This window comes from Brachionichthys hirsutus, chromosome 13 (genome assembly GCF_040956055.1).
Source record: "Brachionichthys hirsutus isolate HB-005 chromosome 13, CSIRO-AGI_Bhir_v1, whole genome shotgun sequence".
Lineage (NCBI taxonomy): Eukaryota > Metazoa > Chordata > Actinopteri > Lophiiformes > Brachionichthyidae > Brachionichthys > Brachionichthys hirsutus.
In genome coordinates, this window is record NC_090909.1 from 3,853,565 (window position 1) to 3,972,164 (window position 118,600).

Sequence of the window (118,600 nt, forward strand, 5' to 3'; positions counted from 1 at the left end):
GTAAAGTAGTGTAAATGTAACGTAGTACTCCACGAGACATTTGTTTACAGTCTGGGCCGTCGGATTTGCTAGCAGGGGGCGGCTAGTTTTTTAGCTACCTTTTTGTAGTGCTTCCCGACCCACTGTCGCACCATTTCCAGCTGGGCTAAAGTATCCGGACTCTCCCAGAAGCGAGCGGATGGACTACTGTCTTTCTTCCGATGTAACGGTGTTCCGGAGCTGGGTTGGTTTGCTCCTCCCGATATTGTGGCCATAATAAACGAGATATATTTGAAATGCGACTCGAAAAAATTGGCTAGCGAGCCAGCTAGCTCTTGCGTTATCGTTTTCTCTCGCGAGACTCGTCGCAGTTCAGCGTAAAGGTTTTCTATTTTTGAATTTAATTTTCAGACGGTTTTTTAATTACTTGTAATTTGCACTTGAGTTCAAAAGATTGACATTGTGTAAAAATATTTTTAAATGAAAATGCTTAATTCTTATTTAATAAATACTCTTAAAAGCCACGACTCTTATTTTGAAGGATAAAACGAAGTGGCCGCTCAGTACTCAGATTATGTGTACGCAAATCTTGGATGAGATGTGAAACGTCTTCAATCAATCTTGAACAAGTCCAGTCTGAACATATTTTGAACATCTTTTTTTTAAATCCATGTTTACTTTCCAGGTGGACTGGACTCTGTGGAGTACTATGACATAACGTGCTTGTGGTAGGAACCATTGTACCGGGGCACTATGGCAACGGGGGACACTTTTCAACAAGCACACGGGACCGACTGCAGCTTGCTGTAGTGTAGTGTAAACTCTCCGTCTTGTATATTATGCATAATATACCGCGGTACATGTCTAGAAGACATTACAGTCTTTGGTACTGAATTGTACGGAGGCGTAGAAGTGAACAGTTTTGACTGGACGATGTCATTCGAACGTAGATACGAAGTCGTTCGAACGACTTGTGAGAAGTTAGCTAAATGCTAAAAACATTACTTTTTACATCTTGCGCATCAAATCAGGATGGACAAAGAGTGAAGAAAAGCAAAGTGGAGCTTCTCAGGTAGCTACTGGAGCCGATTTAGATAAAAGTGATTTTTAATGACATTTGCAATAATTTGGAATAACAACAAGGTTTATGTTATTGAGAAACAACTTTCTATATATTGTATTTGGTCTCCTTCCTCATAATTGACACGTTTCAATGGGAGTCCAGTGCATTTTCAGCTGATGCAAAGATAGCTATATTGTATGCCCCTGTTTTTACGTAATCTATTGTTTCTGTCAACTTATTCTGTGTAGACTGTCTCCACTGGCGGGCAAACAGAGTAACTTCTTGTTTTACTTTACAGGTGTGATGAAGGAGGAAAATTATTTTCTGAACAAGTTGCCTAACCTGAACATGCACATCAACTTGCATGAGAAAGGCGGCCCTGGGTTAACAACGAGACCGCTAGCATCGTTGCTATCGTCGCTGTGGCGTCCCCTGGTGGGAAGAGCTGAAGATACACGGTCGTCGTCGTGTCTGTGTGAGTTTGTTACGAGTCTTTTCCATTGCATTCCATAGTTAGATCTGCTAACCTACAAACTACGCCACACCCTGAAACGAGACAGGACTGAGAGGCTTCTGCGTGGCACTGCGATGGCAGCGTCTCTCAGATGGACGAACTCACATCTCACTCGATGTTTTTCTAGGCTGATATTCGATGGGTGTCCGGGGGCTGACCACCTTTGTGGAGGAGAACAAACCTTTGCTTCAAGATGTGAAGTTCAGGGACAGTCGTCTGGTTATTGACGGCTGCAGTCTGTATTACTCCCTCTATTTTAACCACCGTTTGGACCTGCTGCACGGAGGGGACTATGATGCCTTCGCTTGCCTGCTCAACCAGTTCTTCTCTGCGTTGTCAGAATGCAACATCCAGCCGTATGTGGTGCTGGACGGAGGTAAGGACCCAGACGACTGCAACGCCCCTTTAGTTCCTGAATGTCTTGACTTGTGGGGGAAAGCTTCCCTTGCAGCGCAATCACACTTGGAGTGCGCGCTGTACTTCCTCTACCTGAGATGCACTGCGTATGGCGTTACTACGTACATTTGGTCCTGTGAGCTTTCACACCACATACGAACCGAACCAGGGTTCCCTTGCAAGCAAACCGAGAGTTTGCTTGTTTGGTCCGCACCAGAGTTCGGACGAACTTTCACACCTGCCCAAAAGGAGCGGACCATCCGAGGAAACGAACTCTGGTCTGTTTAAAGCGGATCAAACGGCAACGGTGTGAAAGCGACTTTAGCCTAGGAGAACATGCAAACTCTGCGCAGATGGGATTCGAACCTAGTACCTTCTTGCTGTGAGGTGACAGCTCTAACCACTACGCCACCATGCTGCATTTTGCTCATGTTTGTCAAAATAATCCAAGTTAATTTGAACCTGCACCAGTCTAAGTTTATTTGCAGTTACAAACCCATCGTAATTTAATCTTCTTATTTGTGTGGTTTTAAGGTTGCGACCCCAGTGACAAGAAGTTTCCCACTTTGTGCCAACGCCTTCTATCCAAAATAAGAGAGGCGGACAAACTTTCTCATGGCCGCGGTGGTTCTGTTCTCCCCATCCTCGCAAAGAATGTCTTCATCGAGGTTCTCATCCAGAGAGGAGTCCCACTGGTCCAGTGTCTGTTTGAGGCTGACTGGGAAATCGCATGTTTGGCTCACCAGTGGAAATGCCCAGTTCTGTCCAATGACAGTGACTTTTATGTGTTCGACCTGCCAGGTATGGATCGTGACGGTTTTATCACGAATGATAGTAACTGTGCTGTCCTCACAACGCGTGTCCTTGCGTGATGCTAGACAGCCAGATGACCCTCAGGAAGACTCCGTACGCAAGGCTTTCTTTTCTTGCTTTATGAAGCTCTTCTATCATGCGGTAACTGACAATTGAGCAAAGAAAATACAATCACTATTTATAAAAACGTACATCTCATGCTAAACTTACACAGCAGGCTAATACAACACTACAGCTAACGAAGACACCAATTAGTTTACAACTTGTTTTTAGGAAACATACTAACATCTTATCTTACATCTATAATTCAATGTTTATACACAAATACTTACAAAGACGGTCATTGTCCAAGGTTCAACGTTAGCCATGGTCTCTGCGCGACCAGAAAAAACGGCATAGATCATCTATGTAAGGGAAGAGCACCCACTCTGCTAATAAAAACAACGATCCCCATTTAAGATGATGTCTCACTCTGGACCTTTTTACACATAGCTTTCTCAACACTATCTAAATACATGATATACAATGAAGCACGAACCTGTTCACACCTTTAACCATCTTTTTAAGCATACAAAACTTGAATTCACGGATGTCTTTGAACGAAAGACATAACAGTAACAGTCTCTCACACTGTGCATTACACATCACATCTTGTGTGTGTGCTTTGTTTTCTACCTCAGGTGGTTTCCTGCCACTCAATTCTTTCCACTGGCCCAACCTTAAGGGTAAAGCTTCTCAACGCTACATCTCGGCTCAGCGCTACACCACCAATGCGCTGTGTCGCCGGTTTGGCGGCATGAACTGTGATTTGCTGCCGTTATTCGCTGTCCTGGCCGGTAATGACTACGACTGCCCGAAAGACGTTGAAGCGCTCCTGTTGCGTTTGGATGCCGGCGCATTCGGGAGAGGTGGAGCCAGGGGTTGGAGTCGTTCTTCCCGCATTGAGCGCCACCTCCTTTGGCTGTCTTCTTTTTCATGTGCAGCACAGGCCCTGGAGGAAGTAAGCCGTCTAATGAAGGAGGTAACGGGAGCTAGCAAGGGCAAGAGGAGAGAACAGGATGGCGGCCTTAGTTCGCAGCTATGGGCAGGCATGCAGGCGTATCACGTCGCCTCTGAAAGTTCCCTGGATCGCTGGTTTTCAGTTCAGGTACCCCCTGGAGGCAGTACCAGTACCCCCTCAGTGCTGCCAGAGCGCCTGTTGCTGGCAGCAGCACAGGGGCTGTTGGATCCGACGGTGGTAGATGTTGTTGTGTTGCGCCGGGCCCTGCTCTTCCCACAGGTAGAAAACAGCAAGCTGGCCAGCAGCCACCATTGTGCCAGGTCCATACGGCAGGCTGTGTATGGGATATTACTGCAGGGAGGCCAAGTTGTCCAAACACAGGACATGAGGGTAGACGAAAACATCAGCCGAGGTAGGAGAGGTGGAAGAGGGCGAGGGGGGCGGGGCTTGAGAGGTGGCCATACTGCTGACGGTATGACTTTAAACACAGAGCAAAGTGTAAATGTAGCAGTTGGTGCAGCGCAGGTTCGGGTCTCCCGTGTCCAAATGTTTGTGGAGGAGTACGACCGTCTTAATCTGGACCTGAAGAAAAACCAAGTGGAGGCACGGACACCCAGAACCCCCATCCACCTGGATTCAATCAGCCAGGTAAGCATGACGACGAAAAGCCGGTTCTCAAATGCGACCATTTTGATTTATATCAACTGGAAATGTGCAGATTTCATAGAAATTACTCGTGTTACTTTGATTCTGCAATTTCATCCAGACTTCTGCAGCCGTTCGTCTCGGTGTCCTTTTGGAAGTCCTGGGGACAAAGGAGACTGCGCTGGCTGCTGTTCCCCTCCACCTGAGGCTGGCTGCGGCAGTGACGGCCTTTTGGATGCGAGAGGCTAAACCAAAGCCTTCACTGTCCCACCTCCAGGCTTTGGTCTTGGGCTTGATGTATGGAGAGCTCTCCTGGAACATCCTGCCTGGAACTTCTTACTATCCCGGTTTGTTGTGTTCTTTATTTTGTGTCCTTTCACAAAGTTAATAGATACCAAATACAGCTCAATAACAAGTCAAATGCAGTAATGCCTTATTGTCGAGGTATTACTGCATTAATCTTCTTTTGTATCTAAAAACTATATGACTACTGTGTGTCCTCGTAGTCCCACAGCTCGGCTGGGCTGCAGAGCAGAGGGTGCTGGAAAGGCTCGACGGACTCCGTGTGAGGCCGGGGTCGAGGCCGGGGTTGAATGTTGGAGCGCTTCACTGTTTCAGTCAGTGGCAGGCCTGCTTCTGTAGCGCCTCGTGGTTGAATCAGTTATTGCTGCTGCCAATGCCTGAACCCCACCTATCACGGTAAGGCATGGGGGACCATAAAGAGTTTTTGGGGGGGGGCACTCAAAACATTTACAAAGAAAAGAAAAAAAGCAACTGAGACAATGCACACGGGCTTAATATCAATCGACGCCAACACATGTAGGAGCATTCATATCTTTTACTCCCCTGTGCGTCTCAGGCTGTTCAGCGGCACCTTGGTTCACGGCATCGTCGGCTATCTCGAGGGCCAAGCTGCCGAATCGCTCGTTGCTGGGAGTTCCTTGTCTCAACGGATCTACTCTACTCTGATGGAAGCTGTACGAAGCGGCAGCTCGAGAAATCACCGTTCTTCTTCGGCAAGACGAGGGGGGAAAAGAGGTAGAGGACAGGGAAGAAAAGAGAGAGGCGGAAAAGGAGGGATGGAAGGGATAAGCAACAGATTTTCCCTTCTGATGAGTGAAGAAGTTTGAGTTTTATTCCTGATTGATGAGGCAAAGATCAATGATGCATAATGTCAAGCTTTATTTGAACAAATAATCACATTCCAGTGTTTTAACATATATAATCATATATTTACTACTAACCGCATAAAGCTGAGAATAAAATTGTTATTCAAATTAAACCGATACGAAAACAAGTCAAATACAGTACAATATATCAGAAAGAAGAGTTCGCCATTCATCAGTCCTAAACAAATCTAACAATCTCACAAAAGTCTTTTCAATGAGCGAATTAAATTCACGTCAAACACAACATGTCAACATACGTTTTGGCACTTCAAACATAATGAACACAACTTAGTCGCCTAAATACACATGAATATTTACATTAGTATGCACCGTCGTGGTGCGGACGAGTCTTTGCAGCATCTTAAGTCGACTGACGACGTAGCTTCTACGTAGCTGCTGAACCTTTGTCCTGAGAGGACGCTGAGGCAGAGGCAGAGGAAGCAGCCGCTGCGTGCGACTGAGAGTCTATGAGGTCCGTGTCCTCGTCTTCGTTGACTCCACAGGTGTCGACCACACAGATTAGGCAGCTGGTGACGGAAAATGCTTTCACTTTGCTGGAAATCACCCACCTGAAAGGAGACGTCGGGAGAAAGAATCCGACTTTCAGAAATGGCAGTGTAGTCGGAGGTAGCGTGGTCGGATTCAAGGTTCAGACGGTCGTACTGAAAATCTGCAATTAGCTCAAGTCTTCGTAGCGAGAACATTTTCAGTGAAAAAGACATCCGGAACTTCTAATTTGAGTCATTGCACACACCTGTCGGTGTCGGTGTGGTACTCCAGGACGTTTCCGAGCCGCCCCACACCTTGGAACCCCGCCAGCACGTAGATGACATCGCCGACTGCTGCACACTTCACCGTCATGCCTCGCCACGGCATCGGCGAAGCAGCGTGCCACTCATTAGTGGCAATGTCATAGTACTCCACAGAGTCCAGGCCTCCTGGAAAGTAAGCGTGGATGTTCAGTCGTGCTGTTAAAGCACTATTCATTCACCGTCGCCGTCCCTTACCCACTGCCCCCTGCCCTCCGACAGCATAGATCCGGTCGTTGACAACAGCCAGCCCGTGGTTCTTCCTGGCTTCTCTCATGCCACACAACTCCCTCCATCTGAGGACAGATAAAAAAAAAAAACATTTAGAATTATAACATAACATTATGGGATTTACCTCTTTGTGTACACCTGAAATGTTTTTTTTTTAATCGTTTTTATGGAGCGGTGCCGATGATGTCACGATCTGATGAACCCATCGGATAGAAAAATACAAAGAACGCCATTTTATCCTACTTTTTGAATTTTTAGAAATGCATAGGTTTTATAAAATTACATTGATGTGACCATACAGATATCCAAGTAAAATGTGTTCATAATGTTCATAATAGACAGAAATAAAAGCAACTTATTTTCCCCATCTTTTCATCATTTCATCTTACGAGCTATCAAGCCCGTGGCAAAAAGTCTGACGCTCTTTACGTGCGCAGGTTTCACCCATCTCACTTACTTCTGCGTGCTGGGGTCATAAACCTCACAGTTGCTGACGATCTTGCCGGAGACATTGTTGCCCACAGTCCCCCCGCAGACGTAGATGTGACCGTTGGCCTCCACTGAGCCGTGGCTGCAGCGCGCCATCAACATGCTGGCTTTCACCTGCCAGGACTCCGTTCTCGTGTTGTAGCATTCAAAGAGGTTGAGGGCGGAGCTGCCTGCAGACACGGTAAATAACACGCCCCAGATCTATTGAACCTGAATCCCTGGTCTGACTTGCATCCCGTCCTCCTTCCGGTTGCTCACCGACTTCTGACCCTCCAGATGTGTAAATCTTGCCCTGCGCGGCGCAGGCTGCCAGGCTGTCGCGAGGTGTGGGCGGGCCCAGCTTGGAGTACCAGCTGTCCTTCAGGACGTTGTAGCAATCCATCCGCTTGATCGGGAAGAGCTGCGAGCCCCCCAGGATGTAGACCACGTTGTCCCAGAAAACCGCCGTGGCATCCCTGCGCTTCTCAAAGGGACAGCGAATGTCTGTCCAGCTGTAGTCCTGCAGAGAATGCCAAACTGTAACTTTATAGTATAAATGAATATATATGTAAATACTACCAACCCGTGTGGATAAAACGTGTTTTACACGTGGACCTCAGTACCTTGGGGTTGAAATACCGGCAGGACAGAGGTTGTGAGCCTCCGAACAGAGCGATGCGGTAGTCGTGCTTCTTGCGACGCGCTCGGCTGCTTTCTCCGAGATCCTCCCGATCCTCCAGGGACAGCAGATGGTAGCGCATCCCACCTGGGGGGGGGGGGCTTAATACTTAAATGACCATTCTGTGATAGACTTCATTCTATTGAAATACTTTTTTCTCAGTTCAACTGTGACTTAAAAAACAGCCACAACACCACCTGTCAAAACATTTAACTTCACCCTTAATGAATAACAAACCACCCACTCCTACATTTTCCTCACACGTAACGAAATGACTTGATATTTGCAGCCTTTTCTTTGTTGTTAACTGCGGTCAGTGTGTATTGTGACTCACTGATGACCATCTTGAGGCACTGCGGGTTGTCCTGGATGAGCGGCTCAGCCTGTACCGTTTTGGAGAGGAATGTTTTGGACACTAGAGGAAAGCGAACGCATCCCAACACCTCCACGATGTACTGCTGTCGATTACACGCGTCGTACTTAAGCCAGCGCACCGCCGCATCATAAATCTAAAGAAAAAAAATACAAAACCGGTGGTAACATGATTTCAATACACTATTGAATACAGTTATCAGGAGCATGAATGTTTCCCAATGAAACGAGTGGAAATTATTGTGCACATACCAGGGTTATAATAGTTTTGGATTTTTAATTATAGTTTAGTTTTAGTTAGTTTTGAATTTGTTTTCTCTAATTCAGTTAGTTTTAGTTAGTTTTTAGAGTGGATTTGTTAGTTTTTATTAGTTTTAGTTTTGTTTTTATTAGTTTTTATTAGTTTTAGTTTTGTTTTTATTAGTTTAATTTAGTTTTTATTAGTTTTAGTTAACGAAAATGTTTTTTCAATTCTAGTTTTCGTTTTTTCGTTAGTTTTCGTTAACTATAATAACCCTGGCACATACCTGAGCCTCAGCACGGACGGTGAGTTTGTCCTGGTGCAGCAGATGTGTGAGCTGCATGACATCCAGTTGCAGGAACTCATCCAGTTTGTAAACTTCAGTGAAATGGAGCTGGAAGAAGTCTTCTGCCGCTGCCTTCATCTCAGGACAGTCCATACAATCTGCCAGGGCAGAAATCCCTGCAGGAGGGGCGGGAGACGGATGAGTCAGGTGGGGTCGGGATCAAGATGCAGGTGCAGGAAAAATCTTTTATCCAATCTCTATGCGTCAAGTCAAGCGTCCTTCTAATAGAATAATTGTCGCTGGTGGCTCAATAAATAAAAAGACAAATGAGCTCAGCAAATTAGGGGTAAAAGCAAGACTTAGATTGTATTCATGTCCCGACCGAGGCAGTTTGTTGCATCGATTTGTCCTTTGAGGACCTCCACACACATCTTTTTCACAGGCTCAATCTGGTACTGGTTGGCTGCATCCAGCAAAGACTGGACGTTACTGCTGTTGACTGAGATCCTGATGAACACACACACACACACACACACATGCACACACACACACACACACACACACACACGCACACACACACACACACACACACTTCATTATCAAATCGGTATTTTTCCTGAGATGAAAGTAAAAAGTGAATGCTCTAATCATCTGCAAAGTTTAGGTACTCTTCCCATAACGTTGGCATTTTGATGCTCTCCATTTTCTTACCGAGCTGTGTAGATAAATTCAATCAACAGTTCAACAACATCAGGATCAGCACTCCTGAGCTCCACCTCATGGGACGTTGACTCCATCATTCTGGCTGGAGGGGAAGAGATTCAGGGATGGCCTCCATGGGTTCAATGTACGGAACACCAAATATAACATTCGTGTTAATTTGATTTATGTTAAAACTTACTCGTAAACATGAGGCTGAAGAAGTGGCTGGCAGCAGCTAGCACCACTCTGTGGGCAGGAAAGTGTTTTCCCTGAACCACCAGGGTCACGTCACATAGAGTACCCTAAAAAGACACACACAGAACACAAGTCAGTGCATTCCTGACGTTTTGCATTCTCTCTCTCTCTCTCTCTCTCTCTCTCTCACGCACGCGCACACCTGCTTCCTTAGGTTGTTCATAACTCCCATGATGCTCGACAGCTGTTTGTACTCCTCTTTGTTTTCACACTCGCACTCAGTGTTCATGGGGGTCGTCGGTTTTTCTTGAGAGGCTACCCCCGTCATTTCAGCAGTTGCTTACAAACAATTCAGTAAAATAAAAAAAAATAAAAAAAATAAAGGCTTCCGGCAACACTGCCAGCAGCGGCGTTTGCGCTAGCAGTAGCCTGCTAGCTTAACGAACGCGTATCCGAGAAGACTCACAAAGGGAAGCTTACTAAAGATGGACTTTTCTTCCCAGTTGTTAAAATAATGTCAAAATGGCGTATATTTTAAAATACAACCCAGCTGTTGTCGTTCACTTCCGCTTCTCGTTCTTCTTCTACGGTTTTAATCTCGGTAACTTTACTGGCACTCGCGCCATCTACCGACAGAAGCTGCGAAATTACACATTTGCCTTTCCCGTTTTTCTTTTTTTTAAGGAATGCGGAATTACTGAAGTTATCGTTTGGCGCTGGCTTAGGTATGTGGGACTACAGAATCATTGTTAGAAATAACTGACCCAAAAACAAACTGAGAGCATAGAGCCGAGCGGTTAACAATGCTTCGTTTGCCCTGTTGTTGCTGTTTCTCGGATGAAAACTCTGACGAGGTACGTTGTTGAAGTTTGTCAGAATAGGATTAGAAGAAAGTGGTTTCAGTTAAATTCAGACGAGAAAGCTTCACTCTGAACTGTTTCAATGATTAAACCCTTACAGATTGCTTTATAGAATGCATGAACAGTAAACAACAGCCACCGAGGAAGTTGTCACAGAAATCCTAACAATCTTTTAATTGTTTCTTATTTAAGGATTTTTGTTTGTTTGTTGCTATAACCAGAATTTTAGTGTTCTCTGTTCTGACACAAACACAACGTGACACGACTGAACTTTGAATTGTCTCCATAAATGCTCAACGAAAGAAAGAGATGTGCGTCAGTAATAGTTCGCTGATTTTATGACAATGTCATGACTTGCATCCAGATCAATGAAAGCTCTACTACCGCTTTATGTTTCTTTCTATAAAAAAAATTGTGCCAATAAAAAAACCAAAAACGTTTCTGGGTAAAGAAATCTGTCATTTCAGAGGGAGCCTCTTTTGCAACCCAGACCGTCTGACTTGAGTGGAACTGGATCAGCCAGGCAAGCCCGGCCAGCACACAGCGGTACACCGACTTACTAAATGTTTATGTGACGGGCTCTCAAACCTGTGTGCATTTCCATACAATTATTTATACAAATGTTTTCCTGATCTTTTTTTTTTGTTTTTATTTCATTTTTAATGTCTGCCATGGTGATAATTGATGATGTTGGCAGAACCTTTTAGGTTCATGAAGTTGATGTTACTAATCTCCTATATGTTTTACTATTGTGATTCTTGGGTAATTAATTTTGTAATTAATTGAGATATAGTTTTTTTTATTTATTGCATATTCTCTTTATCTACAGCTCAATACTTTATATATATTTTTTATGATTAGCAATTGCGATTCATGGGGTTGGACTCTGGGTTTACATTGATTTATTTGATGGAATATTGCTATATACTGTATATCTCAATACATTTTGAATGCAAATTAAATGTACAAATTAGTGCAACAAGTGTTCCTTTTGTGTGTTTTTGTTGCGTGATACTCCTTTTTCTTCCCACAGACGCACAAACCGCTAATCGGATTGGCAAGCTGTCAATGAGGAGAGTGTGTGTGCCAGAGTTAGACCAGATGTTTTGTGACGTTGCTGAAACCTTCAATGACCAACAGGAGCACTATGAAGCTATGGTCAGACACATCAATAATGTGCGCCAGATCTATGGTTGCAACTACAATGATACCCTAACTTTAACTCAATGCCTGCGCAAGATCTCAGAGGAGCATGGTACGAGATTTTTCACACACCTTGGAGTATTTTATTTTAAAAGCTTTTAACCTAGGGCTAAATAAACTTCATACTTGCACAGTCCAGGCATATTCCAAATGGACTAACCTCAACTCAATCACAGGGCAGCCTGGTCCTTCACCAGAGCAGGGTTAGCGACAAATTTAAAGGATGTATTTTAAAAATCAAATGATGATGATGAATATATTAATTAGATAGAATGTTAGAGTACAAGTACAGTCACACAGTAGCATGTATTACAGTACAAATAAAGTCAAACATCCTGTCTAAGAGGAGCATTTCAAAAAAGCCCTTGCGGTCTTGTTTCCGTTGAAAGTCTTTAATAAACACCTGGCTAAAAGATGGAATGCAAAAAAGAAAGAAAACATTACTCTCAGGCTGGTATAAATACCGTGTGAATATTATAGCCCTAAGCTAAACATATTCTGTTTGATACCACTTACAACCCTATACAAATACAAACCAAGTGATTGTAGCATTATTTTTCTGTTTCCTTTGCCTCTCTGATTTGATGTCTAATTTCTATCCACTATCCACTATCCACCAGAGGCCAAATACAGAATCTCCCTCAGGATAAAGGGTTATGATTTCTTCCTCAGTGTGGATCCTGTGGGGTCATCTTTGGAAAATTTGGAGGAACAAATTCCTCCACACCTGCAAATGGCTCAGGATGAGCTAAAAGGCATTTCTGAGCGTGCCAAGGCTACCATCTCCAAAGGTACCTCGCTTCAAGAGTTAATTGGCTGGCTGCTCCGTAGCAGCGATCAAATGGCTGCGCAAGTGAAGGGGTCTGCAGCCTCTTACCAGGAGCAAGAAAGGCTGAATGAGAACCTGGAGGAAAACACGAATGAAGTGAGGAGGGCAAAGGAATTGTCATCTGGATACAGACAAGGAGCCGGCGAAGTGTTCACTGAGGCTGCAGAGATTTCAGGGGCTTGTCTGTAGTTCTTTGATATTTTAATTTCAATACACCACTGAAAAAACAAATATGCAATATAAGTTGTTATTGGTATCTTTATACACCAACCATGAAAAGTAAGAGTGAATCAGAGTTGATGTGTAATATTTTTTCCTGACCTCATTCTGGATCTAATCCAGATTGAATTTTGTGCTGAGAAAGATAATCCAGGATCTCTTCTGAATCATCACCAAAAGTTTAATCAGCCGTAAGATTCCCAACATTTCCTGAAAATGTTTGATGTGATTTTATTCGCTAACATTAGGGGGCACTGCACACTTTGTTTTTTAAATGTAATACTCTAATACTCTAAAACTCTATTTCTGAGAAATTGTACCACATGAATAAAGATTCACTTAATCCATAAATCATATATGAGAAAATTATTTTTCCCCACTCAGATTTAGGGTTGTATAGAATAAGTATAAAAGTAAAGTACTCTAGCTATGAAGGACATGAATTAATAAGGACACCAGGAGACCTCAGATTTGCTCTATAAATGTGCTTGTTTTGTTGTGGTAACCTTCAGGGAGATTTGCTGTTTTTTTTTTATCGTGGCCATGAGTTTATCAGCTATATAAAATCAATATCGATATCATTCAAAAGCAGGCAAATATATTGTGTATTCAAATATATGGTGGCAACTATCGTTATCTAAACATAGTTGAATGTTAGTTGCTCATTTATTGTCAGGACACAGCCTTTTGAGTACTGCTTTGTGGTAAAGTGTATAACACGTGGTGGGTAAAACCTGACGATGAGAAAGTCTGTAGAATAAGATAATTGTTATCTGGTTTATATTTAATACAGATATTATATTGTAATCATGTCCTTCACAACTTTGATTAAAGTTAGCTCAATATAATCAATAAAATGTTAAAAGTTAAAATATTATTATTGTACATTAATCTACAATTTGTATGCTGTAGTTTTAATTATTTACACAATGCAATCTCATTCCAGATTATTTACTTATTTATGAATGTAAAGATCCATAGATCATCCTTCTGCCAAAGAGCGGCGACTGACAGCGACAACTGAACGTGCTGGTGGAAATTATTGTAATGCATTTTTTGCATCTGATTTGATTGGATACTGGGTATAGGGGGCGTGGTGGTTTCGGTGTACGCTATTTTATCATTGGCTCAGACGCTCGTCACTTAGCGGAGACCGAGTTTCTTCGTCGAAGGTAGTCTGGGTGACGGAAGTACTGAAGATGGAAGCATCTAATGTTGACGAATTATTTAAGAGGTTTGTGGAGTAGCGAAGTGATAGCCATTTGGCGGTCTTGTCGGAACCGTCGAGGACAGCGACACCCGGAAATGGAGAGCTAGCATGCTTGTAAGTAAACAGTAATTTAATGGGTTTACTTGGGTGTCGCGCTTTAGCCGGGCTAGCTAGCGGACAAGCTAATCTTGTAAGCAAGCGTTGTGACAGCTCGAAGTCATTCGTGCAGGTCCGCGTAAAGCGTGTGACGGAGGCGGGTTTCTCATTTAAGGGAAATATAATGTCTGCTATTGAGCTACCCGCGCCTTGAGACGCGGTGTGGCGTCGTGTTGAGGAATCTGAGGAGCCGGTGTGTTGTCGGCATTTACCAATGAAATTACCGGTAAACGAGTGAGCGAAACGGGGGTCGACGGGAGACTTCCGACTCGTTTTGGGTCAACGTGCTGCTAATTCCGTCCTCGAACCTTAAACCTTTAGCTCGTTCAGTAACAGCTGTGCGTGTGAGTGTTTTGCGTTCTGCCGCCATGGCTGTTCACGTTTAAGATTCCTCAGGTGGTGTGCGTGCGTGTGTGCGTGTGTGTGTGCGCGTGTGTGTGTGTTCAGACACTTCCTGGTGGTAAGTGCTGCCACGTACCGGTAATCCACTGACAGTCCTGCTTCTTTGTCCTTTTAGCTCCTTCACTGCTAGATTCAATGTAGTAATATGTTATTCTATCTTCGGTTTCCTTCATGGAGGCTGTGCTTATTGTGCTTATTGTTAAATCACAACTGCTTGCTTGATATCTTGACCTTGTTGACTTTGGATTTTGAGTGTGTGCCTGTTGTAATTAGGTGCAGACTAACTGTTATTACGCAGACTATGCGCAGTCTGCTTTCTGACAGGAGACCCTGGTAGGTCATAAGACAAGAAGATCGTGTGTGTGTGTGTGTGTGTGTGTGTGGGGGGGGGGGGGAGGAGAGTCTACTCTCATCCAGCATCTCAGCTGCATCTTTACCTTTTGTTTGCTGTGGGTGTCAGTTAACTGGTCGATTGTGTCTTTGACCATCAGCGTGGCTGGGGCAGCTCTGTAACTCCCAATGCAACACGCACACACACACACACACACACGCACACACACACTGTCTGTCTTTGTGTTCCCTTTATTTCCTCCTTTCAAAGCTTCAGTTTTACTTCCTGAAAATAGGCATCTAGATAATAGGAAGTGACGGCAGTGAGTGGACACGGACTTACTTTAATATTGTCTCTGCCCGCCCGGCCTCATGCAGGTACGTTTACACTACGCTGCTGCCGGCCGGGGGACGCTCTGGTTGATGTGTTAATCGATTATAAAAAGGTAGTACCTGCATGTTTTGCGGTTAAGACGTCGGAATGTACTGAAAGTGGACCCGTTTGTGTTGAAAGAAGCCTTTGGAAGTAGAAGTCAAATAGAATTACGTTTAGTCTGCCGTGTGTGTGTGTGTGTGTGTGTGTGTGTGTGTGTGTGCGCGCGCGCGCGCGCGTGTTTCAGAGTTCTAAAAACTGATCTGGGGCCGTAAAGTCAGAAGGATCAAGCTGTCAGCGTTGGCTAGCTGACAGGAACAGGCTTTGTCAAACCAGATATTAAATAAACACATTTGTGAACAATGCATGGCACATTCTCCATCTCTCATTTGTTAGTATTTGGCTGCATCTGATTACTTTTATTTTTTTCCCCCTGAGCCTATATTGAACTCAGTTTATGTGTTCCAGCATCTCGTGTGTTTACAAGCGGCAGGCGGATTGGCACGGCCAGCGCCGACCTGAAATGGAATGAACTCCCCTCCTCCGTCCCGTGGGCTGTCGGACATCCCTTCTCTTTTAACTCTGTCCAGGCGTCCAGTTCTCTCTCGCTCCGTCCGTTTAGCCATTCGTTCGGGCTGTCCGGTAGCACTAGTTCCCCTCCCGCACACATTTCATCACAACAACGGTTTATTACTTGTGCTCGTCGAGCCTGTTCAGCCGCTTGTCCCGATCGTTCGGTTTGTTCGTGTGTGTGCTTGTGCAAGCTGCACAAAAGAAGCTCACCAGCCGGCTGCGTCTTCTGCCGTTTCTTTGTGTGTCTGCATTCACAAAAATCTTTTTGGATTCAAGCTCCAACCGTTGATGTTGTCGTGTTGGCTGTAGGAAATTACAATGGACGTCCAGTTGCTGCTTGCTGACATCTGAAACACCCAGAAACTTTAGCCTGGCGATTAATAACTTTTAGGTTAATGTCTTGCTTTAAATATTGTTGACTTAAGTAGGTTTATATTGGTTATGTAATTTGTGTGTTGTGTGATTCCATTTGAGTCGAGTCAATTTCATGAATAGCTTACCGGTTAGCGGTTTTTGAATCGGTGCTTCTGTCTCTTTAGTGGCGTGTAAAACATTCAAATACTTTAGCGTCACACGTGCGGTACAATTAGTGACTTTCTACAGTGGATTTTCAATCCGATCTTCCTTGTTTCAGAGATTGCTGTTGCGTTTTGTGTAATTGTATTAAATTAGTAGGCGGAATGGCAAGTGGCTTTTAAATGTGTGAAAAACAGATTAGGGAACAGGAAAGCTGGGCAGAGAGAGGTGATGCTGTGTGGGAGAAAGGAAGGAAGAGATGGACGTAACTTGGATTTTACACAATAATCTTGTGTGTGTGTGTGTGTGTGTGTGTGTGTGAGACGCCATCCTCAGCTCTGATTTGAGTGCATGTTTCTACATGACAAGCGTGCACTTAAAAGGACCTTCTCCCCAGCGAGTGCTTCCAGTCACACCAAACATGGACTTGGTTCCTCTCGTCCTGTCCTTGTGGTCTCGGCCTGCTGAAACGAGGTACCGGTGAAAACTGGCTGCTAACACAGAATAAATGACGGATGGAGACGTTGTCCTCTTCAAATCATGGAATGATGAACTATTTGATGGCCCAATCGGGTCGTTGTCTGATTCAGTTCTTTGATAGATCACAGGAGTCGTGTTTTTGTTGTTGCAGAATCGTATTCGTTTTGAGCGGTTGTGCCATTTGCTACGACATTCGTGTTCTCCCCAGGCGGAATACTACTGACTTTGGTGTTCCTGTTCCTCCGGCATCGCATGCATGTATTTACATGACATTTGGTGCAGTTGTTCTTCTCAGGAAACTTTAATTGGAATAACTTGACACACTTATTTTGCATTTAGCACCGGGCTGCCGAGTCAAAATGTAAATCTCCATTAGTTTAATTGTAAATCCGACATCATCCATTATTTTTTATATAAATCCGTTATATTTCTTTCTTTCTGGTCTTTTCTGACTCTAGGACTGTAGGGTCGAACAGGAAGCAACACATACTTTATTTAATCAAGCTGTGGACTATTGGAATGAAATTGGGAAGGCGAGAAATGCAGTCCAGTGAATTAGCAAGCGTTGATGGACGAACACTGGATGCTGCTCAACAAGCGTCTATATTCTGCTCTGCCAGATTTCGGCGTTATCCGTTTCCAACTGGACCTCTGTGTGTTTGTGTGTGGGTGATTTTTGTTTTTTCCTTATTTGTCCGAGTCGAGAGTGGCTGTGTTGCTCACTAAAGGTGTATTGGAGAGGATGAAGCAAGGGATGGGGGGGGGGGGGGGCAGCTTAGTGTTTCTTTTGACTTTTGAAATGCCTGGAGCTTGAACAGTCCCTATTCACCTATTCACCTCTGCCATGGTATTCTTAGCTGGTTTCCATAGGCTACGTATATTTATTTGTCCGGATAGCAAGAAATCGAAGGCCGGGCAAACGGTGGTGACTACTGGCCTGTGTAAAATGCGCTTCCTATTTGTTGTGTAGTGAACGCACAATGTGTGTGTTTTTGCTCTTTTTCAGGAAGACGTGACTCTCCTGCAGATGAGGGATCATGTTGGCTATGGACCAAGGAGTGGTGGAGGAGTGGTTGTCAGAGTATAAGGTACTGCTGTGTGTGTGTGTGTGTGTGTGTGTGTGGACACACACAAAAAGCAATATATATATTAAAAAAAAAACATGTTCCAGATCAGCCTTCAGCATAAACGTTGCTGCTTTCCTATAGAAGATGCTGCTGAGGTTTGGGGCGCTGTTATCAAAGCGGAGATATTTACTCCCGACTCATTATCCGATGTTTTGCAATATTGTTTACATTACGTGTGTGTGTGTGTGTGTGTGTGTGTGTGTGTTTCAGACACTCCCTGACAATGCCGTGTCCAATTATGCGTCCTCTTTAAAAGACAAAGGCGCTCTGGTCCCGGCTCTCTACAAGGTCATCCGAGAGAACTACAGCGACGTATGGACGGACTTTTAAACTCTTTTTAACTTATGGAAACGTTGGTCAGTGGAATTTGTTGCTGTGATTATGCTCTCGCTTTGGTGTTTCCCGCGTCCCCTACAGTTGCTGGAGCCCGTGTGCCACCAGTTGTTTGAGTTTTACCGAAGCGGTGAGCTGAAGCTGCGGCGCTTCACCCTGCAGTTCCTGCCGGAGCTCCTGTGGAGCCTCCTGTCCGTCAGCGCAGCAAGAGACCCCCACACCTCCGGCTGCATCGAGGCCCTGCTGCTGGGCATTTACAACCTGGTAGGGGAAGATGGTGAAGGTTGTGTTTATGTGAGGTTTCAATCCCCCCCCCCCCCCCCCCCCCCTCCCACCCACCACGGTTCTGTCGCAGCTTATCTGTTAATGAGGAGAGCTGCTGCTGTTAATAACAAAATAGCTTCCTGTGGGATAAGGACAAATGGTGCGTGATCCTCAGCAAGTGGGCGCCGTCGTGCAGCTCCAGAGGCAGGCTATTGGATCACTGGACTATTTCTAGACTCTGCATCATCTCGTGCTCTTTCCTGCCTTGTTTGGGGGTTTTTGTTTTTTGGCAGGGGAGTTTGACAGGAAATGCTAATGAGAAAAAGAAACATGATTCTGGAAGGGTTTCATTTTCCAAATGTCACAAGGAGAAATGCCAGCATTTTCAATTATGAAAGTGAACTGAGTCCTATCTTCATTTATTTGTGCTCTTGATGGCCCCATCAGCAAAGTGCTGCGCCCCAGAACGTCCTATCTGAATAGCAGAATAGGTCAGCTGTCGCTCATCACACTGGCTGCCTCCCATTAATCTATTTGACATTAGCGTGCTCACGGGAGGCACCAGAACTGCAGGGTGTGTGTGAGTGTGTGTGTGTGTGTGTGTGTGTGTGTGTGTGTGTGTGTGTGGACACGGAGACCCTGAGTTCCCCACACCTCACAGGCGAGTGTGCTCCAAGCGATACACACATGCTCTCCAGAGATTCAGAGCTCACAGCTTTAAAAAAATCCTGTTTTTCTTGCCCGCAGAAACATTTTCTCTTCCCGTCTTCCTCTTCCACAGGAAATCGTTGATAAAGACGGACAAAGTAAAGTATTGTCCTTCACCGTCCCTTCCCTCTCCAAACCCTCGGTGTACCACGAGGTGAGGAAGACACGAGTGTGATTTAAAATGCCGTCTCGTGGTCCACCTTTTTTAAACTTCACCTTCACGTCTCGGCATTCCAGCCTTCGGCCATCGGTTCCATTGCCCTAACGGAAGGGGCTCTCGCCAACCATGGGCTGAGCAGGGTGGTGTACAGCGGGCCGCACCTCCAGAGAGAGAACTTTACCGCACAAAACAGGTGAGACCCTCCACGGAGACGCGTGTTTTTAAGTCTGCGGAGTGTGTGTGCGATGGCCGGTCAGTAAGGTTGGACACTGTCTCTAAATACCGAGTTGCATTGTGGGTTACATAGTTTCCATAGATTCATGGAATGGAAAAAAGGACAAAACCAGACTCCATCTTGCATTTGTCGCTGTGACTTTTGGGCTCGAGCCGCGTTGTTTCAAGGATCTGTTTGTGGTTGAGGTTTGAGGTGCTGACCTTCCTGCTGCTGTGCTACAATGCTGCTCTCGGCTACATGACCGCCACGTCCCTCCAGTCCCTCTGCCAGCTCGGCTCCAGGTAAAGCATCACACACACACACACACAGCAGCATGATATAATCTACTGTAATGTCACTTTGCCATTGGGACGTTATGCACACAATTCTAATCATTTCGACCTTCATATCACTTAGTGGATTGTTGATCTTTCTGAGGAGGCTACTACTACACAAACACACACACACACATACAAGCTGCTTTGAAAGCAGAGGCTCATCTGATCCTCTTATAGACTTTAGGTACCTGCTGCGTAGCATTCACACGCCACAGTTCGGTGGTTTTGCTAGTCTTCCAGCCGACGTTGACATTTGCTCTGATAAGAACAAAGGGAGCCGTCGGCTTTGATTTTCTGCTAAAACAACCCAGAATCCTGCTCGCGTTTAACTGAAAATATTTGTTGCAACTTCAATGTTTCCGCTTTGCGTGTGCGCGCGATGAGACACACGAGTTGTAAATTCCCTCAACGGTAGCGGCAGATGAGTAACTTTGCTGTGGTTTTCCCAAATTGATGCTTCCTTTTTCACTGATGCAAGCTTCCTTATTGTGCCATTAATGATTTTCCTCTAGGGTTTGCATATGCGGTTACCCGCGGCAACAGATGCGGCGCTACAAAGGCATTAGCACGCGAATGATGGTCACGTCAGAGTTCCTCGTTCAGCTCGTGGCGGGGATCCACTATTCCTTGTAAGTGTTTGCGTAGGCCTGAATAAAGAGACCAAGCAGGTTTAGATACGCGTAGTTACATATTAATATAACTGCAGGCATGTAAATGAGCATTTATCTGGTGCGTAGGAGCGGATTCATCTAGTTTCCATTATTTCCTACGGGAAAACACAGCTTCTGTTTTTAAACGGCGTTACAGAGCGAGTTACGTTGGAGAACCGAGGTTCCACTGGACCTAAAGCATTCAGCACTGGCTTGTGACTAACTGGTGTCTCTAATCATTTTTAGTCTAATATTTTACAGTTTATGATGACGTTTTTAAAGGTGGCATTGTGGAGCAAACAAAAATATTCAGTCCACAAATTAAGCACAAATCCGCCTGTTTAAAAACAACCTTCCACTGTGCTTGTAGATGATTAAAACTCTAATGGGGGGGGGGACTTGGTTCTTTGACTTGGACGTGATCCGTGTAATATTTGTGCCTGTCTGTAGGTGGAACGGGGAGGTGGAACTGGGATCCAAAGCCCTGGATGACGTCCTGTACCGGGCGCAGCTGGAGTTATTTCCCGAAGCTCTGTTGGTGGGTGAAATCACGAACGTGCACGCGGGACTTGGTTCTTCAGGAGCAGCACAGCACGCTGCATTGTGTTGTTTGCTGTGTGTGTCAGAGGCTGCAAGCGGAGTGTAATCCCACTGGATTATTTACATGCTATTCCACTCTGCTCCGTTAAGCCATAATCCTCGAGGCCGCAGGGAGTAGAGGATTGAACCGAAGCTCCACGGCTTTTCTCCACAAATCAAGGCTTGCTCCTCGACAACGGTCGACTTTTGAATCTCTCATTAATCAAAATGGAGTTGAGGTTTGTTTAAATAAATTCTAAAGATAATAAATGTCACGATGGTGAACTTTATAATCAAAGAATACAACTTCTGTCTGGCGTTCTTTTAGCTGCGTCATTCTGTGACAGATCAGGCAGCAAAATCACGAGTGGAAAGACAAAATCCAGATGTTCCTATAGTTGCTTTCACTTCAACAGTACTTGAGAGTATTTTTATTACGTACATGTTTTTTCCTCACTTGGCAAAAACCTCAACATTACACATGAGTGCTGTAAGTCCAGTGGAGCAGTGTTATGCAGACAGATCTGCGGTCAGCGCTTTGGTTTTAGCGCTTTGCATGACTCTCAGAGCTTCAGTCTTTCTGTTGTGCATTTGGTGGCAGAAACATGCACTTTCTTTGCAGTATGAGACCCTCTCTTCTGTTGTAATTTAAGATGAATGAAAGTTCTAAATATGTATAGTCAGGACATTTCCCTGCCGTCTTGAGCTTTATTATGTGGGTGTCGGTATCAAATGCAAATTGCACAGCATCATTTAGTCATCTCTTCAAATGAACGACGGCAAAAAGGCAGCGATTTTTCTTTTGTCAGATCGGCTCCCACACCTCTCTGTGTTGGCAGTAATTGTCGTGATGTTCCACACCAGTTAATCAGAAGTAGCATTGAATAAAACATGCTGGCTCGGTTTCTCAGCTGTCGGCAAACCGCTCCAAGTGTGTCTCTGCTCGATCCTTCTGCAGAGTAACATTAGCGCTCCTCCTCCTCATCCTCAGGTGGGTAACGCCATCAAGTCTTCACTGCACGGTGCTGCTCTGAAGAGCAACAACAAGGAGGGGGCGCGGAGTATCCAGGTGGAGATTACGCCCACCTCCTCCAGGATCTCACGAAACGCTGTCACCTCCCTCTCTATCAGGGGACACCGCTGGAAGAGAAATGGTACGACTCGTATGTGAAGGAAACTGGGAATCTGAGATCCCCCCCCCCCCCCCCACACACACACACACACACACACTTACACACCAGGCGGTTTTATTTAACAAAAAAAAGGTTTAATGCGTGGTACCATACCTCGTCTGGAGACACCGTGTTCACTCTTAAGTCTAGTCTTTTAGAGGAATCCAGAGCATTGATTATTATTGCTGGTATCGTACGGAGCAGTCGGGGTGTGCCAGAGGCGGATTAGTAGTAGTAGTCAATGATCACATTCTGCGTGTGGTTCAGAATAAAGCGAGCGGTACCGATACGACGGGTAAATTACAGCCTTCGGGTTTAATGAGTCTAACGCCCCCTCTTCGTCTCGTAGATATCTGCTCGTTCAGCTACTTGTTTTATGCATGAAGCTTTTGTAAGGAGATGATGGATGGAAAATCCAATTAAATATTAATTCATGTTTAGGGGCCGAGCCTCGACTCGGCCCATTGACTTTTTCACATTCATCTCCATGTAGCGTTTCCGTTAACCATTCCCAATGACTTGTCTTTTTGTTTTCTGCCATTACATTGTTTTGGTTTTGTGGGCCTGTGTATTTGACCATCTTTTTAATTTTTTTTCATGTTTGTTTGCATGATATTTGTCTGTCTGTCCATTCATCTTTGTGTGTGTGTATGCATTTCTATGCATTGTCAAACTGCACCCCCCCCCCCCCCCCCATCCCACCTACCAGAGTCCCAGGAGGTGAGTGTAGACAGTGAGGCTTCGCTGGGGGGTGTGGCCGTCCCTGAGATCAGTGTGACAGGTGTGAGCGGTGAGCGAATGCCTAATGGAGACTCCCTGCGGTCACGCCCTGATGGCCGCGCCCAGCCCGACTGCGACCCATTGGGCTCCGCCTCCGAGGTCAGCTTGGACCCCCGAGTTCATGACTCCAGCTCCCGGGGTCAGGAGGTCAGGAGGCAGAAGTCTGTGAGACGGATGGTGGAGAATGAGGGTTCTGGGTCGACCTCCACAGGGAGGAGCCAGTACTAAGGTCCTGCTCCTTCTTCCCCCTGCCCCATTCCTGGGGTAACCTAGGTAACCATGTGTGGGGGCGTGGTCTGAAACGCTGCGTGATGACTTCCTCCCTTTACCTATCTTGCGCTGAGCTGCACCAACTCGTCTTCGCCTATTTTCACCATTTCTCTCTCCTCTGTGGCTAAAGCTTCCTTGTAAAGAGCTCCGATTGGGATTCCTCAAATTTAACTGAATTACGTAAGATCTCACTGAATAACAGATCAATAACCTAATTAAAATGTGTAATTATTATCAATGCCTGGAAGACGCAATCCAATAAGAGTGCTCATTTTCCTGCCTTCCCTCCAGGGGGTCCCTTCACCCCACAAGTTACAACCCCGTGACGTCTGTGATTCCTTCACTGTGAAATCCGCTCCTACGTTTTTCCGCATAGGAACAGAATGTTGCAGCATGTGTGGTTGAATTTTCCAAATTTAAAAAAGCTCCAGTTTCGTAGCGATGCTTCAAATCTGGATCCACTATGATACTTATTGATCCATGGCCCGATAAATTTCCAAATATTTTTGCCAGCTGAACCTTGATTCATAGAAGTTTTTCAAAAACCAGATCCGTCATATCTGGCATGGCCCTCAACCATTAAACCGTGAAAGGAGGGATCAGTCGTCCGTCGGGTCTCTGATGGCACGCGGTGGTACGCCTCAACACGGAGACAGAGTACTCCCATCTGACTTCCTGTCTTGTATTTCTGTTTACAGGAATTCCGTCAGTGGTAGCATCAGATCAAGTGTGTACTTGTGCCTAAGTGTGTGGTTGGTGACTCACACAGGTGTAGATCTGTGTTTGTGTTAGCCTAGCGGAGCGCGTCTTTAGGGATGCCTTGATTGTGCCTTCCTCTACTTTCCCTTTGTGGTCTTTCCAAGGCTTTTTTGCTTTTCAGCTCTTCCCTCTCCTCTACCAGTCGACCGCTGGACTGTTAAGCTAACAATTAATTTGGGCTGCAAAATACACACTTTACACTGTTTTACATCAGGCGAAGATGTCCGGTCTGCTCGGGTTGTAATGCGAAAGCGCCACCTGCTGGATAACAATGGAGCTTCTCTGTCATGCAGCCCAACAAAAGGCAACATTTAATGCATTGAGTGTTTTCCAACTCGCTTTGATTCCCTCAGATGGGCTGGATGACAGATGAGCCAAGACTTCCTCTCGTGTTTTAATTTCAGCGCTCGTTTTGTCTTCCTCTGTCTGTTCACCTCAGACGCCGTGGATCTGGGTTCCCCAGATGAGCTGATGGATATTTCTGAGCTGGATGAGGGGGTGTGGCCAGGTGGTGTGGGCGCTGACATGACCCCACCCACCATCACTGTCAGCAACAGTGTCACCACATTGAACCTGGGCGCAAAGGCCATGAGGAAGTGTCTGTTCGGTGGGCGCAGCAGCAAAGATAAGGACAAGGAGGCGGGCCCTCTGACGACAGGCCGGGCTGCCAGTGAGAGCGCGGAGCTGTCCGTCAAGCGACTGACGCTCACTTCCAGCCAATCCGTGCCCAAGGCCGGCGCTCTCACCAGCCTCACCCGCACTGCCAGCGCCGTTTTCTCTCGCTCTTTTGAGCAAGTGACCAGCGGCAACGCCCCTCCCCTAAGCAACCACACCGCCTCTGAAGCGGGCCGCTATTCGTGCAGCCTGCAGGATGAAGGGCTGGGATACCTGAGCCCGGCGCCGAACCACTCCCAACGCTCTCCCAGCATCAGCGTGCACCTTGGATCTGACCTTTGAACCTTTTTAGAGACGACTTTAACCCTCACCTTTATTCCTGTGACCTGGAAGCCCAAAGCCATGCCAACTACAAAAAGATCTACCCTTTGTCACTCAGTTGTAACATTTTAGATTCTCTGTGCTGTAGAACTAGCCCGCGCCGTTCAGAGATGCCAAGAACGGCCGGCTGGTTCTGCTCCTTTCGCCCCGGCAGAGCCTCCTCCGGGTCTGTTGGGGGGGGGGGGCCGTGTCGGGGACACCCCTCCAGCTTCGTCGGCTTAGTCTAGTGCAGTGCTGTGCTAGGACCAAACTGTACTCCATGGATGCATTTAAAACCCATTACTAAAAGAAACATTGAAAGTATGTTGTCTGGCATTTGTGGCCCTGCATGGCTTTTCCATAAGTTATCCTGATTCCTGACCTTGCACCGGTTTATTCAAGGGCAGATGTCGAGTGCGTGTGCGTGTGTGTGTGTGTGTGTGCGTGCGTGCGTGCGTGCATGCAAGAGTGCGAGTACTGTAAGTGTGTTCGGTCATTTGTGTTTTTGAATAAAGGCTGCTGATTGATACCCTGATTAAGGTATTGTTGAAACTAGTGTTTCTACATTTTTTTTTATTATTATTTTAGGGGGGAACCCCCCCCCCCCCCCATCTCGTTCCATAGCAATACAAACCTCTTCTACTCAGTGTGTTCCATAAACTCCTGTTTACTGTGAACGGGTTCAGCTGTTCTCCGCTGCATTTTCTCAAACGGCAGGAAAAGTAACCATTAAACACCAACCAGTATGATTAGAATGGGGGGGGAGTTTTTTTTTTTTTTTTTAATGTTTACAGCTGCCCAGTATTGCCATCATTGTGGAAAAGCAATATTTGTCCCTCCTTTCTGGTTCTACTTGCACTTTCCTGAATTGCTGTGTATTTGATAACAAAAATAAAATTCTGACTTCTTACAAATGATGTGGATTTAAAATTTTGAATTAGCATGTGAAAGAGAACATAGTTTTCACAAATTTGGTATTTTCTTATGAACAAGAGAGGCTTCACTTTCAACTGTGGTATTTTCATGTGAATATTTTTTATTTTTTTTTGCTATTCCATACAAACCTCGTACCTAACCTTCAAAATAAACTGCATAGACTTGAAGTCTACATAATTGTACAGAACTAGAAGAATCTCAGCAAAGCTGCTCATGAACCTTGTTCCTGTACATTCGTTAGTAAGAAGGCGTCATACAGGGCTTTCCTCTTCTCTGATCCAACCATTGGTCGAACAGTTTGTAATACTTCGGTGACGTGTTTCATGTGTCCATCAGTGTTCTTCTGATCATGACACGATAATATCTTGTACCAAAAATGGAATTAAACCACTCCTCTTGCTTTAAGTTGCCATTCCCTGTGCTGTTGTCTGTGTACTAGAACTGTTCAGTGTCCATACAGTAGATCGGTGAGACAGTAACAATCGTGTTTCTGTATGTGAGTTTACAGAACGTAAACCGGGTCTGCTTGTTTTACATCATACCATTGTTTTAAAGTTGGTTTATAATGGCCTTTCTATGTCTCAAAAGTAATTCACTGCTATTTCTGGAAATAAAGTGTTTCTATATTTCAATTTTGTGTTCTGTTTTAAATCTAGGGATAATAATAAAAAAAAATCCCTATGAAATTCATACAGTAAGCAAATAATGTAGTTAGCGTTTTGAAACATACATCCGGCCACAAGATGGCGAACTGACACAATAGTGACAATGATAGGTGATGTTGCGTCGCTTCGTTTTCTACGTCACTTCCTCTTTCCGCGTCTTTGGCAGGAGTATCAGCATCGTCGCTTTAAGGATAAACTCATGGCTAAACTGAACAAAGAGACTAAACAGCGGCTGCAGCAGCTGTTCCAGTGCGGCCAGTTTGTCATCCGATGGGGATTTATCCCAACTGTGTTGTACCTTGGTCAGTATACGAGCAGAAGCTGGGGGGGAGAGACTTATCTTGCTAACATTAGCCTAGCTTAGCACGCTAACTCGCCTCAAATATTATTATCCAGGCTTTGGAAACATAATTAGCACCCGATATATATATATGTGATAAAATACACAGCAATTCAGCAATGTATGTATATGTATATATATATATATACAGTATAGCTATTAATAAAGCAACGTCTAATACAAGTTTAATATCTGAATCTGCCCCGTTATCTACATCCACTAAAGTTTAAATTTGATTTAATTTCTACCAAAGTTCATTCAAATATTTGTGGTAGTTTCTGTGTCCTGTTAACAGAAGCCTTATCCTCCTTGGCTAAGGTAATGGCTCTTGGACAGTTTGGCACTGTTCCTGTGGCAGGTTGAGGATATGCAGTGTACTTGCATAGGGAAGTTAAGGCGTGTACTTGCATGACCTCAGAGCCGCTGGAGTTGCCCTCTGTGAGAAAATCTTCTTCTACTTCAGCATTTTGGAAAAACCAAACCCTGATCATACGTTTGCCCCTTGCTTTTTCCACCGGGGTTCTTACATGTTTTCTTACATGGCTCATTACACACTTGTGTTACCGCCATCTCAATAATATAATACATTAGGCAGTTATGATCTGATGACATTAACGCAATCAATTATTAATAATAGCAATGAATTTAAAATAGAAATGCCAAATCTTTTTTTTTTCTCTTTTCTTAAGGTTTGAAGAATTTTCTCAAGTTTAAATAACTCCTTTTGATGGTTTCAAAAAGTCAAATGTCAGAGCTCTGTGATGCAATAATGCTAATATAACGGATTTTGTCCAGCGCGTTGGGGAAAGTTAAATTAAGTGTCACATAATGAACCGCGTTATATCGAGGGACTACTGTATACCAAATAAACAAATAATTCACCGACTATGAATTACTTAAAAGCTGCCTTTCCTGCTGGGCATTTTAGGAATAGATTTTAGAAAATGTTGTGCGTAAATTTGTTTAAATCGATACTAGTTAATTCTCCAAACACTTTCAACTAACTGTTTTCAGGGATTCTGTTTTCTGTTGCTCCTCTCAAAAGGAAACCAACAGACTTCAATTCTTCCGGTTTTTTGCTTGCAGGCTTCAAACGTGGAGCAGATCCGGGAATGCCTGAACCCACCGTCTTGAGGTAGAATACATGTACGCTCGACACCTGGCCTTCCTGTTGGATTGCAAATATTGATGACTTGACACAAATTGTGATTTTGTTTTTCCACCCTACTGCAGCGCAGGCACAGATCTCTCTTTAGATGGGGTGCCAACTACTCTTGACACATTTAGCTGCTGACAGAGATCAACTTGTTCACCTTATCTCTATTTATCATGAAAGGTTTCCATGACAATGAACATGTTAACAAAAAAAGAAGGGCAAATAGACATTTTATAGAGCTCAGCCCTAATGAGATACCGTAGGGGAAACTCCAAACAGCATTTCGTCTTGTCTTCGATTGTGGAATATCATTCATCAGGCTCTGCTTCTTTTTTCTTTAGTCTACTGTGGGGATGAGGAATGTCTCCACCCAATCTACCCCCCCCCATCATCACGACCATGTGACCCACCTGTTGTTTAAAGGGCAAGAAGCTTTCACTCTCCGTAAATCACGCTGGTATCCAGGAGGCGAAGAGTTTCATCTCCGAGGCACCTGCTCATGGTCCCGCCTGCCGAACACGAATGCAGCGGCGACTTCTGGACACGGCACAATATGGTTGAACAAGTTGGGGTCGAGACTTTCTGAGAATATGTAGTTTTGTTGAGGATGGTGGCTTTTTGATGTATCTGTTATTTGTTTTCCCCTCTTTTCATTAGTAATTTAAAAGTTTTGAAAATAAAATCATACAGATGTCATTCTTGCCTCTTTTATTAGGAGCAGCGGTTTAAGTTTTATTTCCCAGCAAAATCCCAATCATTCTACAAAATCAGTGGAGGTTTGCCGTGCAGTTTGATTTGGTTTTTATTTTTTGACCTTTTGAAATTTGGAAATCCAACACAAAATATCGGAACAAATAATGACACATTTTTACCGTTATTGCTCATTTCGCAGCTTCCAAACAACATATATAAATATGAATGAATGTTTGAAGACCAACTTTAAAGTGACACGGTGTGAGGAAGTCTTGAAATGAAACATTTCTAGCAAACTATTTTTATTTCAGCATTTCTTTTCAGAATATACCCCCCCCCCCCAGAAACAAACTGACAGTTAAACAGCTCATTGCATAGTAATTAAAGCATTCAATACAAATCCAGTTTGACAAGTTGTGAATAAATAACAGCTGACAGAACTATAAATATAGAAATACTTTTTATAATTGTGCAAAGACAAATGAATACACTTCAAGTATAAATAGGTTAAATAAGTTAATGTTGGGAGATTTACACAATCATAGATTGCTGTAGACCCCGCGTACCCACAGTGGTACAGACCCATCTTCCCTGAGGTATACCATCACATTTCACTTAGGTCATAAGCGCTGACCGGGGGCTACACCCTTGCTGATCATGCCTCTTCTGGGTTTTTCGCTTTTATTGATGACCCTCTTGCCACGGATGAGGAAGTAGTGGAACGTGTAGAGGATGCTGTGCGCAGTCATCTTTCTGTGGAAAGTGTCGGCGATGTCGACATCCCTCAGCAGCTGCTCTTTCTGGCTGCTGGTGAGGCCGGAAACCTGCTCGGGGTCCCTCATCTGTGGCGCACGGACGTGAAAGTGTGTCATTATAATGGAGATCTATCTATTACTTACGTATGGTCAGAAATAAAAGGAAGCATATAGACATGCAAAATAAGAAAAGTACAGGGCATTACAGTGACTCAGACTTTTAAGTATTGTGTGCCACTTCCCCTCCACTGCATTTATGAAAAAATGCATTCATTTGTCGAGTCATAGTCTGTTCAAAATCCTTCTCCCACCACTGGATCCAAAGAGCATGAAGGAAACAGTCCACCGGAGAGGAAGACCCACCTTTTTTTCTATCTCTGTGATCAGGAGGCCGACATAGTGCCTGGCCTGTGTGGGGACGAAGCTGCCGGGGAACTCCTGAGCCACGTACTTGAGAAGAACCGAGTAAACGTGCAGTCCCCGGAGCAACCGGATGAAACAAGCCTCCTGGAGAGGAGGAAAGAAAGTCACCGTTTATTCCTCGAGGGACATTACGTCACGTTGCGCCCTTTTCCTATAGATGGCAGAGGAGGAGAGGCTCTACCTTGCTGAAGTTGGAGAAAGGGCAGAGCGCCGGAAGAGAGGGGATTCTGTAGTTGTCCAGGAAATCATACCTCACCGTGTTCTGAAATTCATCTTCAAACTGACAGGGAAAGGAGAAAATGCAAATAATGGAGGTGAGGAATACACCTTAATAAAAAGACTTGGTAAAATGTTATACGGATTCAGACACAAACATGGCCCAGTGAGACCCATACTGGGTTCTATACAAGTGAGTGAGTTGAGCTCTAATTTAGAGTAATATTAATTAATTCACACTGAGATTGAAAAGAATAGGAACACCCTATTTATGATAATCCTGAGTGTCAAACTGCCGGGGAGTAATTTTTTAATTTACTTTGGATTATGGGTTTTATTCCAAACTGCTGCCTTAAATCAGCAAAGGATTACTTGCAGAAAATAAAGTTCCTAATTACTCTTAATATGCAACAGAGCTGGAATTTACAATCGTTTCATAACTTAGCTGGGCTTTGATAATTACATATCCAGAGCGTGTGACATACATCATGAAATATGTTTACAAGGTAGAGTGAAATATATACTTATTATATATATATGTATTTATTTAATAACTTTACCTACAACACTATACTTTTTGACAGCCGCAATCATTTCAATCAATGATAAGACACTGACCTCCTTCCGATGGCGCTCCGTTGCGCCGAGAAGCGCCCTCAGGACCGTTTTCAACTCGTCAGGCGGCCACTCGGTGTCCCCCCCCTCACCCGAGGGGTCACCATCAGGGCTGTCAGTGGACGGGAACCCGGATGTACACAGCAGCAGAGCGGCCAGCGTCGCAGCAGAGAGCAGGCCTGCGTGGAGAGGAGAGACGCATGAATGAATGAATGAATGAATGAATGAACGAACGAACGAACGAGAAGAGGAGGGAACGCAGGAAATGGGCGCACCTCGGGTTACGAACCACGGCGCGGGTTTGGAGGGCATGTCGCGCTGCTGGGAGCCGCTTGTTCACTTTCCACTGTGCGTCGGGCTGTCATTTTATATTCTTCAGAGCGGAGGAATTTCCCAATCTATACCTCCCTGTAACATCCAGGGAATGAACAGTTATGCGTCAAGCATCCGGTCCTGCCGCCGCCGCTGGGGGGGGGGGGGGGGGGGGGGGGGTCGTTCATTCCCCCAAGTGATCGACACAAGCAAGAATGTGGCGTGAGATGATTCTGAAATAGTAACGGAACTAATAATAGTAACACAAATCTTGTTGTGTTACTATAATATAATATACCATAATATAATACAATATAATATAATATAATGATAATATTTTATATTGCAAATTAATCCACTCAAAACCAAAAACTTTACGTGGCCTTTGCGTGTCACGTGACGGGAAGGTGGCGTGTATATTTTTCATTTTATCCAGGGTGGATAAAGGGTGAGATGAAGAAGATGGCTTCCTGTAAATGCTGCAATGGATGAGCAGAGATAGAAAGTGAATGGATGGATTCACATCGGGATTACTGGAGTTGCATGTGTCTGTCAGCTCGAGGTTTTACGACAGGTTTCCCCAATTGAAGTAACACTGTGATGTAAAATGTTCCTCTGATTACGTTATCAGAAATCTGTTTTGGTGTGTGCGTGTGTGTGTGTGTGTGTGTAAGTGCGCGTGTTTTAAATATAATTAAAGCCATTTGTGATTTTCTTGTTTCTTCAATCACATGTTGTGTGACATTGTCCTTCCTTCCTGTTCTAGTATTAGAAACGGAACTACTGTACATTCTTCCACAACTGAGTTTCACTTGATGGAGATGAGATCATGTTTTTTGATTACACACTCAGTTTTTAATAACTGTTAATCACATCTATCTATCTATCTATCTATCTATCTATCTATCTATCTATTCTATATCTGTCTCAGATTACAGTAAATCACAGCTATTTGGTAATCCTTGCACCTCCTCCCGCCGCTCATATCCTCCTTTGCCATAAAAATAAGCATAACTCCTGAAAGGTTTATCTTTGCTGTTTAATCTATGTTACATTCAAAGGACCTACCGACGATATCTAATCCAGAGGTAACATGGTTTAATTCCACTTATTCCCTGCACGTGGGAATTAGTGCGAAAAGCATTATTTACCAAATTTGTGTGCAAATTTTCCTACAATATTTGAAGTAGCTCCTTTCTCCACAGAAGAGGCGGAGGAAATTCTTAATAGATATATTTCTTATTTCTGATGAGGGAACACAAGTTGTACTTCTAGTTCCAGAACACGTAGGATATTCTGTAGTGCGTCATAATTCTGTGAAACTTGGCAGAGATATGACCCCGGCTCTATGCCGTTTATCAAGCTTTCTTTGAATGGCTTGAAAGAATGAAATGGAAGAAATGACTTTGCTTGAACTGTCAGATCCAAACATTCAACTTCCTTCTTAAGAATGAAAAAAAAGAGGAAAAAAAAAAGCCACATCCTTTCCCTAACTTTCAGTTACCTACATTGTCTTTGCTTTCATGAATTCAGAATTCCAACAAACTGGAAGCATCTGCGTAACGTGGGACCGTTGGAGATCCTGCCCCCCCCCCCCTCCCGGTTTGCAGTGGGGTGCAATTATGAATTTAATTTACATGGAATTATTGCATTCTATTCTTTCATCTGGTGAGGTGGAAGAATGGAAGAAGTAGCTGTGACTCTCATTTCTTCTTTTTTTCTTTAACCACAAAGGCTCACACAGGCACATTTCATCAGCTATACAGACAAATCTTGTCATCCGATGGAGGTTGTAATGAACCTTTATTTATTTTAAATGTTCTCTGCTCCATCCTCTCTGTGCATGGATGTTGAATTGTAAACGTGACACTCGTCAAAACAATCAAAGTCTCTTCAGCTACGACCCTTAATCTATAGTGTCTGCGTGCAAGTAATGAATGAACAAAGGAGCGTCATACACACAGTGTTTCGAATTGTCTATATAGCAGCTATACAGTACACTGTTGCTGTCATGACAATGAAAACACCGTCAACAAACAACAACAAATTCCACTTCATTCTGCTTCAGCGTGTCAGAAAGGGTAAAAAAATTAAGTTTCCACTTGACCTAATTTTGTTTTAGTTCCTCTTAAACTAAGAAAGGGAGGTCAGGGCAGATTGTGCTAACTCAGTGGGAAAGGGTTCGACGTGACTAAGGAAAAGGGGAGCAGGGGTCACGGCCTTTCCACGTAACCGCCGACGTCTCCAGAGACAGTTGTTGTGATTTATAATGGGAGACAGACGGGGGGGGGAGTCTAAACGTTAAAAATCAGAGAATGTGTGATAATGACTTCTTACAGGCTTCCAAGTGGAGTAAGTGAGCAGTTAAATATATAACTTTGTAGAAGTACCTTCTACAGAGGTTTCGTAACAGCCTTGCAGTGTAACCTGCCAACTCTCTTTACAAGTCGATCCTTCATAGTTTGCGTACGTCTGTAATCGCCTCCTGAAACACGTCTGGAACAAATGGCGCCCCTTCTGACGCCAGGAAGGGCAAACGTGCGCAAGATGTGTGTGCACATGCGTGCGTGCTTCCCCGTGTCTGCGTTCTGCCCGTCCACGTTCTACGGCATTTTTCCCTGCATAACGTTTATTTTATTTTATCTTATCTTAGGCTGCTGCAACCGCCACCCAACCCCTGATAAGCAGTTTGAAGATGGACGGATGATTCAAAGCATTTTTATTCCATCCTGAGATGATTTCCGTCATCGCGCCGTGTGTGTGTGTGTGTGTGTGTGTGTGTGCGTGCATGTAGACACTCTCCCCTTGATTGCGCCGCAAAGAAGAAGAGCAGAGTGGATAAAGTAGATTTCTTTGTGGTAATGTTTTACCACATATTTGACACTTCTTCTTCTTTGGCGGTACAAATATTAATTATATTCTCCCGTCTCTTACGCCCTCGTCCACTGTACTGTTTAAACTCTGAATAGTGTTTTTTTTTGGAATGCAAGCCTGTCCGTCTGCAGTTCACCCTGGTGATTGCTAGATGGCAATCACGCAGCATCCGTGACGGAAGGTGTACAGCACAGTCGGCGCTGCCTTCTCTCCTAAGCAGCAGCATGAAAGGACTGTTCTGTCCTTCGCCCAGCCACACCAGTCGTAATGCGTGACCTTCACTTTGGATGGAAACTGCTTTAGGACCTTGCCTGGACATGGAAGCGTGTGACGGGACTTTTTATTGAACATAAATGGGCCTGTTGTTCATATATTGTTTGACTTCAAATGCTAAACTGTTCACTGCTTGCTTTTAAAGCATAAATGGACCTTCTCTGTTTGTACGTCCACATTTACACCAGCGTGTCTCTGCTGATGCTCATAAATGTACTCCATAGGAATTTAGCATGTCATTTAATTCCCTACAGCTGAGAGGGAGAGTAATTTCAATCGCGAGATGAGTACAATTAAATTCCTGGCAGAAAGTCTTTGGCTCAGACTCTTCAGGGACATTGAGATCAATGTGGCGGCGGCGGCGGCTGATGACTGTGCCGAGACTGATGACGTGATGACGTTGGCGAATCTGTTTCTGAGAGGTGGAGGGACCTGCACAGCAGCGACATGAAGAACCAAAGATGATAAGACTACACAAGTATATGTCTTTGCAAGATATTTCAGTTTGGATCAAAGTGATGGACCAAAAAGGTCACGAAGTTTCATTCGACGTACCTTTTTCTTGACGTGAGCCTTGCTTTTGTTCTTGACCTTATGAGTCACAAAGAGTTTCTGGTTCATTTTAATGTGGCAGACCTCGCTTGTCCCTTTGCCTTCTGATTCTGCCCGTCTCCATGTCTGCACTCAGTTTCTCCTTTCCTGTCCTTTCATCCCTGCCAAGCTGGTTTCTTATGCCTTTCCCATCCCGCCTCCTATCCTTTCATCCTCCCCTACTCTTCGCGTCTATGTCTCAGGCCACTTTTTTCCCTCCCCCGGCCTCTTCTTCTGTCTCCTTTCCTTTGGTGATTCTTCCATCCTTCTTCTCATAGATGGGAGCTCCATGAGAGATGGGGGGGGGGGGGGGGGGGGGGGGGATTGTAACTCCACTCAGTTTGCCACAGGCGTGCCTCAATATTTAATCAGGAGTGCATTTGTTTGAAGAGAGGTCTGGCCATGTGTCCGTATAGTGTGCGGTGACATTTTGGGGATGAAAGGTTTTCTCCCGTCCTATGGTAATTGTTTGCTATCTTTCTCACCTTTTTCCTCCCAATTGTTCCTCTCTCTCTCTCTCTCTCTTTCTTTCCACATCTCCTTTACTCCCTCTCACAGCTGACTGGAGAGAAAAAAAAAGAGACTGCTTGGCATCAGAAACTGAAGCAAAAGAAGAGAGAGTTGAAAAGGATTGTGTGATGATAACTTCTGACATATTTAATGTATTTGGGGAACCACATACGGAGACGTGTTTGTCTTGTCTTCCACGGCCCGTGGAGGCCTGAAGACCCTCTCGTGTTTCAGCTCACCTGCCTCCAGCTTCAGGTTTGCTGGAATGATAAAGCTTCAGGCTTCATTCTCACATACTAAGAACAAAACACTGTCCCAAATCAATAATAATAATAATAATAAAAAGCTTTAACATGCACCACGTTGGTTTATTTTAGACATTCAAACACTCTGTTGCTGTCCCTTGTTTACCTATGGAAATTTGAGCCAGGTGACGTGATGACGTATTCCTATACCCCCCCCCCCCCCCCCCAGAGAGTTTGCATTGTATTGAATTTAGAACGAATGAAAATAAAACTTTAAACGTCACGAACACCGCGGTGAGAGTGTGGCTATTTCAAACGCACCTTTGTCCCTTATCGGGTCAGTTTATAAGTGAAGTGATGCAACATTTCCCTTAACACACACACACACACACACACACACACACACACACACACACATCAACCAGGTGGTACTAACGAGCAGGACGCGCGAGCCACTGGGTGGAGCAGCGTCGCGACGCGTCGGTCTGCTGCGCGCGATTCGGCTGCAGCAGATGCAGGTCGCCGCGAGTATGAGCGCGAGGCGGCGGGCGCGTGCGGCGGTGCGCCTCGCGAGGATACAGTAGAGACAGCCAGCCGGAGCGGAGCGGAGCGGAGCGACGGGAACCATGGAGGACTCCGAGCCCGCCGAGGACAGCCTGCTCGCGGGCTTACGGTGGCACCGGAGCGCACGGGACCAGGCTCAACTCAAACACAAGATCCGGGATCTGCCAGGGCTGCTCAAGCACGGACTGCACCTGCGGAAGAAGAGCGTGAGTATTTCAGTCCCTCCGTTGACTCTTCGTCCTTCTGGGTTGTTTATTTTATTTTTTATTTTTTATTTTTAAATGTTTGACGAACGGCCAAGGCGGGACAGCTTCATCCTTTCATTTTTCCCCCCGACAGCGCCCTGCTGCGGGGGTGTTTCGTAACGCCGTCACGACTCAGGTGTTGTCATTTTAGTACGAGCGTTCCTGTCGCAGAGTGCGCGCGCGTGCTCGAGCGCGCGAGCTATATTCATAATAAGCAATTTGCTGTTCGACATCACACCTTCACACTCCGGTAGTCAAGGCAACGCTTCCACCCCCCCCCCCCCCCCCCCCCACGCAGATTCGATGTTTAAATGTCTTCCAGCCATCCACTAACTAAAAACAATTTAACAGATCCTCGCGTTCCAAAAGGAGTCAGCAATTAAGGACATTTATTGAAATGGATAATCTAGCATCTCGCCCGACGCAAAGCGCATTTACCTCCACCAGAAGCACCAAGCGTCCCCTATAATTCAATCAAACCTCACCCAAACTGGGACTCGCAGAGCTGTATCCATAATTTAAGGTTACTGTACTTGTAACGGCCAACCGTTTACATCTGGTGGGTCCAGATGTTTGTTTGTCTGCCCCAAACTGCACGTGTTCATCTCAGCCCCCCCGAAAACGTGGATCATATATTCGTCGAGGTCCATTTTATGCAGTGAGAAAATCAGAAAATTTCATGAAAAACAATTTTCTCACATCACTACTAACATTTGCACAGCAGTCGCTCAAAACGTAAAAAAAACAAACAAAAAAACTTGGTGACATGACCTGAAAATGCTCCAGACAGCATTATACACTTACAGCTATTTGAAAACTACAGTAAAGTTACACATTGCTGTAGTTGGGGAGCAAGCGAGTATACAAGACGCTGAATACGTAAGTATTACTGGATAGGCTCTTTGCAATTCTACAGCATTGTGCAAAAGAAAAGAACACTACAGTCACTTATTTAGATTAGAACAAACATAAGAAACTCCCTTTTGGGTGCACAAATGGGAATACTATAACAGTACATATTGTACCTGAACATGGGGAGATCATTCTGGCGCGTCCGGATGCGTCTGTCTGTCTGGCCACATGTCAACGGATATCATCCCTTGCAATGCAGCGAGGAAAGAATCTCTGCTGGGATGTCATCGCATGCTGCATCCATGGCTGCTAGCGCGTAAAGAAAGGTACAAAATTAGCTTGACAGAATTTGATAACTAGTACAACAATTTCCTATATGTGATGAGTCAATCAATGACCGGAAGACTACCGGTATTAGTTTTATTGGGAACGACTATTCAGCGTCCAGAAAGTATAGTTAATTTTGACTGACATGACATAAGCAAATGATAATGTTGTTAAATGGCAGGGAATTTTAGGAAATAATTTGTTCAGAGGAAGGAGAACGTGCTGCTACGATGTGCACAAATAACTCAATGTTGTGGAGGCTGAACTAATAGTTACGAGAATTTTCATTCTGATCTGAGAAAAGCACCAAAGCGAGTGAGAAAAACTGTATTATAAATTGGTCCGGTAGTTTTTGTATAATCCCGCTGGACTAGCCAACCAACAAATTATGCCGTGAACATTATATCACTGTTTTTTAGCATGCCCAAACCAAACGGGGGCCAATTTGTAGATCACCCATCTAGAATTAACCTCATTAGTCCTTTGGTGCCGTTTTTAGTTTTCGCTCTACTAAGCAGTGACCGTGTGTGACATGGCATGCCCTGATGTGGGACGGACATACCTGAACAAGCTGAATTGTCTGCTCACGGTGTCACCTCTGCTCATCTTCATCATCATCAAGAAAAGCACACGTCTGGTTTTGTACGACGGAATCGGAGCGCCGGGGCTCCCGGTCCCGCTGGCTCCAAACGTGCTAAAGATTCTGCCGTGTCAGATATTATTTTAAGTAATGGCTTAAAGGTTTAGATGATCAAGTCTCGCTTGTGGTAACGCATCGATTATGTGTAAATCCTACCTGTAATGAATTTCAGGACGGAGTCTAGTCTGGTTCAGAACCTTGAACACTGGAATGGGATTCCAAGTCTCACTCAAACCAGAGGATATGTTGTGTCACATTTGTGTTCGTGTTAATTTCCTGTGAATACTTTAAGCAAATTGGGAGTCTTCCCCCCCCCTCCTGTCTTCATCTGAGTCGGTGTGTGTGTGTGTGTGTGTGATGAGGCGTGGGTAAGTAGTGTAAAGGTATGGCTGATATTATGCACTTAAATACCCCCCCCCCCCCCCCCCCAAAGATGAGAAAGAGAAACTACTGCGCTTCGTTCCTGCGTTGCACAACAGTCGCGCTCAAAATCGGCAACTCCTTAAAAACACAACATACCTATTCTACATAATGAGCAGCCTCTCTCACGAGACGACGCCTCCGCACACCTTTTGTCATTTGATAATTGCCACGTGATACATTTTCTTTTTTTTTTGTCTTAATATTGCAAAAGTCCTGAACGCGTGACGTAAAGTAGTTTTCCCACGTTACGGCCTTGTGCTTCTCTGATGGTTACCGACGGCTCATGGGGTGAAAATGACTAATTCTGTCAGGCAGAGCCATCTGTCGTCTTCGATTTTGCACGAGCGTCATCTGCTCCTTTGACAATCCTGCTTCAGTGTTCTCTGTTATGTCTTACAATATAATAAAATGATGCTTTTAGCCATAAAATGAGATTACCGCTGCCACGAGAGTTCATAATGTTCCTCCGATCATCAAACGTCTGCAGTTTGCATGCAGAAAAACACAGGCTTGCCTTGCGGTTTTCTTTCTGCCAGCAATAGTTCGCATTATATATGCATTATATACGCAGCACCAGAAGATGAAAGGACAAATGAGAGAGAGAGAGAGACTCGTCTCACGTTAATTTTTGTGTGTGTAAATTTACACACGTCACTAGAACCATTCTCTGGATTCCAACAAACACACGAGTGGAATACATCGGAGCCTTTTGTCTGCAATCTGAAAGGTCTGTTATTATTGAAATCACCTCAAGAAAAGCAGGAATCGGCATTCAGCCTCGTTCAAAGTACGACATGTTTTCCATATACAGTAATATTGATCTAAATGAAAACGTCTACTCTGATATATCAACATGATATCTTCTCATTATATCGATTATAGCTTGATTCAATCATACAATAAGGGGACTCAATGGAGTGCTTACCTCCGCCCGGGCACAACAGCCCCTTCTAATTAAATTATACCCTATAATCCAAATTCCCACAAACTGCGCATCATCAAAGTAGCCACCCTGGAGTTCTTGAAAGAGAAAGATGCCATGCCTTCATCCAGATCCATGCAAAAGTTGATAATAATAATAATAATAATAATAATAATAAGCTTTATTTATATAGCACTTTTTTTAGAAATAAAATTCCCAAAGTTGATGGTTTCTTTCTTTTCGCACGGCCAACCATTCCTGGTTTTAGCTAATTATTACAGTTGCTGCCACTGAACCGTCACCGCTATGATGTCTCCATTTGGACTTTCTTTCGTGACGGGTCAATCGGAGTCGACGGGAGCTCAGTGTGTTTGAGGGGGCCTCGCCGGGCATTCCGCGCCTCAGCTCTTCACTGTGCGCAGCAATCTGAAAGAGTAATTCATTTCTTGCAGATAATGACCCTGCCCTCTGCTGCTCCCACTCCCCCCCCCCCCCCCCCCCTCTGCACACACTCTTTGAAGTCATCACACGGATAAGCGTGTCAGCATGTGCTCTCGCTTTATAGCCCTCATTCATCTAGTCTTTTCTTCCTCTTGTCAGTATCCTCTGGCAGCAATGGACCGAGCGCCATGTGACGTGTCCTGTAAGGAAACCGAGGTGCAGACAATGAAACTTCCTCCAGCGCTGGTGTGTGTGTGTGTGTGTGTGTGTGTAATTGAGTGTGTTTGTAAGAAGAGACGATGGCGGACAAAACAAAGACCTCTTGAGAGATCTGCATTCACCAGACAGGGAGACAAAGAGATGGAGAGACGAGATAGAGCAACCAAGACAAAAGAGGGAGCGATGCAGCGAGAAAGAGATCGGTCGAGTCAGAAACAATTTGTTTTAGTCTGTCTGCTCGGCTGGCTCGTGTGCTCTACTTAACCCCCCCCCGGGTCCAAACAGACTTGAACAAAGAAAGAAGAAAAAATAAATCTCCCATCTTTGGTGATATCTCTTAGGACATTCGCACTGACATTCACAAAACCTTTCCACTCCTTTCCCCCCCAAAAAGTTATTTTAAATTGCCTTGAAATGTGCACAAATCTGTAGAAATGTGTTAATTGAACTTCCTGCCAGCGTCCTTCTGGCGTTCTCATGGATTCCATCGATTTCGCTGCAGCGGACGATTCGTTTTCTTTGTCGATTTAATTCACTCATTACTTTCTGTTTAGCTTAGCTTGTTGTCCGGGTTCTGTACGAATGATGCTAAGCTAACCGACTGCTTGCTGTGGCATAATTTTTAGTACACAGACGGGAGAGTGAATCAACCATTTGCTCTGGATAGGGTGTGTGTGTGTGTGTGTGTGTGTGTGTGTGAACAGTCGCCCACTTGCGTGTGAGACGTCCCAGACAGCGTCACCGCTCTAATGAGGTTCACACATTGCTCTGCAGCTCAAAGCCACCTCCATTTATTGCTCTCCTGCCTCTCGTCATCTTACTTTTTTTTTTCTTATTCCATTTCATGCATTTAAAATGATCTCTCCATCACTGCCTCGTCCCTCTCCCTCCATCTGTCACGCTCGCTTTCCCCTTTCTTCTCATGCATGCTGTTCGTTTGTGTTTATGCAGCTACATCGGTCCTCCACGGTTGCTCGGGTGCTTTTCGCTTGTCCCGTCATTTGGGCTTTCCGTTTCTCGCCGTTTGTCGTAATCTGGTGGTTTGTTAACGCCAGCCGGTGTGTGATGAAGGGAAGGAGCAGTTGCCTCCGCAGGCTTGACTTTCTGTTGAGGTTTGCAGAGAGAATCAAACCCTCGTCTCCGTCGGGGATCGTGCTTCACTGACTGAGCTCCAGTCAGAGTTGCGCTCTTCTCATCCATCTTTCTTTCTGGCAACGTGATTGTCATCCTAATAGGATTCCACTATTTGAATTTTATGGAGGATATTCCGAGCGCATGGCCTGTGCTTGGTATTTTCCATAAGATTATCCAGCGATAATGATGAAGTATTGTATAAGACTAAATGACTTTTGCACCATAGCATTTATTGACAACGCTCAATGGAAAAATATTTTCTCTCATCTCTCTGCTGGGTTGAATTGTTTGGATATTTAAATTCCTGCAGTAACCAGGTTGGATAGGATTAGAAATGAGGCGATAAGAGGGGACAGTGAAGATTAGACGATTTGGAGACAAGGTCAGAGAGACCAGACTTTGATGGTTTGGACGACCCCCTCACGGGACAAGAAGAAAGAAAAAGATGAAGGATCTGCCGCTTATGATTATTCTGGGTCCACCACAGCATCACCATGATCAGGTATTTAGGTATTTCATTAAACCTGCAGGTCCGTTAGAGCATCATTCACCATCTTAGGTCCACAAAAAGCCCAGGGAGTGAACTACTAACTGAATTAGAATCAATATATTGTTATATATTTACTCTCTTTTTAGAGACTTTTCAGTAACTTATTCTGCAGATGTCAAGGTGGCGCAGTGGAATGTAATTGTCCAGTCAATGGATTACAGCCTTTTCCCTGCTCTAAATTATCTATAATATGGGCCAACAAGTCGACCTCTACTTTTCACAGATTTCTCACTGTGGAAATTAAAGGGTGTAAATAAATATCAGTACGAATAATGGCTGAATTCCATTAAAAAAATTGGACAGACACAGATGTGATTGGCTGGAACAACTTCACGATAAAATAATGAGTGATATGGGAGTTAATGTGTCATTTCACAGATTCTTTTTTAATGTTTCAGTTGAATTATAATATTCGTCATAGACAAATCAAGAAAGACTCACAGAACCTGTTGAGAATTATGGCGCAACTCTGAGGATGAGGCTGTGAACTGTCTGTCACTAAATGACATTTGAGCCTAGCAGAGCTGTTTCCACTCTGCTTGATCTAATCCTTGTGTGTGTGTGTGTGTGTGTGTGTGTGTGACTGTACAGTAAAGCGTTAAACGTCACCAGGAAATGTGTGTGTGTTGTGGTTGTTCCCGCTGTTGATTTAACCAAAAAAACCTGACTCACGATTTCTAAATGACAAAACGGTCCTCCTTCCCTGGTCGTGTTTGTTCAGTGTGTTTACTGTGCGTTTCATTGGCTAATAGGTTGTGTGTATTTCCTTTTGACAGCAATCACCTGACACTATCGCCGGACCGAGTACCGGACCCACTGCCCACAAGGTGAGCAAAAACACACACAGGTGATGTCATCCCCCTTGGTGTTTGCTGTGAAGTGAAACTTTTTTGTTTTGCCTCAATACAGATGACGTCGGAGGTGAGATTACACACACGCACATGCACATGCACATGCACACGCACGCATGTTTGCATTCAGCATAAATGAAATCCGGTCTGAGAGACAGACGCAGCAGAAACACCGGATGCATTTCCTTCTTTGTAAATCTCCTACTTTTAAAACCTGTGGTGATTAAATCCGTGTGGCTGCCGCTAGCGTGCCTCTTTCCCACCACTGATGGGCAAGTTTCTGCAGGTAGGAATAGCGTCAGGATCATCTGCTACTGGTGTTCAAAGATTCCCAGGCTCCCACGCCTATTGTTCCAATCCACGGAAGAATCGACTGCGTTCTCTTCTATCCCAGTCACATGGGATGGTGTCTTCTCGAAGAGCAGATACGAGCAAAATCTCCTCCCACACGGCCACCAAAGCAAAGACGGAAAGTCAGGTCTGCGCTTTAGCACGTAAACGGGCGAATGGACGGAACGGAATGAGCATCCCAATGTGAACAGATTTATTAACGTGCGGTCGTAGGGTCGAGTGCAGGATTATAGCAGACATGCGCCGTCAGCGCCTCGTTCCCCGGGGAGCGAGAAAGCGAGTTGTCCTTGTGGAGCGGCTCAGCGGTAGCTGCGTGTCGCCACACAAGCGCTCTGCTCTCCTCGGGCCCCGAGTCCAACCATCTATAGCACAAGGTCTAAATCTCACGCAGCATTTAGGGGGACGTCCAACTCCCTTTATTCTCATATTTAAACGGTGCATAAACTGGTGCATGTGAGGGTCGTGGTAGCCGACCTCCTGATCGTCATCAGAGGATCAAAGTTTTAATTCTGCTTCCTCCGCTTTCCACTGTCCCGTCCGTGCGTCTGCAGTAGCGAAAGCAGCCTTTGCGTGGGTTATTAACCACCATATGATTACTACGCCCTACAAAGTAATATACTGCACCATAGACTTGACACTAGTTTTTTGTTTTGTCAGTAATGCCATCAGAAGATCGCATCGTGCCAGCAGCGTGTGCGTGGAAACTCCTCGTTTTAATGCCAGCGCTTTTCAAACGTAGTTTCGTGTTGACATTTTAAACTAACGACGTCGCCTTGTGTTTCAGTCTTGTTCCCAGAGTTTTCCGTGCGCCGGTCGGACCGTGAGGAACGCGTTCCTCTCTCACGGACCATACCCGGCCAAAGACAAGATCCACCTGGCGAGAATCATTCGGTACGTTTCGTCTGTGTGCAGCGCTAAGTCAACGCGTCTGGCCGAGCGCGTACGCCGATCCTGTTCTCATCGGCTGGTCAGGCTGTCCTTTAGGCTGGGAATGCGTGCGCTGTCACGCAATATAGAATGTAATGCAAATCTATGCTCTTCAAAGTCTTTGCCCTCACATGTGTGAAGACTTACACAAAGACTGAAAGCAGACAGATCGTAGTCAGTGTTTAAGGGTACTAATGAATAATCAATGAGCATTGATTAAAAATAAAAAAAGGCAAGACTTGTGCTGAGGGAAGAAGCGCGTATGTGCGCGTGCCCAGTATTGCAACTCAGTGCGATTTTACGAGTGTGCTGATGATGTGCGTGTTTTAACAGCCGCAGCTATGTCGGCGTGGAGCTGGTGCAGTGGCTGTGTAACCAGTGCGTCTACGTGCGCTGTCGGACGACTGCTGTGCGCGTCTGGCAGGTGCTGCTGGAGCTGGGAATCCTCCTGTCTGGTAAAAAAAACCCGAAAAAAAACACAAACGCGTGTGTAGGATGTACATCAGCAAAAATCTGTAAAGGAATAAACGGTGAACAAGTTCACCAGGTGTTTTACCTCAGAGTAGAATTCCTTCATGATCCTTTTCATCATATGTTAATATAATATACAGTAAATCCTACAAATATGGTCTGTATATAATATTATATATTAGCTATTGAGCTAATTAAAATCAGACACCTAGATTAAACTGTATTGACATTGATGAACTGTTTATTGTGTGCTTACTTTTTTTTTTTATAACTTTATTATTAGTCTAGCGGTCACACATAATAATAATAATAATAATAACCTACTACTTGCATTTACTTTCATGTTTTCCCTCTCTTTCCTCAGTGGACCAGCGGGTGGTGTTTTCAGACTCCAATTCTTACTACCAGTTCAGTTTTGAGGAGTGTGACTCTGCCTCTTGTGAGTTTCAATCCAATGAGGGGGAGTGGCCAGATGCTGTTAGGCTCCTCCTGCAACTGGCCCCATACGTCCAGTTTCGCTCGGGAGGTGGGACCAGCAGTCCGTAAGTGTGAATAGAAATTTGACTTTGCTGCTCGGAAATGGAAATGAGCACAAAACGTCCAATTCAGCCAAATTGTCTTTGTAAAACTGCATTTAGACCGTAATCTGCTGCCACGCTTGACTCGCTGACAGGATACACACATCAGATTAAAAATAAAGCAGACCACCTCGACATGACATTCATCATGCAGCCGTTCACACGGACAACATGTCAGACAATTAGTTGTCTGACATAATTATTCAAGGATGGAGTTCCTTCAAGTCCCAGGTAGAAACATAATCTAATTCAGCATTTATAAATCCTCCCTCTGTGACACACACACACACACACACACACACACACACACACACACACACACAGCGGCATTAGCCAGAGTTCCCTGCTTTGCTGCTTCTGCATGTGGGATTCCTGCTGAGGCTGTCACTGAACTCAATCTGTCACTCAGAGAGGGAGGGAGAGAGAGAGAGAGAGAGAGAGAGAGAGAGGGTGGGGGGTGCATGGGTCAGGGTGAACATCAACACATTCATACACGTTCACTTCAAAGGGTTTTTACAGATGCCAGTGGAGAGGCACAGCAGCAAGGGGAATTGAATGCTATATTAATCTGTGCCATCCTACATGTGCTCCTACTGTACGCTCCCCGCCGGTTACTCGTCTATATATACATTACAGAGGAGATCTGGGGGAGGCACTCGGCTGCAGCGCCTCTGTCGCGCCGTTTCTCCTCAGGCATCATCTCTGTCACTCTCTCCGTGACACATCGCTCGGCGGTCTCTTATTTCTCGTTGATGGAAAGGAGAAAAGCGTAGTTGTAGCCGTGCCGGGGAAAACGCCCGATGTTCCATCACAGGCTTCTTCTTGGAGACTTGAGGGTGGATTAGCATGCATTAAAAAGGAGAGGGCTCGCCTTATGTTGCCAGTGACGTGCATCAAAAGCACATCTGCATGTGTTGTCAGTTGTGTCTGACCTTGACGCTCGTCACGCATCATCACGCTGTCTTTTTCCTGTAGTTGAATGAGTTCAGCATCATTGATCCTGATGGCTCTATAAATTATTCCGTCTTGATGCAAATTCATTATTTGTGAAGCCTAAGAACGACATGGTACTAATTGAATGGGTTTATGTCCTCAGTAATGTGTGTGGCAGACGTTTCTCAGTGCCCGCCTTTAATCAGTTTGCGTCAACACTACCAGCAGGATGTAAAAGGGGTTGCTGTGTGTGAACAATAATATTTACTTACGGGTACATTGGGGTCATTTAAGCTGACTAGTCCATTGTTCACGACGGCGCTCTCCAGAAATAGTAATTTCATGAGCTAGATTTGAACAAGAACGCTGCATCAAGCAGGTTTTAATATTCCCTATTAATCAAATAAACCCCGCAGGTTACACAAATAACATTTCTGTCCTGTTAGTCTTCAGCTTCAATGCAAAAGCTGGAAAAGCGCTCTTGTTTTCTCTATTCCATCCTCCGCGTGATGGGTAGACATGCTAATATAGTCCATTTTTAGATCTGTGGAAGAAATGCATTAAAGTTTAATGGTGAAGAGATGTCCTTCACGCCGGTGGCGCCGCAGAGGTTGTCGTTTTTTTGTTCATTTAAAGTTCAGACTATGTCTACGTTTTGCTTTGAGGATGTTTTTATTTTCTCACTATATGTGTTTTGATGTGTCTTTTCCATGTACCTGTATGACACATCCCACATTATAAAGTGAATTCTATTCAGCGCGTTATATACTTTATATACATACAGTCAACACTAACCCCAATAATAAACTTTCCAGTTCTACTGCTTTTGAAATACATCGTTCTTTGCATATCAAAGCACAGGAGGTGCGAAATTGCTTGGAGCTAAAATATGACACCATGTCTTTGGAGGAGGAAATATTCTTGCTGGAATCGTGTCTACTGTGGTCCAAAAAGCCAAAGACAAACACACTTCTACCAGAGAAACATTTGTCTAGAGAGGAGCTCAACCGGTTTCTGGTTTTGGCAAAGACCACATTCTCCTTCTCCACAAATCCACAATGTGGGGCACAAGCATTTCGATTTGTTTCTTTTTATAGCATGACCACATGTGCACACAGTAGCCAGGTTTATGCGTTTTCCTTTATTGTTATTTTTCTCGCTCCCACACACATCTGATTAGCATGCCCTATAGACGGACATCATTTAATCAAGCCGCTACGACTGCTTGCTAGTTCCTCCAGCAGGTGCAAATATCAGCCATTTTATTTGAAAGCAGGAAAACCCAAACGTCAAATTGCTTTTGTTTCTAACCATTCCAAGCACATGGAGAATGCAATCTTCCACCAAACCGAATCACCTTCAGGTCATGCTACGGTTCGTCTCATCTCTCCGTTAGTTTCTTCTCTGTCTGCATCCAGGGCTGCATCTATCCAACCTTTATTCCCTCATCAAATCACACACACACTGTTACTGCTGTCACTGGGATCTGCTGATGAAAATCTATTTTGTGTTTTTCTGTTGTGAAGGTGAGAAAGACTTGTAAAATAACATACATTATTATGTTAGGAGCCCTCTAGTGTTTGCTGACACACAAACTGGTATTATTACTGTGGAAAAATAGCATATTTACCCAAAAACAACCGCTTGGCAATGCAGCAAACACACACACATGCACGCGGAAATGCACATAAAGGTGTTCACAGATAAACTCATGCTTGAAACAAATCCTAGACATTCATACATCTATCTGCGCTCTGAAAACATGAACATGAAAGGGGCTGCTTTCCTGCAGAAGACACAGCCCAGCTAACATCAATGGAAGGGTGTGGCTGCTAGATATATAAAATAAAACCACTTGAAAGGGCGAAGAGGGTGCACAGATGGATGTCCGTTATAAAGGAAGGAAAAGAAACCGTGCACATACAACGCTTCACAACATAAAATGCTCACACTCGCACTCCCCTGCTGCGCAGTTACCATAGGCAGGGCTGTATTTATGTGTTATGGTTGTGTTTGCAGACGATCCTTTCACTCTAAAATACCGGAAAATAATGAAAATCCCCATCACAAGCTTTCTGTTTGTTTCTTCTTATAAATGCTGAAAGTGTACGAGAACGTGCAGCTGAGAAGCGTTCACAGCGTGTAGTTCCTCTCCCGGGCAACCAGGGGGCGATATAGAGGAACATAGTAACATTGGTAAATAAAACTCTGTATATTGTGTGTGTGTGTGTCCTAGGTCAGAGGAGGACTCTGAAGGAAACAGGGATATCTGCAGTGAGATTCTCCAGATGAAAGCTCTTGAGAGACTCACCTCGACGGTCAGTTTTGGCATGTGTGCCCTAAAGATGGTGAACCATCCAGCAAGATGCATTTTTATTGTGTCTTACTTTGAACCCTTCTCTTCAAAAGGTACAAAGTGAGTTGGCAGCTGCTCTCGCCCGAAAGACTCGCAAAGCCTGTAAGTGTGTGTGCGCGTGTGTGTGTGTGTGTGTGCGTTCTCGAGAAGTCATTTCTATTCGGTCGTCTTTAGACGACCAGAATGTCATGCAAATGAATGCAAAGCGTTATCACTAGTGACTCAGCTCTGTGATTCGGTTGCAGTATCGGAGCGGGACTCTGAGACGGCAGAGACGAGCCAACAGGAACCTGGAACACCAAGCGAGGAGAGCAGCCCGGTAAGGAACATCTTCCGCTTCAACTCAGTCATGGAAATGTCGTCCTATTTTGCCCCGAATTCTGATCCTTCAGACACAACCCAAGGCTCAAATTAGTCTTGGTTTGAGTAGTAATACAACAGGCCTTTTTTGTGGCTGCTGTTCTCTTTTAAAGGTCACCGAGTTCATGTATTTACCCCCCCAAAAGCCAGCTGGATGCGGTCAGGGTAGAGTGCATTGGGGGGCAGTTTACTCTCTTGTCCTGTGTCTGTGCAGTGGAAACATCTTTTTCTTCATCAATTATTCATTCTGAGAGATGGAAAGGAGGAAAACGAGAAAAAAAGCACTATATTTAAACAGTTACGCATTCTATGCTCTGTGGACCAGTGGTAGACATGCTCTGGGTTGTAGCTCTGTATTTAAAATAAATACTTCTTATCCCCCCCCCAAAGCCACTGGATGCAGCTTTGGAGGCACAGTATTGTAGTATTTTGGTAATTTTAGAGGCCTGAAGTAGTATTTCATTGGTGTATGGATTTCACAGTGTATATATAAAAATAGTTGAATCAAGGCATTGAACATTTGTCCAGTTTGCTGTCTTGTAACTTGGAGTCTAGAATCTGTTTCCTGCAGGTTTCTGCTCATCACTGACATAAAACACAACCACGGAATAAAAAAAAGAACTTGAGAGAGAGAACAGCCGCGCAAAGCGAACGCTCGGATACAGACCAGTCTGTGCGACAGGAAGCAGCAGCAGGCTAACAGGAAACGGCGCTGGGACGGGGGGGACGGATGGGGGGGGGGGGGGCTTCTGATGTAATGCTGATGTGGATGAGGCTTTGCTCACAGATAAGAATTATCATTGAGGCAAGTTTTCCTAGAAAACAAAACGAAGCTTGGGAATATGCTGCAATGTTATTAGTGTGTGTGTGTGTGTGTGTGTGTGTGTTTGTGTCCCCCTTTGCTACAACATGGTACCGTGGGATAGTTGAGCTCACAACCAGCTTTAAGCCAAGTGAAATACCCCTCTCTCCTGTCCCTGGGACAACAAACAGACCCGGCTGCCCACCACTGGTGATAAACATCAAACTGCAGCCCCCTAGGGAACACACACACACACACACACACACACACACATGAGCTTTCACGCCGCATACGAACCGAACCAGTGTTCACTTGCAAGCGAACCGAGACCCACATTTGCTTGTTTGATCCGCACCAGAGCTTGGATGAGTTTTCACACCTGCCCAAACGAAGCGGGCCATCCGAGGAAACAAACTCTGGTCCGTTTAAAGCGATTTTTGCTTCGGTGGTACTTTACTTTTTTTTCTTTATTACTTCTTTCTTCACTCATTCCTGGACAGTCTCACTTCCATAAGGACGATTGACGATCTATGAATCCCCATAAATCATGAAACTGTGGGAGGGAGGAGTCACTCGAACGCCAGCACACACACTTCCCACACAGATGCACACTCCCGCCCACTTACACTAGTAATCACACACACTCATTCTTTCTCTGCCAGATTGTCTGATCCAGAGCAGTCAGACTCAGACAAAGAGAGACGTGGAAGAGGTGACGGGACCTCCAGGCTGGAATCGATAGAAGGAACGAGCGATAAAGAGATTTCTGTTTCATCTCATTCTCCCCACATGGACATAAAGGGACAACTGAAACTCGCTATTTCATGCTCCAGCGTCATGCCCAGACTGCGCTCGTTGGCCTTTGTCCTGAAACACTGATCTTTCCTGACCTCCATCCCTCAAACTCATCTTGAGAGCTTCCATCATGTCCTGGGACTGCGGCTTGAGATATATATTTGTGCCTCCTGCGCTGCAGCTGGGTGGAGTGTGTGCTTTGCGTGGCGGTGGCGGCGGAGGAGGCGGCGGAGGAGGAGGAGGAGGAGGAATGGTGACATGCGGCCGTGAGGAACTGACAAGCCGCCTGGGGCTGGAGGCCGTCCAGCGGCTGGCCAAGGACGGTTGCCGGCTGCTGCAGAACCACAACTACCGGCTCCCTGACAGGATCCAGGCGGTGAGTGGAGAGCGGGATTAAGATTTAAATAATGTAAAGTCATTAAAACCACGCAGAACATTCCAAAGAAGTGACGACACTGTGGACTTGTTTCACCGTGTAATCTGCAGGGAGATATCGTATGGTTGGTACGAGTCGAGTGGCGACGGACATCATCACGCGGTCGATGCCGTTACCGCTCTCGTCACGTTTAAGCACGCGCGCGTCGGTTACTCGTAATCCGGGTGAGCGGTGGTGCAAGTAAACCTGCAGGACACATTAAATGGATGCACATTTATCACACGCGGAAGCTTGAGCATCATCTGATAACACAAGGGCGTGGACGAACGGAAGTGTTTGAAGACATGGCGTTTCACACCCGTTTGTTTTTAGGAGCTTTGTAATCATTATGTCAGAGCTTAGTTGTGCGTCTGCGTGCGTTCACACGCTGCCGGTGCTGCGGCGGGCTGAGTAAGTGTGGACACGTCATGGGTTGGCGTCGGTGAATCACAGCAGTGCATAATCTCGTCAGCTCACCTGAGGGCAGGAAGCGCAGAGGGTGATCTTTATCCCACATCGGAGACGTGCGTTTGCTCCCGAGAGACCGACTCGGGCCATTTCTAGAGTCTGTAGGATTTCCTGATATCAAAAGTTAGAACAAGTATTTTTTATCGGCACTACGAATGTGTGAAGCTTTAATTCTGACTTCCACACACACACATGACACGCTGTACATGTCAACTCGTGCAGAAAGCCGTCAAGTCTGGTTTTCAAGTATCTGTGGAAATTCAATAGTTTTCTCCAGAGTCAGCTCTGATTGTCAGAAAAATGATTGATAGCCTTTTCTTACAAGCTGGTTTCTGACACCACAGGTCAGTTTCACAGTCTTATTTATGAATCTAATCAAATAAATTTTAATAATTCAACTGAATTCTGGGAAAATCTTCAACGTAAAATCTACTTTAAGACATTTACAGGCGATTTAGGGAGGGTGATGATGAATGAATGAAATACTTGCATGGTTGAGATGAAACCAAGAGGAGGAAGAGCAGAATGAATGACATCAGGAGGATGGACATCATCTTATCGTCATCGTATTTATTATAACTTTACACTTGATCTATTATGCTATGATTTTAGCTCCAGTGTGGGCCGTTTCTCTGGTGATGTAACTTTAGTCCACGCTGTGAGATGTGCAACCTGCACGGGGGCTTGTACAAGGCTACAGCGTGCATGATGCATGCATATACACGTGCACACTCTCCATGCTACTTTCTGGTTGCACTGTTTGCGTGTGTGGCTGCCTGTGTCTCCGCTGCTGACCTAAATACTCCGTTTTCATATCCTTATCCATTATTTCCAGGAATTGGGCCTGGCGCTGCGACGTCACAGATATGACCGGGTCGCCATCAGCACAGACACAAACTCACACACTATGATTAATTGTATGTTGTTCCTTTAGGCCTCTTGGGAAGCCGAACGAAAGCAGGACGCACACACACACACACACACATACAGGAAGCTCGTGTGTGTGTGTGTGTGTGTGAAAACAGACTGACCGAGAGAGCAAAGGAAAATCACACAAATCCTGATTTCATAAGAGACCAAATATATATTGTTGTCGTTTTCTTTCTTCTTATGCACAAATATTACTTGTTTTATTTGTGTGTGTGTGTGTGGGGTGGGGGGGGGGAGCGAGAGCTTGTTGTTTGTACAGTTACGACTCAGTTGGGACCGCAGCAAGTGCACGTATCGGCCCGCTAGTAACTCTAAAACCTCTAGAGCTTAAAGTCTGACCGCCAGAGGAGGAACCTGACTTGAGTGAGGAAAGGGAAAGCGGGTGAAGAGGGATGGGTGGAGGCAGGGTGGAAGCGCAGACGGATGAATCGAAGGAAGGGATGGTACGAAGTGGAAGGAAAGGGCTGAGGCACCTGCCAGCAGGGGTTAAGTGACTGTCCCGGGAACTCGGGTTTCGAGCGTTGCACTTGCGTGGAGTCGCTGTCAGCAGTTTGATCATCCTGGAATAACTGCCCCGCCCCCATCTACGGCCTCGGATGAGCGCTTTAAAATAACATGCGTCTGCATTTATTGGCAGTTTTATGAGAGGAAGAGAGCTTGCTAACCTCTTTTTTTTGATTCACAGATCTGTGGTGCTGTAATTTCCAGCTGACTCAAACGCACCTTCACGTATAACATGTACTGTATACGAATAGACCTGGAATAGAAGTGACATATTCTAACTTATTTCTCTTTCTCTCAAGCCCTGCCCGTTTTATTTCTCACTGTCTCTCACGTTTATTCCCGGTCTGTCGCCTTTCATCTTGCTTTTTTTTTTTCCCCCGGTTCCTTCTCTCCTTCCGTGTTGCGTAATATTCCCTCCTCTCCCGTTGCTTAAGTCCGGGCTCTGTTTGTTTTTGCTTTTCATGGATTGCATTCTTTCTCAGGCTACATCCATGTTGTTCTTGTGTGCACATTTAGTTATATCTGCACAGGGGGGCCCCTGGGAGATGTGTTTTTGTCTTCAGATGTTTGATCGTGTGTGTTTGTGTGCGATAATAATGCTGCCTCCTCCTTCCCTCACTCTTGGCTCAGTTTCCTGGGCTTCTGTGTGAAGAGTGTGAGGGGTGTGTTATCTAAAAGATCAGTTTGCTACCGTATCAGGAACATTTCCGTATGATGTCTACATAATCTCCTTTTTTGTTTTTACTGTATTTACGGGGCTTGCTGATAAAGTTGATGGTACAGACAGACAAGAAAGGACAGAAGAGTTCCTCTCCTGTGATAAAGCCCGTGTTCGTATTCTTGTTTCTGGTGGTTTTAACAGCGCGCCTCTTTTACACCGTTTAGCCACCGGGCCCGTTATCCTAGCGTCACGCTGGGTGCGGTCAGGCTTCCTGCCCAAAATGTAATTTAGTGTTGAATCTTTTAACATCAGCCGTCTCTGCCTTATTTATCAGCTTTGGGCATTTCTTTCTTGTTGTTGGAAGGACGTTTGATAAAAATGGCAGTGGGATATAGTCACTGGTAAATCTGTCATCATTCATGTATTTTATTTGGTTTAATGTGTATTAAATTAAATAGTGTTTTTAATGCCTTATGCGTATGTTATTCATGTTGAAAGGAGCACATGTTTAGCCTTCTATCCAATTAAGTTGCCACAAAACATTAAATTACCTTTTTCAAACAGCGATCTTCAGAAGTTCTAGTTACCTTCCAGAAGTTGCATTTACTTTTATCCTTTTGAAAAGGATATTAAGGTGACCTTCTCGTCCTCTACACCAAATTGGAGGCTCCACCCCTGAAATAAAACTAGAGTAAGTTTAAGTAAATTTGTGTGTGTGTTAAAGGTAGAATACAGAAGAGGTTACTCCTTTTGTCGATGCCCGATCCCTCTGGCTTGCTGTAGAGAGGAGACACTTTGCTACTCCTTCTCTCCTGCTCCTGTTCTCTCCCTTTAATCTCTTCCTCCTCCTCTCATTGCTCTGTCTTTGCCTCAGGCGGTCCCGTATTGTGCTCTTTCTGTGCACCTGGAGCTCTGCCGGGTTACGCTGTCTGTGCCGTGCTTTTATTTTGGGAGCAACCGATCATTTCAAGTGCCAGCCTGCTTTGCTGGTCTCCCCCCCCCCCCCCCCCCTTTGTTATTTATGACAGCAACATTTCTCCAGAAGGCAGGAAGGAAGGTGATACTTCCCTTTGATGATGGGATAATCCGTTTAAATCACCATCCAGCAGGTTTGTCCTTGCCTCACTTTATAACTGTTCTTCCTCTCTCTCTCTCTCTCTCTCTCAGGAGGCAGTGGGGAGGGTTTGCCTGAAGGAGAGAGGACGGGATGTGTTGGTGTTGCGAAGGGTGGCCTCATCGGTGACGTCGCCATCAGACCGGCCCTCACCTACATCGTCAGGGGGCGGGTCCAGAGAGGAGGATTGCGACAAGAGGTCAGCCCCGCCTCTTCCTGGATGAAAGCCATTCAAAACATCCCGTCTCACTGAAAAGCATATAATCATTATACTCCTCCCTCTCTTTACGTGTTTTACTTGGAAACCCCAAGTTGCAACAACACGCTCTTAAACATACGTGTGTGTGTGTGTGTGTTTCTAAGATAATGTATGCTTTAGCCTCGAGCAGAGTGCATAAAGAGGAGAATGGCTGTTTTGTTTTCAGCTGAAACGGGAGCAAAGATGACACCAAGACCGTTTTTCTCTTGCAAATCAATGTGGGGATTTAGGATGATATTCATGTGCGTAATCGCTTTAAAGTACGTTCCCACAAATGCCAGTTGCTTCTGTGCAGTGTGTTTGTGTGTATTTGAGCCAGCCCGTGCCAAGACCTAAGGCACAATGCTGGGAGTGTCGGTGACGAGCAGGTTAAGTGGGTACTGTGTGTGTGTGTGTGTGTGTGTGTGTGTATACACACAGCACTTGGCATCTTCACCAGCAATCAGTTGGATCTCTGCACTTCTGTCGGAGCTGTCAGGGAGAGCGTTTTGATCCCTGGAGCTCGTACCTGACGGGGAGAGATGGCAAGAGATGTCTCAGGACAGCACCCTCCCCGGGCACGCGATGCCTCGGGCTCCCGCTGCTCCTCCGGAAGTGTTGAGATGTGAAGATGACCACCGAGCTAGCCACGCTCGCGAAGGCAGAGGAGGATATAGCTGATGGGGACGATAGCGATGGGGACAGGAACGACTTTGGAGACGGCTGCAGTTCTGAAATCTGTACATTTGACGTCCCCTCTTTTCGCTACATTGATGACGATGTGGAAGAAGATAAAGAGGAAGCGAGAGGGGGGGGATTACGGAATGGAATTGCTCGCAGTTGGTGCTCAATTTGTAGTGAGGACGGCCGTTGCGACTCTTCGTCTTACAGGTACGTGGTGGTGTCGGGGACGCCGCTCAAGATTCTGGAGCATCTGCTGAGTGACCTGCGGTTGGACGAGCAAAGAGGGACGCCAGAGAGCAGGGAGAGCGGTGAGTTTGTGAGCGCGGTGCAGAGGTGAACGCGCGTCGTGCACAGGGATGCGAGCGGGCAGCTGTCGGCACAATCCAGCCGCAACGGCACAAAAACACGGCTGGGATGTTCGTCTCTGCTGTTTGGCCAACGGTGGTTTTTAAGCAGCACTCCGCCCACTTAGGAATTTCACTTCTAGCTCCACGCAAGTTCCGACGCAGCCCGAGCTTGGCCGTGCCCCATCTCTTTGATTCCTTTCAGTGGGTTTAAACCCGGGAGGTGCGCACGTTCTGTCTGCGTGGCGGCACTCGTTGCGGCTCCGCCTGTAAGCATGAGGAACATTCAAGAGTTGAAATGTTCAAATGAGTTTGTGAGACAATTACAAGGAAGCGTTGCTGCTGCAAACTTCTTCATTGTTAAACTGACGTCTCGGTTTTACCGTTCAGTCCGTCACCACTGGGCTCTACTGAGCAGTTTTAGGTTTCTATCCTTGCTATAAATATAATAATGTATTAAAAGTAATTACCACAGTGTCACCGCTGAGCCGGGATCCATTCGATATTACTCGTCCCACACACCGAGATCTACGTCCCGACCTGCATCTTATAAGACTAGCCCTTCACGCTTGTTCCCCGCGAACACAAGGCGCCTTTATTCGACTCCTCAGCACCGCCGGTTCCCGGCGGTCCACGGGGAGCCGTCTCACTGAATTGCAGGAAGCGATAGAAGAACGGGTGAGAAATAAATGTCGGGAAGGGAAAGAGAGGGGGGAGAACTGTGATGATCTTTGTAGAGGAAGGCCCTTTGATATTTATTCATTCGAAAAGGGAGGAGGGGGGCGCGTTCCTATCGGCGTAAGAGGCAGTAAAACAGGGATGCAGTTGAAGTGTGCCTCTGTGTGCATCCTCCGGTCTGTGTGTTTAATAAGCATGAGTTTGTGTGGAGGCCCCCTGGGGGGGGGGGGGGTGCCGAGCATCACTGCGCTGTCGCATTGGGCTTAGCAGTGCGGCGTGTTGAACAGGCTCCAACATGCTTCCACACAGCGAGAGCGATTACCCCGACATATCTGCAAAACGCACACGCACAGAAAAACAACCCTCGCAAAAAACGCAGCGGCAGGTAACGGCGATTAGTTCAGCACACACACTTTTACTCCTTTTCTTTCCATCGCTCTCTCTCAAAACAGACAGAGTCCCCAAGGTCAGAACCGAACGAGTTACACATCAGGGTGGTCTGCATGGGTTTTCATGTTTGACTTGGCAAAAGGCATATATATGTTGAAAATGAAAATGGATATTAATCATCGCAGAGAGCCAAAAGAGGGGCGTGGGAGACGGAAGGTGGAGAAGCTCCACCCACAAATCTAAAATGTCTCATGAAGGAGTGGAAAGTGAACGTGAGCTCAGTCTGACCTGAACTTCTCAGAAATGGACGGAAATGGAATTTCTGAAAAGAAGACGGATAATCAAGTATCAGCTCCATCTGCTCTCTGCCAGACAGAACCTTATTTGGGTCGTGCATTTTGTCGGGGAAACAGTTTGACACCGCCAACAATAGCTCATTACCCATTTGCCACGAGGGCTGTTTATATTCAGTTCTTACCCATTAAACACCTGCTGAGTCACACACACACACACACACACACACACACACACACACACACACACACTTGCTGTCTCACTGGTGCATTAGGCAGCTCCACTCAGATTAATTTCATTTTGTGAGGCTGTAAAGAATATTACGCAGGAGCAAGACAAAGCTTGTGGCCTTTTTGTGTTGTAAATGTTTGCTTCTTCTACAAAATATGGCTTGAAATCTTAATATGAGGCAGCAAATAATTTCCAAACATAAGCAGCAATGGGAGTGTTTATTTGGAAATAAGAATATATACCTACATAGAATTATTAGGTTTGATGTATTCGCGGAAGAAAGTGTTCAAGCTGAAACTCCCACTGTGCAACCAAACCCAAAGAAGATGTCTAATCCAGACATCAGTCTTCAAAATGCTGAACAGATTAAACGGAATATTCCCACCTTGTTGCATCGCATTGTGCAAAAGACACGGTTGTTTCAATTTGCTGGAATGATGCCTTAGACATGCCACCTATTTAAGGTAATAAGTAATACTAATACTCCTTCTCTGTCGCTGCTAAATGACCGGTGCTCATTTCTTATTTTACATTTTACATGTCTCTTTTGTGCTTTTAATTTTCAAAGTTTTCTTTTAGAGAGCACGTTGAAGCCAAAGAGTATGCAGTGAGGGCGGTGAGACTGAACAGCACAGTGGTCTATGAATGCAAAAGAATGACCCCCCCCCCCCCCCCCCCCCCCCCCCCGAAAAGAAAGCTATAAAGCTACATGGAGCTACGGGGATACGTAGAGTTAGTTATAATTCTCTGCGGGTTCATCACTTCCTATCTTTTTACCGTTTCAGGCAGACATTTGATCCGTTGCTCACGCAAAGGTATCACTCCTTTAAAGCTACTTGGGGAGCTTTAAAATAGAAAATGAGAAGGATAAGTCTCTGAGTTGAGGATTTAAAGCCCATTTGCAGTGTTTTGTAAAGAGGGCACCATTCCTACATAAAGTAGAGCGAAGGAGTCAGTGATCAAGGGAGGAACGAATAAAGAAATCGCACACTTTAATTCCATTAATAAAAACTTCAGTCTGCCCCCACAACCGTTGGCAGTGAATGAGGCTATGTTTCCTGTGTTTCAGAAATGCTCCTGGATGACTTCCTGGTGACCTACTTGGTATTCATGTCCACCAATGACCTCTGTCAGGCTCTGCTTGGGCAATATCCTTACTGGGAAACACAACCACACACACACACACACGAGCACGCACACACACACTATTTCAGCGTCCACGCTGTCATCATTGTCTCCTTGACCACTGGAACCTATAGCAGTGCCCGCTGCAGGGGCCAGGAGGAGAGCAAAGACGCCCTTTTCAGGAAGCGGAAGGTCCTGCAGCTCGTATCCCATTGGAGCAGGCTCTACAAGGACTTCCTGAAAGAAGAGGAGCACGTCAGGAGCTTCATGAAGGTACGGCACCTCTCACGTTTATCGCCTCAAAATGTCTCCCACTCACTGAATGGAGCTATTTGGATTGTTACATTGTTCCTTGTGACGAATGCTGCCCGATCCGTCGTGTTCCTGCGGTATTTTGCCTCGGTGGCGTGAATTGGATTTCAAATCCCAGTGTCGGTTGCAACACGGTGTGCGAGAATCGGAGCAACACAATCCCGTTTGTTCTCAGCCACATCCAATCTCACACGCCTGAGGGCTCCGACGCGCTGTGCCGGGTTGCTGTGGAAACCGAACTGCGAGGGTTGGCGTGGGTATGATCTCATACGGAGTGCATAACCCAGGTGATAGTTGCCTAGTAACATGAAGATTGGAATGGAGATTGGGGGGGGGGGGGGGGTTATTGTGGGTTGCAGTTGCTAAAAATGCTAAAATGTGCTTGTCTTGCAAGTCGTTACCATCGGCGACGGCTGAGCATCGATGCCACATAATTATTTTCCGCCGTGCGTCTTGTGACGGTTGAAGGAAATGTAAGGAATTTGTCTTACTGTGAGTCTAAATATGGACTTTTTGCTTCACCTGCCAACGGGACTGCCGAGGTAAAATGGGCTTCCCCTCGTCCCAAAATAAAATAACAATTAATTAATACACATTCTCCCTCAGCATCCAAAGAGAAAAGACTTCCTGCAACAAGTTACCAGTCCTTCCGAGCAGTCTTTCCACGAGCTTGTTTTGTCTTTCCCTCTGTCAGACACTGTATCGGTGCGTTCTAGAAGATCTCTACGAGTTTCCCACGTTGGAGAAAGACCTGAAGGAGTTCCAGAAGCTTCTGCGCCGCAGACAGTACGTGTGTCTGACTCTGCATCACCTGCCGCTATGGGTGGATGTTATTTTCCATGCTTACCTGTAATTCTCCCTAAAGTTTTGCTTGTTTCTGTCGCACAGCACTGTGGATGACTGCCCTCCAAATCAGAAGGTGAGGAAGAGACAGGGTGGGGGGGGGGGAGTCAATAAGGCAGTCATATTGTTGGATTTTTTTCATATTATAAATGATAAAAAAAAGAGAACCTGGTAAATATTAGCCTCCTCGCCTTCTTTTTCTCAGAGTAAACAAATGTATCAGCAGTTGAGTTTGAGAGAAAACTGTTTGCAGCTTCGTTCAGCAGCTGAGACCAGAGAGGGTGAGTAACAGACACGTGCGCGTGTGCACGTTTACACACAGATCTTTCATTAAATGAAAAACAAAACGTTCTACAAGCGTGCATCATTTGTCTCTGCTCGAGTTCGTGACGGCGACTTCCCCCTGCGTCTTCCAGTCATTTGCTGCGTGTACGTCAGCGCCGACTCCTACCTGAGCGTCCACACAAACCCCTCGCTGGAGGCCCACGAGCTGCTGAGGATCGTGGGCCAGAAAATGGACCGGGCAGAAGAAGGCATGGTGCTGGCCGTGGTGTCGCACACGGGAGGTACGCAAAGACACACACAGAAGTGCATGCGTGATGCACGATCGAGACATTCGAGCTGTAACCGATGGGCCTCATCAGCAGCAATCCGCTCCCATATGTTTGTTACATTCAACCATCATGGTCACGCGTGACCGAAGCTCATGCGCTTGGATTTATCACACAATTTCTTGCCCCAGGTTACTTTTACAAGGGGCATTTCCATCTATTCAGTGGTAGAAGTGACAAAGTGGATCTTTCATTGTGTGGCTTGCTTTCGGTTCATTGTTTGGGGTTGGATCTAAATGATTTCCGTTGTGTGTGTGTGTGTGTGTGTGTGTTTGTGTTGACAGAGCGGAGGGTGTTGCAGCCCAGCGACTGTGTGTATTCAGAGTCTCTGACCCCGCAGGGAAAACTCGTGGCCTGTCGGCGGGACCTCACTGAGATCTTGGTATGGCTCCACTCTTCATGAACGCTCCATCCAGTTTCTTACAATAATATAGAATAAAGATTGCCACAATTACTTTGTTGTGAGTTTTCTCTCGGGAGAGAGTGTTTGCAATTCCGTTGTTTCAGACAGTGGAGCTCCAAAATGGGAATGCTTTTCACATTTCGCTGTATTTTTATGTTTATGCTGTATTCAGCGTGATTGTGTGCCAACTTTAACTTCAGTGTCCGCCTCTCAAAGGCAGAATTGATAACCTGTAACCAGAGTTGCACAGAACAATTGCGTGTCAGGGTTGACCACTCCCCTCTCAGCTTTCACATCATTCCACTGCCGTCGCCCTGGGATATATAGTTTCTGCTGAATGCTGTGTTTTTTGACCCTTCATTGTTCGGTCGCTGATTGTGGAGGCGAGGCATTGTTGCTACTCTAGCTCATTTAGAGATGGCCCTGTTACTTTTGAAAGACAATCCCCGGAGAGCGTGTTCAGTTTATTTGCAGGTAATTTACTTTTCTCTGTGTGCGCAGCCTCCGTTAACAGACAGTGCCGAGCTCAGCAGGAGGCCGGTGCGGCTCTTGGGGATTAACACCTGGGATGTGGCAGCTGCTCTCACACACTTGGACTGGACCCTCTTCAAATCCATCCATGAGGTACAGACACACACACACACTGTCTCTGTCGGTTTTATATGTTTGGCTGTTACTTTTAATTAGTTAAAGGCAAAATGAGCAAAAGAAAGAGCTTTGAGTATTTACGAATAGACATACAGTCGTCCTATAGAGATAAAATAATAACGAGTAGCTCCCTCTCGCCTCCTCCGACGTGCAGCAGGAGCTGGTGTACTACACCCTCAGCCGTGCTCCCGGCACGGGCCACACGGCGGCGCTCTCGGTCCTGCTGCAGCGCTGCAACGAGGTCCAGCAGTGGGTCATGTCCGAAGTACTCATGTGTGTGTCGCTCAACAAACGAGTCCAGCTGCTGAAGAAGTTCATCAAGATTGCAGCTCAGTAAGAACACGCGTGCACGCACACACACACACACACACACACTCGAATGATGTCAATAATCAGCGCTATTGATTTTACAGTTGTAAAGCCCAAAGAAACCTGAACTCTGCGTTCGCCATCATCATGGGGCTGAACACAGCGGCCGTCAGCAGGCTCAACCAGACGTGGGAGGTGAGCGCGCCCGTCGTTCTGTTTTCTGTGTTGCAGACGCTTCTATTAAATCAAATTCTGACCAAACGCCTCCATTTCAGAAATGTCCGGGGAAATTCAAGAAACTTTTCTCGGAGTTGGAGCTCATCACGGTGAGATTTACGCAACAGGCTCAGAGATGGATGCAGAAAAATCTATTTTGATTTGAATTTCAAACCTTCAGCTGTTTCCTCCTTCTTGTTTGCTCTGTTTTCTCTCTCTCTCTTTCCTTCGTCTTTCTTCAGGATCCGTCTCTGAACCACAAAGCCTACAGGGAAGCCTTCAAGAGGATGAAACCTCCCAAGATACCTTTTATGCCTCTTCTCCTTAAAGGTTTGGCCTCCTCGAACATTTAGAGCCATGCTTTATGGTTTTTTTGTTGAGTGAGCCTTTGATTCTCTCGTCTCCTGCGCTTAGATATCACCTTTATCCACGAGGGAAATAAGACCTTCCATGACAACCTGGTCAATTTTGAAAAGCTGGTGAGTAGAGTCAATTTTCTAAATGTCCCACCGGCCTCATTTATGGATATTGTAATTTAACTACGTTCCTATAGAGCTGCCTTGTAAGGTCGAACCAGTGAGAACAAGGACACTTTGACAGGTAGACGGAAGGAGCTGGCAGCCTGAGCCGGCTGTACCTGCTGAGCATGGCTGCTCCCATCATGCATTTGATCTACAGTGATGAATCACAGCAGCATGTCATCAAAAAAAAAAACAATTCTTCATTTACAAGCTGGTAAAAATAAGACAAGCATCAGTCTTGATAAGGTCCTGGTGGGTGAGGTGAAAAGCCTCTGCTTCAGAAATGTCGCTACTCCTCCCTAGGATTACACAGTAATCAGTGTATTTGTAAGTATTTATGCAAATATGTTTTACTGCAGGATGGCCTCTCTGCAGCTAAAATTCAGTGTTTCCTTCAGTAACAAGATAAAGAAAAGAAACAACCCGTTTCAGGAGTTAGAAATAAAGTCTTTGGGTAGAAATTAAGAGGAGAGTCGAGGCGAGCCGTCTGATTTATTGCTTCAGTTAATTGACTTTATTTGCATAAGTGAAATTCAATGCAGCCCAGCCTCAGTCCATTAAGTGGCACGTTTACAGCTCTGTTATCAATAATGAGAAACAACTGCTCGGCGACGACTGAGGTAGCAGGATTGTAGACGGGGTCATGCTGCAGGTATTTTTTAGTGTATTGGAGCAGTAAGATGCTGTCGGAGGTTTGAAATCTTCAACGTTAAATCATGTCTTCTCCTCAACCGACAGCACATGATTGCAGACACGGTGAGAATGATCCGCCACTGCCAAAGCGACCAGCCAGGTAAAGCCTTCTCCGTGAATTCAGGATGTGAAATGGCCCGGACTTCACAAAATGTCCAACGTCTTAGTGGCAGGAGCTCCTCTGGCTCCGGCTTTGTGACATTAATGTTAATGTTGGATGAAAGAACGCTGCGGGACCCATTCATTTTGAGGATTCTATCGCCCTCTGCAGCTGCGTTAGGGCACTGCAGTCATATCTGAGTCCTTGGCCAGTTTCTAAGCAACCATTTCTCATAGTTTTACTGTGTCTGAGTCTGTGTTGGAAACAGACACGTGTCAATGAATGTGGACGTTTTTGAGTCCAGCCTGAAGCTTTTCTGTGCGACTAATGCACCCGTTCTCTGTCCCGTCTCGTAGGGAACGAGGTAATCGGCGCCGACAGTGCCGAGGTGAGGGCGAGCGTTCACTACCTGCAAATTATAGACAATCAGCAGACGCTTTTCGAGTTGTCGCACAAACTGGAGCCACGCTCTTAAACGGACACACACGCGTACCTTTATAGACCCGCACAGTGACCCGCACTGGATTTGGTGCAGGTGCGACACAGAGGACGATTTTGTACAGCAAAATGTCACGCCCCTGCACCTTCACTGCAACACAGTCACAGCACCAGCGGCGGCGCTAAGGGGGACATCGAGGTGCCGTATGTTCTCACACCCTACCAAGACAAAGAATCGCCTGTTAGTTAAAGGCTTTGACACCAAATGTGTTTCTAACGGATTTATAAATCCATCCGTGCTCGGTGAACGCTCTGAAGGAGCAGACTCTGCGCACCAAGGTGGACATTTGCCAAACTGAGCGTAGAAGAGCCTGTGAGTAGTTTGTACAGGTATCTGTTGGACTGAATATGTTTTTGTACTTGTGATGATGAACCTTTGGTTATTTATGAGCCTGTTCAACAGGCAGAATGTGTCTTTTTATTTGTGTCAAAAGTGTTTTTCTTTGTTCTCCTCGGACTCGAGAGCCTCTCGTCCGTAGAGGAGTTAGATCCGTTTATAATCTGCCCTGTCGATGGCTCCAAATGACTTGGGTCTGCATTTGACACGCCTGCCTCGTGGTTCATGTACAGGATACATGCCATAGTTAGATTTTATTTTTATTTTTTGGGGGGTTATTGCGTGGTACTGCATTATGTGACACAAACTCCAGCAGCCAGCGCTGAGGCGGTTCAACGCTGAAACGCATCCAAACCTTTTTCACGTTCCTCACTGGGTCTGTAAAGGAACGACGCTTAACATTGTATCGTATTATGAGGATTTTATTTCGACTGGCTGTGATGTTTGAAACACTAAAGGCTCTCCTGAATGGGCCAGAGGTCAAACACTATTCAAGCACTATCCACGACAACGTTTTTGTGTAAAGAGATCATTTTATGTCGTGTATTTATAGGACCTACACATTTTGCAGTGCCAAATGTCACAATGAGTCCCGCGGCAGAAGATGTTGCGTTCTTTGTTGCGGAATCGGCGTCCTTTCTTTCTTTGCCGGATCATTTCCTCGAATGAGGCCTCGGGCCTCGGCTTGGTCCTTGATCGTGTAAAGCAGAGCTGACATTTTGGCTGACTGATTTCTGGATGATGTCCCCGGGTTGCTATGGAGACACAGCCCCATCGTAGCGCTATTTCTCTTTCCTTTTTAAATTCTCCCATTATATTATCTGATCCATCAGCCCTTTGTTAGGAAATCGCTGTAATCACCAAAATCATGTTTTGACATAGACGATTCTGACTGGCTGAAAGGATCACTTGGTCCAGAAGAGGTTCTGCACGTGTGAAAACCCGACGAGGGCTGTGGACAGAATAACAGAAGCACAAGGGCGCAGACGTCCCTCGTTACAGCCCCTCTGTCTTCGGTTCTATTATCGACTGTAAAGCGTGATCCTTAGAAACAAGTAAATCCTCAAATTCTCTCCACATCTTCCGCGACATGTGAAAAACGTTTATTTGTTATGCAAACTCTGAAGACTCATTAAAACGTAACGTGTCTGACATGAGACGCACTCGCTTGTCTGCTTGTTAAAGACTCTTTTGAAGACAAACTCACAGCCAATGCAGACATACTTTTGTGGAATCTGTCTTTGGTGATTAATCTTAATTAATCCACAAGTGAAAAGAGCCATTTATTTCGAGCTGTTTTTGAGTTAATGTTAAATACAACATTACAGTTTAGCTTTTAGCTAAGCACAAATTTAGCATTAAACAAAAGGCTGCGACATTAAAACACAGTGAATGCGTGCTTCGGGTTGACCAGCGGTTTGATTTCATCGCATTTGAGGTCAGCTTTTAATTCTTTCACATTCAGTGTCATAGAAGAGGCTTGTGGCGGCCATTTTTACTCTTAACCTGAACAAGATGCACAAACACACCGTTGCTCATATTGTTCCAAGAGCAGAATGTTTGTGCTCTACTTGCTATTTATCGTGATATATTGTTAATTTATGTATTTTTGATGTGCCACGTTTAAGTGCATTCTTCAGAAGAAGAGGTTTGCAGCTTGAAGCTGCAGTGTTAGAATATAAACGTACTTATGTTATGTTTTGAGGACAGCAGAATCGCCAAGTCAGCCGAACGACTCGTCTCTTCGTTCTGGCGTCCGAAGCCGACGCAGGAAACCGTCGGTGGAGGTGTATTTGGCGTTCCGTCTGCTGTTGTCATGACTGTGTAAAGTTTGGGTTTTTTTAAATGCAATGTTTAAAAATTGTTTGCATGTTAAAACAAAAAAAAAAGTTCACAATGCAAAAGAGGACAAATGTAAGGCTTTGTACTATTGTAACATTGTGATGTGTAAATATAATATGCCCGTGTTTAGTAAGTTGCTATTATTTATCAGTTGTAAAAAATAAAAAAAAATAGTAATACCTCTCCCTTCATGTGCCCCCCCCCGTCTTTTCTAAAGCTGCATTTTATTATGTCAAAATATAAATTAATAAATGATAGGTTTTATGTGAGATCTTTGTAGCTTACAATTACTGAAATCTAAAATGTTTATTTTGTCTACAGGATGTCAGAAAGCGAGGTGGATTGACATTATTTTGGGTGGGTGTGGATCTTGGAACAAGGAATAGTTGCTTAAAATTTCCAAGCTGATGTGGATGTGGTTACAGTTCCTCGGTCAGTTCTCCCTTTCCAAGGTTGGACCTTTACAAAAAAAAAAAATCATTTTGCAGGGTCGTGACAAATAATAATAGGTCAATCACAATAAATAAAAACCTTTAATCGGTAACTGACGATGTCTGCACAGGTCGATCCTGATCTGGATCGTGGGCTCTCTTGTAGATTTAAATATGAAGTGCATTCTTGAGAGAAAATGGTGGAACGTAAAACAGCATATTTCTATTCTTAAAATATGTTTTATGTCATCTCAGGTGAGACTTGGTTTACATTAAGATGTGATGTAAATTATTATGCTATAAATAAATACAAAAATGACATTACAATTTGGATGTACTTTTCCAGATGTATTACTGGCTATTTATTTGATAAAAACCAAACTGAACGTATCTTTCCTGTCATGCAGACTGTACGAGCTTAACACACACCGAACTACAATAACATAAAAACATTTTTAAATCCCTGGTATGATCCACCAATTATTATATAGGACCAGTGCCTTTTGAGGTGTTAAGTAAATGACTGTGGGAGGGGGGACAATGAAAGGGAGGCAGGAATTACAGGAGGAGAACAGAGCTCGGTTTGATCGACTAATTGTGGACTCGAAGTTGAAGAGTGTGTCGAGACAAAGGAGGCGAAGACAGAACAACTTTGCAGCGTGTGAACAGCTGCCCTTTTCTCAACACGGCTGGTTCCAGCTGAACTCTGTGAAGGAATAAGTACTCCCTGCCACGTGTTGTGCACGTCTATATGTGTATATGTGATTGCACGTGGAGGGGGGGGAGGGATTGTCAGTGGTGGTTGTGAGCCAGCGTGCAGCCCTATGGTTTCCTGATGCCGCTAACACCTATTATTCTGCAGTCATCGCGACGAGTCGCTTACCCAGCAGGCTTCTGACAACTAAACCACAGAGGAGTTCTGGAGGATGAAGGAGAATGGAGGGTGATGTAATGCAGCTGATCGTCAGTCTGGAAGCATCTTCATAGAGATGCTGTGGAAATTCATATAAGATCAAAGCACTCTGTTTCACTGCCTGGAATACAGCCCTGCAAGAAGATATTACATTCTGTATTTATGTAAATGTATCTTGGCTTAAAAGTATAAAAGTTTAAACATGCATTTTGATTTATTTTTTTTCTTTGCAAAGATGTAATTGCTGTTTACCCAGATTGATGACATTTTCAGTTTGCTTTTTAAATTTCACAACATCTACTGTTTACCTCAACTTTGTAACACATATGTATGTCATTTTTTATATTAAAAAAACATGCATGTATGTTTGCTCTTTATAATAAAATGTATATAATTTCACAATTGAGTTCATTTTAAATAATTTATTGAAGTAGAATGCTCCAATTGCCCCCATGAGAGTAGTTAGGGGGGAAATCCTAACAATGAAATTCCCCTTCTACTATTACAGTACTCAAACAAAATTAAAGTAGTTACAGCAATGCAATCAGATGGTAACACAATATCAGAATTTTACTGAATATTGCAGCAACAATATATACAGGCTACTAAACCCCATCTATAATTGTTTAGGTTATTTTATTTACCACAGAGGAATAAACAAACAGATTAAATACCACAAAAAGTGCATTTATAACCATCATTATTTAGTGTGATTATATTCCACTACTATTTAATGTCTATTTAGATTGTTAATGCTATTTAAATAAGTTTATCTGAAGCACAGGGGCAGCCAAACCAGGAAGAATTCTTAGCCTTATTTATGGAGAACGTTCTCAAGCTCTCCGGCTTTGCCACGCCCATAATCCTTTTCGCGCGAAACAACGGACCGCACCATTCTAGTTATGGGGGGGTTCCTAAAAAAGGGATTACGCCTCACATCTTTATTAAAATAGATACATATTTATAAGAAAATATAAATTAACTGATCTTAGCATTATATTACAGCTATTAATGGAATTATGTTATAAAATACGAGTAGCTACAAACTTTTCTTTAATCAGATGATCAATAAAAACACCCCTACGTTTTCAGTCACCGAAGTTTCCTATCTGTAGATTTTTTTTTTTTTAAATCCTCGTCTCGTCATCAGCGTCAAACTTTCTGCTTGGGTGGACATTTGCTGCAAGAAGACGTTAAAAATGACTTTAGCGTCGAAGGTAAGCCGTAGAGCGGTGTAGGAAATGTAGTTTCGTCTATCGCGGCTTTTTGTGGCGAGGTAAAATCACCGTGAGTCAAAACGACGGGCGGTAGCTCTCCGGCTCTTTGCGAGGCTGCGTCCAATCATTCATCCTGTGAATAAATGATCGATTGGCTTTAATATGAAACTTCCGCTTCGAAACCGAAACGTGGTCTTCTAATGTTATTTATCAAGCACCGACGCGCGGACGCTGCGTTTACGTGCGTTATGTGGCTTCCACGTGTCCTGCTTATTGTTGCACCGAAACAATGATCGATGTCTAATTATATTTATGATCATTATCCACATTCAAAACGAATCGCCGCACTGCTCTTAGTCGCTCTCCCTGAAAGGTCAGAGGTCATTAACCCCTCAGACCGGAAGTCAATAAGTGGGACAGGGAACTTTAAAATCTCTTTGTATCGCTTGACTTCTACTAGTTCTGTGATGGTCCTCATGAAGCTTTGATCAGAAACGTTCTTTTTTAAAGCCTTATTTTTCTGGTTCTCGCGGGGCCTCTGCTGTAAGATCATGTGTATCCATGACAACCACCGACCTTGTTCACTAAGCGTCCGTCAGTCACAATATGAACTGACTTCATTGATTGCCGTGTTGTGATTATTGCCTATAACTGCTTGTTTTAAGATCGATGAATTCGATGCCGACAGGTTCTCTGCTTCAAATCCAAGTTCATCACCGCGGAGCTGGCCGATCTGTTCAGCCAGTCAGACAGCGAGGACGATTTCGAAGGCTTCGGCGAGGACGAGGACGAAGACGGCAGACGGATAAAAGCCATGGTGTGACGTGTTTTATTATTTAACTTTTGTTCTTCGCTGCTTTTCATTCACTTTAAGCCGAGGCACAGGATTTACGGACTTCCTCTGTTTTTGTCCAGACGGTGTATTCGGAGGAGGACAGCGGCACGGACACGGGCGTCTACTCTGACGGCGAGGACCCCCCGCCGCCAAAGAGGAGGAGCCTTTTAGTAGCCCTGAGGTGTGTGTGTGTGCAAACGTCTAAATCCAATGATCATCTGATCAGTTATGTCCCAGGCCTTGCTTTAATGTCCTGACTTAGTAATGATCTTTCTCAATCAGGTTTCCAGTCAAAAGACTGTCGACCCCCAAACTGGAAGCTCGAGAGAAAAGGCAAGTTCAAAGGACTCCTCCTTCCCAGAGAGGAAAGCAGAGGATGAAGCAGGAGGAGGAGGAGGAGGAGGAGGAGGAGAACAAAGAGGAGGTCCTGTCTCATAGCCTCAGTAAACGAGACAAGAACATTAAGGAAAACAAGGCCATGGTAAAAAGCCACGTTTCCACGGTAACCGTTTTGTGTTTCTCCCTAGCTGTGTGATCTCATTTATTCTCTCTGCCGTCGCCGTTCAGCTGGCGAAGCTGTTTGCCGATCTGACTGCCGTGGCTGACCTGACCCCGCCCACCACCCCTCAGGTGCGTGTGTGTTCGGTCCGTCGCCGGTGTCTCGCAGCCACAAACGGAAACGTGAAAAGCAGCAGCGATGGCGATTGTGGACGAGGTCGTCTCGGCGTGCTGAAATGATCAAACGTGAGCGGAGACATTTTAGCGACTGATATTTACTTTCTCTCATTTCTACAGAAAAGGAGGCGGACGCAGGAGAACGAGACGCCACGGAGACGCAAGTTGGAAGCGGCGATGGGCTCCGAGAGGAGGAACCCGTCCCGTAAAGCTCGTCCTCCCGAGAACTTCGGGGTGGAAGTGGTGGCGGAACCGCCGACCCGCAGAAGCCCCAGACCCAGAGACATCAGGAGACTGGCTGAGGTGCGTGTTATAACACCCTAACCCTGTTATAACACTTGCAACAACAAGTTGTTTTTGTCATCGGTACCGGTGTGTGTTGTAAATACAACGTGTACTTGCACTGACAGGGAAAGTACCTTGGTTGGTCCTGCAATCCGATACTTTTGAAATATTATATTTCATTTTAATGTTTCTTCAGTGAAGTAATTTTATGAATTACAGTAACAGGATATTTTATTGTACTTTTTTTTTTTTCATTCGCTCATTTTATACAAATTGTCCGTAGTGTGTGGATGTGTGTGTTTAAATTTATGTTTTTTTAATTGATACTTATTATATGTTGATCATTGGAATCGCGTTGGCGTCGGTTCCGTCTCTGAAGTGGCTGCAGAGATGAATATTCCAAACGGGTCGTAGCAGTGATCTGTGGGGTCTGGCAGGTGGACGCGGAGCGCGTTGACGAGGCGAGGAGGAAGAGGAGGAAGAGGAGGAGCCACGGCGTCAGGAAGAGCCAGTACGACGTGCGGTCGGTGGATGAGATCACCGACGAAGACCTGGAGAACGTGGCCTACCGGAGCAAAGACAAGATCTGGGACAAGGAGACTGTGAGGCTGCGCTGTGGGTCTGGACTGTGTGTGTGTGTGTGTGTGTGTGTTTGTGTGGGTCTGGACTGTGTGTGTTTGTGTGTGTTTGTTGTTGAAGGGAAGCTCGTGCCACCAGTGCAGACAGAAGACTCTGGACACCAAGACGGTGTGTCGCAGCGGCTTCTGTGTGGGGGTCAAGGGTCAGTTCTGCGGGCCGTGCCTTAACAACCGCTACGGAGAGGACGTCCGCGCCGTCCTGCTCGATCCGGTCTGTTCTCGCATGCATTTATTAAACGCTCCTTAGTTAAGCGTGACGTTTTTCTGCGTACCTGCTGCAGTGATGTTTTTGTAACGCACGAATCTGCTGCGGAGTCCTTTTTAGAGGAAGAACGCCGTTTGTCACCCAGCATTAAATCTGGCACGTTTCCTTTTCGTAGAACTGGGCGTGTCCCATCTGCCGCGAGATGTGCAACTGCAGTTTGTGCCGTAAGAAGGAGGGCCGCTGCGCCACCGGCATCCTGGTGGGATTGGCCCGCTACAGCGGCCACGGCAACGTCCACGAGTATCTGGAGAGGTAGCCTTCCTCGTTGTCACCGTTTCAGTTTAGCACTGACGTCTGTCCTCTGTCGCAGGTTACGATTACGCTGATATTTTATGCGTCAAATGCCGAGTTGTGTATTAGCTTGTATAAGTTCTCCTTTTTGTCATTGAAAGCTGAATTTTGGACAGAATGGGCTCGGTGTTTTCTGAGACTGAAGCGCTTCTGTTCTATCAGCAGGTGGCGCTCATGTCTTGTTTTGTCTCTGTAGCATTCAGAAACAGCTGTTGTAGGAGTCCGGAGAGGAGGACCAGCTGCTGCCTGGATGACGCTCCAGAACTCGGCGGCTTGATTCTTGCGTTCTTAGGTTTACATCAAACTTTCATCCGACTAGATTTAACAAGAGAAATGTGTTTTCTGTATCACCTTAACTTGACGCACGTAGACCTTTGTTATATCCTGTTTGATGCTGCGTAAGGTGCAGCGCTGTTTTTTTCTTTTCGTATTCCCATTAGGATATTTCTCCTGTCGATGTTCACTGGACCAAATGTAAAAACAAAATGCTGAATTAATTCTTGTATACAAACTGCCTTTCTAGAGGTGAGCGAAACTGCCACCAGAACACTGGAAGTTAGAATGGAGAGAGAGTGTGTGTGTGTGTGTGTGTGCGTGCAGGCTTTTATCGTTTAGATGTTTGCTTCAGCTTTTATAAATGTCAGCAGCACATCACGGGGAGATGAACAGCGGACCTCACTGATCCGGAACCGCAGCTGCCGGGCCGGGCCGGGCCGGGCCTTGATCTTTGAGGCATCATTAGAATGTAAACCAGTCAGAATTCAGCTAATGATGTAGCTTCACCGAGCTATCAGGTGTGACTTCAAGGTGGATCGGATCTTCTGCCACGTCTTGGGAAAGTTTTCAGTTCGTTGTTTAAAGCCTCCTGTCTTCCATGTGTTTCATATTTTAGTTTGTTTGTTCTTAAGCTCTTTTTTTTTTCTTTTCTATCATTAAACATACAAAGCCTTTAAAATAATCAAAAGTTGTTTTCTTAAACTTGGAATTCTCTACTTTAAGCTCAAAGGAGGGACGAGTCGGAGGAAAGCGTGCGCTGCGAGCCGTTCTATAGCTCATGTTTAATGAAGTAGACGCTCACTGCTGCGTTTTTCCGTCCACGCACGCCGAGGGAAGTCAAGTCAGGTGACGGAGCGGTTTGCTTTTGAGTGTCGTCAGGCTTCCCTGACAAAATGCACTGCAAATAGAAGCGATGATTATTCCCTACAGCAGCACAAATAGAGATAATCTGTTGATAATGGGCGGGAAGAGATAAAAGAACCGTCTGGAGGTCAAAGTGCAGATGTGCGAGTCACAGAAAGAGAGTTGGGATTGCAGACATTTTTAGTCACTTTATTGTCAAGTGTTATGCAGGCAAAGTATCTTTACTGCTCAAAGTTGTCTTTTTTTTATTTTTTTTATTAACAGAACACGTTTGTACAAACCAGTTTAAAAAATGTCAAACTGGAGCCTTGGAGGCGAACCTGGCAGAAAACCCCGTTATCAAATGTCATGGAGACGAACATCTTTAGAAAAGGATTTACAAATGAGATGTCACTACAAAATATCCAAGAAAGAAATGTTGGTTGTCACACAAAATATTACCAAAAAACATTGAATCTGTTTGGTATTTTTCTTTAAGCAAATATCAATAGCGACGTTATTTTTTTTTTTTTTTGCTTCTTTTGTTATTTTTCTCCAAAAAAAACACATTTATGGTGCAAAGAGGAGAAGAAATGAACGATGTAGAAAAAGAAAGGCGAAGCACAAGGAGGAAAGAAGAAGAAAAAAAACAGCAAACTTAAACATGCTGTACACAACCTTAGAATCAACGCACACAAATACAAATCCAGCAAAAGCCAAATGGCACAAATCAAGGATAAATAATAAATTAGCTACACACACACACACTGGGGGTTCCTGTGTGTTAACATACTGGGAAGGGATTATCTTTTTTTTTTTTTTTTTAAAGAATTAAGAAATTCTAGAAAATTAATTTAAAAGACTGAAAAGCACTGAACGAACACGGAAACACCACCAGAAAACATCCCATAATATTCAAACAGCTCGAGCCCAGCTCACGCCCACCCACGGATCTCATCACTCACTTCCTCTCTGTGTTCCGCCTCACTACGCAGGAGCACGCCCCTCCGTATCCCTCCGCGCAACGCGGAAGTCCCTCCCCCCCTCTGTACGACAGCTTGTATTAAGGCAATTGCGGTACGTCGCAGAGAGGTCGTCGCCAGAGCGCAGAAAGCAACGCGCTCGCCATCCCATAACTTCTGTCGTGGCAGGAAATCAGGCAGAAACGACACAGACAATGCCCCTTTGTGTGCAGCTGTGATGTTAGCGCCCCCTTGTGGCTTCCTGGTCAGATGACAGCGCTTGCTTTCAGACACCCTCCCGATCTTAAGAGTGTGTTATAAACAGAGAAAACGTCCTCCGACAATGTAAACATGGTTTCTCCGGGATTGTCTTTGTAGTATTGCTTTCACTACACGAACAAGGTTGTAGAAAGCTAGATTGTTTTTCTCTAGTGGCCGCTGCACTTCAATAGGAATGCATTATTTATAAATCTTTTCATATGTGCTTTTTTTTCCTAATTTGTATTTTTTTTTTTTTTTAAGAAGAACCCCTTATTTTTCTCAATTAACAGTTTATCTGTTGACTGGTCTGAAATAAATCAACACCTGAATGTTGCTCTGAGGACGAAACCTGAACCGTGAATAAAACTCAAATTAGGTAGATCCTCTCCGTGGCAGCCCTGGAAAACAAACACACACTCATGCATACGCTTCACATGCGCGCGCACACACACACACACACACACACACACACACACACCATCCTAAAGCTGCCTGCCTGCTCTACCACTGCTCTGCAACAGTCCCGTACCTTGATTGACCCTCAGCACTGTCTGACAGGTGTGAAACAGGAACCCAACTTTGTGCATAGAGTTAGATTCTGTAGCGATTTGGAAAATGTCTCTTCTTGTTTGCCAGTTTTAGATTCAGCAGGACCCCCCCCCCCCCACATCTTGTGCTAATATAGACACTACTTTTACTCCTTTTTCCCCACGAGCCATGGAATTATTATAGATTTTATAAATGCCAAACTAATCTTTCATACATTTAGACAACATTTGTTTTGCTAATATATGTTAACTTTCTATTTAAGATTTGTGACCTTCAGATTTTTTTCGGTTTCTGTTCATTGCATGATCCCGTCTCGCTTTGAGTCCCCCTTTCGTGAGAAAAGCACATTTCCAAAATGGTGTAAAATCCAAAATGAAAAAAAGAAAAAAAAGGAAAAGAAAAAGTAACCGCTAGTTACCGCAGACACTCCCAAAAAAACAGGAAGTCAGCCGTCTGCAAAGAGCCCGGAGTCAACCGCCTACTCAAACTCCTCCTCTTCATCCTCCTCTTCCTCCAGGTGATTGGAGGCGGTAGGCGTAGCGGGGTCAGAGTCACGCGAGAGGGTTGCCACGGCGACAATGTGAGGCGAGTCGCCCAGGCCTTCCGGAGCGTCTTCCTCCATGTCGTCAGTGGTGATGATGGCCACCGCGGCGCCGCCCTTCTTGTTCTGGTGCGTCTTGATGTGCTTGGAGAGGTGGTCGCTGCGCATGAAGCGCTTGGAGCATTCGGGACACTCAAAACGCTTTTCTCCTGGGAGGGGACACGAAAAATAAATGTGTAAGATAAATTAGGTCAAGCTATAACCCAAAGTCCTCCTGCAGATACTTCCTTGTTATGTTGATCTTTGGAATTCTAGTATTAAAAAGAAACATTTGCCTGAAACGTGTGAAATACAGATTTATCTGAATGAGCTGGTTATATATATATATATAAATACCCAAATAAGATGACTTCATCTCAAACTATTATTATTATTATTTTAAACATAAGTCATTATAAATTGCATATCTTTGGGTTTTTGACTGTCAGAAAAAAAAAAGAAAATGACTCATTGCACCCTGGGAATTTCCCAGGGGCATTTCAGACAGGAAGGCATTTTAAATTTAACACGCATATGTGGCCAACAATCGTCATTACGTGAACCCCCCCTCCCCCCCCCCCCCCAACCTGTGTGTGTTCTCCGGTGTCTCTGCAGCTCGTCGCTCCTGGTGAACCTCTTGCCACAGAAGATCCAGTTACAGACGAATGGCCTCTCCCCGGTGTGCCAGCGCAGGTGAGCCCTCAAGTGGGAGGTCTTGCCATACACCTTCCCACAGCCCTCCATATGGCAGATGTGCTGCTTCTTCTTCGTGGGGTCCCCGACATTCCTGTAGAACACACTTAGGTTAGGTGAGGCGTACACGTTTGCGTACTCTGAGAAGGGTTTTAGCCTCAGGCTGAATTAGGCCGATCACGGACAGTTTTTAAATCGCAGCTCTTCTTGCATGCTTTGAGCGAGTATTGTCTCGCAGCAAAATTTGTCAGAGCTCAACAGTAAGTAGGAGAGAGAAATCCGGAGTACGGCGAAGCCTATGACGTCTTTACATGGATAATGTTTGTGTAATGCGCCGCACAGCCAGAAGGGGGAGCTCTGCAAGGTTAAATTAAACATCTCTCGATAAACGCCACTTTTAAAAAGGACAGAAATGCAGTAACGGTCTCTGCATTTCTCCCCCCCTCCATATTTTTTTTTCCTAACGTTCCTTTACCTTCCGTCTCCATCCCTGCAGTTTGGGCACGAACAGGCGACGCGACGAAGCCTCTTGCTCGGCGGTCCCTCCTGGTCCGAAGAACTCTGCACGGAGCCCAGCTGGTCCGGGCTCAACGACGAGCCCGACGCCACGTTGCCGACGGTCACCGCCACTGGAGACGACTGAACTTTGACCCCATCCTGACCCTGCGGTTGACCTGAAAGGTGAACGGTAGCGGTCACTCACACGACGGAGCGTGTCCCGTCAGACGTGCCCAAACGCGTCCTTACCCTGCAGACCCGTTATGGCGAGCGGGACGCCCTGCACCTGGACCCCGGCGGCGCCCAGCCCTGCGATGCTGACCGTCTGCACCCCGGACCCTGGGTTGATCTGGGCCGCGCTCAGTGTCAGAGGGGCGCCGCTCAGCGAGACCAGCCCCCCACCCCCAACGGTTAGCTGCTGCGGCACCGCGGCCCCGAGGCCGCCCTGCAGCGAGACGCCGCCGGGGAGCTGCAGGGTTTGCCAGGTGATCTGCCCGGACGGAGACAGCGTCGGAGTACGAATGAGGACTTGGGCCGGGTTCTGGAAGGCCTGGATGGGCTGCAGGGTCTGTCCCGGAGCCAGCTGGAGGGTCTGGATGTTCTGATGTTGCTGCTGACCCGGGGGCTGAAGCACCAATTGGTGCCCCACCTGGCCCACGATGACCTGCTGGATGGTTCCAGCCGGATCCGCCTGGTTCTGTAGCCCGTTTGCCTGGTTCTGGCTCTGGGAGCCTGCCTCAGTGCCGTGCACGTGGGCGTCGGCCGGCCCGCCCCCGGACCCGACGGACACCATTTGCGTCCCATCGGAGATGTTGTCGACTTCAGCCGCCGCTGGCCCAGACACCGCCGTTGTCACCAACTGGTTGCCGTTGGCAACAGAGAACGTGCCATCTGCCGATTGGATGAGCTGCACAGCTCCGCCCCCTCCGACGTTGTTTATCACAGGCAAAGCCAGGGTCATCCCGCCGAGGTTTATGGGAACCGTGGTCACGAGGGGAGTCTGGGAGCCCTGCAGGGTCTGCAGCTGCAGCGGGAACGACTGGGCGGGTCGGATCTGCAGCGGCACCGTCTGACCCGCCGTGCCGGTCAGGATGGCCTGCTGGTTGGCCGGCTGGAGAATCGTCTGCGTCTGACTCGGACTCTGGGTCTGGATGAGCTGGAGCTGCTCCGGCAGCGCCCCGATGGTGGCCGTCTGAGCAGGGGCGATGTGGATCTGCTGTCCGTCCGCAGTCTGTAAGTGAGGAATGACCTGATACTGGACTCCGCCCCCCCCGGCGTTAGGCAGGTTCTGAACCTGGATGATCTGAAACTGCTGCTGCTGCTGCTGCTGCTGATTGGCTGCAATGCTGTTGGTCCCGCCTGGCTTCACCTGGGAAAAAAAAAAAAAAGAGCAACGACAGAGTTAAGAGGACGAAACACTTTCAGACGAGACATCCCGCGAATGTCCGACCACGCCCCCCCCCGCCCCGCCCCGCCCCGCCCCCTTCACCTTGCGTCCACCGGCTGAGCCGTCATTAGGCAAGGTCGTGGCAACCGTCACGGCAACCGGCTGATTGGTGTTCTCCTTCGCCATAGTAGGCGCCGTTGTGATGATCTGCCAGCCGTTTCCTGTGAACTGAGCCGGGACCAGTTCCAGCTGCTGCGGCACCAGGGCCTGACCTCCGGCTGCGTCGACCACAATCTGACCCTGGAGCTGACCTGCCTGCAGCTGGATCTGACCGGCCTGGACCGGGATGTGCGGGGCCCCCGCCTGGCCCTGGGCCCCCTCAGTTCCCCCCTGCCCTCCGATTTTACTGCAGGTGGCCGCGAGCAGAGCCAACGGTGAGGGCTGGGAGGAATCCTGCAGGAGACACGGCAGAGGAAAGGGCGGGGTAGAGAGAGAGAGAGAGAGAGAGGGGCGGTTAAACAGGAGTAACAAGGGAGACGCCAGTCAACAGACATAGATTATCTTATTTACAATGGACAAACAAACAGGTGTAACACGTGAGCATCGTTATGTACATTCCCACAAGGAAAACGTTTTAAAGTCAATAAGGGAAAGAGAAAAAGTCTAAACACGGTGCAGGAAGAAGAAACCGCTGAGAGGAAGAGAGAGGGCCGTCAGTGGAAGTGGGCGGTATTACAGGAAGCGAGTGGGTGGGCGTGTGAGAAGCACATCTCTCTTTTCTCAGAACACTGGTAGAAAATGCCGCCTTCTCTCTCTCTCTCTCTCTCCACCCTTTCAAAGGAACTATAGGTCGCAGCACTTTTTTTTTTAATGCCGTACGGCATGCAAAACAAGTTAAAAAAAATAAAAATCACGAGACAAATAACATGTCATGGAATAACGGTCGGAATATTCGCCACGCAAGGAAATATGCACCGGAACTAATCGAACCTCCGAGCTATGCGGCGTTACACCCAATGAAAAATCTGCTGTACGAATAAAAGTTCAACCGTTCTACAAACTCAACCCACATGCAGAGTGAAACCATTTTGATCCTGATCTAAAGGATTTAAAAGCGATTTAAAAGTGACACAACTGGGCCGGCTTCCCAAGCAGGAAGTGGAACGTCAGGAGAGGAACTCCTCCATAGGTGGAGATGACATTTGTCCTGCAGGCACTAAACTATAATAAACACTTTTCTATTTTCTTATTTATTTATTTTTTACCTGTGATCCAGAACTTTTCCCCTTTTTAGACACTTTCCCTCCTTCACTTCCAGATGATTCCTTCTTCGAATCTGCGAGCAAAACGACAGCACATTAATATGATCACACGAGGATCAGACACAGTGTGGCAAAAACGTGAATAAAAAAAAAAAAAAATCTCATCACAAAGCACGTAACAAAGGTGATCAATAAAGGTAGAGGACAAACCGGTAACCTCATCATCAATATCAGAGGCTGGAGCCTCACTATCTACTCACAGAGACAGAGCAATAGGGGGGTGGAGACGCGGGGGGGGGGTGGAGACGGGGGGGAGGGTACGTACCACTCATAACGCATTAATATGCCGAGGGAGAGGGTGTAGTTCACGGCGGAAGGCCGGCCCGGTGCAGCGGCGGAGGACGGCCTCTGTGATCGGCGCTGGGCCGCGGCGGATCTGCCCGTTTGACGAAACCACCCACCGGCCAGAAAGGGCGGTGCCAAGCAGCCGCCAGATAAACGGATAGAGCGGAGAGAGCGCCCCCCCCCTCCACCCCCTACCCCCTCTCGAGTCTCTAATAGCGGATATCCAGTCCATAAACGAGTTAAGCAGCGCTTGTCAGAACGATCTCCACGGAGAGGTTGAGCGTGTGTGACCGCGGAGGCCCACCCACTTCCATTTAAGCATCAGGACTACACCCCTCCGCCGCCGCCGCTCCTCTCGCCGCGTGACTCCGGGGATGTTCTCGTCGCCGTCCGTTGTGCACCGAAAACGAACCGTCACCACTGTTTGTGTTTTTCGCGTATTTCCTTTCTTTTTTCTCTCCTTGCACAATTGTTTTTTAAGGGGCGGGGGGCGGGGGGCGGGGGCGGGGGCGGGGGGAGATACGGAGAGATAGCTGTGGCTTTTGTGGGCGGATAAGCTCCTCCCACATATTCAGATTGGACGACGGAGCTCGGCGCGCGAGGGTCGAGATGGGAGTTGTATTTTGGTGAGGCCTCGCCTTCTCAAAGTCGATTGGGCGGCGGGGACTACAGTTCCCATGATGCTCATTGCGCGGACTTCGGAGCGACGGCGTTGGTAGTAGTCATGTTTGTGTGAGAGCTACAAGGGAAGGGCGGTAACTTCCGTGTCGTTGGGGGTTGGGCGAAAGGGAAAAAGAGGTGTGTGTGCGCGTGCGTTCGAACACGGTGAAAAGATGAGGGATAATCAATGGGAAGAAAAATTACACGTTTTCAACGAGCCTTTGGTGAAAAGCTTTTACATTTACAAATAGCAAATGAAAATAAAATGGCACATTTAAAAACATTTTTTGTATTTCTTTCCTTCATCAATCCACCGTTCCAGTAACCACGGAATGACGACTAATAATAATACAAATAATTATGATTTTTTTTAAATTTAGATATTATATCATGGCTCTGGTTTTTGAATCCTAACTCGGGACCTGTCGGTGAAGTGTGCATGTCATGTCCTGTCCTGTGTGGATTCCCTCCAGCTGCACCTGGTGACTATAAATTAAGTCAGCAGGTGTGAAGTTTGTCTTTCTGCGCGTTTGCCCTGTTATGACTGGGCAACCTGCCCACCTACTCAGTAATAGCTGAGGATCATCATGACCTCGATAAATGACAATCTTCACCTTCACATTTGTAGGATATCTATCTGTAGTCAATTGTTTGCAAATTTATAAAATTCAGTGAATGAGGATAATGTAATCGGGTACGTAATGCTTTTGACAATGGTGGCGCAGTGGTTGAGAGGGTCGTCCTATGATCGGTTGGCGGTTCGATTCCCGGCACATGTGTGCACCGTCGTTGTGTCCTTAGGCAAGACACTTCACCTGGGCGCCTGCGCACGCGGCGACCAGCAGCAGACTACAGTTAGACTGTAACTGGCAACTGCTGTAAACCAAATTGCCCTCCGGGGGGACAAAATCAATAAAAGGTATTTAGTATTTAGAGAAGATTTGGGATTAATTTCCTTATAGCTAGAGAAAAGTAATTTATTGCAGAGGCAGAAATCACACACACACACGGAAGTTTCTTGTTTTTGCACCATTCTGGAGCAAAAGTTATATCACCCGCCCACATACCACTAATCACCCAAGAGAAAAATATGTGATAAATTCACGCCTAAATGGCCTGCATGGAAACCTGTGCCTGTTTTTTTTTTTTTTTTTTTTTTTTTACCTCTACCTGAGATAAACTCTCCCCTAAGTAAAGTCACAGCCCAGGTTCACCAGGCAGATCACACCGTTAGTGGACAGCCTACCGAGTATATACAAGGGAAATATTTAAGCTTATAAATAACTGGCTGTCAGCCAAAACAAAAGGATCTCACAAAGATGCTCCCGGTCACACCAGGTCAGGGGATGAATGAAAGTTGTTTGGTGTTGATGTGGAATCTTAAGAGTTTGCTGTCAGGCTGAATGTGTGTGTGTTGTGTGTGTGTGTGTGTGTTTTTTTTTTTTTTACCACGCCCGGGGTGGCCCAGAAACATGCACATTGGTCTATGGATGCGCACATGCACTGTAATTACTGCGGAAGCCGAGCGCCTCGTTCACGCCCCCTGGACCACTCGGAAGGGCGTTGCTAGGCAACCGGGTCTGGTCTGAAGGAGGGTTGTTATCAGTGTGCCTATGTGCGCGCGCGTGTGTATGTGTGTGCGTGGAGAGAGAGAGAGAGAGAGAGAGAGAGAGAGAGAGCATGCATATTGATGATGCTGGAAGGGGGTGTGTCCCAGGAAAGGTTATCATCTGTTATACATAAAGCATGTTTCTAGTACAACATTGCCTGTAAATAAAATCAACACGAGTTCTTACAGTTACATTTAACATTAAATCTTCCTACTGCTGACAGAAGTCCTGGAGGAGATCAATTTAGAATCAGAATAAATAAGCAATAATTAATATCCGTGCATTGTGATGGCAGTGGTTGTAGCAAATTGTTTCCGGATCTTGCCACTAGGTGGCGCCACAGACCAAATTGGGGACTGGAAGTTATTTACATAAATATAACCTTCCTGCATCTTTCTCAGTTTAAGTAAAAAAAAAAAAAAAAATCGTATAGGAGTAGGAATACCTCAGTGAAGAAATACTCAGTTACAAATAGAAGTTACAATCATGCAAAAACTAAATGTTTGCTAATTTAATTTCACTTAAATTCAAACCAAATTAAACTTAACATGTTGTTTTCATTTGAAGTATAATGCATTAAAATGTATTTAGCATCTTCATGTCATTGCTAATCATTTTTTAAAAACAACTTTTGCTTTTTTTAACAATACATTGTATTTCATAACATTATCCTTGGTGGTAATTGAATGGATGTTTTTACAATAAAGAAAACCTTGGCACGTCTGATGAAGACCACACTTTCAGACAGACATTTTAAAAGGAGCAAATTCTAAAAGCAATCAAAGATGTATGTAGAATCAAAGACCTCTTTGAATGGTTACTAATTCATTGTTAAATTTGTATTTGTATTGTTAAATTTGTATAGTTAAATGTCGATGATTTATGTACCAAGGACTTTCAACGGAAACAAGACCGCAGGGGCTTGTTTGAAATGCTCCTCTTATACAGGATGTTTGACTATTTGTACTGTAAAACATGCTACTGTGTGACTGTACTTGTACTCTAACATTCTATCTAATAAATATATTCATCATCATCAGGTAATATCTTACACCCGACAAATGAGGTTATTTTTTTCCCCACCTCTACCTGTTCCTCATTTGGTTCTTAAAGAAATTTATAAAAGATCTAATGAATTAAAATAATTATAAAAACAATCATCTAATAAATCTAAGCCAACATAAATATTTAAGACTACAGTTGAGCTTACCCTTTTAATTTAAAATAGGACAAAATTATTTCCACTGTACTTAATGACAGCGACATAAATATCATGCTGTTTGTGACGCTGATAACAAATTGATACTTTACAAGATGGCGACGGCACTGATCATCAAACAGGATCACATGTGAACCACAGGAAGGTATCGTTGCGTACAGTATATATTTATAATATAAATATGTGTATGTGTAACATCCTCATGTTTTCTGAATACACACACACACACAGACACACACGTGCGTAGGTGTGCATTTGTCACAAGCTGCCTTGGCGTCAGGATGTCTCCCTCCACTAAAGGTTAGGCTGTAAAGAGAAAGAGATTTATGACTTGCACGTTAAGTTAAGGTTTTGGCAGATGCCTTAGTTATTCATACCATCTATGTGTGTGTGCGTGTGTGCGTGCGCGCGCGCGCATGCACAGACGTGAATAAACTGATGACAAGCAATTAAAGACATCCTGTTTCACATAACTTTTGTGTAACAAGGCACAAGGTGTGATGATAGATGGATTGATAGATGGAGACACGTGGATAGATAGATAGATAGATAGATAGATAGATAGATAGATATAGTCAGAATGATTATGAAGGATTTTTTCCTTGAATCACATTTTGACTTTTCAGATTTATCTGGCACACCCCTAAGTGTGCAAAAATGTGCATTTGTATGGGTGTGTGTGTGTGTGTGTTAAGGGAGTGTAGGAGAAATAATACAGTATTGTAATAATAATGTTAATATTAATTACGTTTTGTGCTATGGCTGGTAATTATTTATGAAAGAACCTAACATTGTTGTACCAATCTATAATAATAACAATAACAAGCATATTATTATTGTTATTATGATTATTATTATTAGCTGTCACACTGTCTCCAACCCGTCAACCGACTCTGTCTAGGTTTTTGCTGCAAAATGAATGTTCGAAAGCTCTTATGTTTAGAATTTAAAGTAACATTTACATTGTATATTACAAAATGGGCCTCAGCTGTAGGCGCTTCAATGGCTAGAATATGTGCCTGTTGAGTGATTGGGCTCAAATCCCCTTAAAACACAGCTCCATGAAGCACATACATAAAGAACAAGTCATCGTTCCTGCCAGATGTAATGCTGTATGGAAAACTGTTGTGTGACGTAACATGCTTGTGGCACACCTTCTATAATTATAGGTCTCTACTGGAATTATTCATCGCGCTTGTGAAAGTAGGTATGGATGTCAGTAACACTGCATTCTGATATACATACAATGCAGTGTGTGTGTGTGTCCGCGCATGCAATCTGAACTGCATTTTTTTTATTCTAACTTGTGAAAATCAATTCAAATAAAACCTTTAACCTACAGGTCAATAAAACCGCAACATGAGGGCGATCAATAAATATGAACTTTTAAACAATCGAAGATAATGCTTTAAATTTTAAAAAGTTTTTTTTCACTCACTGCTTTGTAACTGGTTATGACATTTAATAAATGACAGAGAAAATGACGTCAAGCTTCTTCCAAACTGGGCTCTTTGGAAAACAGATTCCCGCGTTTCATAAGGACAATAAAAAAGCATCTTGTGCTGCAACAGGTGTCAATCATGACAAACCGGCCTCCGCCTCAGGCTCCTGAAACCGGGACAACAATGGACCCCTTTAACTATAGGCCTACTTTACAAAGGCCATACTTACACATAGGCCGAAGGGCCATAGAATGTTTCTGACAATACTATCTATGTTGTCCAACCTCCTCATGCAGCTAGTGTAATGAAGTAGTATGTGATTATTCTGTTGATGTAAACGCTAATTACTCCAACTGCTCACAGATTTGTACTTTTGTTATTCTAGGACAGGGGTGGGCAAACTTTTTGACTCACGGGCCACAATAGGTTCTAAAATTTGACAGAGGGGCCGGGCCAGGAACGGATGGATGGAGTGTTTGCGTGAACTAATATAAATGACATGTAAAAGCCATTATATTAAATGATTTGACCTTTTAAAGGTAACATGACAGGGAAAGAAATTGAATTTCGTAGTATGTGTTTGCAGAGTAAAAAGTGTAAAACATATAATGACAATAAAAAGCTCATCTTAAAAAGGTAAAATGAATGAGGTTTAATTATAATAAAATTGGATGATATAATTTGGATAAATTTGGCGCGCAAGATTAATAAGCCCAAGGGGCCGCATATGGCCCCCGGGCCGTAGTTTGCCCATACCTGCTCGAGGAGATAATATTAAAAATTCTAAATAGGAATGAACAATTATTTTATGACTGATATACACACTTATTTGTGATGGATACATATTTGTTACTCACAGATATGTTCTTTATAATGACAAACATGTTTCAATTTCTTGTCTCAAAGGATCACAAAGTGCTCACTGTTCTGTTCCAAAGACTAAAAGTTCAACCTAATTATAAGACACCTTTTACAATGTCTCTGAATGGCCAGCATGTGCAGAATGCAGGTATTTACGGCATGCTTTCAGACTACTGGAGGCTTGCCTTCATTCATCTGTCCCGCTGTGTGCATCATTATTATAAGTCATTGTGCATTTGGCACATCTGTCTCCATACAGCTGCTCAGTTGTCTCCTCAGTTCTATCCAGTGATCAAACACGCACACTTGACTCAACATCACAAAGAGAGAGTCTGAGGAGTAGAAGGGCAGCGGTTGGATTCACCGCTGACTGTTTTCACTGTTTCGGGGGGCACCTTTTGCTTTCGGAAGGGATCAGAGGTCATCATATAGGTCACCTTAGAGTCCAAGAAGATGTCATTGTAACACTGGCACATAGGGGGAGCATGTGCAACAAATAAAGTCGCCCTCTTTAGCCTCCAGATGTGTTTGACCCCAGAGGTTCAGAGGTCAAGAGAAAATTCCCAGAGGGGGGGAGATGCTCTCAGATGTGACAGTTGTTGTGGGTGAGACGGAAGTGAAACCTTGAACTGCAACTGAACTTTTTCTCCATAAATCACGTGTACATTTTCTGTGCGGTTGACATTTATTACGCACTCTTTGTTTTTTTTTGAAAAAGGCGCAATTAATTGTAACGTATTTTCTCATTCGATTCATTCAGTTAGCTCGAAATTCAACGAAAAGGAAGTATGGTCTCTAATCGTTCTTTTAGACGAACTCAAAGATGCAAAATCAACGGAAAGACCCTTAAAGAGGACGGGACGCCTTGCTGCGCCTTCAGACGCTGAGCAAGCATGTTTTTAAACTAAACGTGAAATGATTTAGTCTGCTTAGAACTCTGTGCGGCTCATCACTGTGTGTGTTTGTGTGAGTTTGCGCTCTTCTTTGAAGACGGTACTCGCACATGGGTTCAGGAAGGCTTTTACAGCGGTTCTAAGTGGTGGGTGCAGCAACGCCATAAAGATCCTGGATAAGTGTGCGAACCTGTATGAGTGCAGTTCAATGCAGGACCTGACATGACTTGTGGGCCTGGCAGAGCTGACGCCAGCCGCCGGTTTCTGACTGTCTGTCTCTGTCCTGAATGACAGCCCAGAGGCAGTGCATGTGTGTGTGGTTAACTGGGAATACGAACGTTTCATGTTTGACGGGAACCATCAATAAAACAGCAGCGATGAATCACCTCAAAACCACCTGAACCTGATCCGAGAAAGCCTGACGGAATGTGTGTGTGTGTGTGTGTGAGGGAGGCAAAGAAGGACAGAAGGAGTGTTCTTTTCTCCGAACTGTTGTCCACCTCCATCCACTCCAATCTAACTGATGGCCACACAAAACAGCAGCCTGTGCGCGACGGCTTCTGGGATTGTCCAAGATATGTTTCATTTTAAACTCGTTTTATACGAGGTGCACACGTTTTCGGATTTTCAACCAGATCTGGGGGCTGTTTTGCATTTCTTTGTGGAATAAATTAACAATTTGTTGCACAGCAATTAGCATGAAAAAGCAAGCAGCTTTTTTCCAGTCAATTTAACAACAAGCCATCTATTGGCCCTTTTCTTCTCGCCATCCCTTCTGCTGCTCCCTCAGCCCCCAAATTTTATAGCAGGCATTGTGGCGAGGTGAAGCGCAATGAGTGGGAGGAGCACTAGTTAACCAGGAACATAGCATGAATAGTGTGTGCGTGTGAGTGTGTCTGTGTGTGTGCGCGTGTGTGTGTGTGTATCCACGTGCATGGCTTGTTGTTATTGCATAGGTTTATATTGAAATAGCACATTGGTTTAAACAGAATAAATCATGGAAAGTCAAGTTATTTATTGTTACCTAGAGAAGTTAAGATACTTTATTATGTGATGAGATAAGATAGCATTTGATATAGGATATGATTGGATACAATAGGATACGATAGGTTATAGGATGAGATGAGATGTTATTTGATAGGTGATAAGGATATTAGATGAGATGAGATGCAATATGATTGGAAGAGCTAAAGTCCACTGTCTGCACAGTTAAAGCAACGTAAGCATCCATTTTCAACAGATAAGTTACTTTAAATCTTAGTATTGATGGCAAACGTATTTGAGCTTTTGATGTAGAGCTGTCAGATGAAGAGTTTGAAGTCATTTTACATAAAAAAAAAAACATAAATAAATAAATAAAATAAATACATAAAAGCATGAGGATAAGAACTAATCAAACATACTAAAATCACGCTTACATATACGTACTGTACAAACACACACTTAAAGTCGCACACCTTCAGCTGTCCTCAGTTATTGCTCCTCAGAGAAGTGAGAGGAAAAGAGGTGGGGACGGGAAAATCCACTCAACCACTACTCGCCTTAGACAGACAGACAGACAGATAGATAGATAGAGCACTAATCAATAACACACAGAAGCACATAGACACAAACACTCAAACATAAACCTCAAGGATGACCTGCCCCCCCCCCCCCCCACGCTGGGGTAGCAGTGATCAGGTACATTGAGTCCATCCTTCAGGACTGAAAGTGAAAAATGACATCTGGAAGTGTATAATTATGCTCCTGGGCTTCTGCTCATCAATCACCGACACGCACTTATTTGACCAAAAATTAAATACAGGCAAGAACTTGAAAAATGAACAAGAGGAAATTAATCTCTTTGGTTGAGAACTCTGTGTCCGTCTGTGTGTGTGTGTGTGTGTGTGTGCCAAGCAGAAAGAGGGATGGAGGGCGTTATTGGTGAAGAGCAGAAAGCTGGGAGCAGGATTTAATCAAGGCGGCAGTGAGGGCAGGTTTTTGTCTATGTGGTATGCAGGATGACACTGAAGAACATCAGCAGCATCACATGAAAAACAAAATCTCACAGAATCTCTGAAAGAGATTGGAGACGTCGAAAATATGTGACGTTGGTGGAAACACTAGCCTTTGTGTCCTCGTGCGTTCTCCTCTCACCACCCGTTTCCCCCCCCGCCGTGCTCCAAACACGGTGACACCGGAGAGTGTGCAATTTGGAAATGGCCGTGTCTGTGTGCGCTTGTGTGTAAGAGCCAGCTGTGGCAAATAGAGCATAATAACAGACTTTAAATGTCACATCCGCTCCTATTCATCATGTTAACCCCTACTACTATCACCACATGCTCCGTAAAATGAGACAGGAAAGACGTGGAATCCCCCCCCCCCACAACGAGAACCGATAATTTAACATTTCTGCATTTAAAAAAAGAAGTTCATAACCTGCAATTTAGAGGGTTAGAAGAGGTAGTGAGCAAAATAGACAAGTTAATATTCAAAAGCTTCAATAAAGCTCAAATACGGTGTCTAAACATGTAGCTGTAAAAAAAAAAAAAGGATTTGTGTTAAATTATCCACAGATAGCTGATGATGCACATTTGATAACTTGAAGGACAAAGTGTGAAGTTAGAAAAGTGGTTTGAGTTTGTAAATTGAGATCAGGTTTGCTTTAAATGCCTCATAATTATACGATAATGCCGTGTACATACTAATTAATTGTAAAAGTCTGCACAGCGGTACCTTGAATATAACATCAAAGCAATAGGAGCAGAATGTTGACGGCTTAATGAGTGGATTAAGTGGATTAGGAAATACATTTTTGTCATGCATGCCTGTGGTCTGGAGAATGTCCGTTGCAGCAACTGGAAACAGAAAGAGTTGAAGTCTTGATCTTTTTTTCTGCTGGCATCTATTTTGTGAATTAAAGTGTTATTTTCTTAATTTCACCGTATCCCATTGTGACTTCTGGATTATTACAATTGGGGAGTACGCACCTCAAACTCCTCTACTGTTGACTAGTTCAGGAAACCTTTGACATTTTGCTGCCACAGTGTTTGATATGGATGCAATTATTATTTTATTTTAGCTCGGTGTAAATCAGCAACTTCAGTTTCAGTGGTTAAAGGGATTTTTTTTTTTAATGTTGATGGATGAGCAAAAGATTCCACGTTTCTCTCTCTCTCTCTGAGTTCCTAATCGCCGTCTTACTCCCTCTCTCGCCCTGCATTTCCGCCTCCCTGCCTTTATAAATCTTTCATCCCTCACCTCCTCCTCTTCCTCCCTTTCTGAGGTCGGAGACAGCATATGTGTTGGCAGGTTAAATGACCTCTGTGATGCATGACTTAAACTCACGGCATCCATCAGGAGCGCTTGCATGCGTATGTCTCTGTGTGTGTGTGTGTGTGTGTGTGTGTGTCTGTGTGTAACCGAGAGAAAGAGAGATGCCACTCATGAAGTGCAATTTCAATTCACCTTCAGCCCAAACTCTCAGCCGACACACACTCAGCAGAGGCCTCTCCTCTCCTCGCCCACTAGGCCATCCCTTCGTTTCATGACGGCTGGTGTATGTAGATGTGCCGTACACATGAATGTGAATGAACCCGCTTCGGCGGCGTGACTACGTTGGCCAGGATAACGGCAGTCTGCTGAAGAGATATACTGATGAGGCGATGCCCTCTGACTCCAGCTCATAGAGGGCAAAAAAATTTGAATGGCAGAAAACACGAAAACCCATAAAACCACTTCTTGAGCTATACTTTGATTTCTCTGTTTCACATTTACTTAAGTGTTGTACTTAAGTACACAGCCAGCCTGTGCTTTCCTAGAGTATAATTTACATTTAAGAGACAAACGGGCTGTAGTTTTATGTCAAAGTATTGAACTGGCTCCTTAGATACTTTACAAATTCAGAATTGACATATCAAACCTAGAAAGAGTTTGCGAAATCGGCTTTTTCGTGGTGATTGTATAACACCCAACACAAGAGTGAGAGCTGAAAGGATTATTTGATTAACAGAAAAAGCAACTATTTTTGACAATCGATTAAGTCATTTTACATATGTACAAGGATTTATTGCTGTTTTTTTTATTAACAGAAGAAAAAGTTAATCTGAATTCACACTGTTCATCTCAGATCAACAAGTAAATAAAGAAAAGAAAAAAAAAGTCATCTGAAAATGAAATATTATCCAAAATCCATTTCTTAAAACGTGTAAACTATAACTATTATTGTTAATATATCAAGTTCAGTCCAGCCGCATGTGTAGAATGCAGAATGGGAAACGTGCAGATCGTATAATTTGTTCCATTTTGAATGAGACAAGCGACGCTGAGCTGCTGATGTGTAGGACACGTGTTGATATAAGGGCTGGTGACTCATCAGGAGGTTCCTGTGTGTTCAGCACAGAAACATTCTGCGTGTGAGTGAGTGGAATTACTCATCTTACCTGTGTCTCAATCGATCACTGACTCCCCCCCTAGTTGAAGAATCTGCATAAGAGAAGTGAAGCAGAAGCAGAAACTGAACTCGGTTAATTTTCAGAAAATCCACAGCAGATATACTTTGAAGGAGATGTAAAGTTTAGTGAAAAGGTTTTTTACAACCGGACCCCAAAACAGGTTTTTCCAGCTCCGCTGGCCCGGCCGTCCATCACCCCCCCCCCCCCCCCCCCCACGCGCTGACAAACAGCGGCGGCGAGGTGACCTCTCCCCACGCAGTAATTACAGGAAGTCGAGAAGGCGCTGCTCCAGGCGCATCCTCACATGGCTCACCTCGATGACTTTGTCCTCCCCGGTTTGTCTGAATGGTCAGACTTAAAAAAGAAGGAACATTTGCGTCAGTCTGTCAGAGATGAAGCGATAAAGACATAAAGAATTAGGGGAGAAAAGAGAACCCCCCCCCCAAAAAAACAATCTAAGGGGGGGGGGGCATTAATAAGATGAGGCATGAATCATGACCCCAAACAGAAACATAATTTAAAAAAGAAAGAAAAAGGCACCACATGACCACATAGAATCTGCAACGTGCCTTTCTTTTCAACCTCCCCGCTCGTTGTGATGATTTTTTTTTTTTTTGTGTCGTGTTTAGCAGCTTGTCTTTTGACTCTGCTTCATTCTCTTGCTAATTGCCCCAGCAGGGGCAGCTGACCAAGATGGCTGCCCCTGCCCCTGTGGATCACTGCGACTATATGCTCCAGCAACAAAAGAGGAGTCGAGGAAAGCACCAAGGAGAAATAAAATACTTCACCCATACATCTCCCCCCCGAGAAGTGCCAGATCTTTATTTCAGTCTTTTCTCTCTGCTCTTTCTGACTCAGTGCCCACTGTGGAAGATCAACACCCACACGGTGAATGGGAAAAAGCACACGACAATCTTTCATTGTTGGCGTCCGATGGTGCGAGATAATGTGGTCATTATCATCGTTAAAGGAGCAGGCTGGCGCTCAGACAGGGTTTCAGTGGAGGCCTTTTAAAACACGCGCACACACACACACACACACACACTTTCAGTGTGGGAAAAGAATTTATCTAAAGGAGGGACAGCTGTTTGGGTGGCTCGTGAGGATGGCAAGATGGCCTATACTGTAAAATCCACCAGTGCGTTCGGCGTGCGCCTCAGGCTGTGTGTGGAGTGGGGGCCGGCAGTGTGGGAGCCTGTGATTTTATCTCGCTCTGTGGGAGGTGTGTATTACTGTGTGGCCCCCCAAAATTACACCCAAATATATTCACAGTAAAGCACTTTTTCATGACATTTATGTCCTTGGAAATTCAGATTTTTTGAAATTCTGCATTTTTAATTAAAGCAAAAAACAAAACAAAAACAAAAACACAATGGTCTTAAAACCGTGTGTAAGTAACTACAGAACAAACAAATTGAGTGTAGAGAGATAAAATATTTATTTTGGGATGGTTGACGAATTTACCATATAAAACTTATTACAAATACATGGGGAAGAAAAAAACACATCTTAACCTATACAAGAGAGCCATGGTTGGAAAAACTGGTTGAGAACAATGGCAGCTGATAAGAGGTCGAGCTGACTCCATAATCCCATTATCCACTAAAACAACGTGGAAATATGTAACTCCCATGTAGGTTCTTGGTTCATCGGACATTCAAGGTGTTTGTAGAACAAGGGAGAAAAAGAAAACGCAGGGAAGCATTTAATACAAAACAAATGAAGGAATCTTATTACATCCTGCTGCGTTATTGCATTTAAAATTCAAATGAAATGCTCCCTCTGCATTCCTAAAAATATTAATTGGCTGTTGCAGGATTAATTCCAGGCCGTGATTCGGCACATTGGTTAGCCAAGCATGAGATTCCCTGTTTACCTGTTTAGAGTCGTCCCTCTCAGTGAGCTCAGTCTGAGAAAAGCACAGGAAGAGGCTGTTGCTTGAGAGCAAAACATTTGTTTTTGTGTTGAATGAGATGAAATTGATGAGGCAGTGGTGGATGTCCTCCCTCCCCTCCCTACCCCGGAGCTGACTGGAAACGCCCCAGGGACAGGATGGGATGGCCTGGGCCAACCTCTCATTCATCAGCGTCTTCGTCTACATCATTAAAAACATTAGGATTGTGGTGCTGAAACAAACTTTTTTCAGCCTGAAGTTCTGTTTAAAGTTGAACTTTTTTGTCCACGTGTATACGGACCTCACTGGAGGCTTTGCCGGGCCAGTTTAAAGTTATCTGTGGAGGCGCTGGCGTCGGTTAGGATCGAACGAGTTCTGCACTGGTGAGAAACATTTATGTTGCACATCAGCAGGTGCTGCTGGAAACATCCGGGCATTTGGACATTTGCTCATTGTTCTTGGAGACAACATGAAAATCTCGAGAACTACAACACAGTTAATTTAATGTCTAAAAGGATCATATTTAGCCTGCAGTGTCGCGCCACGTGACTCTGGAATACCTGGAACTATAAGGAGAGTTTCAGAATTGACCTGATAAATCAACCGCTTCCATTTTCATATAGACTTTAATAGGCATAGAGTTTGCGTTACAACGTCTTGTGGATCTCTGTTGTAAAGATACTGTGGCGGCTTCACATCATTTTATGTGTATATGTCATGAAAGTGATAAATATTACTCTAATAATTAAATAAACATTCACTCAGTGAATTGGCTAATTTTTCATATCTTTGTAAAAAATATATATAATTCCCTTCAGGAATGCATATAGAATGATGTATAATATGAATGTTGTATAAATCACCTGTTGAATGATGTGCCTGACGTTTGTCCCTTTGTGCTCCATGTTCCTTGTTAAAGTTAATGTAAAAAATATGACAGAAAAAAAAAGAAACATCTGAACTAAATTTAGTGTTAATGCACACTGTGGAGTAATTTATTTTCATTTTATTTTATTGGTATTGTTACATGTTAAATGTCAATGATTTACGTACGAAGGACTTTCAACGGAAACAAGACCGCAAGGGCTTTTTTGAAATGCTCCTCTTAGATGTTTGACTGTACATGCTACTGCGTGACTGTACTTGTACTCTAACATTATATCTATTAAATATATTCATCATCATCATCATCACAAGGGTGAAGGTATGGATCTCCCATCAGTGTTGATTTGTATCAGTTACACATTCAACACTTTAATTAGTGACATTTTTCAGCTAATGTTAATTAAACATTATGACTGTTGAAACTCTGGGCAACTTTGTATAATTTGTGATTTTAATTTTAGACACTTTTCATTTTGTCAAATTCAAGAATTCACCAATGAATTAAGAACCTTTCATAAACTGCTGCCTATATTTTTTACCTATGATGACGTTCACATTCTGGTTTGGGGTTAAAGGAAACGCCACTGGATTTTTTTTTTTTTTTTGAGCCGCCGGTGTCCACAAGTGGAGTTTTGTGATTAATGCGCCACTTGCAAGAACTCGCTTTTCATTTTTAACGACGAAACCCTTGCGCAAATGTTTACAGCCCGAAGCTCGTCTGTGATTGGTCCCCTGCCTCTCCGTGACACATCAAAGTCACGAAGAAGAAGAAGAAGAAGAAGAAGCTACAACTTACTAAAGCAGAGAGGACGCGGAGAGTCGCGCATCACGGAGCGCAAATCTACAGCCTCATCCGAAGACACCGCACGACACAGCCCATGGCTGCGTCACTGTTAGGGGTACGTTCACATCTCAATTTGCTTGTTAAAGAAACAAAGTTATTAGAATAACAATAATAATAATAATAAAAAAACTTCTACAGGGTTCATTCAGAACTTGAATGATTTTTTCTCCGTAGCCTATTCGCTCCGAAAGTATCCATATTACGAAAGGAATGCGCGCATTGGATTTTAAAAGTTTACCTGTTGAAGCGTCAACACGTTTCGATACGCTTCCCCATTGTCTGATTCAAACCAGACGCGTAAAACGCCTTGTGAAACGTGACCCCATATCGTTTTTGTGTGAGCAGATCGTGCGTAAAACTCCACAATCCTGTAGTTTGAGCGTCTTTACGCACACCGACGGGCCTTAATGTCTGCTTGTCCCCCCCCCCCCCCCCCCTCAGGAGGAGCCTCGGCTCGGCAGCACACCGCTCGCTATGCTGGCCGTCACCTGCAGCAGAATCGGCGACTCCAGCCCGACATGCTCCCCTGCGCTCTCCGACGGGACGCCGGGACTCGTTAAAGGCTTTCACCCGTGGATGGGAGGCGCCTCAGGGGTCGCCAATCTGGGTCCGTGCGTCACTTCGCTCGGAGTTCCCTCTGGGGACTCCAGGAGCAGCGGGGCCGGCTTGACGGAGATCTCCAGCGCGTTCTCACTAACCTCCAGCAACTCTTCTTTTGGAAATGATTATTCGATGCACCAGAGCCCCGTGCCTTTGGACAACAGTGTCCCCGATCCAGCGCGCGCGCAGAGGTCAGTGTTCCTGACGAAATTCCCCTCCTCGATGGAAAGCATATCTGGGATATATCCGAGGATGCACACGCACCCCTACGAGTCGTGGTTCAAGCCCGTGGGAGATGTCCACAGCGCGTCTTCGTCTTGGTGGGACATGGGGACTAACTGGGTTGACGCGCAGAGCCCGGGCGGGTTACCGTCCCCCCTGGGCAGCTACGGCACCGACTACAGCTCCACCTTCAGCCCCGGTGCGCCTCAGCACCTGCTCCCTTCCACACAAAACCTGTTCGACGGCTTCAGGCCACCTGTCCCGGCTCCATACTCGGAGTCCGCGACGACAGGTGTACCCGCGATGACAGGAATCCCCGCCATTTCTCTGCCCGCGTCGTCTCGGGCTTCATCCCGACGCTACCCCGGCAGAGCCACGTGCGACTGTCCGAACTGCCACGACGCGGAGCGACTCGGCCAGGGCGGGTCGAGCCCGCGGCGGAGAGGCTTGCACAACTGCCACATCCCGGGATGCGGCAAAGTTTACGGCAAGACGTCTCACCTGAAGGCTCACCTGCGCTGGCACACCGGAGAACGGCCGTTCGTCTGCAACTGGCTCTTCTGCGGGAAACGCTTCACGCGCTCCGACGAGCTTCAGCGACATTTGCGCACGCACACCGGGGAGAAACGCTTCGAGTGCGCCGTCTGCCACAAACGATTCATGCGCTCCGATCACCTCAGCAAGCACGCCAGGACGCACGAGGAGGGAGGAGAAGCGGGGCAGGGTAAAGGGACCAGCGACACTGACAACAGCCCGACCGGGAGTCCGAGCCAGTCTCCTCCCGTGACGCACGTGCGCGACGCAGCCCAAAGCGCCAAGGAACGGAGTGCCGGGGAATCATTTACGAAGCTGAACACAAAGTAACACGTGGAGTTTGATGACGCTGCGCCAGCCTGTTTGGAGTGTTTTCTCTGACGCTCAGAAATGGCACTTTATAAACTTAAGATGTGAATCAACAATGTGTCCTTATACCTCATCTGTTTGTAGCCTTCTTTATATATAGATATTTTACTCTTCTGTTCATCAAACATTTGTTTTAAACATGTTAAATGCGCTTAATTTATTCATATACACATTTTATTTCATAGCCTTTTATGTCTGTGAGCTTGTTGTTTCATGAGTAATTTTATATTAGGCTGTTTTTAAATATGTTTGGTTAAAGTGTAATAGTTAAATTTTAGGGCCTGTTGTTACAGTTGCATAAAAATAGCAGGGCAAGTTCTTCTACTATTTGATTTCCTGTTTGAGCATTTGATCAGCGGAGTTGTTAAGAACTATGGGACACATGCATCTATTAACTTTTTTTTATTGAATATATAGTGTGTGAAATGTGCTCCAATTTAATTTCTGGGAAAAGGTAATATTGAAAATATTAGTCGTTACAAAAAGACAACATGTTTTATGATGTAGCGTTCTGTCATAAGTTGAGTGAGTTCATTTTATGAGTATTAAAGTGCCTTGAAATGTTGCTCTAACATTATGAATTGAATATATATATATTTTCCCATTGCAATTGAGCTAAATTACTCCACTGACAGGGAATATTGAAATTTGAATAAGCGATTTTACTGGAGCGCAGCAGATTTATCGGCACTATACAGCATTAGATCTAGCAATAACCCTGCTCTTAAATATATCTAAAGAAGTTCTTGTATTTTCAAATTTAGACCTGAAACACCGACAACGTGAATTATTCAGTGTTTTTATCAGGCAAATGTTTTATTTGAGTGTGATTTCTATACTGATGGTTATAATTTGCTTTGCATAATTTATTTTGGTGTAAAGCCTATTTGCATCGGAACATACCTTGTTAAAACACATGTACCAATGAATAAAATAAAATGAATAAACCTAAAGCAATATTTGAATTACTATACCACTGAATGCTATAGAAGGCTTTATGTAAAAAAATACATTTTCCTGCTCAGCGATTGGTATAATTAAATATCTACTTTGCAGTGAAACAATCAGAAAATGTATTTTACTCAATTACTAAAGCTTGCCTGTTTCAGATCATTAGAATTGGAATTGATTGATTGCGTCTCTCACTTGTAAATCACTTTGGCTAAAAGCTTTATATGCTAAATAACTAAATATAAATGTAGAATGATTAGAGACAGTCATCCTTGTAAGCATCTCCACCTAGTGCTCAGTCGCTACAGTCACCTGCTTCTGCTTCTGGACAGCATGGACCAGTTAGTGCCCAAACTGTTCCACAAAGGGCCGAGACGCTGCAGGTTTTCCTTCCAACCGGTTACTAAAGCAGGTGATTTCAATTATCAACACCTCCTTCACTAAGGAAGTAACTCATTAGTGAGATCAGCTGCTGGCGAGATTGTTGGAAAGCAAACCTGGAGTGTCTCAGCCCTCTGTGGAAGAGTTTGGGCACCCCTTACACCTTCATTTTGTTGCATCACATCATATGTATAACAACCCAAAAACAAATGACCGGACTCTTTGCATTAAAACAAGGTTTGCTAATAGGCTGCCATAGAAATGACTATTGTTGAGTTTTAAAAAAATATTATATCACACTAACACACAAAAGGCCTGACACATTTAATTCAAATATTACATCGGACCTGCTGGTACAGAAAAACTGAAGAAAACTCCAAAAATTATGAAAAAGAAGACACAATTTTCAACCAGTCACATTAAATGACAGCAAAATGACAAAAAGTGCTTCTGTTACCCAAAAAGAGATGAGATGATGTTTTTATTTATTGTGGAGTTATCGCTCGATTAGACACAGAATCCACGATTTATGAAGCACAATCAATATAAATAAATAAAAGACAATCGCAATAAATAATCATTAGTGTTTCTGACTCAGTGAAAAAGAGCAAGTATTGCTGTAAACAATATTGCATTAAATTGGAATAACAAAGAGGAAGAGGATTAGCCAAGCAAAAGTCTAACAAGGTGACTTGCAACTGGCATTTCATGAGCGGTGTGTTTTCCAACTCAGGCACATGTACAGGCGTGATGATACAGGCTCTGGTTAATTGTCAGTATTTTTTTTTAAATATTAACTTTCAGTCCATTGTTATTCCAGTGTTGTGGATTTTATATATTATGTTCAAATGCATGCAGCCATGCTTTTTAATGCCAAACAAGGAGCAAACTATTTCACAGTACATCTCCTGTGCTTCTCTTAGTTTTCAGTAGTATAATGCAAAACAATAGTCTTAGTTCAAGTCTAACCACATCATTAAACTATGTATGCACTCATTGCGATGAAAAATGACATAAAACAATAATAGTAATTTGCGATTCAGTTGATTGGTTAACAAAAATGAAATTTCATTTTGAAAAACACAAAAAAGGCCAGAATTTTCTTTAGTAATAAAAATAATTTTGAGTCATATGTGCGTTTCAATAATGAAAGGAAATACTGTACAGCTAATGTAGTAGGTAATGCATCCATTAAACCACCAGGGGGCGGACAAAGACAGGAAAAGAGCACAGTTGGAGTCACATGGCCACACAAACTAAAAACATGGAGTGTTTTTACTATAAAATCATAAATAAAACATCCAGACGGAACATTAATGCCACTGTTTGCAAAAAAACAAACACACACACACACACACACAAATAAATTATTTGCTGCATGGCTAAAAACATGAGGAGTGATCCCCCTTTACCCTGTAGAAGAAGAGGCCAACTTGTAAAAGGAGGAGGACTTGTGCTGTTTCAATTCGATTTCCAGGATTCTGGCCACACCAGTCACACAGCCTATGAGAGTCAATGGATTTTCAAAAATGTGATCCAATCGAGGCTTCACCGGTTAATTTTCAATTACGGAAGAATCCTCGTTTGAATGTTTTATGAAGGTTATGAGACGTTAGTCATTTCTCCATCCAAAAGTCTCTAACCAACCTCCTTGTGAACCTGACCTTTGAACTCTGGCTAATACAGCCAAGGGTCGCCAAGGGGCAATTTGGGGACCTGCACATGCATCTCCACGGGGCGGTCAGGTGGACGGTCCCTCCTGTAGGTAACTGTCTTCTCATTGGTTGTGGGGATGTATGACATGTCCTAAAAGGATGACAGAAAAATTCCATTATGTCAAACAAAAATGTAACACTATATCTCCTGTTTAAAATGTGTCACTCAATCTGAGATTACACAAGCAATGATGACTGAATTCTTTTGTCATCAATATCAGCTTCAGAACAACTGCACACTCCTACAAAATGTAAACATATATACTTGATCATTACATTTCTGTAGGCTGCTGGTCTAGAAAGAAGCACCGGAGATAAAGTTTTAACCTAAGGTAACTAACACGAAAAAAATGTAGCGGAGCAACGCAATAAATAGTATAATATTGAAGATGATTAAGAGATGCATCAGTTATGTCACAACATATAATCTGCAGCATCATGATCATCTCTAGACTAGAGGATGTTGAGCAATAAATGGAGGTATCTTGCAAGCAGTCCAATCAGCGCAGGCACAAATAATTCTGGAAAGTCCTGAATGCTAAAATCCATCATTTCCTCTTTTCCCTCCAAGGCGCTTTGCACAACTACAGCATCACACATCTGTATACATGTGGTAGAAGAAAGTGAGCTGGGAATTCAGAGAGAATGTAAAATACTTTTGGAAATGGTTGGCTATTTGACGAACCTTTCCAGTGCAGTGGTAGCCTCCGCCCTCGACAGCGCCGCCTGGTGACGCGCCTCTTTTCTGCAACAGCAGACGGGATATAGCGACAACCACCAGCCCAGAAAGAACGGTCAGAGCGCAAACACTGAGGAATGTTCCTACCAGCCGGGTTCTGCTGGCACACTCTGTGGAAATAAACATAAGGTCGCACTGTGGAGGAAAAACTACAACTAAAACGGGGGGGGGGGGACATCCGAAAAGACAGACCGGCAGCATCAACAAATCCTTGCGTATATTTACACTCAAATACACACTGATATAAGCAACCAGAAAGACACACAGCTGCAGCTGCAGGACACTTATCTGCAAAAGGTTTAAAATGTCCTCAAGGCAGAAGAACAGCAGAGGTGGAATAAAAAGTTATAATAGCATTGAAGTAAAAGTCCTTCATGCATTAAAATCATAATGAGGTAAAAGTAAATACTCTACAATATGTGCGTTTGATGTTAATAATTTATGCAGAAAACAACCCGATGAGTGATTTATTATTAAAAATACATCCGTAATGATAATTCTTAATAAGCATAGGGGGTAGCATAGTTCTCCAGGGTTGCCTTCTGGTTCTCGGGCTCCTCCCACAGTCCAAAAACACTCAGTACAGATCAATTGGCGACTTTAATTTGCCAAAATGTGCAAATATGATTGAGAATGTCAGTTTCTATGTGTTGACCCTACGATGGCAACGGGCGGCTTGTCCACGGCGGATGGATGAACGGACGGACGGATGGCTGGATGGAGAGAGCGTGAAATGCAAATACCAGTAAAATTACTTTCCACACAGAGACTTCCACACTTCGGTCAGCGGCAGCTGTGCCAGTGGTGCTGCGCTAAACAGTCAGCTGGGGTGCATATGTGGGTGACCAGCTCTTCACGCAACACAAAGAGCTCAAAGAAGGCTTTGACATTTTGTAATAGGGTTACCATGGAGACCTGGCACCTAGTCCACGATGGAGGAGTGGGCGGAAACAGGAAGAGAATGTCCCATTGGGTGGAGGGGGTGAGAGGGAGAGGGGGAAATCTGGGGGGGGGGGGGGCGCACAATAAGGAGTGCTATTCCAAAAATGTAAATTAAATTATGTGTGTGTGTGTGTGTGTGTGTGTTCTGACATCACACCTGGTCTTGTGTTGATGTGAATCTGGGTCTGGCCGGCCCGTGTGATTGTTTGAAACTGATAGCGACAGCTGTCTTTACTGATGTACATACACTGAGTCTGCATGTCCCCTGTTTGACCTGAGGACAGAGACAGAAGCAGAAAAAAACAATGCATTTAAAACATGTCCTCTGTGTTTTAGAGATTCTCAGTTCTCACCCAGAAACGGCAAAAAACAACAACAACAACCTCAGCTCAATAGAGTTTGTCTCATTCTCTGAACAGTTTCCAGCTGCAACAGGAAGTTTAACTTCTCACAATGCTCATTCATACCCCAGAATATGTAAATACAAATTACATCACTGGTGGGTGTGGTCTGCGATGTAACACACCCAAAAGTTGCGACCAGAGGAGAGTTTTAAACCTGGTGTTACGTTTCTTTAGGTACTGAGTCACTCTGCAAATGATAAGCTGTGCAATCAATCAATCAATTGAAAACTAAGTGCAGACAATAAATTAATCACAACTAAAAATCCATCATAGGCGCTCAAGTTTCCACAGATGCAAAAACAAAAATCACTAGCCCCGTGGTTTACCAGGCGGTACCTGATACGTCGTCCGTGTAGCCCACCAATGAGGAACAGGTGTTGTTACAGAGTCCCGCCTCTTTCTGTGCGAGGCCGTGAGATAAGTGGCAGTCCACACAGTTCCTACGAGACAGAGTCAGAGCGCGTTAGCATCGGGCCAGATGTGCACATGTCTGAAAGTGTAAGCGAGCGTCACGTGAAGTGAAGCAACAGAGACCGACAACATACCAGTATGAGTGACAGGTGCTTTGGCAGGCGGGGCATCTTTCACACAAGTCTCCGGAGTGTCCGGGCTCATCGCACACACACCTGCCACACACACATCTTCCTCGCCCACTGCAAAGCAAACCATTGGCTGATTGGCAGGTGTCTTTTGAGATGGGACAACTGCAGCTATCACCTGTCCAGCTGTCCTCACACACACACTCGCCTAAACGACACACACCCCGCCCTGAGGAGGACAAAAAGAGACACAGGTGAGGCAAACATTGCTCATCTATTGCTTGTTGAATACTCCTGATTATTTCTGCAGCGTGCCCCCCCCTCACCTCCACACAACACACCGCCTTCGTACGGACAGGAGAAGTTGTCTATCTCGCAGTATTTCCCGTATACGGCGCCAAGCCTGCTCCGCTCACACGCACACCCGCCACACTCGCACGCCCCCCGACCACTGCAGTCCACATCGGACCCATTGGCTCTGCAATGCGAAGGCGAATCTCTGTTCGAGTCCTTAATTAGGCCACGATCTGGCCTCTGCTCCTGATTGGGGCTTTCCCGTACTCCGCTGCACGCCGATTGGCTGTCATCATTGCAGCTCTTTCTTGGTCCACAGCTGCAGCTGCACTTTGAGTGGATCCTAATGACGGTGGATTCGTTGTAGCCCACCGGGCGAACAAATACGTTCACGTCTTCGTCTTCGCCACTGTCGGGACAAGAGCGCAGGCCAATAGTGATGTTGAAGTAGACCTGCACAGGCAAACAAAGAAAATCATAATGTTCAATCATGCATTGTAAACTGAATCCTAATTTCACTTTTCATCTTGCACATCACCAGGATTACATTTATCCAATATTTTAAACATGCAAAATTAAAGCCACAAGCGGCATCAAACGGCCCGGTAGCTCACAGTTCAGTCAAAGCTGCAGACGAGTGTTTTGTCTTTACCGTCTGGTTAGGTTTCACCCCTGAGCATCTCTGGCCTTTAGCAGCGGATCCTTCAGGACAGACAGGCGACACAGACACCCAGTACCGGCTGACAGCCTTGTCCTCGACTGACACGGAGACCTCCACCTCCGACAATAACCTCTGGAAGCGGCGTGGGTTTAAATGGATGAAAGGAGAAACAAAAATCAGCATTATGTGTGCTATCTTAGATTAAGAGATATTTATATCCAGTGAGAAGAGAGAGTGAGAAAAAAAAAAAGTTTAAGATTAAAAGTTATATAGTGGATATAATCTGTGTGAGAAAGGCATAGAGAAAGCGAACGTTTGATTAATTACATTCATCACACGTCCCCCAGAAAGCCCTCATTGTTGTCCTTTTTTCTGAAATGCGGGGGGAGGGTTGGGGGAGGGTTTATGGGAACAAGGAGGTGGGGACAAAAATAGCATCTTTGTGTTCACCCATGATTAGGACACATGGTTTTCCGTGGGGATTTGATAGCTATTATAATGCTGTGTGTGGGTGTGTGCGTGCGCGCGCACGTGTGCACATTTACGAGGATGTGCACCCGGATCTGTGGATTCGGCAGATTTTGGAAAGAAACAATGGAGCGCTGTGCCTCGGGCCAGATTATCGTTTAGGCTGCTTCCAGCGCAACGAACCACACACACACACACACACACACACACACACACCTACACACACACAAACAACTCCAACTCTGTGCTTTTCAGTTTCACTGGACCTCGGCTACCAAAAACATCTTCAATCATCGGTTTTCCCAAGTGTAAAATGAAAGTTTGAATTGCATTCGCAAGCACAGTCAGCTTTTTCGAGGATACAGTCGGCACTTGTAGAAAAGTCAGGTCGTGTCACCGATTCTGGTAATCGCTTTCTGTAAACTGCAATGTGCTCGCGGCGGCCAAGTCGCATCATTAAAGGCAACTGAAAACAGAGTTCATGCTGCTTCAGTATCAGGAGACCAAAGCTGCCACACCTCCGAGCTAATTACTGAGCGGAGGCACTCTGATGGACTCCTGCTTTGCCGCTGGGCGCTCCTCTCTCACCTTTCATCACCCTATCCCTCTCTTTGCTGTCTAAAGGACAAATAGTTCACTGAGGGAGGACAATGAGATCTGAGAGCGAGGAAAAAGTTACTCCTTACATTTGCAGAGGAAGTAGGTGAGAGCTCTGTACCTTGTATGCATCCACAACCAGCTCTATCAGGTTTGATGCCTGGAAGAGGCCTAATTTCCCCAGGTAGGAGCCGGGCAGCAGCCGCACCAACTCCTGGAGACGCAGATTGAGATGAAGTAATGCTTGAATTCTCTCGTAAGACGTCGGAAGCAGATTAACTTCACTTAAACTACAACGGGCAGGGACTCGCTGTCATGCATGTGACGTGAGCAGGACAGGCGATGACTCAGAGCTAAGGCATGCAAGACATTTGTTTTTCTCACTCATGCATGGGGGCATATGTTGTTGTGTGCAGACGCTACCTCATACCACTGGTACTGCTGCTTCTCCACAGCGAAAATGGAGTAGATGTGATTTTCAAGCAGCTTATCAGACAGCTGACCAACACTGGGATGATCCTGAAAAAGGAGACAACCAGTGGATTGGAAATAAAAACAAAACACTTACATTTGGCAAATTTACACAAGTTTACAAGACAAGCTGTTCTTTTATAGGGTCTGAGCTCAGGAATGAGGAAATCGCTCTTCTTGGAATGTGGTAATAGCTTCTCATCTAGCGCTCAGCAAGAACGCAAATGCTCCTTCCACCAGCATCCCATGTTTTAATTTACGCAATGTGAGAACGAGCGATCTGTGACCTTTCAAGAATGCAGCTCGACAACATCGGCCCCTTTCAGCCCGACCTCTCCTTTACCATCTCCGTGCTCGCCGCGTAGACGTTGTTCTCCAGGTGACACCGGCCGTCGTGCGGCACCACAATTCCTGCCAGCCGGCTATCGAGTGCCAGGTGAGACGGCTGGTCGGTCATCAGAAGCAAAAGACGTTTCGCTTCCATTCGCCAACCCACTGCTCTCTAGGAAAAGAGACAGAGAAGTGTTAGCATAGCAGCTATTCTATTCTATTCTATGAATCGGTTTTATTTGCCCATATCTCCGGCTTACCTCCGGTTACACAGACATGACGTGGGGGACATGTGTGTGTTTTATGTTTACAGATGTGGTCAGAAACTCTAAATTAAAGCCTCGCGTTCCTCTTAACCGCATCAGTTCTGGCGGTTATCGTCTCTGTTGTAATTCCCAATCAAAGGAAAAGCAGCAGAAAGTATTCCACGAGTCACAGTCTCCATCTTTTATGTCTGTGACTCGTCATAGAGTCGGTAAAAGAAGTGGGTCTGTGTGAGCGTGTGTGTGTGTGTGTGTGTGTGTGCGTGTGTATTTTAGGAAACCCAGTGAGTTTATAAGCAGGACTGACATAATGGAGATTCTATTACTAGAGTCATGACCACCATGGTGTTTCCCTGCAGACGAGTTACTCAAGGCCCCCTGTATGCTGTGACTCACAGCCCTCCTGCAGCCCTAGTATAAGCAGCCCTGTGTGTGTGTGTGTGTGTGTCCGCCATAGCCCAGTGGTGGTGTCATTACTTATTGGGATTCCAGTGGTAATATCCACTGCAGAGTCAGAGTGCGACCATTCTCCCAGAATAAGGGCCCCTTTCACCGGTACGCAGGCATACTGCATAATTTGGAGTCCTCCCTCATTTTTCAGAATGTATTCAAGGAACTCTGGTCTCATGTAGTCGTCGCTACGTCACCTGGCAGACAGCAGCTTGCAGCATCGCATCCAGCCCCCCCTCAGGTGTATCCATGTTTCCAGAGATGCGCTGGCGTTTGATGACTCGTGTGAACTCACTTATGTTCCCTGTCATGGTTAAGACGTGGTGGAATCCGTGGGCTGGTCGACAGCGGATCTCATAATCACTGGCGGGAAACAGAGACAATCCAGAAGATGTAATTGCAATATTCAGGAGCGCAGAGCTCCAGAAAAACAGACGGTTGTTTCTGACTCCATGCAGGCACACCGTAAAAACGCTGCTGTCTAACATCGGAATAATTTCTGCCTGTTTAAAAACGATCTTTGAATACATTTCAATACTCAAATCACCACTATAATGTTCGGTTATTAAAAGTAGAACTACATACTTTGAATGACTTTAAATGATGCACTTCTTGAAGAAGCGGACGTCATTAGAAGACCTATAAAAGATGAAAAGAACTTTTCCAACCAACAAACTTATTTTTTTTCCTTCTTCACCTGCAGGGATTGCTGATCTTGGAGGGATGGACGTTGATGTAAGGGGAGACGGGTTTGTCCACGAATGAACCAAAACCCAGCCGAAGGTCCGAGGAGTGCTCGGTCATCCGAAGAGACAGCGCCACACCCACCGTCTTCAGCTGCACAACAAAGCACCACACACACACATGTTGCTGTGTTATACATCAGGCATCTTTCGTCCTCTGTAAAGTCCCGGACCGGAACTGCATCATGGCTGGTTGGTTTGCGATCCACCTACGTGATTGAGATTCTCCTGCATGGATGCTGAGACATCAACCAGATAGTAAAGATCCACAGGGTAGCGCTCCAGCTGCTTCACGGCTACTACAATGCTGGCATTTGAACCTGAGCACACACGCAGAAGGAAAAACAGTAAATAGCAATAAACTTAGTCTCAAATTGCCTCATCAGACATCACAACAATAAGAAATCATCTCAAATCATATAGACCCTCCATCCTCCTGAAGGTGTCCACCGTCTACCTGGTCTGAGAGTGACGCTGACGTCCTGTGGGGACACTTGCGTGCTGCTGATGGCGGCGTTGACCTCCACCTTGACCTCTGACTGCTCCAAGAAGTCCGCTTTGCAGCCCCTGCTGAGGAGATTGACTGGGAGGTCACAGCGCTGGCTCGGGCCCGCCCCATCCAGAAAGTCCTGGAGACCGCACACGGTCGAGAGACAAGTAATGAGACCTGCCCTCGTTTTACTTTAATCTCATTTTTTTTATTGATTGAACGGGACACAGGAGGAAAAGCAGCCAGACAGGAATAAAGGTTACGCAACAAAGCCGCCTTTTAACAAGTTATCTATGTAATGGCTTTTTTTTTTAGAAATGTGGCTTTGCTTTTGCTTTCTATTGTTATAATGACATTTGTATTGATTCAGGATGAGTAAGAGCCATTAGCATTTTATTATGTGACCCTGACGTGACTCATCACTTTAGCATATCCGGAAGACAAGTCCTGTTAATGTTTGCTCAACCGTATCCCTATCTTCTCTCCCTAGGCATTAGATCACAGAGGAAAGACTGGAAAGGTCGGAGGAAAGGTGATCAGATCGGCATCATGCCTCGCTGCTGGAGAGGGTAACAGGGACTTTTGTTATCCCGGGGTCCGTGGGAAACTCAAGTGTATAGGAACGGGCCTGGAAATGTACAGCAAGGTCATTAAATGTGTGTATTTACAGCAGGCGTGATTCGTATAAAACAATATAGAGCAACTAAACTGTCACCGTTAAACGATGACAATTAATTTGGATGACTAAGACTTTTAAAACAGAGTTACAATGAGAACAAAAGGATGTTGCATGTTTTGCATGTGGAAAATAATCCAGATTTTTTTTACAAAAAGTATACAAATGAAAGATCATATAAATACAAATTGATGTTGTCGCTTTTTCAACAAATTTGTCAGACAGCTCAATTGAGATATATTTCCCATAAATTAGATTTTTCTGGTATATTATTTTTGTGTCAGGGACTATAGGCAGGTGCTGCCACAATGCTTTTGAACACAGGGGAAGCCACTCATTTAATGGTGACAGTTTAGTTTCGGGTGCTGGGAAAACACCTGAAATCAAGTTTACAGCCTAATCTAGCCTGTTTGTCTGTCGTGACTGTGCTGGAGCTTTCGTAGCTTCTCAAGGCCGATGTGGGACTTGATAGAACAGACTGACCCTAACCCTAAACGCTAACCCAGAAGAAAACAGATAGAGTCACACAAACAGAAATGCAGTGATATGTGAGAGCACCCAGACTGGAAGTGGTTCTGCAGCCGCCACAAGGGAAAGCATACATGGGAACACACACAGACACACTGACAGAGGACGCATGGCATGCAGGCCGCTAAGCTTAAACAAGTCCACATCTGTGGGTGGCATCGACGTTTTGGTGTGTATCGTTTTGAAAAATGCTGCTGAATGTCGGCCATGTTATCTCTTCACACACTTTTTCATGGACTCTCCTACCTCCTTGAAGCACCAGGCACACTGTGGTCCGCGGCTGAGACACTCCACGCAACTCGCGACGCTAGGAGACCAACACGCACTGTCACCTGCAAAAAGGAAGAGTGTGGGGGGAAGAGGTGGAGGCAAGGCATTTATAGCTGAAGATGAAAACATGGGACGGAAATAGAATCTGATTAGCATACGAAAGGGAATGAAAGAATGTGTGTGTCAATGCATGTTAGACATGCCGTGGATGTTTAGCAAGTTCGTGCACATCACTTCAGATGATGGAAGCGCCACTTGGCATCTCACATGCAGGCTCTTCATTAAATGTGAGCCAACTGGGTGGAAGAAACACTGTGGGAATAGGTGCTTGGGCTCTTTGACTGGTGGAATGGATAATTTCCCACAGTCGCCCACACACACACACACAGCCTTGCACACCAGCCCACACAAACACATGGATAACATCAAATCATGAGTCAGTCAAATGAATGCAGATGAATGCAAAAGTGACTCGGGGCATTAACACTTCTTTTTTTTTTTGCTACGTTGGCAGAAAATGAAAACGGAAGATTTTTAAGGGGTGACAAAAAAAGCCCCAAATGGACCTGGGGGGGGGGGGGGGGCTCCCTGTATAGTGGGATTAATGAATCACTGAAATGGTTTATCTGCTGAGACCCAATTTCCCAGAGCGAGTGAGCTACAGTGTTGGAATGTAGGACAGAGAAAGCCTGCAGGACATCGAGCATCACTAATAAATCACTCTGCTCCAATTAGCACTCCTTAGCCTATGGAAGCCCCCTGATTTAATGACGCGTTTAACTTCTAATGAGCACTGATCAATACGCGCGCTCAGATGGCTGGGATGGATTCCATTGCGCCCTTGATTTTGGGGGGTGCATGGTTTGACCTTTAGAGGTGAATGGAATAGGAGCTGACCTATAAAGCATGTAATAATGACAGAGACAGTGCAATTAAAAGAGCTGTGACGGGGCGCAAGCCCTGAGCTCATTGGACATCATCACGGACTCTAATAATTCTCCACTCACCGGCTCCTGCGCAGACAGCGACGGCCGAGCAGCAGAGCAGGACACAAAGAGGGACGCTGCCGTTTCCGCGGAGCCAGGAAGTCATATTACTCTATCCGCACCGGGAGGGGCGACCGGGAGGCTGCCGTTCAGCTACTGGGGGTGAACCCGGGGAGACCAGGCGCCGCGCGTCGGCCACGGCACAAACAATAGCCGGGAGTGCCGGACTGAGCCTCGGGGCATTGTTGTTCACCCAATAACCTTCTAATCCCGGAGAGGCATTCGCATTCCCCGGGGTTAAATCAGCTTAATAGCGCGCTCCCCCCGGAGACCACGAGATGAGATGAAGCAATCGGTTGAGGGGGGGACGGCGGCGGCGGCAGCGGCGCAAGTCCCGCGCCATCAATGTCCATTCGGCCGCAGGTGCGCGCTGCGCGCGGTGGACCTCGGTCTCACGGATGGATGGTGGAGCGTCGTCCCGGGACAGAGCGGAGCGCGCAAACACGAGCAGCACCAAACCAGTGATGCGTTCAGCCGGCGCGCGCTAACGTGCGCAAACCCAGAAGAGTGGCCGCGTTTTAAACGCACTGACTCAGGCAGGCGGTGCCATGGCAACGACGCTCTGTCCTCGCTGCATCAGAGACGAGGAGAGAGAGAGAGAGAGAGCGAGAGAGAGGAAGAGCCGTAAAGTTCTTACTAGGGGGGGGGGGGGGGGCATGCATGTGCACAGGGGCTCCAGATGAGTGTGCATGAATGAAGCACATTTCTTGCAGCGGGGTTCATAAGTTGGTGCTGAGGAGGAGGAGGAGGAGGAGGAGGGGAGTTTGGGTCCATTGTGCTCAGATTCCAATGACATGGAGTAACCTCACTTTGCCGGCTGCTCGGCTGAGCAGGAGCCAAAGGCATGCTGAACAACTCAGCGTTTGAGGCTGGAGGAAAGCAGAGCCGCTAAAAGACTAAAAGACAAAACCGGATACCATCTTTGGCGTGATCCAACGCTCGCCTCTGCCACTCCGCCACATCGAAGGGACATGTTTTGCTTGGCGTGCAGCCTAAACAGTGATTGTGTGTGTGTGTGTGTGTGTGTGGGGGGGGGGGGGGTATGTGCCAACAGTCCCTTCCAATGCTCAGCGGTAAGCTCACCCAGCACACCCGCCCGCTCACACAAGTTCCTTATCGTCTTCCCTTGATCCAATCTGTTGTCCTGAGAGCCAGAATCTGAGCCAGTTCCACCTCCGCTCTTTTTCATTCACATTCAGATTCCACCCTCTATGAGTTTGGGTGGGTCGGTGGGTTGGGGTTGGGGGGGGGGTCCGTCCTCCGCTGATAAACTTGATAATGGACTCTAATGCAAACACACTGTCGGCCCTATCGATGCTGCTCAACATCAGCATCTTGATGACAACTGTCATCAACACAAAGCTGACACAAAACACTCTTCTTCTCGTACTCCCCCATCTTTTTTTTTTTAACCTTTTTGCCCTCCCCATCCCCACTCAATCTCTCCCACTGGTGTGTTTGTGTTAGCAGTTGGCTGGGCTTTCCATCACGCTGTTCTGGTCTCATCACACTCCAACTACACACACACACACACACACACACACACACACACAATCCTTGTTCAATACCTGGTTTACATCCTTTCCAATGCACCCCTTCAAAGTTTGACTCATGTCAATAATTCTTTTCTCCGCCGCTCTTCTCTCTGCTACACATTCTTTGACCGAATCATGAAAAACAATTACGGGCCATTCAAATAAAATTACCCTGATATGCACAATTAATGCGGCGGTGAAATCACTCTGCAATTAAAGATCAATCTAATCCAAAAATCAAGATCTGAGAGATTAAAAAATGTTTGGGAGGGGGTGACTGTGCATCGGGCTCACAGTACATTAAATGTTTGAAATGTTCTATACTTTAAATATCTGAATCTTCAGACTTTAATTAACCATCACAGACCTTTATGCCGCCTCAGTTCGGCTCCTGACACTCAGTACAGGTGATTTCTACCTTGCCTTGCAGCTCCCACACACTTCCCTCTGACATTTATCACACATATCCTTCGTTTTGTTTTTCTCGCATGTGCATCTGCACTAGGCGATGCCTTCTTCTCTCAGGCGGTGGTTGATCCAGTCCAGGCTCTTGCTCATTTTGCCTTCATGGGGTCGGGTCAAAGTTCATTTGCGAGTAGGATTGTGAAATTCCTCTGTGATGTGGAGGTTCGACAGGATGGAGGCATTTAGGACAACCAGGTCAAGGATGTTCTGAAACACTGCAGCAGGCCATTTGCTCCAGAACATCTACCCTGACTTTGTCTCTGCTGTATCTGACTGTCTCAGGTTTAGCCTTTTCGACACTTGTGATGCTACAGCTGTGCTGAGAATGCACGTGTTGTTCTTTGCCTTACACTGATACACTCAGAGCATTGAATTATCACATTTCAGCACCCCTATGTAGTTAACAGCACCCGTTGCTCCATAATGCATGGAGGGGAGCGCTCGTCTGAGCTATTTATTGTGCCAACCAGGCTGGTTTTCTCTGCCTGTGCATTGGCTAGATTTGAGGGATGAGAACAAGCTGTTGGAGTTAATGCTTCACCATTTCCCCCAATAAGGCTTGACCGTTTTGGACACTTTGCACAGTTCAGCATATTTCGTGCTGTTTTGAGGAGCAAACGAGAATTGGTGGAGGTAGTCAAATCAGCAGGCTAAAGACAAGGTTGAAAAAACATGCAAAGGTTCAGAAACAAGGCTATGGCTACGGCTAAGGCTATGGCTATGGCATGAGACAAAGGCTGGAACATGACTGTGAGGTTCAACAAACTGCCAGAGGACTGAAGACAGAGGGAGGGCTAAGAAGGCAGGGTGACGAAGGGAACAAGGAGCAGGTGTGACAACGAGAGGGAAAGAGGTCAGACACAGAACACAGGAAATGTTCATTCGTTCATTCATTTTCCAACCGCTTATTCCGTTAACGGGTCGCGGGCCAAGCTGGAGCCAATCCCAGCAGTCAATGGGCGAGAGGCGGGGTACACCCTGGACGAGCCGCCAGTCCATCGCAGGGCCACAGGAAATGCTGCAACACATAAAGGCAGGGCATGAAAGCAAAAAAATCATACAAGAAAATAAAATCCGAACATGACAGTAGTGCAGCGGTCAATGAAACTGCTCTGGCCACTCAAGGTAGAAATACTCCGAAGTTTATATTTTTAATCAATCGAATAAAAATGTTTTGAACTAAAATCTAAACATACTTAGTTTGTAGTTATTTGTAGTTTTCCAGTAGTTGCATATTTTTTACTTCAGAAAAATTATTAAAATGCACAATTTCAGAATTGTCAAAATGACTGCACTGAGAGTTCAATCCAAATAAAGTATATCCCCACCTTTCCATACCTGTGCTATTGTTTTCCTTCCATAGGGACACCACATAAACATACATAAAGGCAATGTTTATGTGGCGTTTTCTTTCTGGGAAAATATTTGATTTTTTGTATTTTTTTTTACAAAGTGAATTTGTTTTACGCTTTAACATGACAACATTATGCGGCATGAAGTTTTTCCCTTACAAGATAAGAATAGTATTTGTTTGTTTTGGGGAAACAAGCATCCTTTTATTGTCGGTTTCATGCTTGGAAACAAAGTATGCACTTAAAAGTCCGACAAACATCCGTTCTGTGCCTCCTGGACACGACCAAGGAATCCCCGTGGTCGCTTCTATGTCAGTGCTGGTATTTACATTGACCATCAGTGGCCTTGTGGCACAATGCATTCACATACAGACGCCAGCACACACCAACACTTAACTCCACCACCAGCATGACAGAACAGACACTCTGACCGCAGCCATTACGAAACTAAATCTCCCAACAAAACTCCCAAACAACTCAATTCTTTTAGAGGACCTGATAAAATGACAAAAAAAAAAACCTCAGTTAGACAAACACTTTTTCCCTTGCTACTTTTTATTTTATTTTTTTAAATCTAATCAGGAACGACCTTGATGTCTGAATCAGTGTCTTCTTTATTATCTACAAATACATTTTTGTCAGAAAACACATGATTTTATTCTACTTTATTGTGTATAATTTAGTTGATGATCATGTTGTTTTCTTTTTTTTTTAAAACAAATCTTGGTATTTTATAATGTTTTATTTGCATAGCTCAAAACAAATAAAACGTATTACCTCTACAAAATAGTTGGAGGTGGTTTTATAATCTCCCACAGTTGTATGTTTGCTTTTCCATATCTAGAGTTTCAAAGTGTAAACGTTCCCTTCTACAGTCCTCCCTCCTGAACGGAGGCTGGGACCCTGCTACTGTGGCCTTTGAAACACAAAGTGGTGTCTCATTGAAATGTGAAAGTGAAACAAGAAAAGAGAGCGCCTGCTGATCCTGGTTATCCATTCTCCTCATTTTGCCCTTTTCCACTCACTCTGGAGTCCTGGAGAGTCCCTGATTCTCTCACCCACATCCCGGGTGCCAGCTGCCGTGCACTTTGCAAACTGGAATGCTATCAAGGCCAACTGGGCTGTTTTACAGCCCAGCGCCAGCATCGTGATGAGAAAGAAAGACAGACGGAGGCGGGGAGAAGGTTTTCGAGATTGCTGTGGCCTTGAGGATTTCTCGCCATAGCTGTTATATTCGGGGAAATAACATATTCCGGACTGTAGGGCTACAGCAGGGAGGGGTGACAATGATATACCATCCTGTGGTTTAACTTGAGTTCCCGTCCACATGCACAAACTCACACTCACCACCGGCTCCTCTGAATCTCCACCCAGGTTATGTTTCCCTGACACGACTCTGAGGCTCTGTGATGTGAAGCGAGCCAGTACTTTTGTGGGAATCAGCTTTGATTTCCACGTAACACACCCACCATCTAAAAATTCTGTTTCACACACGATAAATGTTGACCATGGTTGTGTCTAGCATGTCGCGGTCACTGATGGAGCCATACAAAGGTTTGACTATAGTACGGTCACTCTCGGGGGGGAAGCATTATAGAAAATGCGACAAGTATAAACAAGAAATAACAAATTCAACTGCACTAATCAAATCATATATCATCGTTCAGTTGCTGAATCAGCAAGCGATAACGGGGAAATGACATGGGTGATGGCTGATATCAGGCAGCCAGAGTGGTAAATAAGAACCTGAATGTTGCGAAAGATCAAATTCAAATTAGCTGCCAGACTTCCTTTGAACAGAGACTTCAAAGCATTAGCGATTTGCTTAAGGTCTGACTGAATAGGCCATAAGTTTTTTTTTTTTTTTTTTTAAATGCTGCCCTATCTGTGAATGCATTACTGCAGTTTAGGTTTTGTGTTTCAGTTTCAACTTTCTTTAAATGTAATACAGAAATATATCAAATCTCGGACCGAGGTAGAGTTGATTCATTTTGAGGCCATTCCAGGACAATCACTTCTCCCATTTCTTCAACATCACAAGAAGAATATACATCTCAGAAAGATTTTGCAGCTGTAATGAAAATATAAGTAAATCAAAGTAATAATATAGTATAATATGGTGTAGATAATATAGTGACAATTAGTAATTGTAATAAAACATAATAATATTGAAGCATACAATAAAAGGTTAGAATTCATACAAGCTTTTCAAAATTAAAAAGAAAGACAGATGAGAAAGAGATAATAATACACAGATTCAAAAATGTGAATCATTTGTATTTAATTTTGCATTCAAGCACATAATACTAAGAAGACACTGTATGAAAATCACACTGGTGTTAAACCAGGCTGGTCAAACGGAGGCGGAGAGATTAGTGGGTGAATAATGGAAATACTGGGAGAAGTAAATGTAGGTTTACTGTTTTTACTTTTACTACTTGGTGATACTTTCGGGAACGATATTACGTCACATCTACAACTGTGTGTGTGTGTGTTTGTGTGTGTTCCTCCCTTCCCTGTTTGTCATCCTCCAGCAGAATCGCTCATCCAGTTTGCATTTCAGCAGCTCTCAGCTTTCCAACGCACCGAAACGCCTCCGGCGACAGAAGAGGCTGACTATGCTGCTGAGAGGGGAAGAGAGGAAGGATCGTGCTCACCAAAACAAACTGCTGCGACCGTCATGATGAAATTGGGCCCTTTGATTCCGTGCGGTGCACTTGAGGGAGTTATCTGATGTGTGTGTATTGACACAGCCCACCTCTTTTCTTCCGTTTCTCTGCATAAGCTCTTGTACACAAACACACAGCTGCGGTAGTGGACTTTGGACTGACCTCCTCTGGGAAAGTAGGGAGTTTCCTTCCTGGGTGAACTAATTTCTGTGTCATTCAGCGGGCTGCTGTGGTCAAGGCTCGGCGAGAGGAGAGTTTGACTTTAAGAAAACATCACAGAGAACTCCCCCCCCCCCCCCCCCCAAATTGGACACACTCATGCGACCAAAGGACCCGCACAAGTTGTTTGTCATTGCTTTGCATTATACACGCACCCTTTATGAGTGTGCCAGTGAGAAACCAACTGGATTATCAGTATAAATTCTCAGGCCTAAATGTGCAACCAAAATCTGAAACCACTGATGTGAATTTCATGCATTCAAAAGTTTGATCAGAATAATGTAATTAAAGCATGAAAAGTATAGAAGCAGCTTATTCTGCAGATAAATAATTCCTCTGTATATGCAAGTGCCCTCGTGATCCACGCTGTTGCCATGGCGATGGCCACCATGTCCCATATTATCCTAATGCAGATTTGACTAAACTGTGAGCTACTCATGCAGCTCAAATGTAAACACTTATGAAGCACTCAGGACGAAAGCGGCGTGCGTCGGCGCGTCAGCTTTGTCGGTCAGCTTGCGGCTTTAATTCTTAATATTCCTCTTGTGGAGCTTGCGAGGCTGCGACTGTGTGACAGCGACCTCTTGTGGCCACATGCTGTACAGTCACGAGATAAAGACGTTCACAGAAAAAATGCAAAGCTATGCAGGTGGAGCATTAAAAAAATCTACTGACTAAGAACCCACATAAATCTGCTGGCAATAGACAATTCCACCTTAACACATGCAGGAAGACAATAATGACAAACCAGGTGACAGCGATTCAGTAAATACGTCTTTAATTCAGGAGGAACGTGGTCAGTCAGTCATATGATTGAATTACATTACTAACACAGACTGTCTATGAAGGTCTCAACTGTCTGTAGTGGAGCTGAGTCAGGTCAGCTCACCCTCTGATAAGCCAGCCATTCATCTGCCCTTCCATTAAAGGCCAGGAGGGATGGGTGCTGGCTGATGTATACAGACTATAATAGCCGGCCCAATGCTGGGCTATTGTGGTGTTGCCGGCAGTGCTCGGACGCGCTCCAGCGGCTAAGTCGTGTTTTGTCTCTCCGTGTCCAAACAGGGAGAGTCCAGAAGCGGTTTAAGAAGGTAAAATGATCCTCATTTATTACAAAACACAACAAAAGTATAATCAATAAAACATGCGCATCTGGGCAAAACAATCCCGCCACAGCGGTCAAAACCTGTATGCCCTTCCGGGTCAACACCTGTGTACCGCCTGATTGGCCCTGCCTTATATACCGCTTTCTGGCCACAGCGCCACACCGTGCACAACACTGGAAACGCATTCCATCACGCATTTGGCTTCTACACAGACCATGCTGGAGGAGAGAGCGATCCAATTTCACTGTGACTACAGGAAAAATGAGGCAACTGACTCTCTCCTGGTCGTTCTGCTTACTTGCATGTGTGCGTCTTTGTGCTGATACCTGTATATAGTGCGTGCTTGCAAGTGTGCTCTGCAGTCCCTGCTGTGAAGCGTTTAATGGTTAATGTGAAGCTTGTTTTCTGAGCAAGTCTGCTGCTCAAATGCTGAGAGGAACAACTTCTGAAATACAGGAAACAGATGTTAAACATACTGTAGGCAGTCTCACAGTGTCTGTTCAAAAGCTGACATGTGATGTTTGACACACTTGGGTGGGAGATTCTAACAATTTAGAGACCATTGTTGTTTAAAAAGCATGATTTCATAATTTGTAGAAGAAGTGAAACAACAAATTTCCCTAGATATAAGATTTGTTTAATCGTGCTGGTTCAAAAACAGCATAGCAGAATTTGTTTTTGTTGCAAATATAATAATAAAAAAAAGATACTGGTAATTTTGTTTGTGTTCTTGACTACAACACTAGGACCAGTGATATGCTGTAATAAATACAGGATGTAAGTAAACATGCTCAGCACCACCCTGGTAACTAAAACAATCTCACCCTTAATCAGTAAATAGAGATGGACACAGGCTAAGCATCTAGGAAGGAAGTGGCCACTCTGAATAGCGATACTTGAGGGTGAGGAGTGCAAAGGCTCATGGGAAATTTAATGTTCACGTTGAAAAGTGATGTTTTAGTCATGTTCTGTTCATGTTGAAAGTGTAGTATGTGGGTTTTTAGGTTTGCGTGACTGCAACTGTGTTAGGTTTTATTAGTACTTTATGAGTGAGTGATATGTTTCGTCATCTTTCTGGAACTAAACAATGAACATGAAAATGACTTAAAATAACATACTTGGCGACACACCCTTTGTTCAGAATAGGGAAATAATCCTCCTGTGGATTAGCATCCACTCACACACAACCCAGTTCCACGCATTATGCATGCGTGGAACTCTCTGTGCCACTCCCTGTTTCACCTCAGGTTTCTGGTAAAATAAAATAAACTTTACTAATCTCACAATGAGGAAATCCAATGGGTGCAGCAGCGAAATAGCTTACAATAGTGCAGTAGAACAGTACTAGTGCGAAAGAAATTTGAGCAGCAAAGACAAAACTACTGGTACATGAAAGACGGGTGACCAAGAAAAACAAGAAGGTGCCAGAAAACAATAAGGAAATTCTACCTTTGCTTGTTTCATAGACTTTCAGAAAGCCTTTGATCGTGTCAATCGGGATTTACTGTACCTGAAAGCAGGTATTGATGGTAAATTTTATAATGCTTTATAAGGCTATTTATAAAAAATCCTGTGTGTGGTTCCCAGCACTGCACAGTGTTAAACAGGGTGATGTTTTGTCGCCCACATTATTTGTAATTTATATAAAGGATTTGGTAAATTAAGTAAGAGATACAGATGTGGGCATTAATGTGGGGGACATAAAATATTGTGTTATTGGCAGAAAATGAATCATATCTGTGACAGGCTTCTCCTGACATTAATGGAAGCCTGTCTTGTTTTGCTCCATGTGCTGGACTCTATTATTGCCTACAGGTGAGTCTGTAGAAGGAGGAGGAGCTCCTGGTTAGAGTCCATCTGGGCTGATTGGGGCTGAAGGCTTGATAAAGCCAGCTTTGATGGCACTTGGATTGGTTTGTTTAGTTGCTTTTGCGTTATATTTTTGCACGCTACCACACCTGACACTCGCCCAACACTGCAAAAATTACTGCTTTACAGACTGCAGACATTTTTGACCCACTTTTGGTATTTTTATAAATAAATTATCCTATTTTGTATTGGAACTATCTGTGTGGTCTCCCTTTTTGCCCTTCCCATTGAGCCAGGGCCGTGACAAAACTTCAGAAAATGTTGAATACAGTTCACTCTTGGTGCAACAGATCTTAGCCTGTTGGAAACCTGTAGGCAAAAGACTACAGCAGCTCCTGTAAGTATAGCTAAAATCATGAATGCCAAATGTAAATGCAGTAAAACAACCAACAGTAAAGCATAGCCGTAGACCAACACACAGATCAATAAGATTTATTCAGTAGTAGATGCTTCACTGCAGCCAGTGAATCTATCTTTACCTCTAGATGCAGTCACATAAGAAAGTATATTTATTAGCTGCTGTTTGTTATGAACGTGGCTTGTTATGTAGGATAAGAGAAAACTATCACATACTGGATTATTGAATGTTTATCTCTAAAGAGGAAGAGGAAAGAGGAAGCATTTTGCAGATTTTATATCAGGTGGTTTATTTTTTGACAATGTTATTTAAAGGCAGGATTTGTTTGAGCTTCCATTATTTAGGTTGTGTGTAATAAAAGTGTTTACCCCAAGTTATTGCTCTTACTTTTTTCTACAAGCCATTACAACAATTTTCTTGTTGATTGATCACATTTTTTCACCCAAGCATGGGACTCCGGGGGGAGCCCACCTGTCCAGACAGGAGCCACGCAGCAGGCTACACCATGGATCCTTGGGAGAAATGGAGAGTGGTCTGTCTCACGGTCCTATCTGTAGAGGATGTGGAAGATATTTGGCTGTTTGGTGGTGGAGCATCTGCT

The 118,600-nt window shown here is 44.9% G+C and overlaps 12 protein-coding genes across 14 annotated transcripts in view; 7 read left to right on the top strand and 5 right to left on the bottom strand.

Annotated features, from left to right (window-relative positions):
* The window catches only part of smarcc1b (SWI/SNF related, matrix associated, actin dependent regulator of chromatin, subfamily c, member 1b), a 6,933-nt gene extending 6,679 nt beyond the window's left edge, over positions 1 to 254 (bottom strand). The window contains exon 1 of the mRNA XM_068746919.1: positions 99 to 254. Within this exon, the coding sequence (XP_068603020.1) occupies positions 99 to 254 (156 nt within the window). The remainder of the gene's footprint in view (positions 1 to 98) is intronic.
* Positions 255 to 1,694: 1,440 nt separating this feature from the next.
* On the top strand, positions 1,695 to 5,562 carry aste1b (asteroid homolog 1b). The gene is made up of 6 exons (XM_068747036.1): positions 1,695 to 1,932; positions 2,487 to 2,753; positions 3,446 to 4,413; positions 4,532 to 4,757; positions 4,917 to 5,109; positions 5,270 to 5,562. Exons 1-6 carry the CDS (start codon positions 1,695 to 1,697, stop codon positions 5,538 to 5,540), a joined length of 2,163 nt encoding a protein of 720 aa, XP_068603137.1. The 3' UTR covers positions 5,541 to 5,562.
* Positions 5,563 to 5,960: 398 nt separating this feature from the next.
* Positions 5,961 to 10,007, bottom strand: klhl7 (kelch-like family member 7). Its single transcript, XM_068747037.1, has 12 exons — positions 9,765 to 10,007; positions 9,563 to 9,669; positions 9,377 to 9,466; positions 9,048 to 9,172; positions 8,666 to 8,841; positions 8,101 to 8,275; positions 7,711 to 7,853; positions 7,367 to 7,607; positions 7,077 to 7,278; positions 6,587 to 6,684; positions 6,334 to 6,517; positions 5,961 to 6,148 (listed from the first exon to the last, which is right to left on the bottom strand). Exons 1-12 carry the CDS (start codon positions 9,888 to 9,890, stop codon positions 5,965 to 5,967), a joined length of 1,851 nt encoding a protein of 616 aa, XP_068603138.1. The 5' UTR covers positions 9,891 to 10,007; the 3' UTR covers positions 5,961 to 5,964.
* A 254-nt stretch (positions 10,008 to 10,261) lies between these two features.
* Positions 10,262 to 12,990, top strand: si:ch73-345f18.3 (uncharacterized). Its single transcript, XM_068747608.1, has 4 exons — positions 10,262 to 10,416; positions 10,890 to 10,968; positions 11,456 to 11,677; positions 12,246 to 12,990. The coding sequence occupies exons 1-4, from the start codon at positions 10,366 to 10,368 to the stop codon at positions 12,641 to 12,643; spliced, it is 750 nt and encodes a 249-aa protein (XP_068603709.1). The 5' UTR covers positions 10,262 to 10,365; the 3' UTR covers positions 12,644 to 12,990.
* Positions 12,991 to 13,860: 870 nt separating this feature from the next.
* On the top strand, positions 13,861 to 26,610 carry hycc1 (hyccin PI4KA lipid kinase complex subunit 1). Of its 2 annotated transcripts, XM_068747044.1 has the most exons (12): positions 13,861 to 13,997; positions 17,720 to 17,801; positions 18,051 to 18,152; positions 18,258 to 18,437; positions 19,219 to 19,299; positions 19,383 to 19,498; positions 19,726 to 19,821; positions 20,370 to 20,486; positions 20,958 to 21,045; positions 22,078 to 22,240; positions 22,968 to 23,311; positions 24,507 to 24,641. In XM_068747044.1, exons 2-11 carry the CDS (start codon positions 17,751 to 17,753, stop codon positions 23,264 to 23,266), a joined length of 1,293 nt encoding a protein of 430 aa, XP_068603145.1. In that variant the 5' UTR covers positions 13,861 to 13,997; positions 17,720 to 17,750; the 3' UTR covers positions 23,267 to 23,311; positions 24,507 to 24,641. The 2 variants fall into 2 exon arrangements, with proteins under 2 accessions (XP_068603145.1, XP_068603144.1); XM_068747043.1 differs by lacking the exon at positions 22,968 to 23,311 and having other exon boundaries at positions 24,507 to 26,610.
* Positions 26,611 to 26,802: 192 nt separating this feature from the next.
* On the top strand, positions 26,803 to 28,824 carry tomm7 (translocase of outer mitochondrial membrane 7 homolog (yeast)). 2 transcript variants are annotated; one of them, XM_068747406.1, is made up of 3 exons: positions 26,803 to 26,945; positions 28,070 to 28,129; positions 28,481 to 28,824. In XM_068747406.1, the coding sequence occupies exons 1-2, from the start codon at positions 26,843 to 26,845 to the stop codon at positions 28,120 to 28,122; spliced, it is 156 nt and encodes a 51-aa protein (XP_068603507.1). In that variant the 5' UTR covers positions 26,803 to 26,842; the 3' UTR covers positions 28,123 to 28,129; positions 28,481 to 28,824. The 2 variants fall into 2 exon arrangements, with proteins under 2 accessions (XP_068603507.1, XP_068603506.1); XM_068747405.1 differs by having other exon boundaries at positions 28,070 to 28,118.
* Positions 28,825 to 29,452: 628 nt separating this feature from the next.
* On the bottom strand, positions 29,453 to 31,153 carry LOC137903408 (interleukin-6-like). The gene is made up of 4 exons (XM_068747560.1): positions 30,845 to 31,153; positions 30,192 to 30,290; positions 29,951 to 30,094; positions 29,453 to 29,674 (listed from the first exon to the last, which is right to left on the bottom strand). Exons 1-4 carry the CDS (start codon positions 31,151 to 31,153, stop codon positions 29,453 to 29,455), a joined length of 774 nt encoding a protein of 257 aa, XP_068603661.1.
* Positions 31,154 to 36,272: 5,119 nt separating this feature from the next.
* rapgef5a (Rap guanine nucleotide exchange factor (GEF) 5a) lies at positions 36,273 to 63,594 on the top strand. Its single transcript, XM_068747250.1, has 26 exons — positions 36,273 to 36,416; positions 42,740 to 42,790; positions 43,950 to 44,056; positions 44,426 to 44,547; positions 44,928 to 45,105; positions 48,311 to 48,392; positions 48,484 to 48,532; positions 48,676 to 48,749; positions 50,569 to 50,763; positions 54,533 to 54,678; positions 55,609 to 55,709; positions 58,408 to 58,486; positions 58,592 to 58,736; positions 59,470 to 59,561; positions 59,664 to 59,694; positions 59,824 to 59,899; positions 60,035 to 60,184; positions 60,514 to 60,611; positions 61,134 to 61,256; positions 61,435 to 61,613; positions 61,694 to 61,784; positions 61,865 to 61,915; positions 62,048 to 62,135; positions 62,220 to 62,284; positions 63,065 to 63,119; positions 63,476 to 63,594. Exons 1-26 carry the CDS (start codon positions 36,273 to 36,275, stop codon positions 63,592 to 63,594), a joined length of 2,691 nt encoding a protein of 896 aa, XP_068603351.1.
* A 4,745-nt stretch (positions 63,595 to 68,339) lies between these two features.
* cdca7b (cell division cycle associated 7b) lies at positions 68,340 to 72,204 on the top strand. The gene is made up of 10 exons (XM_068747478.1): positions 68,340 to 68,357; positions 69,046 to 69,174; positions 69,273 to 69,373; positions 69,475 to 69,673; positions 69,760 to 69,822; positions 69,988 to 70,170; positions 70,590 to 70,754; positions 70,852 to 71,001; positions 71,171 to 71,307; positions 71,543 to 72,204. The coding sequence occupies exons 1-10, from the start codon at positions 68,340 to 68,342 to the stop codon at positions 71,562 to 71,564; spliced, it is 1,167 nt and encodes a 388-aa protein (XP_068603579.1). The 3' UTR covers positions 71,565 to 72,204.
* Positions 72,205 to 74,715: 2,511 nt separating this feature from the next.
* On the bottom strand, positions 74,716 to 78,735 carry sp4 (sp4 transcription factor; the record flags this gene model as incomplete). The annotated part of the gene is made up of 6 exons (XM_068747562.1): positions 74,716 to 74,987; positions 75,405 to 75,604; positions 75,986 to 76,184; positions 76,258 to 77,377; positions 77,489 to 77,848; positions 78,661 to 78,735. Coding segments are annotated over 6 exons (2,226 nt in total), but the record flags the coding sequence as incomplete, so codon positions are not given.
* Positions 78,736 to 93,777: 15,042 nt separating this feature from the next.
* On the top strand, positions 93,778 to 95,429 carry sp8a (sp8 transcription factor a). The gene is made up of 2 exons (XM_068747563.1): positions 93,778 to 93,798; positions 94,185 to 95,429. Exons 1-2 carry the CDS (start codon positions 93,778 to 93,780, stop codon positions 95,427 to 95,429), a joined length of 1,266 nt encoding a protein of 421 aa, XP_068603664.1.
* Positions 95,430 to 98,477: 3,048 nt separating this feature from the next.
* itgb8 (integrin, beta 8) lies at positions 98,478 to 108,472 on the bottom strand. The gene is made up of 16 exons (XM_068747384.1): positions 108,388 to 108,472; positions 107,357 to 107,442; positions 105,874 to 106,045; positions 105,630 to 105,736; positions 105,371 to 105,510; positions 104,871 to 105,036; positions 103,974 to 104,132; positions 103,583 to 103,678; positions 103,281 to 103,373; positions 102,086 to 102,226; positions 101,466 to 101,886; positions 101,146 to 101,368; positions 100,937 to 101,040; positions 100,354 to 100,470; positions 99,201 to 99,364; positions 98,478 to 98,606 (listed from the first exon to the last, which is right to left on the bottom strand). Exons 1-16 carry the CDS (start codon positions 108,470 to 108,472, stop codon positions 98,478 to 98,480), a joined length of 2,403 nt encoding a protein of 800 aa, XP_068603485.1.
* Positions 108,473 to 118,600: the final 10,128 nt, after the last annotated feature.

Coding starts and splice junctions, on each gene's coding strand:
- si:ch73-345f18.3 (XM_068747608.1), top strand. CDS start 10,366: ATGCTTCGTTTGCCCTGTTGTTGCTGTTTCTCGGATGAAAACTCTGAC. Junction 10,417..10,889: donor CGGATGAAAACTCTGACGAG/GTACGTTGTTGA, acceptor CTGTCATTTCAG/AGGGAGCCTCTTTTGCAACC. Junction 10,969..11,455: donor AGCCCGGCCAGCACACAGCG/GTACACCGACTT, acceptor TTCTTCCCACAG/ACGCACAAACCGCTAATCGG.
- itgb8 (XM_068747384.1), bottom strand. CDS start 108,472: ATGACTTCCTGGCTCCGCGGAAACGGCAGCGTCCCTCTTTGTGTCCTG. Junction 103,374..103,582: donor AGCAGTACCAGTGGTATGAG/GTAGCGTCTGCA, acceptor CTGCGTCTCCAG/GAGTTGGTGCGGCTGCTGCC. Junction 102,227..103,280: donor TGGTTGTGGATGCATACAAG/GTACAGAGCTCT, acceptor CGCCGCTTCCAG/AGGTTATTGTCGGAGGTGGA.
- rapgef5a (XM_068747250.1), top strand. CDS start 36,273: ATGGAGGACTCCGAGCCCGCCGAGGACAGCCTGCTCGCGGGCTTACGG. Junction 42,791..43,949: donor CCGGACCCACTGCCCACAAG/GTGAGCAAAAAC, acceptor CTTGTGTTTCAG/TCTTGTTCCCAGAGTTTTCC. Junction 48,533..48,675: donor CCGAAAGACTCGCAAAGCCT/GTAAGTGTGTGT, acceptor ATTCGGTTGCAG/TATCGGAGCGGGACTCTGAG.
- cdca7b (XM_068747478.1), top strand. Junction 69,374..69,474: donor AGCCTTTTAGTAGCCCTGAG/GTGTGTGTGTGT, acceptor TTTCTCAATCAG/GTTTCCAGTCAAAAGACTGT. Junction 69,823..69,987: donor CCCCGCCCACCACCCCTCAG/GTGCGTGTGTGT, acceptor TCATTTCTACAG/AAAAGGAGGCGGACGCAGGA.
- sp8a (XM_068747563.1), top strand. CDS start 93,778: ATGGCTGCGTCACTGTTAGGG. Junction 93,799..94,184: donor TGGCTGCGTCACTGTTAGGG/GTACGTTCACAT, acceptor CCCCCCCCTCAG/GAGGAGCCTCGGCTCGGCAG.
- klhl7 (XM_068747037.1), bottom strand. CDS start 9,890: ATGACGGGGGTAGCCTCTCAAGAAAAACCGACGACCCCCATGAACACT. Junction 9,670..9,764: donor TGAACAACCTAAGGAAGCAG/GTGTGCGCGTGC, acceptor GTGTCTTTTTAG/GGTACTCTATGTGACGTGAC. Junction 6,518..6,586: donor CGGAGGGCAGGGGGCAGTGG/GTAAGGGACGGC, acceptor CTTACTTTCCAG/GAGGCCTGGACTCTGTGGAG.
- aste1b (XM_068747036.1), top strand. CDS start 1,695: ATGGGTGTCCGGGGGCTGACCACCTTTGTGGAGGAGAACAAACCTTTG. Junction 4,758..4,916: donor TGGAACTTCTTACTATCCCG/GTTTGTTGTGTT, acceptor GTGTCCTCGTAG/TCCCACAGCTCGGCTGGGCT. Junction 5,110..5,269: donor CCTGAACCCCACCTATCACG/GTAAGGCATGGG, acceptor TGTGCGTCTCAG/GCTGTTCAGCGGCACCTTGG.
- hycc1 (XM_068747043.1), top strand. CDS start 17,751: ATGTTGGCTATGGACCAAGGAGTGGTGGAGGAGTGGTTGTCAGAGTAT. Junction 18,438..19,218: donor TGCTGGGCATTTACAACCTG/GTAGGGGAAGAT, acceptor CCTCTTCCACAG/GAAATCGTTGATAAAGACGG. Junction 19,499..19,725: donor AACTTTACCGCACAAAACAG/GTGAGACCCTCC, acceptor TTTGTGGTTGAG/GTTTGAGGTGCTGACCTTCC.
- LOC137903408 (XM_068747560.1), bottom strand. CDS start 31,153: ATGCCCTCCAAACCCGCGCCGTGGTTCGTAACCCGAGGTGCGCCCATT. Junction 30,095..30,191: donor CTTTCTCCAACTTCAGCAAG/GTAGAGCCTCTC, acceptor CCTCCTCTCCAG/GAGGCTTGTTTCATCCGGTT. Junction 29,675..29,950: donor TCACAGAGATAGAAAAAAAG/GTGGGTCTTCCT, acceptor CGTGCGCCACAG/ATGAGGGACCCCGAGCAGGT.
- tomm7 (XM_068747405.1), top strand. CDS start 26,843: ATGGCTAAACTGAACAAAGAGACTAAACAGCGGCTGCAGCAGCTGTTC. Junction 26,946..28,069: donor CCCAACTGTGTTGTACCTTG/GTCAGTATACGA, acceptor TTTTGCTTGCAG/GCTTCAAACGTGGAGCAGAT.